The sequence below is a fragment of the Mytilus trossulus genome, chromosome 11 (assembly GCF_036588685.1).
Source record: "Mytilus trossulus isolate FHL-02 chromosome 11, PNRI_Mtr1.1.1.hap1, whole genome shotgun sequence".
Lineage (NCBI taxonomy): Eukaryota > Metazoa > Mollusca > Bivalvia > Mytilida > Mytilidae > Mytilus > Mytilus trossulus.
The window spans coordinates 49,442,583-49,564,478 of NC_086383.1; the positions used below are offsets into that span (position 1 = coordinate 49,442,583).

Genomic DNA, 121,896 nt, shown 5'->3' on the forward strand with positions numbered 1-121,896 from the left:
ATGCCACAAAACCAGGTTCAACCCACCATTTTTCCTTTAAAAATGTCCTGTACCAAGTCAGGAATATGGCCATTGTTATATTATTGCTGTTTCTGTGTGTGTTACATTTTAACGTTCCGTCGTTTGTTTTCTCATCTTTTTGAGTGTAAATTCACATTGCGATAAGACGTGTTACAGTACTTTTCTATCCCAAATGCTTGTATTTGATTTTCATGTTATACTTATTATTCTCTTGGGATTTTGTCTGGTGCTTGGTCCGTTTCTGTGTGTGTTACATTTTAGTGTTGTGTCGTTGTTCTCTTATATTCAATGCGCTTCCCTCGATTTTAGTTTGTTACCCCGATTTTGTTTTTTGTCCATGTATTTATGAGTTTTGAACAGTGGTATACTACTGTTGCCTTTATTTCCTACAGATATTCAAAATATTCTGCGTTACCTCAGTACAGTGAACTTTGATCATTGCAAGCAAATTTACCTTAATCTATTATATATTCAAACAATTTGGCAGTTTCCATTTATTAGAATATCATTAAAAACATTCTCCCCTTGCTGTCCCTGGCGTTCCGCTATAGATTTATTCAAGAATACCCAAAAATAAAAGTGGAAGATAAGAAATTTGTGAATTCATTAGACAAGCATTTAAACATTATTGATCTTCATTATCAAATACAAATATGTGTAACAATAATCAATGATTGAAAAGTTCATACTTATTCTATGGCATTGTCATTTTTTTGGCATGCCTTAAAACCAGGTTCAACCCACCACTTTTATTCCCCTTTAAAAGTGTCCTGTACCAAGTCAGGAAGATGGTCATTGTTATAATATTGTTCGTTTCTCTTTGTGTTGCATTTTAACGTTGAGTCGTTTGTGTTTTCTCTTATTTTTGAGATTTTGAGATAAGACGTGGCACGGTACTTGTCTATCCCAAATTCATGTATTTGGTTTAAATGTTACATTTGTTATTCTCGTGGTGTTTTGTCTGATGATTGGTCTGTTTCTGTGTGTGTTGCGTTTCGGTGTTGTGTCGTTGTTCTCCTCTTATATTTAATGCGTTTCGCTCGGTTTTGGTTTGTAACCCCGATTTTGTTTTTGTCCATGGATTTATGAGTTTTGAACAGCGGTATACTACTGTTGCCTTTATTCATTAAACCGGGCTAATTTCTTCACGGATTTCATGACAATCTGACCAAAATACCAAACTCCAAAGATATAACAATAAATATTAGAAGGAGAACCATTATGGATACCCTTTCATCTCGTATCAGTTCCGACTGATTTGTAAGTTTTATCATCACAAATACAGAATCGACTGCATTACTGAAAAAGACAGATTAAACATGTACACCCTTGGTCGTGATAATGCGTTTGTTTCAGGCATGGGGTAATGCAATTTTGTAATTGTAATGCATGAAAATTATTACAATTTTCTAAATAATTGCATGTAATGTGTAATGCAGCAATTTTTGCATTACATGTTATTGTAATTAATACATTACTTAAGCAAAACGTTGTGTAATTTCATGCATTACATGCAATATTTTTCTAAAAAAAACTTTACAGATTGTTGGATGTTTAACTAAAACAGAAATTAAGATGTCTTGATTAACTAAGAACATTATCATTTAAATATTCATTTTTTATTTTCTAATTCTTTTTCAAACTTTACATAAATCACTTGATGTAATAACATAACACTGTATATAAAACTTTGTTCTTTTTGTTATTTCTTTTTATTTCATTTTTCTCATTCATTTTCCTTTAAAAAAAAAAGAGTGATATATGAAAAGCATTACTGTGAAAGTGTTGCATTGGTGTCAAAAGATCAATGAATGCCTTGTCATGATAAGAAAACAGATAATTGAACATTGTCTCAAAATACTAATTAGTGTGTTTTACAATTAATATATTCACCATGAACATAGATTAAAACTCTATTTTTATTATGTAATAAGAAAGAAATCCTGAGTGAATATTGTAATTGAAATGATAAAAAACAAATATGTATTTTTAAAAGTAAAGTTAACACTAAGTTAAGATAAAAATCAAGCGGTCTCTCTTTAACTTCTTTAAGAAAAAAAACAGAGATGTAGATTTTGAATCATCAAAACCAACTTTGAAAGGTTTTGAGAAGCAGTCAGGTTTAAAAAATGTTATGTGTAATATTCATTACTTTGAAAAATGCATGTAATTGTAATTGATGTTATGCATGGTTTTTTTCAAAGTAATTGTAATGTAATGCATTACAATGCCATGTAATTCGCCCCATGTCTGATTTGTTTTACTTATAATCATTTAGGTATCTGATGAACGTTTTCTGTGGATGACCAGCCTAAGATTCATCACTCATGTGCTGCCATGATATATTAGTGATATAGCTAGAAATCAGTGCTAGTCAACATTCATTTTTTTTTATCAGCCCAATGTCAACCAAACCTGTTCCAAATCAAATTTGTGATACAAGTAGCCAGTCTTACTTAGTTGCTTTTCAGAATCTTAATATCAAAATTTGGTTTCGGTAGGAATTTCCTGGTGCTTTTTTTAAGGGAATACGATTAGTATTAAATGTATTTTTCCTCTAAAAATTTAGTAGAAATTGGTAGATCACATGATTTTACAGATGTTTTCAGAAGAATTTGTTTGGTTTTTTTCAATCCCGTTCATTATTAACAAAGCACTCTTTTACAACCATAATTCTGCATCTTGTCTTATTTCGATCGTTGCAATATCGAATAATTTCAAATCCTGTCCACTGATTTTTTCGATTAACCGCAATTTTTGTTTTAACAGCTATACTCTTTAATTATCCTAAGAACTTCTTAGTTTTGGCCAATTGTTAAACAGAAGTGACATCCTTTACTATTCTTGTTAATACAATAAAAAAAACAATGCAATTCAAGTTCGCGACCATTTTACAGTCAATCGACACGACATTTCAATAATTTATTTAATATACATACCTTACATCATGGCCCCCATATGCAATACAACTAAACACAATGTCTAACTCGTATTGATTCATCTTTAGTCTAAAGTAAGAAAAGAACATAATAAAGCCAAAGAAGACGGAGAAAATTTTGTCGCATGACATTACACAACTGACAAAAGCTGGAGGTTCTTCCGTGAACTGAATAATTTACTATGAAGTATAGAATACACATGAGAAACAATCTAAACAATAAATCTTCAAAACATAGTCCACGAACAATAACTCTATAGGAAGATATTTGAAATATTTTCCCAGTGTTTGTAGACAATGGCAGATGTTGAATATTGGTAAAACCGTCAGCATTATGTCATTATATATATCACTATAAAAAAAAACAAATATGGCAAGAAAAAAAAACAAAAATGGATATAAAGACAAAGCGTTAAAGGAAAAATGATAGACAATCATACAAAAAGTTACCATTGCACAATAACATACTGACTAGGATTTATCGATATTGAGCCACGCAAAAAGGGATGATACCAAAAGAAGAGGTAGGCAAGGAATGCTGACAATTTGTTGAAAAAATCTACTTCCAAATTCTTAAAAAAATGTTCTTCAAAATCTCCTTCGTGTTTTCTTACAAGCACAAGTCGTTAGAGGATTATCGACGTTTATTTCCATTCCATATAGAAATCGATTGTCTGTTAAAAAAAAAACTCCAACGAGAAAGTCTAGAAAAAAACTGTCATATTTCTGATTTGGTTCAAACATTTTCCGAAATCAATGGTTGGTGAAACCTGATTTTAAAGCTGAATAAACTTATCATTTTGAATTTTGAATGTATTTATTGTTCGTGTTAATGTTAAGAGATGATTTTTCTTATCATACCTCCTCCTTTATATCTCTAAAGTTTTAAGCTTTTATTTAGCATAACATTATTGTATGTCATATTATAAAAAAGTTTATAGTTTGTTTGTTAAAATATTATAAATCCCATTTAATAATACAAATAAATGGAAATTTGATATAATTATTAATGAGATAATACACAAGCTATATAAAACCCACAAATCATCGAGAATCTACAAATGCTTTTTAAAAAACAGTGTCTATGATATCTGGAACTTGTCTTTTGCAGTTGACCATTAGTGCATGCGCAATTGCCAAGTAGGAAAGATATAGTATACCCAAAAACGTCAAGAGGTCAGCATACACTCCTCCTTAATATACAAATGTCCAGATCTATAAAGCTCAGAGTATTCTTGCAAACCATGCTATATTCTATTGTGTGCGGCTTTTGTATTTAGTCAAATCAGGCATGCGCAAACCCAAACATTTCAAAGCCAATGAATGTATAAGACCTGAAATCGTTAGGAGCTGTACAATCAACTTAAACGATGCTAAAAAGAAAATCAAAATTTATCTAAAGTCAATATTTTTTTTTAAATTGTCAGCAAATAATTAAAAAAAAATCATTATGAATAAACTCATTGTAGATGCTATTAAAGTTGTGTACACAAGACGCTCTTCTTTATAAACCTGGATGTTACTCAAAAATTAAAAAGTCAGGCATGAAAATGTGATGTCCTATATAACTCATAAGCCTTACAGAAAAAAACAAATGCACCAAAGGTCAGCTTTAACTGAGTTTTAGAAAAGTGATGGTCCTAAGATTTTGAATTTTCAATAGAAATAATACAGAAAAACAGCAGATTTTCTTCAAAGATCAACTTCTAAGTAAAAAGATTTCAAGAACCCTTATTTTATAAAGTATATTCAGTGATTTAATCATACTTTCCGAAAGAAAAGTCCAGGGTTTAACGGAGTTCGGGTCTACTGTCCTCTTTTTTTCTTTAAAAAAATGGCCTTATTGGTCATATCTATTTTGATTTGTTTTTTTGGATGTGGTATGTGTGTATTGTGTTGTTTAGTCTGTTATTGCTTAAGTATTATTTCATTGTTGACTATTTATAGATTAAGGAAAAGGGGTAAAAATTTTAAAAAAATTACCGTTGATCTTCCGTCACATTCAGTTTTAATTCCATCATTTGCAATCTCATCTGAAAATAGTCATGTATAAAACATCAATAGATATTATGTGCACTGCAGATGCACTAATGACTCAATGTACGAAAATATATATATCAAATTCTATTTATTCACATATGTATATGAACTCATATAAATTATTTTTTGCAATACTGTAAAACAGTAAAATCTTGACATAGTCTGACAATATAACAAGATATAGTGATATGTTATCACAGTAAAACAAAAGAACAAGAAATAATGCTTTATTGTTTTATATATAAATTTTATTTCTTAAAGATTCATGGTTCTCTATATATATACACTTTACTTTAATAATAATAAGAATATACATGTATATTAAATACTATAGTAAAACTTTATTGTCAAGAAACTTTCTTTATATTTATCTTAAAGTTTTCCCCCATTTAACATGTAAAGTGGTACTAAATTTGTATTATATTAGTTATATTCTTCATCATTGTATATTATATTCATGCATCCATAAATCTTTTTTCTAAAATGTAATAACAACCAGTAAAGATCATGCTTTATACACAATTAGAAATAGAGATTTTATTTTTATTTCTGAAATACAATTAAAAACCTGAAGGAAAAGAAATAAAAAGTGTTATTCTGTAACACAGTATTATCTCTCTCAAAGATCTGGAATTAAGACAATTTAGATAGAGTTATCCCTCTTTTTATGGTACTTAGCTTAAATAAGTTGAATGCTTTTTTATTTTCAATGCATACTTTCAAACAGATGTATTAAACTACTATGTGTTTTTGAATGTAGACTTACACATGATTATAATAATGTTATAGATATATCACTATGCTTTAAAGCTGGTTTTCAGCCATATATTTCAATTTTGGATTTATAATGAACCAAAACTCATTAATTAAGCAACTAACTATATCTGCAAGGAATATACATGGTCTTGGTGACAAATCAAATGATGATTTTTTTCTTAACAGTATAAAAAGTGACATAAGCATCTTATTAGCAACCTGGAAAGGAGAATGTAAAGAATATAGTATCCCTGGCTTTAATACCTTTTCTAAAATAAGAAAAAAGAAGAAGAAAGCAAAAAGACATAGTGGTGGGATACTAGTATACTATAAAAAAAAATATACTCCAAAGGGATTTCCCATATTCAAGAAGGTACAAATTCACAAAACAGGCTATGGCTTAAATTAGACAAAAATTTCTTTGGCCTTACACATGACTTATATTTGTGTGCTGTTTATATCCCCCCTGTAAATTCCACTCATTATGAAAATGATTATACTGAGTTAGAAAAAGAAATAAGTACATATTCAAACAAAGGACAAATTGCCTTAGTAGGAGATTTTAACTCCCGCACTAGCAGTCATCCAGATTTTATAGAAAATGATGACCCAGATCTATTTAATATACATTCTCAAAATATATTACCTCAAAATTATGATGTGGATCATTTTTTAAAAAGAAATAACCAAGATAAAATACTAAATGCACAGGGTAACAATCTTTTAGAATTATGTTTGTCATCAAGACTACGTATACTTAGCAGATACATTGGTGATTCTTTGGGATATTTTACATGTTTCATGCCCAATGGCTTGAGTACAGTAGATTATGCTATTGTAAGTAAGAGTCTCCTGACCTCAGTAATATACTTTAAAACTAATGAAATCAACTACCTTTCACATCATGCACAAATCGAAATATTTCTTAAATGTAATATAAGTGAAAAACTGTATCTGTTTCCAGAAGACAAATGGAAAACAATGAAATCTTATAAGTGGAACGATAACTCCAAAAATATATTAATTCAAACTATATCTTCTGAAAATTTTATAAATGAAATTATAAACTTTGAAACAAAGAAATATAGTGAAAATCAAAATGGGATAGATCAGGCAGCTAGTGAGCTTGATTTAATTTTATGCAACTTAACAGAAAAATCTTGTACATGAAGACATGTAAGAGGTATACCAAACTCTAAAAGAAACAAAAAAAAAGAAACAAAAATGGTCAGATAATGAAGTATATGAATATAAAAAGTCAATAAATGCAGTCGGAAAAGAATTAAGACAAAATCCCTTTAACTGTTCACTGAAACATAAATATTTTTGTTTACTCAAATCATTAAGAAAGTTAATAAAACTGAAAAAAAAACAGAATATAAAAAGAAAATCTTTGATAAACTTTCAGATTCAATGAATAAAAATCCTCAGGAATACTGCAAAATACTAAAATCACTAGAAAACAAAAATATAGATGGAGATGATTATTTAAAAGAAATGTTAAAGGACAGTGAAAGCACAATTAAACATTTCCAAAATCAAGGAAAGTTTTCAAAAATAAATAATGATTTTCAAACCAAAATTGAGCAAAAGCTGAAAATTTTGAAGATACTATTTCTTATAACCCTGAAACAGACAGGCCTATTACTTGCTCTGAAATTAATTGTATTTTAAAAAAAATAAAAAAGGAAAAAGCAAGTGGTCCAGATATTGTGTTAAACGAGGTAATTAAATTTAGTAGTCCAGTAACTACCAAAGCATATGCTAAATTATTTAATCTGATGTTAAAAACAGGACACCATCCAACTTCATGGAATACTGCATACATAACTTTAGTACATAAATCTGGTGACAAATGTAACCCAAGCAACTACAGAGGAATTTCTTTAATCAACTGTATATCCAAATTATTTAGTAGCATCTTAAATCAAAGAATGATTAAAACTATGGAAAAAAAATTAACTAATGCCCAATTTGGATTTAGAGTTAATCATAGAACTGCAGACAGTGTATTTATCCTTAAAACTTTGATTAATAAATATATTCATAAAAATAAAAGAAAACTTTTTGTCTGTTTTGTAGATCTTAAAAAGGCGTTTGATTCCCTTTGGAGAATTGGAATGCTGTATAAATTAGCTAAAATGGGTGTAGGGAAATATATGTTTGAAATAATAAAACAACAGTTTATTCATACAGAAGCATCTTTAAAATATAATGATAAACATTCTAGATTCTTTCCCATTGACCGAGGAGTAAAACAAGGGGACAGTATTAGTCCCACACTCTTCAATTTATTTATTAATGATATTGTTGAAAATTTTGACCATAAAGGTTCAACACCCTTGAGAATATTAAATTCTGATATAGGAAGTCTTTTGTTTGCCGACGACCTTATAATTTTATCGGAAAGTAAAGAAGGTCTTCAAAATAGCTTAAATAACTTATCAAACTACTGTGAAAAATGGCAAATATGTCTAAATACTAAAAAAACAAAAACAATGATCATTGAACAAAGAACTACAAAACTGGAACCATACATTGTAAGGTTCAATAATGAAAAAATTGATTACGTTACTGAATATAAATTTCTGGGCACTCTGATAAAAAATAATGGAAATTTATATGCAAGTTTAACGGATTTAGCCAAAAAAGCTAGGAAAGCTCTGTTTTCATTAAAAAACACATGCAGCCTTTTTGGGAAATTTCCCTGATAATGTATCCTGTAATCTTTTTGATTCTCTTATAAAACCAATTTTAACATATAATGCTGAAATATCATACATGGATACAAATCAATCTTATTATAGAGCAAAAGGCAGATTAAAATCTCAAAACAAAGATATAGATAATTTCCAATATTTGGATAAGACTCCCTTCGAAAAGGTTCATGTTAATTTCTGTAAATATATTCTAGGTACTAAAAAAACATCTGCTAATTTAGGTGTTAAAGCTGAACTTGGTAGACAACCAATAGAAAAATATATAAAAACACAAGCAATTCTTTATTTGGCTAGATTAAATACTGAAAACCTAATCCCGTTACTAAAAGAAAGTTATACATTTAGTAAACACCTTGATTCACAAGGAGTTTATATTTGGTTCACTTTTATAAAAGACTCAACACAAGAAATGAATATTGATACACAAAAAGTAATGTTCTGTCAAAACATGGAACAAGTTAACAAATTAAAGACTTGGATTAAGAATATTACAAGTAAATTTTATTCAGAACTACTGGAAAATAAAATAAAAAGTTTGAACGAAAATAACAAACTTTTTCTTTACAAAAATATTAAAGGCAAACAAGACCAAGAATTTTATCTTAAATATAAAAATTTTGAAACTAGACGTTTATTTACAAAAATCAGAATTAGTGACCATAATTTGCTCATTGAAAAGGGCAGATATCTAAAAATACCTCGAGACAATAGAACATGTCCAACTTGTAAAACCTTAGAAGATGAAAATCACTTTCTCCTCCACTGTCAAATTAATAACGTTTTACGTATAAAACTTTTTAATGACATGACAGTAGATAATCCTATGTTTCCAAATCTATCTGATACACAAAAACTAGTAATCCTACTAAATCCTTCTAATATAAACCAAGTGAAAAAAACAGGTTCCTTTATAAAACAGTCTTTAGAGCTGAGGACTCTTAGTTAGTTTTACTTGAATATATATAGATATGTGTGTGTTCAACTCAATTATTTTATTGTTGTTGTTACTTTTGTTTATGTCACAAGTATAATGTTACTTATATGACAAATAAAGATTAAGATATAAAAACATCGGCAACTTTACGATATTTCCGTTTCTTTTTTAACAGATTTTAAATTTAAAATATGTTTGCATGAAGAAAATAAATGTAAGGACTTAGTTCCCTTTGCACAGGTAACGCCAGCTTCATATTATATTTATTTCTTTCATAAAACTTAAAAATGACAAACCGTGCGCTTCAGAAAATGATGACTTCACTCAAAACCAATTTAGAAGTTGGTCCATTTGTTTTGACAACTCGAAGACAATCGAATTATCTGGTTTCGTAAAATTCTAAAAAGCATGGTCATCATTTCAGCATTGATTTATGCATTTGTGATTTTAAAGCACGTGTGTGTATCCTTTAGATGATGTACCTAGCGAACCAAAGAACATTTGGTGAGTGAGTTCTTCCTCTTATGACGACTCGGGAAATCACGATTATATAATACAGAAATTTTGGAGTAAATATATTTGAATATTCGATAACAAAAAAATAAAGATACAATTGCAATAAGATATTTGAACATCTGTCAAAAAATATTACTTTGTCCTTCATTGCTTACTCCAGGCTGTTCTTCTCCCTCCGTGTTAGTTTGCTTGAACTTTGAATGATGCATGATATACTGGTTACAAGAGCAGTACATATTTATGACGCATACATTTAGTGAACAGGAATTATCTGAAAAAGACGTATTGAATGTTCATTTATACCTCTTCGTGATGCTAGTCTGCTACTTGAGATTTTAATGTATGAAAAATACTACTTTAAAATATTAGAACGGGAATTCAGATGAAAATGTCAATTTAATACTTGTTTAATTTTAATGCATTTGCTGCAGAACAAAAGTCCCGAAAAAAAGGAACAAAGCAATCTATCATATTTGTATTAAATAAACTCATCATAAATACTAGGACTAAATTTAGTATATACGCCAGACCCGCGTTTCGTCTACAAAGGACTCATCAGTGACGCTCGAATCTAAAAAGGTTAAAAAGGCCAAACAAAAGTACGAAGTTGAAGAGCATTGAAGACCAAAATTCCCAAAAGTTTTTCCAAATACAGCTAAGGTAATCTATGCCTGAGGTAGAAAAGCCTCAGTATTTCAAAACGTTCAAAAATTGGTTACAATATATCTATAAATATAACCATAACAATGAAATTTCAACTATAATCATTGATCCTCTTATCCTTGATAGTTTACTCCAGACTGTTCTTCTCCCTCCGTGTATGTCTGCTTAAACTTTGAATGTTGCATGATATACTGGTACATATTAATGACGCATATATTTAGAGAACATGACTTGTCTGAAAAAGATTTTCATAATTAAGACCTCTTCCTTATTCTATTGTGTTACCTGATATTTTGATGTATTTAAAACACCACTTTGAAATAATAGATGTAATTGATAAATTTGAGATAAAAATTTGTCAAACCTACCATATTCCGTCAAATCAACACATGTTTAATCTTAATTACACCCCAGCTCTATTGTTATACTTCATAGTTTCTATTTTTGAAACACGTGTAAATTGAATAGATCTATTGTTACGAATAACAATGGATTTTGACCACAGGCTGTGACAAGCGGGGTTTCTGGAAACCCCTGCTTCTACATCCCGCAAACAAAGTCCATTGTTATTCGTAACAATAGAAATTGATAATTCTTTAAATAGCATGAACACAAGAAATTACTTACAGTGTTCACTACAAATTGTTTCAAGATTTAAAAAAAAAAACATTTAGGGAAATTCAAATACCGAAAAAAAAAATTAAGCATTTATTTTAAATTAAAAAAATACTTCAATTACTCCTCTGCTGGGTGTAATATTTTTATCCCAGTCATATGTTTCTATTATATATAAGGGGGATTCTAACTCTCGACCCCCCCCCCCCCCGTTATCCAGTGGCCGATCCGGGGTAGGGGTTCCGAGGGTTGGACCAGATTTAAAAGATCAATGTATTTGACTTATTGGAACCCCGGCCCCTTTCTTTTGAGTTGGGGACCCAAGCTGGATCAACCCCTCTTCCGCAAAAGAGAGAGTTACGAAATATTCAATCTGTATCTTTGTATGCTGAGCGTGCCCGGAAGTCGGGTTTCTATTGCAGACACACTTATCCCTTTGTAGGTCCGAATATGAATGTTTATTCATTCTCGAGAAGAGGGGGGCTTTTTTCCCCATAAAACCGTAAGATAAAAAATATAGTTATGTTTACCTTTACTAAACTGATACAGGTAAGTACTTTTGGTATATAATATTGCCTTTATCCTTTAAATTAGTATCATCTACCAAATCCAACGCTTGCTAAGAAATGTCGTCCGTCTCATACCCTTCCATATTGACAACTGCATACAAGGAGCATGACGTATTTTTTGTTTTTAATATGAATACACAATACGGTCAACCTTGACCTGCTGATCCATATCAACCCAAGGATTTATTTGGAATATGCAAAACAACCTTGACATTGGTAAAACATACTCACTTGTCAACGTGTGAACGAAGATAACCAAAAAAGGTTGCTAGTGGGTTTTCATGTAATAACAAAAAAATCTTTAAATCATGGTTTTATATTGTCAATAAAATATATGCTATCTGTGGTTTTTTTCATTTGATAATCAATGTTAACAATATAGAGTTTAGAATGGGGTGTAAGTTAGTTATACACCTCGGGATACGGCATGTCTGGATAAGAAACCCCTACGGCCTCCGGCCGACGGGGTTTCTTATCCAGACACACCTTTCCCTCGGTGTATAACTATTACTGAACATTTGCAGCAGATCAAAAGTTCAGAAAAAAACCAAGCAATCTAGCATCTTTGTATCAAATTGTTAAATCCTTGTTCCTCTTATATAAACATTAGTATTAGTACCTTTTTTATTCTGCGAACGTCATTCACTTCTAGCAAAGATTCTGAGGTTTTAAAACTGTCACACTTTCCTTTACAAGCACCAGTACAAATGTTTACTTGATGAAACGTTAAACATCTTGTGATGAAACTGATTATAAATCTGCTGTATAAACCTGAAGTATGATTACAAAACTCGTTAAAAAAGAAAAGCAGTATTGTTTTTGAAATAAAGGCCTACAGAGAGGAAATATGCTAACGGACGATGATAACTCTGTTAACACAGCGCTGTTATTCATTTTATTACACAACAAGAGTGCAAAAGATCCACAATTAGAAATATTCATATTTTAGATACTGTAAACACATAAAGTTTGATTACACGATGTTGATGTTGAAATTTCTGATGTCAACAGGAGAATTGACACAAGAAGTCTTACAGTTAGAAACAGGATTACATGTGTTATTGAATTATAATCCCTTTTTTATTGGAAATGTTGTGATCTTTTGAACGTTTTAACTCAACACCGTTATTCATTTTCAAGGAAAGAAGTTCGTCGGAATAAAGATCAGTGATGAAAGCAGAAATAATTTGTCACATCAACTGCATTTTGTATTTTTTCCCACGTATGATTTTAAACATGAAATTGCTAGAAGTAAAAGGGGATGAAAACATTACACAGATTGGAAATTTGACAACATTACAGTGTATGAAATCTTACACATTAAGACATAATCTCTGATAATGTCAAAAATTATTGAAAAAGTCATACTTTGTGAAGTTTTAGCTTATCTCTCATAACAAAATAGAGCAAACGAAAATACAAGTCGCTTGTCTTGGGGAGGGATACATCCTGCTATAAATTATCGGAAAGTGACAAGATGAATGATATTTTGATTGACAAAATATTTGTCACGTTTGGATGAAGTGTTTGTCCATAAAAAACGGTATACCCACGGGAAATAACTGAGCTCCTCTTCTTGCGAACTTTTTATTTTTGCATATATATGGCTGACTTCATACATGAACTTCTTAGCAGGATAGGCAAACAGTTATCTTTTTACTTTAGTTGCCGCTATATAAATCCTCTCCTACTAAATAAATCAGTATTTGGTGACTATGTAAGGTATCCTGTTGCTCAGCCTTCAGTTTTTCTATGTTGTGTGATGGGACTATTTTTGTATGTTGTTGGGTGTTTTTTTCTCTTGTTTTTCTTATCTGTTTATTTTGAACTGATGAATTTGAGATTTAAGATATATTTGCAAGAGACAAATATATCCAACTACATTAATACATCTTTTACCTTATTACATTATATTATAATATTATTGTTATGATTATAATATTGTAGATACAAAGTGGTAAAAACAGTAGTATTCTTTCAATATGATTATTATAAAAGTGATCTCATAGTCATAATCTATTTATAAATTTAACTTTTTACATAAACGGGTATAACAAAGCATGATAAGTTGATCATTTCTTATTTACATATCATAATGTCCTACCTTTCCGAATGAGCACAACTCATACGATAGTAAAACTTTTAAATATATATCTGCAGTCATAAAATACTCTTATACCTTTTCCTTTCATCATTAGTTTTCTACTTTTTTGCCATACAAAGAAAATCAACAAACCAAGAATAACCCGTCCCATTGGCGGCAGTATATTATACAGGGGTTGCTTTTCGAAGTTGATCACTGTGAAAATTAAAAAAAAAAAATTATCCTCATTATCTAAATATATAATAATAAAGGTGGTCACTGTTAATGCGCAGTAATGGCGCAGGATCTGCCTATTATTCCGAAACACCTGGAACCCCCGTTGTTTTGGTTGGCTCGTGTCGCTTAGTCTTTAATTTTCTATATTTCTATAAACAAGAAATCATGCTTTTCACAATTAAATTCGGAATATAATATAAAGATATAGTATTATTCGATATAAACTAGTTAAGAATGGGAATATAACAACAATTATGCAAATGATATAATTACAAATAATACGGTAATCTGTTATGTTGTAATGCAATGAAATACCTGACGGTCTCAATATTTCGAATTTTTTTAAACAGATATTGGACGCTTACTGAACCTCATTTTATTTGTGAGGTACTGACATGAGACAGTAGTTGGTATGGATATGAGAAATTAATACATGGACATGAGTAATTGATAGGTACTGTCATGAGAAATTTGTAAGTACGAACATGAGAAATTAATAGGTACGAACATGAGAGCAGGGCTTATTTATCAATCGTTGAGAAAAGAAATCTGATAAAATATCAAACTTAATAACAAAATGAAACCGAATTTGAAAAAGGGGTCAAAACGAAATCAAATCAGCAACACAATGCAACCATAAGTGAGTTAGATGTTACTCTGACACAAACTAAACAGCATACTATAACTAAATGTGAATATAAAGTAAGTGGTTCAGCAACTAAGCAACACAATAGATCAACACATTTATATGTGAGTAAGAGATTAGCAAGACAGCACACTTAAACTGTGTGTGAGAAAGTTGTTAGTAAAATAGCAACGTAAAAGAGTACTATATCGACATGTTAGTATGATGGTCGTAGCACAGTACTTAACAAACCAATAGATCTGTATGTGAGTAAGAAGTTTTGGAGACAGTAACTTTGAAATTGTGATCAGCTATTTTAAATTTAAAATTTAAGACAACACAAATTATCCTCATTATCTAAATATATAATAATAATAAGGTGGTCACTGTTAATGCGGAGTAATGGAGCAGGATCTGCCTACCATTCCGGAACACCTGAAACCCCCGTTGTTTTGGTTGGCTCGTGTCGGTCAGTCTTTAATTTTCTATATTTCTATAAACAAGAAATCACATGCTTTTTATAATAAATTTCAATAATCAATTCAGAATATATAAATAAAGATATAGTATATTCGATATAAACTAGTAAAGAATAAGAATGGGAATATAACAGCAATTATGCAAAATGATATAATTACAAATAATACGATAATCTGTTATATTGTAATGCAATGAAATTCCTGACAGTCTCAATATTTCGAATTTATTTAAAAAGATATTGGACGCTTACTGTATTCTTAATTCGCTGTTAAACGACAGAACCCCATTTCATTTGTGAGGTACTGACATGAGACAGTAATGGGTACGGATATGAGAAATTAATACATGGACAAGAGTAATTGATAGGTACTGTCATGAGAAATTTGTAGGTACACACATGAGAAATTAATAGATACGAACATGAGAGCAGGGCTTATTTATCAATCGTTGAGAAAAGAAATCTGATAAATATCAAACTTAATATCAAAATGACACTGAATAAGAGAAAGGGGTCAAAACGAAAGCAAATGAGCGATACAATGCAACCATAAGTGAGTTAGATGTTACTCGGGCACAAACTAAACTGCATACTATAACTTAGTGGTTCAGCAACTAAGCAACACAATAGATCTACACATGTATATGTGAGTAAGAGATTAGCAAGACAGCACACTTAAACTGTGTGTGAGAAAGTTGTTAGTAAAATAGCAACGTAAAAGAGTACTATATCGACATATTAGTATGATGGTCGTAGCACAGTACTTAACAAACCAATAGATCTGTATGTGAGTAAGAAGTTTTGGAGACAGTAACTTTGAAATTGTGATCAGCTATTTTAAATTTAAAATTTAAGACAACACAAATTATCCTCATTATCTAAATATATAATAATAATAAGGTGGTCACTGTTAATGCGGAGTAATGGAGCAGGATCTGCCTACCATTCCGGAACACCTGAAACCCCCGTTGTTTTGGTTGGCTCGTGTCGCTCAGTCTTTAATTTTCTATATTTCTATAAACAAGAAATCACATGCTTTTTATAATAAATTTCAATAATCAATTCAGAATATATAAATAAAGATATAGTATATTCGATATAAACTAGTAAAGAATAAGAATGGGAATATAACAGCAATTATGCAAAATGATATAATTACAAATAATACGATAATCTGTTATATTGTAATGCAATGAAATTCCTGACAGTCTCAATATTTCGATTTTTTTTAAAAAGATATTGGACGCTTACTGTATTCTTAATTTGCTGTTAAACGACAGAACCCCATTTCATTTGTGAGGTACTGACATGAGACAGTAATGGGTACGGATATGAGAAATTAATACATGGACATGAGTAATTGATAGGTACTGTCATGAGAAATTTGTAGGTACACACATGAGAAATTAATAGATACGAACATGAGAGCAGGGCTTATTTATCAATCGTTGAGAAAAGAAATCTGATAAAATATCAAACTTAATATCAAAATGAAACCGAATTTGAAAAAGGGGTCAAAACGAAATCAAATCAGCAACACAATGCAACCATAAGTGAGTTAGATGTTACTCTGACACAAACTAAACAGCATACTATAACTAAATGTGAATATAAAGTAAGTGGTTCAGCAACTAAGCAACACAATAGATCAACACATTTATATGTGAGTAAGAGATTAGCAAGACAGCACACTTAAACTGTGTGTGAGAAAGTTGTTAGTAAAATAGCAACGTAAAAGAGTACTATATCGACATGTGAGTTTGATGGTCGTAGCACAGTACTTAACAAACCAATAGATCTGTATGTGAGAAAGAAGTTTGGGAGAGAGCAACTTTTGAAATTGTGATCAGCTATTTGCAAACAAACGTGGAGAAAGCTATAGTAGTGGATTACCATGTTTTGCAAGATCTATTAAATGTGCACTTCTAGATATTGTATTTTAGTTACCCTGAAAAAACTTTCAGAAAACTGTTATTATTTGGTATATCAGTTGAAGGTTTCATCATTTCAAAAATATTGTGTGTAATAAGCTAATGAGATGTATTTGGCAAAACTTTTAAGAAATATTTGTACTCAATGCTCTTCAACTTCGTACTTTTTTGCATTTTTTACATTTTTTTATTCGAGCATCACTGATGAGTCTTATATAGACGAAACCGCGTGTGACGTAAATATAACATTTCAATTCTGGTATCTATGATGAGTTAACCTATTGAGTATATCAAAATATTATTTTTCAAACATTGAAATTCTTAAGAAAATTGACGTTATATTAGTATACCAAGATATGAACAAGGTATTAAGACGAATTCATTCATTCATAGCTATAGCTTTCTATTTGCAAACATTATCAATTTATTTGTTCTGTCGTTTTAAGTAAGGTAACAATTTGTTTGCGTTAAACATTAACTTAAGTGTTTTACAATATTATATCTTTGAAGAAAAACCTACATGAACTTGGTGTGTATGTAATAAAAACAAACATAGCTGACAAAACGGTTAACTCTAGTAAATAGGATATCCACCATTGGTATTCTCTCTTGTTCTTCGTCAACTGCTGTACTCCATAAACTGTCTTAGAGAAAATGTGATATGTCACAATGGTAGTAAAGAATGTTAAAAATATCAGACCTATACTTTCAATGACAATATCTGAAATAAAAGAATTAAAATAAGAATAAAAAAGTAAATAAAAGTATTATACAAAGAATTTCAGATAATAAAAGCAAGTGGTAATCACTCATATTGATCGTTGCACAAATAATTAAGAAAAAAAAAATAATGAAAAAATATGCCATTGGCAAACAGAAGGAATAAAAGAAATTCTTGTCACACCGTATGGTATAACGCGAGTAAACTAACATCATTATGTAGAGAAACTATGGTTGAATTTAGATTTTCAAAGCGACGTGTATTGAGGAACGTTTTCCTCTTGGATAACCATACCGTATTACTTAATTTTATTTATACAAAGCAACTTTTCCATTTTACTCTTTTGAATATTCTTCAGGACAGGTATAGTTTCAAAACCAATCACTCTGACGTCCAAATTTTGGTAGCATTCTTACTTATTGATATCAATCAATAAATAATAATATAAATTTGTTCAAAGAGCTAAATTCCCCTAACAAAAAAAACCAAATGTTTCAAGAATATCTAAATTGGCGTGTATATTGTGAATTGTTTTACTTACATGTTTTTACGAAATGTGGCCAATTTATATTTCTTATGCCATTTTTTGTCACGAGATACCCCAATTCAGCTCCGATAATGCTGCTGGTGAGAGAAACTGGTACTCCTTGCAACGTACACACCATAAGCCAAACAGAAGACCCTGAAAACAATAATTCCACATCTCCTTTTTAGTATTATTTACACACCTGTGATATATCTATCAGAATAAGTGTTTTTGATTAATAAATGTTCGAAGTTCGGCTGTAATTTTACGAACATTCAATGAATAAGAATTAGCTAAAGGTCGACCAGCAAATCATGAAACTATACTTTACTATTATCTTCAATTATTTTAAGATAGACGGAGAAGTTTTGAAAAAGGGGCGAAAGATCCCAGGGGGACAGTCAAACACATAGATCGAAAATAAATTGACAACGCAATGACTAACAAATATAACAGACAAACAGACGAATAATAATACACAAGACACAACATAGAAAACTAAAGTCTAAGCAGCACGCACCCCACCAAAAACTGGGGGAACTACATTGTGTATTCAAGTCTTGACGGGCGGGAAAAAAAGAACAAGGTTACTATTACAGTGAAACCTGTTTAAACCGAACCTCTATGGGACGTAGGATTTTGTTTGGTTTTGATCGGTGTTCGGTTTCAGCAATTTTCAAAGCATACAATTTGATATTATGACGGTGCCCAAGCACATGTGTATTTAATACTGGTTTTCGGTCTATGCAGAATTTGGTTTAGCCAGTTTTCACTGTATATTCCCAATCTTTCAGTTCCAGTGTTATTTCATTCATGTAGTCATCTTTCTATCTTTGGCTTCAAGCAAATGTCCAACTGAACCACACTTCTTCTCTTTCTATTCACTCTCAACATATAAAAGTTTTTAGTGACCCGTATTTGCTGGGAGAAATGAACCCTAAAAATATTTTAAAGAAGAGAGATTTTGCTCAAAGTAGATTTGATTATGCCGGTGAACAAAGTTTAGTATTTTCATATTTATTTTTTTCTTTTCATGGACTTATTAAACCAAGCTCTTGTTTGAATATTTTACAATCTGACGTATCCTGTAAAAATTAAGAATTGCCTTCAATAGGGTTAAAGTGATCTTACCAGCAATAACGACAATTCCCTTCTCCATTAAATCAACTTTGGTTAAATTGTATTCTACACAACTGCTCGCCATTGTAGAGCTAGTCTTTAGTTCAGATAACTGAAAGCCTGAAGAGACATGTTATATAAAAGATTTATTGTTTCAAACACAAATTAACCTGATACCTTTATGCATATTCCAACTAAGGTTTCACCTTTAATTAATACACGTCCAAGGATGAAGAGTTTAGTTATAATTAAGTTGACCACTTGAACATAGACATCGAACAATGTTTACTTGATGGTACTATATTTGAGACGAATTACAATAAAAACAAGAATGTTTCCATAGTGCACGGATGCCCCACTCGAACTATCATTTTACATGTTCACTGGACCGTGAAATTGGGGTCAATACTCTAATTTGGCATTAAAATTAGAAAGATCATATCATAAGGAACATGTGTACTAAGTTTCAAATTGATTGGACTTCAACTTCATCAAAAACTACCTCGACCAAAAACTTTAACCTGAAGCGGGACGAACGAACGGACGAACGAACGAACGAACGGACGAACGGAGGCACAGACCAGAAAACATAATGCCCATCTACTATCGTAGGTGGGGCATAAAAAACATGACAAAGCTAAATTTAAGGTCAATATGAATTTAAACAATTATGATATATTATTTTGTTGTTAATTTTTTGTATGTGATCGCATCAATACGTTACTGAATACTGATCTGATATAAATAATTTAACTTACGGAATAAATTTTGCCCAGTAAAAACTTATAAACAGGTCAATATGTCCCCGAGGTAGTATCGGATTGTATTCGACGTTTTAGAATATAATGCATATCGGGTAATATTTCATAAAGCGTGCACGAAAACGTTGTCTTTGGTTTACAACGTGATAAACAAAGAAAATTCAGCCAATGACAACGAGATTACACACAGTCCTTTAGATTCTGAAAGGCGAATTGAAAAATATCTAAGTATTATCACATATATCATTACGAAGAATATGTGGCGAAGGTTTAATATGCTCTATAACACAGGTTTAACAACCCCATCTAGCATATTGTGAAATATGGTAAATTACGACAGAATATATACTTAGTAGAAGGGCCACGTTTTAGTCATAATTTTAGTCTGTTGGCTATGCAAATAAAAAAAGATGTATGATTATATGAACACACTTACATTTTGGATAAACATTATAAAATGCTAGCAATTTTGTTGTTTGGCTTAATAATGTTAATAATTATCATGGAAATATCTCAAATAGTAGGCTTAAGGTAATTGCTTACTCATTATGATGACTCCAATTATTCTGGTAAGAAAAAGTATAACATAGATTTTCCTAAATGACATAGATTTAATTCCATACACAACTCCACACAAGTTGGCTGCATTGTTAGCTCCTGTACATAGAGCAAGGATACCAGCAAACGTTAATCCGAAATAGAACTCCGTCGTCATTTTCTTCAAGTTTATGAAATACAGCATGTGTATACTTCTTTGTTAGTATTTTGTTTCCAAAAATAAATTTAAATGAATCATGGTTCTGTTGTATCTACTAATTATAAATTGTGGAAAATCTAAAATATAAATGTTTTTAATTCATCCGGTGAACTTTAAAATTTATAGATTTTTTTAATTTCCTTTTCTATTTTTACAAATATTTAGGATTTTGTCCTTAAGTATGTTGAACTACTTGTCAAAATTGCAGGATATTGTCAATTTTGTTTTGGTTTCCAGTTATTAATAATAATAATAAACATTTAAAATTGGAAATCTACAACTGTTAATTTCATATTCCTTATACACTATACCACCGTGTCTCATCGTACAGCGGATATAGGTCCTAACCAAGCGGCCCCGGGCGTAAGCGATTTTGCTCTTACACGGTAACGAAAATCTTTGTTTTGTTCAAATAATATCACTGTGTATTTCAATCTTAACATAATTGCTGTTTTAAGAAATGATTTGGTCGTAGATTGATGATTAGAGATGTCTCATTATTCTCCCAAAACAAGAGAAATCATTGTAAAAGCATGTTCAAATACTTGTCAAAGAAATTGGCCCTCGTCTCATCCGATATAATTCTATATGCATTGCAACTCTTTTTCTGATAGAAGGGCAATGTGTGTGTGTCAGAAGTATAGCTGTTTCAATAATTGGCATTGAAATCTTTCATGCAAATGTTATTTTTCGATATTTTATCCCTAAAGAAACGTTGTGTACGGTGTTTAGCTGACCACATAAATCCTTATGTACGGTGCATAGTTAAGTTGTTGTACACCGTACACAAAAACTTTATTTTCATACTCGTCTATTACCCAAACAGTTTCAAGAAATGAGAAATCACAGGAAGGTTTACGATTGGTAACTATTACTTTTGTCCTGTATTAGGTTTCTTTCAGATAAAACATGTTAATGGCTCAACAACTGCATTAAAATTGAAAGTTCGTGATGACATTCAGAACTTTTTGCGCATGTACAAGTTAATTGTTTTTATTAGAATATCAAAGTTATCTAATGAATAGGAATAAAACGATGCCAAAATTATTTGGGAGCAGGAATTTCAAATATTGAGAAATGTACATTGAATATTGATAAAGTAAAACAAAGATTTTCGTTACCGTGTAAGGTCAAAATCGATCATGCCCGCTTGGTTAGTGCCCATATCCGGTGTACTGATGATACACTGTGTATACGATTGCATTTTCATTTAGTTGATTTGTGTGTTATATGTTGATATTCAAAAGACACCGATGTTGTCTTGCGAAATAAATATTTCAACTTTTCAATTTTCAACTTCTCAGAGTTTTAAGGGGAATAATTTTCATCGTGCTAATTTCTAGACTTATTATATAGGTTGACCTCACATATGAGATTTTTTTTTAGAATTTGAAAACTTTCGAACATGTAGGTTGCTCGAGGTAAGTTGCATTTCTGTAAATATTGACAATACAATTTCCCATAGGAACTCCTTTTTCGGCTTAAACTGTACCACTTTTACTATGAAGTTTGAAAAAAAATCCTATCCTACAATTGAAAGTTCATCATGCACCACAATTGTTTTCAAAAGTCAAAATATAGGGTTGTGCGGCATATTTTCAACGTTTATATGCCCTGAACTTCTCAGAGTTTAAACTAACACTAGTTTTCTTAACTGCCCCTACCTCGAATGAAAGGTTACCACATATTTCAATGTAAACAATATGCACATGTAAATTTACTGGTAATATTCCCAATAGATGTCTCTATGAGATGGAACACAGAGAGCATAACTGTAACCAGTATGTAAACAAAATTAATTTTCTATAAATATTCAAGATCTCCCCAAAAGAGGCGTGTTTTGAGAAACAGCTGTATTTACAAAGTGCAACCTGTATCATGTGTCAGTTAGAATGTAATTGCATTATATTATTTATCTTGATATTTTATTTTAAATTTTTTTTCAATATAAAATAAATATAAGATCTTAATTTATGAAACCATTAATTTATATTTGATGTGATGTTGTACTAGTCTTATTTTAATTGTCTGTTACATAGACTGTATCTTTTCTTTGATAATCTGTTATGTTATTGGGAAATGTGTGTTTACACCTAGGTAAACATCCAACCTGATATTTTCTTGCCATTTTCTTCGACCTGACAATTAAAACCATCCTGAAGTAATTGTCTGCCCTATATTTTAATTTTGAAGCCTACAGACTGTGCACTTACTTCCTTGTTAATATTTTGTGACTAAAATTTAAGGAAATACTGTAATATTTTTTTCTGTCTATGAAGAAATAACATAACAAATGAGGTGCACTCTAACTAACCCAAGTGTTATGTCGAAAAGACATATAATAGTTAGCAAAGGTAACAAGATTATATTTTTTTACGCCAGACGAGCGTTTCGTCTACATAGGACTCATCAGTGAGGCTGCGATCAAAAAAATTATTAAAAGCCAAACCCGTAAAATTGAAGAGCATTGAGGACCCAAAATTCCAAACAGTTGTGCCAAATACGGCTAATGTAATCTATTCCTGGGATAAGAAAATCCTTATTTTTCGAAAGTTCAAAGTTTTGTAACAGGATATTTATAAAAATGACCATATGAGTGTTATTCATGTCAACACCGAAGTGCTGACTTCTAGGCTGGTGATACCCTCGGGGACGAAACGTTAATCATCAGGAGCATCGACCCAGTGGTTTAAATAGATATAAAAGGTTTCCAGGATTATAATTTAATACGCAAGATGTTACTGTTATTTTTTATAACTTGATTCAAAATTACATTTCACAGTCACATTACTAGATGATGTCTGTGTGCTGATAAACAAAACAACGTCAGCCAATCAAAAGACGCGTTACATCTAAAATAAATTATTATGCAAGAGTTATTTTTCATATGCGAACCACGAATTGTCTTAATAGATTAATTTCAGATTCGAACCATAAACGATATTTATTGCTCGAATATGTGTGATCAATTTGAATTAGGCATTGACAATGATTATTGCGACTCCAATTTTGTTCTAGTTGGATCAGAACCTAGAAACAAGCAATATTGCCATAAGATAAGATAGATTTATTTTCAGTTTCATTATTCATCTTATGACAATAAACAAAAGCAAAACATCGCGATATCTTTGTCTGAAAATTTAATTTTAAATTTATATGTTTGTACAGGTAATACATTTTATATTATTTCATTTCTGAACATAACATATATAGATATAAGAAGATGTGGTGTGAGTGCCAATGAAACAACCCTCCATCCAAGTCACAATTTGTAAAAGTCAACCAGGATAGGCCAAAGTACAGTCTTCAACACATTGGCCTTGCCTCACACGAACAGCAAGTTATAAAGGGCCGCAAAACAATAATAGTGTAAAACAATTCAAATACAAAAGACTCATCAGTGACGCTCGAATCCAAAAAAAGTTAAAAAGGCCAAATAAAGTACGAAGTTGAAGAGCATTGAGGACCAAAATTCCTAAAAGTTTTGCCAAATACAGCTAAGGTAATCTATGCCTGAGGTAGAAAAGCCTTAATAATTAAAAAAAAAATCAAAAATTTGTAAACAGTTAATTTATAAATATAACCATATCAATGACAATTCATGTCATCACATAAAGTGCTGACTACATATATCATATGGTTTTTCAAAATAAGTGAAAATAAGCCAAAATCAAAATTTAGAAAATGACATTGACCTTTGACCTTGACCTCATTTTCATTTTTTTTTTAACCAAGGACCTTAAATCAAAAGAACCTAGATCTCTATCACTTATGGTTTACCAGTTAGAAATGCATATTACTTATATCAAATGCATAATGGGAAATATCTCTTTAAAAACACCTTTAGAGTTGTTTGTTATACTAAAAGACCGCTAAAAAATTCAAGAATCAATACATTGTGTCTCCGGAAAGCTGCGGTCCAAATGAATATCCTAATTCTGAAGATGTAACGAGCAATTTGGTAAAATAAATTTGTCGTAATCTTTTATGGTTTCGAAGGAGTAGTGGCCACAAGAAAAACAGTGTTTGGTAAGAAAACTCTTACAACGTTAAGTATTTGGTAACGCGGTTGTCAGTTTTGAAAGCGTATAATAATACAATATCATATTCTAAATGAAACAAAAATACTACACAAGATAAATTAATCAGGCGGCAGAAGAAAAAAAATATCAATCATAACAAAATCAAAAGGTCTTTCCACGGGAAGGTTGAAAGACCTAAATATGTCAACGTTTCACAAAGAGTTCGAAAAGAGAGCGTCCTGAAGCAGCTCAAGTGAACCAATAAAACAACGACCTGGATTCTACGTCATACGCTCAGTATCATTTCTTGGGGAAATTTTTAAAAAAAATCCTTATATTCTATATCTATTTTTGGTGGTTAAACAAATATCTTTCAACCATATCCTTGTACAGTTTTCAAGCCGTACATTTCCATTTGACTTATTGCAGTTTTGCCATGACAACGGTTAAAGGGTTGTCTTTATTGTCAATAAAACCGGACTTCACGACGATTTTACTTGATGAATAAAACTTAATAACGAAAAATCCGGTCCAAAAGTATAATAACCCTTTGGTTTAACAACCGCTTTGTTGGGATCTGTTAAGCGTACTTGTCTTGCATGCGAAAAGTCGAACAATATATTCATGGAAATATCAAACCAAAGACTTAGGGACGCAGACAAAGGTTACGATAAATAACTCTGTAAACCTTTACTTTGTTTGTAACAGTATCATGTTCATAAATATATTCTACGCTTCTAGCCTAGGATATACCTATATGTTTCAAGTAAATGCTTAAAATGCATCGATGAACTTGCCTTTGTCAAATGCCTTACTGATTAAAATAGTTATCTCCCTGACGTAAGGGAAGTGAAGTTTATTGTCGTGAAAGTACAAATCGGTGCTCATTTTGAAATCACAGTATCATGTTTTCGTTATACTATTATTTTCATTGTACGTTAAACAAACAATCCATACGTTCATCAAACGTTCAAAAGAATATGCATCTTTATTCATTTTTGACATGCTGGATCTTGTATATTTTTTTTCCTTTAGATTTGATATGCATAGTTTCGGACGAAAGTTTATTATAGTCAGATTGATATCTTAGATCGTTTTAAATTTGGGTTTTTTGGCTGAATAAGCAAGCACTAGACTTTCGGTACACGAAATTATTCCATCCAACATTATCCGAAAATTTCCTCTTTACATAGAGGATTGCGCTTTCAATATTGTCGACATATAGATGATATGAGCAACAAGACGGGTGACACTAGTGGAACAGGATCTGCGAATCCCTCCGTTAGCACCTTGGATCCCACAGTTTTTGATTGGATTACTTTTGCTTAGTCTTTGCTTTGTCATGCTGTGTTTTGTTTACTGTTGTTTTTCTTTTTGTCGTTTTTTTTTTGTCCATTATGATAGCATTTTCAGTTTTTTTCGACTTATTTCATTAGTTTAAACATCCGCTCATATCTAACACTAAACAGGAGACGAGTACTTTCACTTGAACGTACTAGATAACTTACTTCCATATATCCACCTGCTCGATTCCTGTGACATTCTCTGGTTTTGAGACGTCAGTGGTACTTCAAGTTATTATCAATGTGCAATGTCTGAGAAGTTAGCAAAGACGTCATTATGTGTGATGAAACAATCAGTATTTTGGTTTGCAACTGATATCTACTCTATCAATATATAGACCATCCGATAATCTATAAATAGTTGATACCGTATTCCATAAATTGTAAACGCAGCTTTTTGTCTTGCCTTTTTGTAATAGTGAAATACAGTTGTTAAAATTAAAATAGCAAAACTTTAATGTGTAAGTTATGCAAAATGTTAACTGTCAATGTGCCATTACTGATGGTTCAAGGCCAATCAATCTCCATCGGAACGAGATATGCCAATGCTTATACAACTTCATACCAAATATTGTTCTGGGGTCTAATAATCTCTATTGAAATTAAATGTACAAATGTTGATACAGCTGCGTACCCAATTTTATATACCTCCTACTAATGATTCCATTTCAACAATTGGCCTATCACAAACTAATACATGTAATTTAGTAAAAGTCATTAGACCATAACTTAGAGGGAGGGGCTTAAAAACTAAGTAGAAATAAAATGAATAAACGCTTATTCAATTACATACCAAATATCATTGACCTACGTGTACTAGAGGTTTTCCATAAACTGACCTTATCGCAAAATAAAACATTGTTGACGCCGCGACGTAGACGACGAAATAGAATACCTATGTCTAGAATTTTTATTCCAACAACCCGAGGCAATAAATTAATTAATTCGTTCTCAATTACGTCGTTATTATGCGGAAGAGCATATGAAATAAACATAAATCTATACAATCATACTGATGCTACATGCCACTTAATTAAAAGAATCAAACACTGTTAGTTTACAATTTTTATTTTAAGAATATTTTAGTGAAGGAAAGAAGTCAGTTGCTATATTTCAAAGTATATATCAGTAAACAGTACAGAAATTGCTAGGAAAACTCCTTCCGCATGTTCAGTCGTCCATTTAGAAATTTTTCTTTCGGTCATCCTTTTTGTTTGTTTGTTGTTCTTGTTTTAAACCTGCTTCTGCCTACAACATGAAGTCAAAGATTAAAATTAAATACATATATACTGCAATTATACTGTATTAATAACAACTTTAGTTACATATGCTGTTATTAAAGCTCAATAAAAATATCAAGTACTGTGTCTTCATTATTTTTTCATTTATTCGTGGGGTACAATTTTTGTGGATTTCATGAAAAAAGATAAAATATGAATTACATTGTTAGACAGAAAACAATGTTAGTATACGTGTATTTTTAAATGCATACTTATGCATGACCTATAATGGTTTACTTGTTTAAATTGTTATTTGGATGGAGAGTCGTCTCATTGGCAATCACACCACATCTTCCTTCATCTATTTGACAAAACATAATCAAATATTCCCGACAATTGGTGTCAGCGAATATAAATTAATCATCAGTTTTATTTTAAATTCACTCTTTTGTCTCCTTTTTTTTTAAATTATATTTTTTAAATTACTCGTTATAAAATATGTCGGTCTGCTGTCTCCCTGATGTATTTCTCCTCGAATTCATTTTGTAAATATTGTGCAATCGATCATCGACGGAAAATATCGTATCATATGTTAAATTCTGTCGATATCTGTGTAACATTACGCACATTTTTCAAAATGGTGACTAAATCGTATCTGTAAACAAATGACATATAGAAGAGATAAAAAATGTGTTCAGGGATTTACAAAATCGGTAAATTATAACTGACACTATAGATCAGAGGAGCACTATCTAAGGAACAAAATGAGCTAGTTATATTGTAAGATAATGCAACTCATTTTCGAGATATTTTTAGGAAATGGCGGGAAAAGGCTGAAACGGACTTTTACTTAATATATAGCAGTGACATTGTTTTGGTCTAAAATCGTGAGTAAAGAATATTGAATCTGGTTTAATTCTGATTCTGACCTTTCATGCGCTTTTATTGTCTTCTTTGAAAAGAAAATGGGTGATTGGAGTATTTTTACCATGTATTGTTTTATAAAATCTACGCAGTTTGAACATCTGACTAAAATTCCTTAACATGACATGACTGCATCCTTAACACGACAAACGATACTCACTTTTCGCAAATATATTTAAAACTCTTCCAGCAACCGTTATCGTTCCATTTTAAACCAAATCCAAATTCAAGACAATGTTCCTTGCCGTCAAGGTTATTTGGTTCTTTAACAGTGACCTTCTTAGACGACCACCATCCTCCGTTTTTAGTAGAACTACCCCAATCAGTTACACTGAATCTCTTACCACTGGTCCACCAATACCAGTTTCCTTCACTTGCACTATCTGTTCCCCCGAGCCAAAAAACTAATAAGTAAAATCAGCATGGTTAAAATGATACCATAGTGTTAAATCTCGTATGTTTTTCGGTCTTCATCGCTATTTGGTTAAACAATCTTATCATTGGAGATATATATGCTAACGGATTGATTGTTATTTCCTATCGTGATCATTTGGCCAGATTTCGGCGGAAATGTTACGCCGTCGATTCACCCGGGTTTGCTTCATTTGGACTGAATATATTCGTTCTTTTCCGTCAGGTTTTTTTTTATCTTGATTTGTTTATTAAAAATGTTTTTGAGTTTCAGATATCGAAAAAAAAGTACTGTTTCTTTTATTCAAATTATTTGATACCAGTGAAGCACGTGATAAATTTGTCAAAGAAAAGTGATAATATCCAACAGCAAATTGCATAACAGTAACTGTGTAATAAAAAGCAATTTTATTATAATGATTTGATGCTGACAGTCCATTATCTTTGAAAGGACGCTTCTACATTTTAAAAAGTAAAAACACAAAAATACTGAACTCCGAGGAAAATTCAAAAAAGAAAGTCTCATATCAAATGGCGAATTCAAAAGTTCAAACACATCAAACGAATGGATAACAACTTTCATATTCCTGACTTGGTTAAGGCATTTTCTTATGTAAAAAATGGTGGATTGAACCTGGTTTTATAGTTTGCTAAACCTCTCACTTGTATGAAAGTCGCATCAAATTCATTTTAAGCGATTGGTTATTTGACCGGTATAGAATATCTATGTAACAGTTGACCAGGGTTATATTCTTATTGTCGTAGATTAGTCTTTTCTTCAATTTCGCTGAATTTGTACACGACGGGTGAGATATTGGAAGCGGGTTCTTGTTACTTTTTGGAACACCTGAGAACACCTTCGCCTTTGTGGTGTTCGTGTAAGTCAGTGTTTAGTTTTCTCTGTTGTGTTTTGTTGACACTTTGGTATGAAGCCCTTATTAACCGCTTATTATATCAAGTCCATGGTTTTTATTAGCTGATTTATTCGCCTTTTCAGAATCTTGAGGACTATGGGTAAACTCATTGTTCGTACACCAAAATAAAAATATCGTTGCTTCATTGGTTTAATTTCTATTGTTTATCTCGTTTTCAACCAACGTTTGGGTGTATACTTTTGGAAATATTACCCAGAATGCATTAGATTCTGAAACGGCGAATCGGCTATGATTTTCGCTTACCTCCTCCATAATTAGATGCCGTATTCTTCAAGAATCTATTTTCACCAGAAGATCCAATTTCTGCAAGGATACTATTTTTTGTTTGGCAAATACTCTTTAATGACAAAAAAAAAGAAATATAAGATATATTTTTTAAGACGAATAATTAAGTTGATATATTCTGCTGATCTACTATTACATGGCTATACAATCAACTGCTATCGTTTTATATATGTCGCCCATTATGATATCGATATCAGTGACAATTGGGCTTTTTTACAATATAAAACACCGTATTTTTAGTAAAATTTGATAATGTCATCTTGAATAATGCGTTGCTTACAAGTAAAAGATGTTTGCAAATTAAGCTGACTATTGAAATAAAAAAAAATCAGTTTTTACGCCTGAATACTAAATTTAGAATGAATCTAAAACGCTAAGGAGGACGATCTGTCAATACAAAAAATGTTTACAATATAAAAATTGAGGAAAAGTGGCGGGAAACATTGTTTAAGTATTTTATATGATGTTACAAGAAAATAATATCTACTTACAACGGCGTCAGTCCATGTTTCCGAAGTGTGACTAAAGAAGTAACAGCTAGATCCATACATAGTCCAGCCCGACGGACAAGCTGAAATTAATTAGAATTAAACAAATAACATTGCTTATTTCATATAATCTTACTATGCATGTTAAATGCATCTGCTTGAAAAATATAAACACTTGTATACGTATTGAAGACAAGCTGACTTAAGAAATATAATAATAGTTGTATAGAAAGTATTCTGGAAATATAAAAAAATTCTTAATTCGTTTTGACCGGATATCACTCTTGGACATATATTAATCTGTACATGACTTCAATCTCAAAATTACACAAAGAAGACAATGGAAAATTTCTGTTGGTTGTTGAATTTATTATCAACTGACTAGCTAATATACCTGGACACGGGTTTATATTACATGCTTCTGATTGTATAGCACTTCCTTTACATGGAGCACCACCTTTTGAAGGAGAAGGATTGGTACATGTTCTAGTTCTAGTTCGTGTTCCATCGCCACATTTCTTGGTACAAGCTGACCATGGATCGTTATTAGACCAGCCACCATCAACTAAAATTGTTGTTAAATTATATTTGTAAAAAAAGTATGCATGCTTTAAAAACGAAATAAAGCATATATCAATATTAGAATTTTTTTATTTAACCATACCATACTGTAATTATGTCAGTAGGATAAGTTGGTATATATTTTACGTAACTGGCAATTTCGTCTTAAAATAATTTTCACATTTTCCAATTATTTTTTCACAAAACTGCTGAAAATATATAAACACCTGTATGAGTATTGAAGTCAATCAATGCTGACATGAGAAAAATATTATAGTCGTGTAGAAATTATTTTGTAAATATAAAAATGCTCTTTTAAAAATAGTTTTTAATGAATATCACTGTGACATTTATCAATTTGTGCAAGACTTCAATAAAAAAAAAAGACAACGGAAAATTCGGATTATTTTTTTTTTTTTTTTGGGGGGGGGGGGGGGGGTTTAACACCTGACTAGCTCATATACCTGGACACGGGTTTATATTACATGCTTCTGATTGTATAGCACTTCCGTTGCATGGAGCAACACCTTTTGAAGGAGAAGGGTTGGTACATGATCTAGTTCTAGTATATAGGAGCATGCATGCTTTTAAAAACGAAATAAAACATATTTCAAAATCTGATTTGTTTTAACCATACAATACTGTAATGATGACAGTAGAATAAGTTGGTATATATATGACAGTTTTTGTCAAAGTAACTGACAATTTTGTCTTAGAATAACGTTCACATTTTCTAATTATTTTATTACAAAATTACTGAAAATATATAAACACCTGTATGAGTTTGAAGTCAATCCATGCTGACATGAGAAAAAAAATAGTCGCGTAGCAGTTACTCTATAAATATACTTGAATTGAAAGAGTCTTCATTCATAATACTCATTTTATACGTTTAGAAAAGTCAATATACGTTTAGAAAAGTCAATAAACGTTTAGAAAAGTTAATAAACGTTTAGAGAAGTCAATATACGTTTAGAAAAGTCAATATACGTTTAAAAAAGTCAATATACGTTTAAAAAAGACAATATACGTTTACAAAAGACAATATACGTTTAGAAAATTAGACAATGCAAAAAATCTTACCTTTTGATACTGAAAACATAAATATGTATACTGATTAATGCTTTCAATGCCCCTTTCATGTTTGAAAATTTTTTATAAAATATAAATAAGCTTCATTATACCTTTGATTAACAAATGCTCTATAGTCATTATTTCTATAATAAACAAATTATGGAACTCACTTTTTTATCTCTTATTCTTTCATTAAATTTAAAATACATGAACAAATAACGTTTTAAAGGTAAAATAAGAGAAAAAATACCTTTACAAGTCCTTGCAGACAGTGACGCTCGCAATATGTTTAGCACATCGAAATTTTTTACATTGTACACATATTCGGTTTTTGGTTTGTTGGCGATGCCTTCTAATTCTATAGTATTTATACCATCCCCAATGCCAATAGCAATGAGCTGTATACCACTTGCACGTGCATTCTTAGACTCCGCCAAAGTGTTAGCCTGGTCATTTGATTTTCCATCAGTGATAACAATACCAATCTTAGGAACACCGGTCCTATGACCTGTATAAAAATATGTCTTGTATAATTATGCTGTGACCGAAAGTTTTATAAATCTGCCAAAAGTTCAGCTTACATTCAAATTAGTGGAAGAACACAATATATAGCTACATGTAGTACTGTTCAATATAAAGACAACAAAAACATATGATTCAATTATATCAATGTCACTCAAAATAACATATACTACTTCATACAATTTAACATGTTTAACATGTTATATGAAACTTTTTATTTCGATGCTTAATTGCAAACCGATATTTTGATCAATCCTGATTAAATCATTCTAAATTCAATTCTCTTATGAAGAGACTTTCACATTATTTATTTTTTTTTTTACTTTTCTTGGTGATAAATTGAAGAAGAAGGCTTTGATTTAATTAAAAAAAGATAAGTTTTATTTAAGAAAGATCTAATATTTCTTTTGAAAACAACTCATTATAGATACAACCAGCATAAAATTTGAAAAAAAAGCATCGCGAGGTTAATATTGAAAGAGAAAAATTCCTAACCTGCCGCTGTACTGAAACTGTAAGTCGTCATAAACTTAATAGCTGGACCCGTTTTTGTTCCGCCAGTTTTGTAAACAATATTTCCAATTGCAGTTATAAGATCATTTTTGTCGAGGAACTGGTTCAACTTGAATTCACTTTTTACAGTACTTTGGAATGTATCAACGCCAACCTGGATATTGTTTAAACCAACGCTAAATTTGCTCACAACTCCTTGCATGAATGTTAACATTTTCTTGAAGTTTGTGGCTCCAACACTTCCTGAAGAGTCCAATAGGAAGACGACGTCGGCTTTAGCACTACATACTAAAATGAGATATGAAATACCCCATACAGAACCTTGTAAGTAATGGTATTGTAATTGGTCGTTTCAGAATCTAAAGCATCATGGGCATTGTTCGTACCCCAAAATGAAAAATAACGGCACTCTATTGGTTGAATTTCATTGTTTATGAAATTTTTAACCATTCACGACGTTTTGGTGTACGTTCTTGAAAATTTTACCCAGGATGCATAAGATTCTGAAACGGCTAGAAATTATTCTGTAAATATAGAAAGTGCTCTTGAAATGTTTTTAATGAATATCACTGTGACATATTTCAATTTGTGTAAGACTTCAATAACAAAATGATACACGAAAGACAACGGAAAGTTTCGGGTTTTTTTTTTCTTGGGGGGGGGTCTTTAACAACTGACTAGCTCATATACCTGGACACGGGTTTATATTACATGCTTCTGCTTGTATAGCACTTCCATTGCATGGAGCACCACCTTTTGAAGGAGAAGGGTTGGTACATGTTCTACTTCTAGTTCTTGTTCCGTCGCCACATGTCTTGGTACAAGTTGACCATGGATCGTTATTAGACCAGCCACCGTCCACTAAAATTGTTGTTAAATTATATATGTAAATAAAAGTATGCATGCTTTAAAAACGAAATAAATTATATATCAATATCAGACTTTTTTTTATTTAACCATACCATACTGTAATTATGACAGTAGGATAAGTTGGTATATATTTGACAGCTTTTATCAAAGTAACTGACAATTTTGGTATATATATGACGTATCTTACAATTTCGTCTTAAAACAATTTTCACATTTTCCATTTTTTTTATTATAAAACTACTGAAAATATATAAACACCTGTATGAGTATTGATATCAATCAATGCTGACATGAAAAAAAAATATAATAGTCGTTTTAGAATTGTTCTGTAAATATAAAAATGCCCTTAAATAGTTTTTAATGAATATCACTGTGAAATATATCAATTTGTGCAAGACTTCAATAAAAAAAATGATACACAAAAGACAACGGAAAATTTCGGGGTTATTTTTTTTTTTTTTTTTTTGGGGGGGGGGGTTAACAAATGACTTGCTCATATACCTGGACAAGGGTTTATATTACATGCTTCTGATTGTATAGCACTTCCATTGCATGGAGCACCACCTTTTGAAGGAGAAGGATTGGTACATGTTCTAGTTCTAGTTCTTGTTCCGTCGCCACATGTCTTGGTACAAGCTGACCATGGATCGTTAATAGACCAGCCACCATCCACTAAAATTGTTGTTAAATCATATTTGTAAATAAAAGTATGCATGGTTTTAAAAACGAAAAAACAAATATTTCAAAATCAGTTTTTTTTTAACCATACAATACTGTAATGATGACAGTAGAATAAGTTGGTATTAATATGACAGTTTTTGTCAAAGTAACTGACAATTTTGTCTTAGAATAACTGTCACATTTTCTAATTATTTTATTACAAAATTACTGATAAGATATAAACACCTGTATGAGTTTGAAGTCAATCCATGCTGACATGAGAAAAAATATAGTCGCGTAGCAGTTACTCTATAAATATACTTGAATTGAAAGAGTCTTCATTCATAATACTCATATTATACGTTTAGAAAAGTCAATATACGTTTAGAAAAGACAATATACGTTTAGAAAAGTCAATATAAGTTTAGAAAAGTCAAAATACATTTAGAAAAGTCAACATACGTTTAGAAAAGTCAATATACGTTTAAAAAAGACAATATACGTTTACAAAAGACAATATACGTTTAGAAAAGACAATGCAAAAAATCTTACCTTTTGATACTGAAAACATAAATATGTATACTGATTAATGCTTTCAATGCCCCGCCCCTTTCATGGTTGAAAAAAATTATAAATATCAAAAAGCTTCATTATGCCTTTGATTAACAAATGCTCTATAGTCATTATTTCTATAATAAATAAATTAGGGAACTCACTTTTTATCTCTTATTCTTTCATTAACTTTAAAATGAACAAATTACGTTTTTAAAGGTAAAATAAGAGAAAAATACCTTTACAAGTCCTTGCAGACAGTGACGCTTGCAATATGTTTAGCACATCGAAGTTTTTTACATTGTACACATATTCGGTTTTTGGTTTGTTGGCGATGCCTTCTAATTCTATGGTATTTATACCATCCCCAACGCCAATAGCAATGAGCTGTATACCACTTGCACGTGCTTTCTTAGACTCCGCCAAAGTGTTAGCCTGGTCACCTGATTTTCCATCAGTGATAACAATACCAATCTTAGGAACACCCGTCCTATGACCTGTATAAAAATGTGTCTTGTATAATTATGCTGTGATTGATAAATCTGCAAAACATATAGCTTACATTCAAATTAGTGGAAGATAGCTATAGTGTGTGATAACATTGTGTGAGGGAATTCGACGTTTGCTGTACCACTGTTCACTCCAGCCCAATTTATGTCAATACAACTGCATTAATCAGAATGATTTTTTTGCGGTGTTTTGAGAAATTATTTAACTTTGTTGTCGCGTATTATTTGTGAAACATTCAATGTTTTAATAGGGCAAAATTTCTGTATAAAGTCAATGATTATGTTGTCTTTTAAAGGCCAAACTTTCTACAGCCTTAAATACGCTAGTAAAAGATTCAAAAACTATACCAATACATAACGACATGTTAATGAAATTATATCAAATCTATTGGTTAACATTTTTTTATTCGTTATAGCAAAATAATGAACTTAAAATATCTGACATTTTCTCCCTACCCAATTTACCCCTATACATTTTAATTATGTGGACTGGTCATTGTTATTGAATCGTAGGCAATTTGATTGGATTGAGTTGTTATTAGTTTAAATTCAAACTTGTTTATGGTTTTCATACATGAATGTTGATTAATTAGAACGTGCGTGAATGTTTACGGTAACTAAAATGAACTTCAAACTGGACACTGGACGAGTCAATATTATGTTTTATCAATGAAAGTTAAGGTATAAAAGGTAAGAATTGCCACTTCTTCTATTTTCACATTTTTTTCGGAATAAACAGTTGAAAGATTATTTTTTAAAAGCCTATTATGGAGACAAAAGATAAGACGTTTTGTTCCTTTAAATAAGTCATTTTCTTAAGAGAAATGCCTAAATATACTTTACGCACGACTACGGCAGGTAAAATAATTATTTTTGATAACAAAAAAACACATTTTTCAGTCTCATTGGAATATGTTAATTACAATTAATCCCGAACTTACAAAGTAAGTAAATAAAGTCAAAATATGTCCGATCTACCTATTTCTGGACATCAAAAGTCGACAATACCATCGTTTTAAAGTCTATTTCGTCTACCTCACTAGGCACTATAGTTCTGTTCAATATTAAGACAACAAAAACATATGATTCAATTATATCAATGTCACTCAAAATAACATATACTACTTCATACAATTTAACATGTTTAACATGTTTTATGAAACTTTTTATTTCGGTGCTTAATAGTAAACCGATATCTTGATCAATCCTGATTAAATTATGCTAAATTCAATTCTCTTATGAAGAGACTTTCACATTTTGTTTACTTTTCTTGGTGAAAATTGAACAAGAAAGTTTTGATTTAATTAAAAAAAGGTTTAGGTTTATTTTAGAAAGTCCTAATATTTTTTTTGAAAACAACGCATTACAGATACAGGCAGCATTAAAAAAAAAAGCATCGCGAGGTTAATACTGGAAGAGAAAAATTCCTTACCTGCTGCTGTACTGAAACTGTAAGTCGTCATAAACTTAATGGCTGGACCCGTGTTAGTTCCGCCAGTTTTGTAAACAATATTTCCAATTGCAGTTATAAGATCATTTTTGTCGAGGAACTGGTTCAACTTGAATTCACTTTTTACAGTACTTTGGAATGTATCAACGCCAACCTGGATATTGTTTAAACCAACGCTAAATTTGCTCGCAACTCCTTGCATGAATTTTAACATTTTCTTGAAGTTTGTGGCTCCAACACTTCCAGAAGAGTCCAATAGGAAGACGACGTCGGCTTTAGCACTACATACTGAAAAGAGATATGAAATACCCCATACAGAATCTCGTAAGTAATGGTAATGTAATTGGTAAAGCATCATGGGTAATTTCATTGTTCGTACCCCAAAATGAAAAATAACGTCACTCCATTGGTTGAATTTCTATTGTTTATAATATTTCTAACCATTCACGATGTTTTGGTGTACATTTTTGAAATTTTGTCCAGGATGCATTAGATTCTGAAAGGGCTAAATTAGTCATCTTGTTGTCACATCTTAAAACATAAAATCGAAATTGAAAAAAATGGGCAAGTTTTGAAATTGAAATAAAAAGAAATATCAGAAGTCATTGTTTTTACCAAAAGCTTTCGATGTTGATCCTCTCAATAATCTTGGAAAGTGCTTTACAATACGGGAACTGTAAAATTCCAAAAATAAAACACCAATTAAATATTGGAGCAAAAAAGATAATACTCTAACCTTCAGTTTATTCTTTAAAAAAATTGACAATTTGACTTATTGGCTTCATTCTGTATGTTCACCATATTATATGTTGGTTTTTTTCTGGTCAAACGGAGCTTTTGTCGCTGCCGTTTGTATATCTTAATTTAATTTAACTACAAGTATTCACAATTTTCGAAACGAACAGCTATTTAATTATTTTTAATCAAAACTAATGAAAAATTGCAAATTGGCTTCGTCATTACATTACTTTCAAAAATAAAAAAAAGATTAATTGAACGTATAGGGTATGAATTTACATGTGAAGTCATATGTGTAAGGTAAATGTCTATGAATAACAGTAATTAAAAATTTCAATATTACAGTTCTTTATTATCAACAATATGCAATCATTGGCTGTAGTCGTCCTTAATATTCATAGCCAAAAAACTATGGACAATGTTGGTAAAACAAAACAGTTCCTGCAAAGTTCCAGTCATAATTTATTTTTTCGGCTAAAATAATTGCAAAAGAAAATTATTTATGGAAACAGCATTCATAATCTATCAAATACGGTCGAAAGATCAGATGTGTTAAGGTTTATCACCAATTTAATGAAAAACCGTAAAACAGAAGTCAATAATTTTAAATTCAAGTAGTCAAGTCAATTTGATATTTAAAAACAAGCAGCCCTAGTTGACTTCAGACCTGGACAAGGATCCGTGTTACACGCCTCTATTTGTATAGCACTCCCACTACAGACAGGGTTGGCACATGTTCTATTTCTGGATCTTGTTCCTCCACTACATGTTTTGGTACAATCCGTCCAAGGACCGTAATCAGACCAGCTGCAATCCACTGAAAAATATTGTAAAAATAATACTCAATGTTTTGATTATATTTATCATTTGCAGACTGCTCATTACCATATTATTTGTTTTCATGGCGTTAATATAGTTTAGAGAGCCGTGGTGTAGTGGTTAGTGCATCGGACTACTAACACAAAGGTTCCTGGTTCGATTTCCGTTTAGGATGAAAATTTCAGGAACTCAATTTTCGGCTCTCCCTTGACACCATTTGCGAGTATGGTCTTGAGGAAACGATGATAGTCCGTCGGAAGGGGACGATAAATGGCTGACCCGTGTTAAGAGAGAGCCATATCTCTTGCACGTTAAAGACACCCTTGTAGATTTCGAAAAAGAGTAGGCTAATGCCGCTACAAGGCAGCACTCTCATCCGCAAAGTGGAAAGGGATTAATATAAGTTGCAAAACTTGTTTCCCAATCCACTGTAAATAAATATGTTTAAACTAAACTAATATAGTTTACGTTTATATTGATGGAAGCTGGAGGATTGTTGTCTCATTAGCAATTATACCATACAGCCCGTTGTGTTTTTATACCTAGTTATCTGAAGCAGACAAAACTCATATTTATAGAAAATTCAACATTTCATATAAAAGCTACCCTGAGAAAATAAGTTATTTTGAAGTGAATTTCCTTACACAAAAAACACAAAAACAAATCAATCCCAAAAAAGATGTTTACATTGTAATTGGCTTCTTTTGGGACAAAGTATATCAAAGTTATCGAAAAAAAAATATCAGCTCTAACTCAAAATATGGACAATTTTATGTTAAAGGGGTCTATAATTCAGTTTGACAGCTTCATGCATACTAACTGGTTTCCTTTTAAGACTGGAATAAATCACTACTTTACCGAAATATGGATAACGAAAATTAAAGGACGATATCTGTGTCCCCGGACCTGCTTATCTATGTCTATTTACATACCTGCTTTAGATTTACACGTTCTTTCTGCCAAGGTAATTGCCGCGTTTAATCGAGTCACTTCATCCTTTATGCCTAATAAAAAATGATTTTGATACTTTTCATTTTGTATTATTTTAATCATTCAGCCATATTCTTACGCATTTGTTCTTGATTTTTATAGCTTATAACGTAAAATTCATATATAAAAGGCGGTTGAACAATATACTTCAGAAATTACTAAACAATAAATAGGGTAACAACATTACAGTCGCTAATCCCGTTAATGCATTTGACATGATTTTAGAATTTTAATATGTTTCTCTTTTTTGCTGAATTTCAAATTTGCTAGATCGCTCTATGTTTACAAAACATAACAGCAACTATTCAAGAATGAATAATTTATTTTAAACAAAGTATAGAAATGCAATCATATCCCTGCTTTAAAAGTTGGAATATACTATAAGAAGTGGAAAATGGTGTTAACATTAAATTAGCTACCTTGAATCTTTTTGCAGTCACATTGACCATCAACTGTAGTAGGTATTGTAGTTGCACTGCAGACAACGAACAGAGTCACCAACCAGACGGGAATTAAAGACATGGTTGTCTGACCAAAAGGAGTTCAATACTATACTTTTATTTCATTCTACCAGGAAATCTCTTATGTGAAATATGTTTCTTAAAATTTACTAGTTACCTTGTGTGTGTGGCTGATAACGTTTTTAAAATTATATTTACATTGTAAAACAAGGAAAATACTTCAAATTTAATCCGGGGAAGGTTTGTATTTTAACTGCTCCTACTTAATGCTGTCGCCTAGCCAATTATTAAAACATATTTGATATTTTTAAGCCTGATAATTACAAGTACAACGTCCTTTTCCTTCTTTAAACTTAAAAAGACGGAACACTGCAAATGTATGATACCGATTTTTGTGCCCATATCAAGAATATTAAGTGTTTCTGAAAAAAAAATGATAACAACATGTTTAATAATTTCTTGCGTCTGAAGCGTTTTTCTGGATTTATCTTCATCAGGAACGCTCAAAGCCAAATATTTGAAATCCGAAGATGGATAAGTACCGAAACCGTTTTAATAAGATAATTTGCTTAGTAGTTAGTTCATTTTGTAAATGTGTATAACAGTTTCGGCTTAATCATTTTTTGTGAACTATGTAATGCCACAATCCTTTCTTGTAAAATGTGTTATGATATTCATAAATTGATTGAGGAAAAATCAAATCCGGGTTACAAACTAAAACTGAGGGAAACAAATCAAATATAACAGGAGAACTACGACACAACAGAAACACAACAGAAACACAACACTTCAATGTAACACACTAAGAAACGAACTATAGGCCTGGCATTATTCGTTTAATTTTTAATTTACAATTAACAATTACCCAATAAAGATTATTTCCCCTTAATACCATATTATGGTAAGAAATCATTCTGTTTGAAACTCATGACAAAGACATCATTTATCTGGAACTGGATAGTTCTTTAGAATGATCATTATTTATTTGTATTTCACAGCACTCACTTAACAATATTTCACTTGAGCAATCTGCTAACATATTTTATCAGTTGATCAGTTAACATTAGTTGGAGAAGAAATCTAATTGCAATTTGGTAAACCGTTTTAGCCACTGCTATTGTGATACAAAGGTGTACAAGCACTGTAACATTCCGACTCAGCGTGTACTGAACAAAGTAAGGTTTATATTCATATCACATTCCCATGTTCTCATGGTGTTTGTCAGGTAATAGTTGCCACTGCCCTTACATACCAATCTTATCATCATCTATATTGTCTATTTTCTAGTACATGCACGCGAAAGTGTATTCAAAACCATTTCTTCTGAGGTACCTCATGACATCGATCTTCCAAAAAAAAATCGGTACATTTAGTATTGTCCTGGACCGGGGTGGTAACATGGACATTTTTATTATATAGTTGTAAATGGTTTTAAACTAGCCGTCAACAGCTGCGAGTACACTCAGATCTGTACTCAAGTGTCTTTTTGTTGTGGGAATGAATACTACTCTGTCACGTCACTGTGTCTTTGTTACTTATTTTTGTGCTTTGTATAGATCTGATGAGTTACACCCTTTTCAAATGATTTTTTTTAGTTTGTGTTCATATGTTGTACTGTAACACAACTTTCCTGGGTTAGTGGAACATTGGGTGCCTGCTAATATGTTCAAACCTGACGCATGCTATATGTGCGTGTTTCAAGTCAGGAGCAAATTCAGTTGATGTCGTTTGTTGATGTGTGTTATATTTATTTTTCGTCCATTACTTTATCATCCAGAACTAGAAATTAAAGAAACAATAGTCTCAGCTTGCTTCACCTCATTTCTAGATTTCTACCAGGAATTTTTCATAAGTGGTCATGTCAGTACCAAAATCTATGACAAAAGAGAAAATTTTAGTTTTGAAATTATCAATCCCCCCTCTTAATACCAATATTCTCTACCTCCATTATAGGATATACATTTCCCATCTCATTAGGTTTCAAGAGCTTACAGCTGCTATCCATATTCTATAAAACGTCACCAGTGCCTGAGCAGAAAGTTGATGAACAAGGTTTATGTTGAAGAACCTGTATCAACTTCACAAAAAATACAAGAGAGTCTTGAAATATAGTTTTAGGTACTGGTGTTGTTTATCATCTTCGTTATAGTGTTCTTTTATTTGTCTTTGTAAATTATTAACTCCTACTGTTTAGTCAATGTTTGACCTGACTTTGTACCTACCAGTATGTGTCTGTCAATATGTTGTTGTGCTGTGGTCATTTTTGTATTCTTGGTTTTATAAATTTTGCTTACCAGTATTTGCTTTGTCTAAATGCCATTTTGTTTTTCTTTGTTGACACATTTGTTGGGTTTTTTTTTTATAGTGATTAAGGATAAAATACAAAGTTGACTGCTGTAGCCCTTATTTTGACATTTGTACCTATAATGTCTGTTTGTTTCACACATGTCCACACATTGTTGCCAATATAATGGAATTTTATGTACTGTCAAACAAGTGAGAGGTTTGTCTAGCTGTAAAACCAGGTTTAAGGATGTTCGCTACTCTGTGTTAAAATAATAAGCTTTTTAAAAGACTGCTATAAATTGCAAGTATATAAATAAAGAAACTAAAAAAGCAGGAAAAAAAGGAGGGTCCGTGTTCTTGTTTTTGAGATATAAACCGTTGAAAATTTAGCGGGAAATAATTCTCTCTAGATTTTTCTATCACTAATATTGGCTCATTTTTTGTTTGTTAAACTATTAAAAAACCAGATGCTCCGCAGGGCGTAGCTTTATACGACCGTAGAGGTTGAACCCTGAACGGTTGTGGCAAGTATGGACACAACATTCAAGCTGGATTCAGCTCTAAATTTGGACTGTGATTAAATAGTTGACACAGCATAGGTTTCTGACACAGAATGAATGTGTTCTAATGAACTTAAAATTTTTGTTTTCTCTTAGAGCAATTCACTATGCTGTTGAATATTAATCCTCTCAAAAAAATGTTTGAAGAATTTTTTTTTTTATTTATGAAATTTCAAATGAGAAAAATTGAACCCAATTTTTTAAACACATCCCCCTTTCCCTTATTCCAAAACTAATCTCAATTAAAATATTCTAATGGAGTTTGCAACAATAACTACTCATTTAAATACATCATAAAATATTAAGATGTAAAAAAAACTGCTTGTTATCACTGAATGGTAAAGATTATTTAAATTTATCAGTTGGTAGTAAAAAGTGAATATACATTGTATATTGTATATAACAAAGATTTAAGTTGATTCTGGACAAAGAAAGATAACTCCAATTAAAAAAAATTCTTGCTATTGCACAATAAGATATTTCTTGCTTACTATTCTGGACAAAGAAAGATAACTCTAATTAAAAAAAAATTTGCTATTTCACAATATTTTGCAATTAGATATTTCTTGCCATTGCACAGTACTGTACAATTGAAAAGACTTGCTATTTCACAATACTTAATATAATAATTTTAGATCCTGATTTGGACCAACTTGAAAACTGGGCCCTTAATCAAAAATCTAAGTACATGTTTAGATTCAGCATATCAAAGAGGCCCAAGAATTCAATTTTTGTTAAAATCAAACTTAGTTTAATTTTGGACCCTTTGGACTTTAATGTAGACCAATTTGAAAACAGGACCAAAAATGAAGAATCTACATACACAGTTAGATTTGGCATATCAAAGAACCCCAAGATTCAATTTTTGATGAAATCAAACAAAGTTTAATTTTGGACCCCGATTTGGACCAACTTGAAAACTGGGCCAATAATCAAGAATCTAAGTACATTTTTAGATTCAACATATCAAAGAACCCAACCGATTCATTTTTTGTCAAAATCAAACTAAGTTTAATTTTGGACCCTTTGGACCTTAATGTAGACCAATTTGAAAACGGGACCAAAAGTTGAGAATCTACATATACAGTTAGATTCGGCATATCAAAGACCCCCAATTATTCAATTTTGATGAAATCAAACAAAGTTTAATTTTGGACCCTTTGGGCCCCTTTTTCCCTAAACTGTTGGGACCAAACTCCAAAAATCAATACCAACCTTCCTTCCATGGTCATAAACCTTGTGTTTAAATTTCATAGATTTCTATTTACTTATACAAACGTTATGGTGCGAAAACCAAGAAAAATGCTTTTCTGGGCCACTTTTTGGCCCCTTATTCCTAAACTGTTGGGTCCTTATCTCCCAAAATCAATACCAACCTTCCTTTTGTGGTCATAAACATTGTGTTTAAATTTCATTGATTTCTATTTACTTAAACTTAAGTTGTTGTGTGAAACCCAAGAAAAATGCTTTTTTGGGCCCTTTATTGGCCCCTCATTCCTAAACTGTTGAAACCAAAACTCCCAAAATCAATCCCAACCTTTCTTTTGTGGTCATAAACCTTGTGTCAAAATTTCATAGATTTCTATTAACTTAAACTAAAGTTATGGTGCGAAAACCAAGAAAATGCTTATTTGGGCCCTTTTTGGCCCCTAATTCCTAAAATGTTGGGACCAAAACTCCCAAAATCAATACCAACCTTCCTTTTATGGTCATCAACCTTGTGTTAAAATTTCATAGATTTCTATTCACTTTTACTAAAGTAAGAGTGCGAAAACTAAAAGTATTCGGACGACGACGACGACGACGCCAACGTGATAGCAATATACGACGAAATTTTTTTCAAAATTTGCGGTCGTATAAAAACAACAAGGATTTCATTAGATTTTAAAATATGGCTTTTTAAATAACAGGTAATAAAAATATGAAAAGAAAAGTAGAGGTTTGTGGGCAATCTTCTTTAATGTTAATACATTGATAAAACCAGAGGATTTCCTTGGAGTTAAATTCAGTATTTTTGTTATTTTACTTTTATATTTTTTGCTGAGAATTTGACAATACACTTTTGCCCAGCATATTCAGAGAATAATTTATTTTTTTGCAATGACCGAAGCCAATTGATGGCTAAAATTCAAACTGGCAGGTGAGATGAAAATTATCAATAAAGAACTGAAGTCAAACCAACCATAGGTTCAGAGCAATAATAAATCAGCCATGAGTTTTAGCAAAATCTCTACAGAACATTCTACAGGCAATGGAATTCAATAAAATCTTCAAATTTATATTTGAGGTGGTACCTAACACCTTGACTTACATTTATTCAGCTTGTTTCGGATCCTCAATGCTCTTCAACTTTGTATTTATTTGGCTTTTTAACTATTTTGATCTGAGCGTCACTGATGAGTCTTATGTAGACGAAACGCGCGTCTGGCGTAAAAAATTATAATCCTGGTACTTTTGATAACTATTTACACCACTGGGTCGATGCCACTGCTGGTGGACGTTTCGTCCCCGAGGGTATCACCAGCCCAGTAGTCAGCACTTCGGTGTTGACATGAATATCAATTATATGGTAATTTTTATAATTTTCTGTTTACAAAACTTTGAATTTTTCGAAATACTAAGGATTTTCTTACCCCAGGAGTAGATTACCTTAGCCGTATTTGGCACAACTTTATCGAATTTCGGATCCTCAATGCTCTTCAACTTTGTATTTATTTGGCTTTTTAACTATTTTGATCTGAGCGTCACTGATGAGTCTTATGTAGACGAAACCCGCGTCTGGCGTATAAATTATAATCCTGGTACTTTTGATAACTATTTACACCACTGGGTCGATGCCACTGCTGGTGGATGTTTCGTCCCCGAGGGTATCACCAGCCCAGTAGTCAGCACTTCGGTGTTGACATGAATATCAATTATATGGTCATTTTTATAAATTTTCTGTTTACAAAACTTTGAATTTTTCGAAATACTAAGGATTTTCTTACCCCAGGAGTAGATTACCTTAGCCGTATTTGGCACAACTTTTTGGAATTTCGGATCCTCAATGCTCTTCAACTTTGTATTTATTTGGCTTTTTAACTATTTTGATCTGAGCGTCACTGATGAGTCTTATGTAGACGAAACGCGCGTCTGGCGTAAAAAATTATAATCCTGGTACTTTTGATAACTATTTACACCACTGGGTCGATGCCACTGCTGGTGGACGTTTCGTCCCCGACGGTATCACCAGCCCAGTAGTCAGCACTTCGGTGTTGACATGAATATCAATTATATGGTCATTTTTATAAATTTTCTGTTTACAAAACTTTGAATTTTTCGAAATACTAAGGATTTTCTTACCCCAGGAGTAGATTACCTTAGCCGTATTTGGCACAACTTTTTGGAATTTCGGATCCTCAATGCTCTTCAACTTTGTATTTATTTGGCTTTTTAACTACTTTGTATTTTGATCTGAGCGTCACTGATGAGTCTTATGTAGACGAAACGCGCGTCTGGCGTAAAAAAAATATAATCCTGGTACTTTTAATAACTATTTACACCACTGGGTCGATGCCACTGCTGGTGGACGTTTCGTCCCCGAGGGTATCACCAGCCCAGTAGTCAGCACTTCGGTGTTGACATGAATATCAATTATATGGTCATTTTTATAAATTTTCTGTTTACAAAACTTTGAATTTTTCGAAATACTAAGGATTTTCTTACCCCAGGAGTAGATTACCTTAGCCGTATTTGGCACAACTTTTTCGAATTTCGGATCCTCAATGCTCTTCAACTTTGTATTTATTTGGCTTTTTAACTATTTTGATCTGAGCGTCACTGATGAGTCTTATGTAGACGAAACGCGCGTCTGGCGTAAAAAATTATAATCCTGGTACTTTTGATAACTATTTACACCACTGGGTCGATGCCACTGCTGGTGGACGTTTTGTCCCCGAGGGTATCACCAGCCCAGGAGTCAGCACTTCGGTGTTGACATGAATATCAATTATATGGTCATTTTTATAAATTTTCTGTTTACAAAACTTTGAATTTTTCGAAATACTAAGGATTTTCTTACCCCAGGAGTAGATTACCTTAGCCGTATTTGGCACAACTTTTTGGAATTTCGGATCCTCAATGCTCTTCAACTTTGTATTTATTTGGCTTTTTAACTATTTTGATCTGAGCGTCACTGATGAGTCTTATGTAGACGAAACGCGCGTCTGGCGTAAAAAATTATAATCCTGGTACTTTTGATAACTATTTACACCACTGGGTCGATGCCACTGCTGGTGGACGTTTCGTCCCCGACGGTATCACCAGCCCAGTAGTCAGCACTTCGGTGTTGACATGAATATCAATTATATGGTCATTTTTATAAATTTTCTGTTTACAAAACTTTGAATTTTTCGAAATACTAAGGATTTTCTTACCCCAGGAGTAGATTACCTTAGCCGTATTTGGCACAACTTTTTGGAATTTCGGATCCTCAATGCTCTTCAACTTTGTATTTATTTGGCTTTTTAACTACTTTGTATTTTGATCTGAGCGTCACTGATGAGTCTTATGTAGACGAAACGCGCGTCTGGCGTAAAAAAAATATAATCCTGGTACTTTTAATAACTATTTACACCACTGGGTCGATGCCACTGCTGGTGGACGTTTCGTCCCCGAGGGTATCACCAGCCCAGTAGTCAGCACTTCGGTGTTGACATGAATATCAATTATATGGTCATTTTTATAAATTTTCTGTTTACAAAACTTTGAATTTTTCGAAATACTAAGGATTTTCTTACCCCAGGAGTAGATTACCTTAGCCGTATTTGGCACAACTTTTTCGAATTTCGGATCCTCAATGCTCTTCAACTTTGTATTTATTTGGCTTTTTAACTATTTTGATCTGAGCGTCACTGATGAGTCTTATGTAGACGAAACGCGCGTCTGGCGTAAAAAATTATAATCCTGGTACTTTTGATAACTATTTACACCACTGGGTCGATGCCACTGCTGGTGGACGTTTTGTCCCCGAGGGTATCACCAGCCCAGGAGTCAGCACTTCGGTGTTGACATGAATATCAATTATATGGTCATTTTTATAAATTTTCTGTTTACAAAACTTTGAATTTTTCGAAATACTAAGGATTTTCTTACCCCAGGAGTAGATTACCTTAGCCGTATTTGGCACAACTTTTTGGAATTTCGGATCCTCAATGCTCTTCAACTTTGTATTTATTTGGCTTTTTAACTATTTTGATCTGAGCGTCACTGATGAGTCTTATGTAGACGAAACGCGCGTCTGGCGTAAAAAATTATAATCCTGGTACTTTTGATAACTATTTACACCACTGGGTCGATGCCACTGCTGGTGGACGTTTCGTCCCCGAGGGTATCACCAGCCCAGGAGTCAGCACTTCGGTGTTGACATGAATATCAATTATATGGTCATTTTTATAAATTTTCTGTTTACAAAACTTTGAATTTTTTTCGAAATACTAAGGATTTTCTTACCCCAGGAGTAGATTACCTTAGCCGTATTTGGCACAACTTTTTGGAATTTCGGATCCTCAATGCTCTTCAACTTTGTATTTATTTGGCTTTTTAACTATTTTGATCTGAGCGTCACTGATGAGTCTTATGTAGACGAAACCCGCGTCTGGCGTATAAATTATAATCCTGGTACTTTTGATAACTATTTACACCACTGGGTCGATGCCACTGCTGGTGGACGTTTCGTCCCCGAGGGTATCACCAGCCCAGTCGTCAGCACTTCGGTGTTGACATGAATATCAATTATATGGTCATTTTTATAAATTTTCTGTTTACAAAACTTTGAATTTTTCGAAATACTAAGGATTTTCTTACCCCAGGAGTAGATTACCTTAGCCGTATTTGGCACAACTTTTTGGCATTTCGGATTCTCAATGCTCTTCAACTTTGTATTTATTTGGCTTTTTAACTATTTTGATCTGAGCGTCACTGATGAGTCTTATGTAGACGAAACGCGCGTCTGGCGTAAAAAATTATAATCCTGGTACTTTTGATAACTATTTACACCACTGGGTCGATGCCACTGCTGGTGGACGTTTCGTCCCCGAGGGTATCACCAGCCCAGGAGTCAGCACTTCGGTGTTGACATGAATATCAATTATATGGTCATTTTTATAAATTTTCTGTTTACAAAACTTTGAATTTTTTTCGAAACACTAAGGATTTTCTTACCCCAGGAGTAGATTACCTTAGCCGTATTTGGCACAACTTTTTCGAATTTCGGATCCTCAATGCTCTTCAACTTTGTATTTATTTGGCTTTTTAACTATTTTGATCTGAGCGTCACTGATGAGTCTTATGTAGACGAAACCCGCGTCTGGCGTATAAATTATAATCCTGGTACTTTTGATAACTATTTACACCACTTGGTCGATGCCACTGCTGGTGGACGTTTCGTCCCCGAGGGTATCACCAGCCCAGTAGTCAGCACTTCGGTGTTGACATGAATATCAATTATATGGTCATTTTTATAAATTTTCTGTTTACAAAACTTTGAATTTTTCGAAATACTAAGGATTTTCTTACCCCAGGAGTAGATTACCTTAGCCGTATTTGGCACAACTTTTTGGAATTTCGGATCCTCAATGCTCTTCAACTTTGTATTTATTTGGCTTTTTAACTATTTTGATCTGAGCGTCACTGATGAGTCTTATGTAGACGAAACGCGCGTCTGGCGTAAAAAATTATAATCCTGGTACTTTTGATAACTATTTACACCACTGGGTCGATGCCACTGCTGGTGGACGTTTCGTCCCCGAGGGTATCACCAGCCCAGGAGTCAGCACTTCGGTGTTGACATGAATATCAATTATATGGTCATTTTTATAAATTTTCTGTTTACAAAACTTTGAATTTTTTTCGAAATACTAAGGATTTTCTTACCCCAGGAGTAGATTACCTTAGCCGTATTTGGCACAACTTTTTGGAATTTCGGATCCTCAATGCTCTTCAACTTTGTATTTATTTGGCTTTTTAACTATTTTGATCTGAGCGTCACTGATGAGTCTTATGTAGACGAAACCCGCGTCTGGCGTATAAATTATAATCCTGGTACTTTTGATAACTATTTACACCACTGGGTCGATGCCACTGCTGGTGGACGTTTCGTCCCCGAGGGTATCACCAGCCAAGTAGTCAGCACTTCGGTGTTAACATAAATATCAATTATATGGTCATTTTTATAAATTTTCTGTTTACAAAACTTTGAATTTTTCGATATACTAAGGATTTTCTTACCCCAGGAGTAGATTACCTTAGCCGTATTTGGCACAACTTTTTGGAATTTCGGATCCTCAATGCTCTTCAACTTTGTATTTATTTGGCTTTTTAACTATTTTGATCTGAGCGTCACTGATGAGTCTTATGTAGACGAAACCCGCGTCTGGCGTATAAATTATAATCCTGGTACTTTTGATAACTATTTACACCACAGGGTCGATGCCACTGCTGGTGGACGTTTCGTCCCCGAGGGTATCACCAGCCCAGTAGCCAGCACTTCGGTGTTGACATGAATATCAATTATATGGTCATTTTTATTAATTTTCTGTTTACAAAACTTTGAATTTTTCGAAATACTAAGGATTTTCTTACCCCAGGAGTAGATTACCTTAGCCGTATTTGGCACAACTTTTTGGAATTTCGGATCCTCAATGCTCTTCAACTTTGTATTTATTTGGCTTTTTAACTATTTTGATCTGAGCGTCACTGATGAGTCTTATGTAGACGAAACGCGCGTCTGGCGTAAAAAATTATAATCCTGGTACTTTTGATAACTATTTACACCACCGGGTCGATGCCACTGCTGGTGGACGTTTCGTCCCCGAGGGTATCACCAGCCCAGGAGTCAGCACTTCGGTGTTGACATGAATATCAATTATATGGTCATTTTTATAAATTTTCTGTTTGCAAAACTTTGAATTTTTTTCGAAATACTAAGGATTTTCTTACCCCAGGAGTAGATTACCTTAGCCGTATTTGGCACAACTTTTTGGAATTTCGGATCCTCAATGCTCTTCAACTTTGTATTTATTTGGCTTTTTAACTATTTTGATCTGAGCGTCACTGATGAGTCTTATGTAGACGAAACCCGCGTCTGGCGTATAAATTATAATCCTGGTACTTTTGATAACTATTTACACCACCGGGTCGATGCCACTGCTGGTGGACGTTTCGTCCCCGAGGGTATCACCAGCCCAGTAGTCAGCACTTCGGTGTTGACATGAATATCAATTATATGGTCATTTTTATAAATTTTCTGTTTACAAAACTTTGAATTTTTCGAAATACTAAGGATTTTCTTACCCCAGGAGTAGATTACCTTAGCCGTATTTGGCACAACTTTTTGGAATTTCGGATCCTCAATGCTCTTCAACTTTGTATTTATTTGGCTTTTTAACTATTTTGATCTGAGCGTCACTGATGAGTCTTATGTAGACGAAACGCGCGTCTGGCGTAAAAAATTATAATCCTGGTACTTTTGATAACTATTTACACCACTGGGTCGATGCCACTGCTGGTGGACGTTTCGTCCCCGAGGGTATCACCAGCCCAGGAGTCAGCACTTCGGTGTTGACATGAATATCAATTATATGGTCATTTTTATAAATTTTCTGTTTACAAAACTTTGAATTTTTCGAAATACTAAGGATTTTCTTACCCCAGGAGTAGATTACCTTAGCCGTATTTGGCACAACTTTTTGGAATTTCGGATCCTCAATGCTCTTCAACTTTGTATTTATTTGGCTATTTAACTATTTTGATCTGAGCGTCACTGATGAGTCTTATGTAGACGAAACCCGCGTCTGGCGTATAAATTATAATCCTGGTACTTTTGATAACTATTTACACCACTGGGTCGATGCCACTGCTGGTGGACGTTTCGTCCCCGAGGGTATCACCAGCCCAGTAGTCAGCACTTTGGTGTTGACATGAATATCAATTATATGGTCATTTTTATAAATTTTCTGTTTACAAAACTTTGAATTTTTTTCGAAATACTAAGGATTTTCTTACCCCAGGAGTAGATTACCTTAGCCGTATTTGGCACAACTTTTTGGAATTTCGGATCCTCAATGCTCTTCAACTTTGTATTTATTTGGCTTTTTAACTATTTTGATCTGAGCGTCACTGATGAGTCTTATGTAGACGAAACGCGCGTCTGGCGTAAAAAATTATAATCCTGGTACTTTTGATAACTATTTACACCACTGGGTCGATGCCACTGCTGGTGGACGTTTCGTCCCCGAGGGTATCACCAGCCCAGTAGTCAGCACTTCGGTGTTGACATGAATATCAATTATATGGTCATTTTTATAAATTTTCTGTTTACAAAACTTTGAATTTTTCGAAATACTAAGGATTTTCTTACCCCAGGAGTAGATTACCTTAGCCGTATTTGGCACAACTTTTTGGAATTTCGGATCCTCAATGCTCTTCAACTTTGTATTTATTTGGCTTTTTAACTATTTTGATCTGAGCGTCACTGATGAGTCTTATGTAGACGAAACCCGCGTCTGGCGTATAAATTATAATCCTGGTACTTTTGATAACTATTTACACCACTTGGTCGATGCCACTGCTGGTGGACGTTTCGTCCCCGAGGGTATCACCAGCCCAGTAGTCAGCACTTCGATGTTGACATGAATATCAATTATATGGTCATTTTTATAAATTTTCTGTTTACAAAACTTTGAATTTTTCGAAATACTAAGGATTTTCTTACCCCAGGAGTAGATTACCTTAGCCGTATTTGGCACAACTTTTTGGAATTTCGGATCCTCAATGCTCTTCAACTTTGTATTTATTTGGCTTTTTAACTATTTTGATCTGAGCGTCACTGATGAGTCTTATGTAGACGAAACGCGCGTCTGGCGTAAAAAATTATAATCCTGGTACTTTTGATAACTATTTACACCACTGGGTCGATGCCACTGCTGGTGGACGTTTCGTCCCCGAGGGTATCACCAGCCCAGTAGTCAGCACTTCGGTGTTGACATGAATATCAATTATATGGTCATTTTTATAAATTTTCTGTTTACAAAACTTTGAATTTTTCGAAATACTAAGGATTTTCTTACCCCAGGAGTAGATTACCTTAGCCGTATTTGGCACAACTTTTTGGAATTTCGGATCCTCAATGCTCTTCAACTTTGTATTTATTTGGCTTTTTAACTATTTTGATCTGAGCGTCACTGATGAGTCTTATGTAGACGAAACGCGCGTCTGGCGTAAAAAATTATAATCCTGGTACTTTTGATAACTATTTACACCACTGGGTCGATGCCACTGCTGGTGGACGTTTCGTCCCCGAGGGTATCACCAGCCCAGGAGTCAGCACTTCGGTGTTGACATGAATATCAATTATATGGTCATTTTTATAAATTTTCTGTTTACAAAACTTTGAATTTTTTTCGAAACACTAAGGATTTTCTTACCCCAGGAGTAGATTACCTTAGCCGTATTTGGCACAACTTTTTCGAATTTCGGATCCTCAATGCTCTTCAACTTTGTATTTATTTGGCTTTTTAACTATTTTGATCTGAGCGTCACTGATGAGTCTTATGTAGACGAAACCCGCGTCTGGCGTATAAATTATAATCCTGGTACTTTTGATAACTATTTACACCACTTGGTCGATGCCACTGCTGGTGGACGTTTCGTCCCCGAGGGTATCACCAGCCCAGTAGTCAGCACTTCGGTGTTGACATGAATATCAATTATATGGTCATTTTTATAAATTTTCTGTTTACAAAACTTTGAATTTTTCGAAATACTAAGGATTTTCTTACCCCAGGAGTAGATTACCTTAGCCGTATTTGGCACAACTTTTTGGAATTTCGGATCCTCAATGCTCTTCAACTTTGTATTTATTTGGCTTTTTAACTATTTTGATCTGAGCGTCACTGATGAGTCTTATGTAGACGAAACGCGCGTCTGGCGTAAAAAATTATAATCCTGGTACTTTTGATAACTATTTACACCACTGGGTCGATGCCACTGCTGGTGGACGTTTCGTCCCCGAGGGTATCACCAGCCCAGTAGTCAGCACTTCGGTGTTGACATGAATATCAATTATATGGTCATTTTTATAAATTTTCTGTTTACAAAACTTTGAATTTTTTTCGAAATACTAAGGATTTTCTTACCCCAGGAGTAGATTACCTTAGCCGTATTTGGCACAACTTTTTGGAATTTCGGATCCTCAATGCTCTTCAACTTTGTATTTATTTGGCTTTTTAACTATTTTGATCTGAGCGTCACTGATGAGTCTTATGTAGACGAAACCCGCGTCTGGCGTATAAATTATAATCCTGGTACTTTTGATAACTACTTACACCACTGGGTCGATGCCACTGCTGGTGGACGTTTCGTCCCCGAGGGTATCACCAGCCAAGTAGTCAGCACTTCGGTGTTAACATAAATATCAATTATATGGTCATTTTTATAAATTTTCTGTTTACAAAACTTTGAATTTTTCGATATACTAAGGATTTTCTTACCCCAGGAGTAGATTACCTTAGCCGTATTTGGCACAACTTTTTGGAATTTCGGATCCTCAATGCTCTTCAACTTTGTATTTATTTGGCTTTTTAACTATTTTGATCTGAGCGTCACTGATGAGTCTTATGTAGACGAAACCCGCGTCTGGCGTATAAATTATAATCCTGGTACTTTTGATAACTATTTACACCACAGGGTCGATGCCACTGCTGGTGGACGTTTCGTCCCCGAGGGTATCACCAGCCCAGTAGCCAGCACTTCGGTGTTGACATGAATATCAATTATATGGTCATTTTTATTAATTTTCTGTTTACAAAACTTTGAATTTTTCGAAATACTAAGGATTTTCTTACCCCAGGAGTAGATTACCTTAGCCGTATTTGGCACAACTTTTTGGAATTTCGGATCCTCAATGCTCTTCAACTTTGTATTTATTTGGCTTTTTAACTATTTTGATCTGAGCGTCACTGATGAGTCTTATGTAGACGAAACGCGCGTCTGGCGTAAAAAATTATAATCCTGGTACTTTTGATAACTATTTACACCACTGGGTCGATGCCACTGCTGGTGGACGTTTCGTCCCCGAGGGTATCACCAGCCCAGGAGTCAGCACTTCGGTGTTGACATGAATATCAATTATATGGTCATTTTTATAAATTTTCTGTTTACAAAACTTTGAATTTTTCGAAATACTAAGGATTTTCTTACCCCAGGAGTAGATTACCTTAGCCGTATTTGGCACAACTTTTTGGAATTTCGGATCCTCAATGCTCTTCAACTTTGTATTTATTTGGCTTTTTAACTATTTTGATCTGAGCGTCACTGATGAGTCTTATGTAGACGAAACGCGCGTCTGGCGTAAAAAATTATAATCCTGGTACTTTTGATAACTATTTACACCACCGGGTCGATGCCACTGCTGGTGGACGTTTCGTCCCCGAGGGTATCACCAGCCCAGGAGTCAGCACTTCGGTGTTGACATGAATATCAATTATATGGTCATTTTTATAAATTTTCTGTTTGCAAAACTTTGAATTTTTTTCGAAATACTAAGGATTTTCTTACCCCAGGAGTAGATTACCTTAGCCGTATTTGGCACAACTTTTTGGAATTTCGGATCCTCAATGCTCTTCAACTTTGTATTTATTTGGCTTTTTAACTATTTTGATCTGAGCGTCACTGATGAGTCTTATGTAGACGAAACCCGCGTCTGGCGTATAAATTATAATCCTGGTACTTTTGATAACTATTTACACCACCGGGTCGATGCCACTGCTGGTGGACGTTTCGTCCCCGAGGGTATCACCAGCCCAGTAGTCAGCACTTCGGTGTTGACATGAATATCAATTATATGGTCATTTTTATAAATTTTCTGTTTACAAAACTTTGAATTTTTCGAAATACTAAGGATTTTCTTACCCCAGGAGTAGATTACCTTAGCCGTATTTGGCACAACTTTTTGGAATTTCGGATCCTCAATGCTCTTCAACTTTGTATTTATTTGGCTTTTTAACTATTTTGATCTGAGCGTCACTGATGAGTCTTATGTAGACGAAACGCGCGTCTGGCGTAAAAAATTATAATCCTGGTACTTTTGATAACTATTTACACCACTGGGTCGATGCCACTGCTGGTGGACGTTTCGTCCCCGAGGGTATCACCAGCCCAGTAGTCAGCACTTCGGTGTTGACATGAATATCAATTATATGGTCATTTTTATAAATTTTCTGTTTACAAAACTTTGAATTTTTCGAAATACTAAGGATTTTCTTACCCCAGGAGTAGATTACCTTAGCCGTATTTGGCACAACTTTTTGGAATTTCGGATCCTCAATGCTCTTCAACTTTGTATTTATTTGGCTTTTTAACTATTTTGATCTGAGCGTCACTGATGAGTCTTATGTAGACGAAACGCGCGTCTGGCGTAAAAAAATATAATCCTGGTACTTTTGATAACTATTTACACCACAGGGTCGATGCCACTGCTGGTGGACGTTTCGTCCCCGAGGGTATCACCAGCCCAGTAGTCAGCACTTCGGTGTTGACATGAATATCAATTATATGGTCATTTTTATTAATTTTCTGTTTACAAAACTTTGAATTTTTCGAAATACTAAGGATTTTCTTACCCCAGGAGTAGATTACCTTAGCCGTATTTGGCACAACTTTTTGGAATTTCGGATCCTCAATGCTCTTCAACTTTGTATTTATTTGGCTTTTTAACTATTTTGATCTGAGCGTCACTGATGAGTCTTATGTAGACGAAACGCGCGTCTGGCGTAAAAAATTATAATCCTGGTACTTTTGATAACTATTTACACCACTGGGTCGATGCCACTGCTGGTGGACGTTTCGTCCCCGAGGGTATCACCAGCCCAGTAGTCAGCACTTCGGTGTTGACATGAATAACAATTATATTGTCATTTTTATTAATTTTCTGTTTACAAAACTTTGAATTTTTCGAAATACTAAGGATTTTCTTACCCCAGGAGTAGATTACCTTAGCCGTATTTGGCACAACTTTTTGGAATTTCGGATCCTCAATGCTCTTCAACTTTGTATTTATTTGGCTTTTTAACTATTTTGATCTGAGCGTCACTGATGAGTCTTATGTAGACGAAACGCGCGTCTGGCGTAAAAAATTATAATCCTGGTACTTTTGATAACTATTTACACCACTGGGTCGATGCCACTGCTGGTGGACGTTTCGTCCCCGAGGGTATCACCAGCCCAGTAGTCAGCACTTCGGTGTTGACATGAATATCAATTATATGGTCATTTTTATAAATTTTCTGTTTACAAAACTTTGAATTTTTCGAAATACTAAGGATTTTCTTACCCCAGGAGTAGATTACCTTAGCCGTATTTGGCACAACTTTTTGGAATTTCGGATCCTCAATGCTCTTCAACTTTGTATTTATTTGGCTTTTTAACTATTTTGATCTGAGCGTCACTGATGAGTCTTATGTAGACGAAACGCGCGTCTGGCGTAAAAAATTATAATCCTGGTACTTTTGATAACTATTTACACCACTGGGTCGATGCCACTGCTGGTGGACGTTTCGTCCCCGAGGGTATCACCAGCCCAGGAGTCAGCACTTCGGTGTTGACATGAATATCAATTATATGGTCATTTTTATAAATTTTCTGTTTACAAAACTTTGAATTTTTTTCGAAACACTAAGGATTTTCTTACCCCAGGAGTAGATTACCTTAGCCGTATTTGGCACAACTTTTTCGAATTTCGGATCCTCAATGCTCTTCAACTTTGTATTTATTTGGCTTTTTAACTATTTTGATCTGAGCGTCACTGATGAGTCTTATGTAGACGAAACCCGCGTCTGGCGTATAAATTATAATCCTGGTACTTTTGATAACTATTTACACCACTTGGTCGATGCCACTGCTGGTGGACGTTTCGTCCCCGAGGGTATCACCAGCCCAGTAGTCAGCACTTCGGTGTTGACATGAATATCAATTATATGGTCATTTTTATAAATTTTCTGTTTACAAAACTTTGAATTTTTCGAAATACTAAGGATTTTCTTACCCCAGGAGTAGATTACCTTAGCCGTATTTGGCACAACTTTTTGGAATTTCGGATCCTCAATGCTCTTCAACTTTGTATTTATTTGGCTTTTTAACTATTTTGATCAGAGCGTCACTGATGAGTCTTATGTAGACGAAACGCGCGTCTGGCGTAAAAAAATATAATCCTGGTACTTTTGATAACTATTTACACCACTGGGTCGATGCCACTTTTGGTGGACGTTTCGTCCCCGAGGGTATCACCAGCCCAGTAGTCAGCACTTCGGTGTTGACATGAATATCAATTATATGGTCATTTTTATAAATTTTCTGTTTACAAAACTTTGAATTTTTCGAAATACTAAGGATTTTCTTACCCCAGGAGTAGATTACCTTAGCCGTATTTGGCACAACTTTTTGGAATTTCGGATCCTCAATGCTCTTCAACTTTGTATTTATTTGGCTTTTTAACTATTTTGATCAGAGCGTCACTGATGAGTCTTATGTAGACGAAACGCGCGTCTGGCGTAAAAAATTATAATCCTGGTACTTTTGATAACTATTAGGTACCTTTTGCCGCTCATATCTAACACTAAACCGGAGACGAGTACTTTCACTTGAACGTATTAGATAACTTACTTACCTGTATCTACCTGCTCGATTCCTGTGTTCTTCTCTCGTTTTGAGATGTCAGTGGTACTTATTATCAATGTGCAATGTCTTAGAAGTTAGCAATGACGTCATTCTGTGTGATGAAACAACCAGTATTTTGGTTTGCGACTGATATCTACGCTATCAATATGTAGAACATCTGATAATCTATACCTATTTGATACCGTATTCCATAAATTGTAAACGCAGCTTTATGTCTTGCCTTTTTGATAGTCAAATACAGTTGTTAACATTAAAATAGCAATACTTTAATGTGTAAGTTATGCAAAATGTTAATTGTCAATGTACCATTACTGATGGTTCAAGGCAAAACAATCTCCATGGGAACGAGATATGCCAATGCTAATACAACTTCATACCAAATATTGTTCTTGGGTCTAATAATCTCTATTGAAATAAGATGTGCCAATGTTGAACCAGCTGCGTACCCAATGTTATATACCTCCAACTAATGATTCCATTTCAACAATTGGCCTATCACAAACTAATACTTAGTACATGTAATTTAGTAAAAGTCATTAGACCATGACTTAGAGGGAGGGGCTTAAAAACTACTAGGAAATAAGATGGATAAATGCTTATTCAATTACATACCAAATATTATTGACCTACGCGTACTAGAGGTTTTCCATTAACTGACCTTATCGCAAAATAAAACATTGTTGACGCCGACGTAGACAACGAAATAGAATACTTATGTCTAGAATTTTTATTCCAACAAGCCGAGGCAATAAATTAATTAATTCGTTCTCAATAATGTCGTTTCCATAAACTGACCTTATCGCAAAATAAAACATTGTTGACGCCGACGCAGACGAAGAAAACAGATTACCTATGTCCAGAATTCCAACAAGCCGAGGCAATAAATTAATTAATTCGTTCTCAACCATGTCGTTATTATGCGCGAAGAGCATATGGAATACACATCAATCTAGACAATCATACTGATGTTACATGCCACTTAATAAAAAAAATCAAACCCTGTTAGTTTACAATTTTTATTGTAAGAATATTTCAGTGAAGGAAAGAAGTCAGTTGCTATATTTCAAAGTATATATCAGTAAACAGTACAGAAATTGCTAGGAAAACTCCTTCAGCATGTTCAGTAGTCCATTTAGAAATTTTTTCTTTCGGTCATCCTTTTTTGTTGTTGTTCTTGTTTTAAACCTGCTTCTGCCTACAACATGAAGTCAAAGATGAAAATTAAATACATATATACTGCAATTATACTGTATTAATAACAACTTGTGTTACATATGCTCTTATTAAATCTCAATCAAAATATCAAGTACTGTGTCTTCATCATTATTCCAAGTTATTCGTGGGGTACAAATTTGTGGATTTCATGAAAAAAGATAAAACACGAATGACATTGTTAGACAGAAAACAAAGTTAGTATACCTGTATTTTTAAATGCATACTTATGCATGACCTATAATGGTTTACTTGTTTAAATTGTTATTTGGATGGAGAGTTGTCTCATTGGCAATCACATCACATCTTCCTTTATCTATTTGACAAAACATAATCAAATATTCCCGACAATTGGTGTCAGCGAATATACGTTAATCATCAGTTTTATTTTAAATCTACTCTTTTGTCTCTTTTTTTCAGTTATATTTTAAAATGAGCCATTACAAATTTATCGGTCTGTTGTCTCCCTGATGTATTTCTCCTCGAATACATTTTAAAAAAATTGTACAATCGATCATCGACGGAAAATATCGTATCATATGTTAAATCCTGTCGATAGCTGTCTGTGTAACATTAAGCGCATTTTTCAAAGTGGTGACTTAATCGTATCTGTAAACAAATGACATATAGAAGAGCTAAAAAATGTGTTCAGGTAAAATTTACAAAATCGGTAATATATAATTGACACTATAGATCAGAGAAGCACTATCTAAGGAACAAAATGAGCTATTGTAAAATAATGCATTTCATTTTCAAGATATTTTTTTGAAATGGCGGGAAAAGGCAGCAACGGACTTTTACTAAATATATAGCATTGACATTTTTTTGGTCTAAAATCGTAAGAAAAGACATTAAATCTGCTTTAAGGTGGCTCGGGGCCTATTCAAAGTTTCTATCAGAAGTGCCGTATTTTTTGTTATTTTATTCTTTACAGAAATTGAATTTGGTCGAAAAAAATAGTGGGTCACGGACCATTTAAGCTCAAAATTTTACTTTTAAACAGGTATGTAAAAGGGACAATTTTTCAATGAAATGATAGGGAAAATAGAGGTGTTGACATATTTTTTATCGGATTATCAAAAAAAACCTTCTGACACTTGATCCTAAACTGTAATGTAAAAAGCTGAAATATACGAATTATAACGAAAATTTTCTATTATTCACCTAACTACAATGATTTAACATTTCTAATCAATCAAAATATTTAAAAAAAATTATATCGAATTTACGAGAAATAATTTTGTAATTCATGCGTGAAATTGTGCGCAGTCGAATAGTCCCGAGCCACCTTAATTCTGATTCTGACCTTTCATGAGCTATTATTGTCTTCTTTGAAAAGAAAATGTGTGATTGGAGTATTTTTACCATGTATTGTTTTATAAAATCTACGCAGTTTGAACATCTGACTAAAATTCCTTAACATGACATGACTGCATCCTTAACACGACAAACGATACTCACTTTTCGCAAATATATTTAAAACTCTTCCAGCAACCGTTATCGTTCCATTTGTAACGCTTTGTATCCGCAAATTCAAGACAATGTTCCTTGCCGTCACTGTTATTTGGTTCTTTAACAGTAACCTTCTTAGACGACCACCATCCTCCGTTTTTAGTATAACTACCCCAATCAGTTACACTGAATCTCTTACCACTGGTCCTCCAATACCAGTTTCCTTCACTTGCACTATCTGTTCCCCCGAGCCAAAAAACTAATAAGTAAAATCAGCATGGTTAAAATGATACCATAGTATTAAATCTCGTATGTTTTTCGGTCTTCATCGCTATTTGGTTAAACAATCTTATCATTGGAGATATATATGTTAACGGATTGATTGTTATTTCCTATCGTGATAATTTGGCCAGATTTCGGCGGAAATGTTACGCCGTCGATTCACCCGGGTTTGCTCAATTTGGACTGAATATATTCGTTCTATTCCGTCAGGGTTTTTTTATCTTGATTTGTTTATTAAAAATGTTTTTGAGTTTCAGATATCGAAAAAAAGTACTGTTTCTTTTATTCAAATTATTTGATACCAGTGAAGCACGTGATAAATTTGTTAAAGAAAAGTGATAATATTCAACAGCAAATTGCATAAAAGTAACTGTGTAATAAAAAGCAATTTTATTATAATGATTTGATGTTGACAGTCCATTATCTTTGAAAGGACGCTTCTACATTTTAAAAAGTAAAAACACAAAAATACTGAACTCCGAGGAAAATTCAAAAAAGAAAGTCCCATATCAAATGGCGAATTCAAAAGTTCAAACACATCAAACGAATGGATAAAAACTTTCATATTCCTGACTTGGTTAATGCATTTTCTCATGTAAAAAAATGGTGGATTGAACCTGGTTTTATAGTTTGCTAAACCTCTCACTTGTATGACAGTCGCATCAAATTCATTTTAAGCGATTGGTTATTTGACCGGTATAGAATATCTATGTAACAGTTGACCAGGGTTATATTCTTATTGTCGTAGATAAGTCTTTTCTTCAATTTCGCTGAATTTGTACACGACGGGTGAGATATGGGAAGCGGGTTCTTGTTACCTTTTGGAACACCTGAGAACACCTTCGCCTTTGTGGTGTTCGTGTAAGTCAGTGTTTAGAGTTTTCTCTGTTGTGTTTTGTTGACACTTTGGTATGAAGCCCTTATTAACCGCTTATTATATCAAGTCCCTGGTTTTTATTAGCTGATTTATTCGCCTTTTCAGAATCTTGAGGACTATGGGTAAACTCATTGTTCGTACACCAAAATAAAAATATCGTTGCTTCATTGGTTTAATTTCTATTGTTTATCTCGTTTTCAACCAACGTTTGGGTGTATGCTTTTGGAAATTTTACCCAGAATGCATTAGATTCTGAAACGGCGAATCGGCTATGATTTTCGCTTACTTCCTCCATAATTAGATGCCGTATTCTTCAAGAATCTATTTTCACCAGAAGATCCAATTTCTGCAAGGATACTATTTTTTGTTTGGCAAATACTCTTTAATGACAAAAAAAAAGAAATATAAGATATATTTTTTAAGACGAATAATTAAGTTGATATATTCTGCTGATCTACTATTACATGGCTATACAATCAATTGCTATCGTTTTATATATGTCGCCCATTATGATATCGATATCAGTGACGATTGGGCTTTTTTACAATATAAAACACCGTATTTTTAGTCAAATTTGATAATGTCATCTTGAATAAATGCGTTGCTTACAAGTAAAAGATGTTTGCAATTTAAGCTGACTATTGAAATAAAAAAAAATCAGTTTTTACGCCTGAATACTAAATTTAGAATGAATCTAAAACGCTAAGGAGGACGATCTGTCAATACAAAAAATGTTTACAATATAAAAATTGAGGAAAAGTGGCGGGAAACATTGTTTAAGTATTTCAAATGTTAGAGTTTATATGATGTTACAAGTGAATAATATCTACTTACAACGGCGTCAGTCCATGTTTCCGAAGTGTGACTAAAGAAGTAACAGCTAGATCCATACATAGTCCAGCCCGACGGACAAGCTAAAATTAATTAGAATTAAACAAATAACATTGCTTATTTCATATAATCTTACTATGCATGTTAAATGCATCTGCTTGAAAAATATAAACACTTGTATACGTATTGAAGACAAGCTGACTTAAGAAATATAATAATAGTTGTATAGAAAGTATTCTGGAAATATAAAAAAATTCTTAATTCGTTTTGACCGGATATCACTCTTGGACATATATTAATCTGTACATGACTTCAATCTCAAAATTACACAAAGAAGACAATGGAAAATTTCTGTTGGTTGTTGAATTTATTATCAACTGACTAGCTAATATACCTGGACACGGGTTTATATTACATGCTTCTGATTGTATAGCACTTCCTTTACATGGAGCACCACCTTTTGAAGGAGAAGGATTGGTACATGTTCTAGTTCTAGTTCGTGTTCCATCGCCACATTTCTTGGTACAAGCTGACCATGGATCGTTATTAGACCAGCCACCATCAACTAAAATTGTTGTTAAATTATATTTGTAAAAAAAGTATGCATGCTTTAAAAACGAAATAAAGCATATATCAATATTAGAATTTTTTTATTTAACCATACCATACTGTAATTATGTCAGTAGGATAAGTTGGTATATATTTTACGTAACTGGCAATTTCGTCTTAAAATAATTTTCACATTTTCCAATTATTTTTTCACAAAACTGCTGAAAATATATAAACACCTGTATGAGTATTGAAGTCAATCAATGCTGACATGAGAAAAATATTATAGTCGTGTAGAAATTATTTTGTAAATATAAAAATGCTCTTTTAAAAATAGTTTTTAATGAATATCACTGTGACATTTATCAATTTGTGCAAGACTTCAATAAAAAAAAAAGACAACGGAAAATTCGGATTATTTTTTTTTTTTTTTTTGGGGGGGGGGGGTTTAACACCTGACTAGCTCATATACCTGGACACGGGTTTATATTACATGCTTCTGATTGTATAGCACTTCCGTTGCATGGAGCAACACCTTTTGAAGGAGAAGGGTTGGTACATGATCTAGTTCTAGTATATAGGAGCATGCATGCTTTTAAAAACGAAATAAAACATATTTCAAAATCTGATTTGTTTTAACCATACAATACTGTAATGATGACAGTAGAATAAGTTGGTATATATATGACAGTTTTTGTCAAAGTAACTGACAATTTTGTCTTAGAATAACGTTCACATTTTCTAATTATTTTATTACAAAATTACTGAAAATATATAAACACCTGTATGAGTTTGAAGTCAATCCATGCTGACATGAGAAAAAAAATAGTCGCGTAGCAGTTACTCTATAAATATACTTGAATTGAAAGAGTCTTCATTCATAATACTCATATTATACGTTTAGAAAAGTCAATATACGTTTAGAAAAGTCAATAAACGTTTAGAAAAGTTAATAAACGTTTAGAAAAGTCAATATACATTTAGAAAAGTCAATATACGTTTAAAAAAGTCAATATACGTTTAAAAAAGACAATATACGTTTACAAAAGACAATATACGTTTAGAAAATTAGACAATGCAAAAAATCTTACCTTTTGATACTGAAAACATAAATATGTATACTGATTAATGCTTTCAATGCCCCTTTCATGTTTGAAAATTTTTTATAAAATATAAATAAGCTTCATTATACCTTTGATTAACAAATGCTCTATAGTCATTATTTCTATAATAAACAAATTATGGAACTCACTTTTTTATCTCTTATTCTTTCATTAAATTTAAAATACATGAACAAATAACGTTTTTAAAGGTAAAATAAGAGAAAAAATACCTTTACAAGTCCTTGCAGACAGTGACGCTTGCAATATGTTTAGCACATCGAAATTTTTTACATTGTACACATATTCGGTTTTTGGTTTGTTGGCGATGCCTTCTAATTCTATAGTATTTATACCATCCCCAATGCCAATAGCAATGAGCTGTATACCACTTGCACGTGCATTCTTAGACTCCGCCAAAGTGTTAGCCTGGTCATTTGATTTTCCATCAGTGATAACAATACCAATCTTAGGAACACCGGTCCTATGACCTGTATAAAAATATGTCTTGTATAATTATGCTGTGACCGAAAGTTTTATAAATCTGCCAAAAGTTCAGCTTACATTCAAATTAGTGGAAGAACACAATATATAGCTACATGTAGTACTGTTCAATATAAAGACAACAAAAACATATGATTCAATTATATCAATGTCACTCAAAATAACATATACTACTTCATACAATTTAACATGTTTAACATGTTATATGAAACTTTTTATTTCGATGCTTAATTGCAAACCGATATTTTGATCAATCCTGATTAAATCATGCTAAATTCAATTCTCTTATGAAGAGACTTTCACATTATTTATTTTTTTTTTTACTTTTCTTGGTGATAAATTGAAAAAGAAGGCTTTGATTTAATTAAAAAAAAGATAAGTTTTATTTAAGAAAGATCTAATATTTCTTTTGAAAACAACGCATTACAGATACAACCAGCATAAAATTTGAAAAAAAGCATCGCGAGGTTAATATTGAAAGAGAAAAATTCCTAACCTGCCGCTGTACTGAAACTGTAAGTCGTCATAAACTTAATAGCTGGACCCGTTTTTGTTCCGCCAGTTTTGTAAACAATATTTCCAATTGCAGTTATAAGATCATTTTTGTCGAGGAACTGGTTCAACTTGAATTCACTTTTTACAGTACTTTGGAATGTATCAACGCCAACCTGGATATTGTTTAAACCAACGCTAAATTTGCTCGCAACTCCTTGCACGAATTTTAACATTTTCTTGAAGTTTGTGGCTCCAACACTTCCAGAAGAGTCCAATAGGAAGACGACGTCGGCTTTAGCACTACATACTGAAAAGAGATATGAAATGCCCCATACAGAATCTCGTAAGTAATGGTAATGTAATTGGTAAAGCATCATGGGTAATTTCATTGTTCGTACCCCAAAATGAAAAATAACGTCACTCCATTGGTTCAATTTCTATTGTTTATGATATTTCTAACCATTCACGATGTTTTGGTGTACATTTTTGAAATTTTGTCCAGGATGCATTAGATTCTGAAAGGGCTAAATTAGTCATCTTGTAGTCACATCTTAAAACATAAAATCGAAATTGAAAAAAATGGGCAAGTTTTGAAATTGAAATAAAAAGAAATATCAGAAGTCATTGTTTTTACCAAAAGCTTTCGATGTTGATCCTCTCAATAATCTTGGAAAGTGCTTTACAATACGGGAACTGTAAAATTCCAAAAAAAAAACACCAATTAAATATTGGAGCAAAAAAGATAATACTCTAACCTTCAGTTTATTCTTTAAAAAAATTGACAATTTGACTTATTGGCTTTATTCTGTATGTTCACCATATTATATGTTGGTTTTTTTCTGGTCAAACGGAGCTTTTGTCGCTGCCGTTTGTATATCTTAATTTAATTTAACTACAAGTATTCACAATTTTCGAAACGAACAGCTATTTAATTATTTTTAATCAAAACTAATGAAAAATTGCAAATTGGCTTCGTCATTACATTACTTTCAAAAATTAAAAAAAGATTAATTGAACGTATAGGGTAGGAATTTACATGTGAAGTCATATGTGTAAGGTAAATGTCTATGAATAACAGTAATTAAAAATTTCAATATTACAGTTCTTTATTATCAACAATATGCAATCATTGGCTGTAGTCGCCCTTAATATTCATAGCCAAAAAAACTATGGACAATGTTTATGTCTGCTGGTAAAACAAAACAGTTCCTGCAAAGTTCCAGTCATAATTTATTTTTTCGGCTAAAATAATTGCAAAAGAAAATTATTTATGGAAACAGCTTTCATAATCTATCAAATACGGTCGAAAGATCAGATGTGTTAAGGTTTATAACCAATTTAATGAAAAACCGTAAAACAGAAGTCAATAATTTTAAATTCAAGTAGTCAAGTCAATTTGATATTTAAAAACAAGCAGCCCTAGTTGACTTCAGACCTGGACAAGGATCCGTGTTACACGCCTCTATTTGTATAGCACTCCCACTACAGACAGGGTTGGCACATGTTCTATTTCTGGTTCTTGTTCCTCCACTACATGTTTTGGTACAATCCGTCCAAGGACCGTAATCAGACCAGCTGCAATCCACTGAAAAATATTGTAAAAATAATACTCAATGTTTTGATTATATTTATCATTTGCAGACTGCTCACTACCATATTATTTGTTTTCATGACGTTAATTTAGTTTAGAGAGCCGTGGTGTAGTGGTTAGTGCATCGGACTACTAACACAAAGGTTCCTGGTTCGATTCCCGTTTAGGATGAAAATTTCAGGAACTCAATTTTCGGCTCTCCCTTGACACCATTTGCGAGTATGGTCTTGAGGAAACGATGATAGTCCGTCGGAAGGGGACGATAAATGGCTGACCCGTGTTAAGAGAGAGCCATATCTCTTGCACGTTTAAAACACCCTTGTAGATTTCGAAAAAGAGTAGGCTAATGCCGCTACAAGGCAGCACTCTCATCCGCAAAGTGGAAAGGGATTAATATAAGTTGCAAAACTTGTTTCCCAATCCACTGTAAATAAATATGTTTAAACTAAACTAATATAGTTTACGTTTATATTGATGGAAGCTGGAGGATTGTTGTCTCATTAGCAATTATACCATACAGCCCGTTGTGTTTTTATATCTAGTTATTTATCTGAAGCAGACAAAACTCATATTTATAGAAAATTCAACATTTCATATAAAAGCTACCCTGAGAAAATAAGTTATTTTGAAGTGAATTTCCTTACACAAAAAACACAAAAACAAATCAATCCAAAAAAAGATGTTTACATTGTAATTGGCTTCTTTTGGGACAAAGTATATCAAAGTTATCGAAAAAAAAATATCAGCTCTAACTCAAAATATGGACAATTTTATGTTAAAGGGGTCTATAATTCAGTTTGACAGCTTCATGCATACTAACTGGTTTCCTTTTAAGACTGGAATAAATCACTACTTTACCGAAATATGGATAACGAAAATTAAAGGACGATAACTGTGTCCCCGGACCTGCTTAACTATGTCTATTTACATACCTGCTTTAGATTTACACGTTCTTTCTGCCAAGTTAATTGCCGCGTTCAATCGAGTCACTTCATCCTTTATGCCTAACAAAAAATGATTTTGATACTTTCCATTTTGTATTATTTTAATCATTCAGCCATATTCTTACGCATTTGTTCTTGATTTTTATAGCTTATAACGTAAAATTCATATATAAAAGGCGGTTGAACAATATACTTCAGAAATTACTAAACAATAAATAGGGTAACAACATTACAGTCGCTGATCCCGTTAATGCATTTGACATGATCTTAGAGTTTTAATATTTTTCTCTTTTTTGCTGAATTTCAAATTTGCTAGATCGCTATATGTTTACAAAACATAACAGCAACTATTCAAGAATGAATAATTTATTTTAAACAAAGTATAGAAATGCAATCATATCCCTGCTCTATTAAAAAGTTAGAATGTACTATAAGAAGTTGAAAATGGTGTTAACATTAAATTAGCTACCTTGAATCTTTTTGCAGTCACATTGACCATCAACTGTAGTAGGTATTGTAGTTGCACTGCAGACAACGAACAGAGTCACCAACCAGACGGGAATTAAAGACATGGTTGTCTGACCAAAAGGAGTTCAATACTATACTTTTATTTCTTTCTACCAGGAAATCTCTTATGTGAAATATGTTTCTTAAAATTTAGTAGTTACCTTGTGTGTGTGGCTGATAACGTTTTAAAATTATATTTACATTGTAAAACAAGGAAAATACTTCAAATTTAATCCGGGGAAGGTTTGTATTTTAACTGCTCCTACTTAATGCTGTCGTCTAGCTAATTATTAAAACATATTTGATATCTTTAAGCCTGCTTATTACAAGTGTAACGTCCTTTTTCCTTTTTTAAACTTAAAAAGACGGAACACTGTGAATGTATGATACCGATTTGTATCAAGGACATCAAGTGTTTCTGTAAAAAAATTGAAAACAGCATGTTTAATAATTTCTTGTGTCCGAAGCGTTTTTATGGATTGACCTTCATCAGGAACGCTGAAAGCCAAACATTTGAAATCCGAAGATGTATAAGTACCAAAACCGTTAAAGAGCTATATAACAAAAACCCTAAAATATATAGCCAAATTATCTAAAGCCAATTTTGCCTGAGGGAGTTTAAACCTTAGTTTCTTTATACTAAAGTAATTGAATTTATAAACGGACAATTTTAGTAAAGTTTGTTAAATCGTGTCAGCACCGAAGTACTAAATCATCTACTTGTACGCTTGCGATCGAAAATAATTGCGAAGTAAGCTATATAACGATATCTAAATAATAAAACAATAATTGGAATAAAAAAAAAGTGTTTATTAAAAAAAAAAAGCTTTTATTAATCAAGAATAAAACATTTCTCCTTTTACATAAATCCTGAATTAATTAATTAGACAAGTAAAATTTAGTGGGTTTTTTCATGTAGTCATTTAAATTGAAGATAGATAGCATCTAAATGGCGTGTTTGTAATACATTATGAACACTTTCAAAAATACAATCCTTTCTTGTAAATGTGTTATGATATTCATAAATTGATTGAGGAAAAATCAAATCCGGGTTACAAACTAAAACTGAGGGAAACAAATCAAATATAATAGGAGAACTTCGACACAACAGAAACACAACACTTCAATGTGACACACTAAGAAACGAACTATAAGCCTGGTATTATTCATTTAATTTTTAATTTACAATTTACAATTACCCAATAAAGATTATTTCCCCTTAATGCCATATTATGGTAAGTAATCATTCTGTTTGAAACTCATGACAAAGACATCATCTATCTGGAACTGGATGGTTCTTTTAAAATTATAATTATTTATTTGTTTTTCACAGCACTCGCTTCATACTAAAAATCTTTCACTTGAGCAATCTGATAACATATTTTATAACTGATCAGTTAACGTTAGTTGGGGAAGAAATCTAACTGCAATTTTATAAACCGTTTTAGCCATTGCTATTGTGATACCACAAAGGTGTACAAGCACTTAAACATTCCGACTGAGCGTGTACTGAACAAAGTAAGGTTTATATTCATATCTACACATATCACATTCCCATGTTCTCATGGTGTTCGTCTGGTAATAGTTGACACTGCCCTTACATCCCAATCTTATCATCATCTATACTGTCTATTTTCTAGTACATGCAGGAAATGTGAAAGTGGTTACTTCCACGCAAAAGTTTGTATTCAAAATCATTTCTTCTGAGGTACCTCGATCTTCCAAAAACAATCGGTACATTTAGTATTGTCCTGAAGCGGGGTGGAAACATGAACACTTTTATTATATAGTTGTTAATGGCTTTAAACTAGCTGTCAACAGCTGCGAGTACACTCAGATCTGTACTCAGTGTCTTTTTGTTGTGGGAATGTATACTACCCTGTCACGTCACTCTGTGTTTTTGTTACTTATTTTTGTGCTTTGTATCGATCTGATGGGTAACGCCCTTTTCAACTGATTTTTTTAGTTTGTTCATGCGGTGTACTGTTACACAACTTTCCCGGGTTAGTGGAACGTTGGGCGCCTGCTAAAACCCGCCGCATGCTATATGTGCGTGTTTCAAGTCAGAAGCCGAATTCGGTGGTTGTCGTTTGTTGCTGTATGTTATATTTATTTTTTGTTAGTAATTTTGTAAATAAATGCCGTTTGTTTTTTCGTTTGAAATGTTTGACATTTGTCACTTCGGGCCCTTTCATAGCTAACTATACGAATAGTTATCAAAGGTACCATGATTATAATTTGATACGCCAGACGCGCGTTTCGTCTACATCAGACTCATCAGTGACGCTCAGATCAAAACACGAAAACTGTTTTACTCATTTTTGAAGATCTTACGTTAACTTACAGTTGTTAAATTCTGTTTCATTTGGTTCCTTGTGGAGAGTGTCTCATTGGAATTCATATACCACATCTTTTTAATTTGATAAAAAGAACACAAGGACAAGAGAATTTCGTACATTTATATGGACGCTTTATCTTCATTTTTTTTTTTAATTTCTATTGTCAATTTTTTTTAACATGTTTGAGTTACTAAAACATGTAAAATAGATGTATAGGAACTTTAATAGTTAAAACGATCAGCATCCAAATATTGATGGACTTAACTACTTTTGTGAACGCATGACGTAAATTGCAAGAAAGCACTTATATTTGTCAAACGCATGACACTTTAGAAGGACATTTACCTACAATTCAAAGTAAGATTAAAATAATCAATGAAAAACTGATATCAAACAAACCAAAGGTTCAGACCAATAATAAATCAGAACTTCCTAATAAAGACCAGATGCTCCGCAGGGCGTAGCTTTATACGACCGCAGAGGTTGAACCCTGAACGGTTGGGGCAAGTATGGACACAACATTCAAGCTGGATTCAGCTCTAAATTTGGATTGTGATTAAATAGTTGACACAGCATAGGTTTCTGACACAGAATGAATGTGTTCTAATGAACTTAAAATTTTTGTTTTCTCTTAGAGCAATTCACTATGCTGTTGAATATTAATCCTCTCAAAAAAATGTTTGAAGAAATTTTCTTTTCATTTATGAAATTTCAAATGAGAAAATTGAACCCAATTTTTTTAATCACATCCCCCTTTCCCTTATTCCAAAACTAATCTCAATTAAAATTTCTAATGGAGTTTGCAACAATAACTACTCATTAAAATACATCATAAAATATTAAGATGTAAAAAAACTGCTTGTTATCACTGAATGGTAAAGATTATTTTAATTTATCAGTTGGTAGTAAAAAGTGAATATACATTGTATATTGTATATATAACAAAGATTTAAGTTGATTCTGGACAAAGAAAGATAACTCCAAATAAAAAAAATTCATACAATTAGATATTTCTTGCTTACTATTCTGGACAAAGAAAGATAACTCTAATTAAAAACAAAATTGCTATTTCACAATATTTTGCAATAAGATATTTCTTGCCATTGCGCAATACTGTGCAATTGAAAAGACTTGCTATTGCACAAACTTAATATTATAATAATTTTAGATCCTGATTTGGACCAACTTGAAAACTGGGCCCATTATCAAAAATCTAAGTACATGTTTGGATTTAGCATATCAAAGAACCCCAAGTTTTCAATTTTTGTTAAAATCAAACTAAGTTTTATTTTGGACCCTTTGGACTTAAATGTAGACCTATTTGAAAACAAGACCAAAAATGAGGAATCTACATACACAGTTAGATTTGGCATATCAAAGAACCCCATTTATTCAATTTTTGATGAAATCAAACAAAGTTTAATTTTGGACCCAGATTTGGACCAACTTGAAAACTGGGCCGATAATCAAGAATCTAAGTACATTTTTAGATTCAGCATATCAAAGAACCCAAACGATAAATTTTTTGTCAAATTCAAATGAAGTTTAATTTTGGACCCTTTGGACCTTAATGTAGACCAATTTGAAAAAGGGACAAAAGTTAAAAATCTACATACACAGTTAGATTCGGCATATCAAAGAATCCCAATTATTCAATTTTGATGAAATCAAACAAAGTTTAATTTTGGACCCTTTGGGCCCCTTATTCCTAAACTGTTGGGACCAAAACTCCCAAAATCATTACCAACCTCCCTTTTATGGTCATAAACCTTGTGTTTAAATTTCATAGATTTCTATTCACTTATACTAAAGTTAGGGTGCAAAAACCAAGAAAAATGCTTATTTGGGTCCCTTTTTGGCCCCTAATTCCTAAACTGTTGTGACCTAAACTCCCAAAATCAATACCAACCTTCCTTTTGTGGTCATAAACATTGTGTTTAAATTTCATAGATTTCTATTAACTTAAACTAAAGTTATAGTGCAAAAACCAAGAAAATGCTTATTTGGGCCCTTTTTGGCCCCTAATTCCTAAAATGTTGGGACCAAAACTCCCAAAATCAATACCAACCTTCCTTTTGTGGTCATAAACCTTGTGATAAAATTTTATAGATTTATATTCACTTTTACTAAAGTTAGAGTGCGAAAACTAAAAGTATTCAGACGACGACGACGACAACGACGACGACAACGCAGACGACGACGCCAACATGATAGCAATATACGACGAAAATTTTTTCAAAATTTGCGGTCGTATAAAAAATTAACAATCAACCATTTAGTGATGGTGATTGTAGAAACTGTAAAGTAATTATTTCAGATCATTAAACCAGTTATTGATGAACTAAACACAAATTTTGAAGACACACTGACTTCGGTGGAAATTGCAAGAAAGCACCCTCCATACTGTATTTTTGTTTTCATATGAGTCAGAGGACTCAGAGTTCCTTCAGACAGTTGTCAAAAGAAGCCAGATTATTTAATTTTACATTCAGAAATGTTTATGATCTTCTAGACAATAGTCTCAGCTTGCTCCACCTCATTACAAGACTTCTTCTATCCCGACTTTGACATAAGTGGTCATGTCAAAGAACCTTTATCAACTTCACAAAAAATACATGAGAGTCTTGAGGTATAGTTCTAGGTACTGGTGTTGTTTATCGTCTTAACTACGTGTTATAGTGTTTTTTTCATTTGTCTTTGTAAACTATTAACTCCTACTGTTTAGTCAATTTTTGACCTGACTTTGTACCTACCAGTATGTGTCTGCCAATATGATGTTGTGCTGTGGTCATTTTTTGTATTCTTGGTTTTATAAATTTTGCTAACCATTATTTGCTTTGTCTAAATGCCATTTTGTTTTTCTTTGTAGACACATTTGGTTGGTTTTTTTTTTATAGTGATTAAGGATAAAATACAAAGGTGACTGCTGTAGCTCTTATTTTGACATTTGTACCTATAATGTCTGTTTGTGTCACACATGTTCACACATTGTTGCCAATATAATGGAATGTTATGTAGTCAAACAAGTGAGAGGTTTGTCTAGCTGTAAAACCAGGTTTAAGGATGTTCGCTACTCTGTGTTAAAATAATAAGCTTTTTAAAAGACTGCTATAAATTGCAAGTATATAAATAAAGAAACTAAAAAAGCAGGAAAAAAAGGAGGGTCCGTGTTCTTGTTTTTGAGATATAAACCGTTGAAAATTTAGCGGGTAATAATTCTCTCTAGATTTTTCTATCACTAATATTGGCTCATTCTTGTTTGTTAAACTATTAAAAAACCAGATGCTCCGCAGGGCGTAGCTTTATACGACCGTAGAGGTTGAACCCTGAACGGTTGGGGCAAGTATGGACACAACATTCAAGCTGGATTCAGCTCTAAATTTGGACTGTGATTAAATAGTTGACACAGCATAGGTTTCTGACACAGAATGAATGTGTTCTAATGAACTTAAAATTTTTGTTTTCTCTTAGGGCAATTCACTATGCTGTTGAATATTAATCCTCTCAAAAAAATGTTTGAAGAATTTTTTTTTTTATTTATGAAATTTCAAATGAGAAAAATTGAACCCAATTTTTTAAACACATCCCCCTTTCCCTTATTCCAAAACTAATCTCAATTAAAATATTCTAATGGAGTTTGCAACAATAACTACTCATTTAAATACATCATAAAATATTAAGATGTAAAAAAAACTGCTTGTTATCACTGAATGGTAAAGATTATTTAAATTTATCAGTTGGTAGTAAAAAGTGAATATACATTGTATATTGTATATAACAAAGATTTAAGTTGATTCTGGACAAAGAAAGATAACTCCAATTAAAAAAAAATCTTGCTATTGCACAATAAGATATTTCTTGCTTACTATTCTGGACAAAGAAAGATAACTCTAATTAAAAAAAAATTTGCTATTTCACAATATTTTGCAATTACATATTTCTTGCCATTGCACAATACTGTACAATTGAAAAGACTTGCTATTGCACAATACTTAATATAATAATTTTAGATCCTGATTTGGACCAACTTGAAAACTGGGCCCTTAATCAAAAATCTAAGTACATGTTTAGATTCAGCATATCAAAGAGGCCCAAGAATTCAATTTTAGTTAAAATCAAACTTAGTTTAATTTTGGACCCTTTGGACTTTAATGTAGACCAATTTGAAAACAGGAACAAAAATGAAGAATCTACATACACAGTTAGATTTGGCATATCAAAGAACCCCAAGATTCAATTTTTGATGAAATCAAACAAAGTTTAATTTTGGACCCCGATTTGGACCAACTTGAAAACTGGGCCAATAATCAAGAATCTAAGTACATTTTTAGATTCAACATATCAAAGAACCCAACCGATTCATTTTTTGTCAAAATCAAACTAAAGTTTAATTTTGGACCCTTTGGACCTTAATGTAGACCAATTTGAAAACGGGACCAAAAGTTGAGAATCTACATATACAGTTAGATTCGGCATATCAAAGACCCCCAATTATTCAATTTTGATGAAATCAAACAAAGTTTAATTTTGGACCCTTTGGGCCCCTTTTTCCCTAAACTGTTGGGACCAAACTCCAAAAATCAATACCAACCTTCCTTCCATGGTCATAAACCTTGTGTTTAAATTTCATAGATTTCTATTTACTTATACTAACGTTATGGTGCGAAAACCAAGAAAAATGCTTTTCTGGGCCACTTTTTGGCCCCTTATTCCTAAACTGTTGGGTCCTTATCTCCCAAAATCAATACCAACCTTCCTTTTGTGGTCATAAACATTGTGTTTAAATTTCATTGATTTCTATTTACTTAAACTAAAGTTGTTGTGTGAAACCCAAGAAAAATGCTTTTTTGGGCCCTTTATTGGCCCCTCATTCCTAAACTGTTGAAACCAAAACTCCCAAAATCAATCCCAACCTTTCTTTTGTGGTCATAAACCTTGTGTCAAAATTTCATAGATTTCTATTAACTTAAACTAAAGTTATGGTGCGAAAACCAAGAAAATGCTTATTTGGGCCCTTTTTGGCCCCTAATTCCTAAAATGTTGGGACCAAAACTCCCAAAATCAATACCAACCTTCCTTTTATGGTCATAAACCTTGTGTTAAAATTTCATAGATTTCTATTCACTTTTACTAAAGTAAGAGTGCGAAAACTAAAAGTATTCGGACGACGACGCTAACGTGATAGCAATATACGACGAAATTTTTTTCAAAATTTGCGGTTGTATAAAAACAACAAGGATTTCATTAGATTTTAAAATATGGCTTTTTAAATAACAGGTAATAAAAATATGAAAAATATGAAAAGAAAAGTAGAGGTTAATTATTTTGACCCTTTGACAAAATTATAAAAATTTGATTTTTTTTTTTTTTTAAAAATATCAGAAAAAAATGATTGTTATATAAAGCAGTTTGACAAACACTCATTTATCAGTGAGCACCTTCATACTTTCTTAACAATATAATGTAATTAAAATGTTCAGCTGATTTTTCAGAGGGACCTCCCTGTTGTGTTATGTACCACCTTAATGCAATAATGAAGAAACAATAACATGTGTTATGAATATGTTGTTTTACTTTACAAAAAAATCAACTTTCAAAAATTCATATTATACAATGGTAACAAATGTAAACAAAATGCACAGAATTATATGTAACCACAACTACAAACATTATAATATATATATATACTTGAAGCCACACAAGAGTCATTCTTCATTCTTTTAAATTCATTATAATTTTTCAAGACGTAAAAGTCATTCTTCATTCTTTTAAATTCATTGTAATTATTCAAGATGTAAGTTTTAAAATAGGGATACATAAAACATAAAGATGAAATTTAGATTATAGTTCTTTTGATTTTCTAACCTTTTCTTTTATACTATAAAAAATCATTTTGACCTATTTATATAAAGCTATATTATTTTTCATTAGTATTATAAAATCAGATAAAATTTTAAATACAATTCAATTCAAAATTGGTTTGTCATTAAAAAGATTTAGGTTTTGGGAAAGATAGCAAATTTGAAAAGATAGAAACAGAGGTAGGAGTTTCCAGGCTCTGTGCAGGAAACTCTAAAGAGTCATAGATCAGTAAGGTGTGGCCAACACAATAACATTTTATATAATAGGAGTTATTCAACATGTAATAACAACTTTACTTAATATTATCAACAAAACTGTGAATCAATTATTAGTTTCCAGGTACTAGTTTTTGTGAATTTTGTTTATCGAGGTGAATTGTAAATTTACATATTCACTGAATACAAATTTTCTATCAGCTTGTATTAAGAATTGGATAAAACCTTGAAATAACATATTCGCAAAATATGATTTTCCTCAATCCTCAAAAGTTGGTATCCACAAACAAATAATCCACGGTAATAACCAGCATTTTGAAGCAAAAAATAACATTCTGAAAACATCAATAGTGATTTCATAATTGTTGTCAAAGTAATAAACAAAAATCATAGAAACCTCTTTAAAATATATTTATTTATTCTCCTACTCAATAATTGTCCCTAGTTTAATAGATACAAAATGACATTTGCCATTTAAGGAACTACTATAAAAGTTAAGGATGTTTCAATACCAAATAAATGTAATAAATAGAATTCTTAAAACAGGAAAAAACTGGATTTCTTATTAGAAAAAAATCATTTTTAATTTCAAACATTACTGATAATTTATTCGATCATTAATGTTAACAAGTACAGACATTTTTAATATTCACATGATCAACATGGGGAAAACAATTTAAATCTAAATTAAACAACATTGTACATTGCAAAAAATTCAAAATCTTATAAAAAAATATACACATAACAAAGCACTGTAAGGATATATAAACATGATATGAATTTCACAGAAATTCAATAACTTTGAGAAAAAAAGTTTTCAACAAATAACATTTTATAAGCAAAAAGAAAAACTCAATATGAAAAATGTTGTTTTAATGAATGATTCTTATTAAAATTGTATATTGTTGCTTGCAGAAATCATAGAAATTCAATAACTTGGAGAAAACGTTTTTGAAAAATAACAATAAGCAAAATGAAAACTCAATATGAAAAAATGTTGTTTTAATGAAATATTCATACGAAAATGTATTCTGGTTAACAGAAAAACCCTAAATTTTCCACTGCTATATTAGCTTTTATTAAAGATACAAATACATGAAATACTTGAATTAGGGTATAAAATAACAAAACAAGTAGATATGCTTTAACTTCAACATATAAGTGTCATGTCATCTTCATTTTCAAGCATCAACATAAAAGGATTTTAAAATTATACAAATAGAAAATTAATGGTATACATCTGATAAGAAATGATTATTATGAAAAATCAAATCAATCTAAACAATACTTTTTATTATACCATTTCTTTTGTCTGCCCGATGTAACATTCTATATCTACCCATATAAAGAACTATTGTAAAGTGATTTACCAGTGTTATAGGTTTAAAACTAACTGTATGTAGATATTAAAGTTAGATGCTATATTGAATTATCTCCCTTTTACTAGAATTTTGCATTCAGTGATTTTTCAAAATTACCTACAAAAACCTTTGAATAAATTGTAATACTTATCTTATTATAAAAAGACAAAATATCAAAGGTCCAAATTCTAAAGAAGAAAAAAAGTCTTTAATAAGAAGTCAAAAAAATTTGAATGCCTCAAATTTAGAATAAAATGTACTTTGTTTTCTGCATGATCAAATCTTAAGTTAATTTCATTTAAAGCTACATGATTGCTTTGCAAACTAAACTCTGCATTGTTTAATGGTGTTTTTTTTTATACTTGCTTGAAGATAATATCTTTGTATCCATTTCAAAACATTAAGGATTTCAATTCTATCTTCAAAAGTGCTTTTTAGTTCCAGAATGACAATGGAGAAATTTTAGTAAAATGATTTCCAATAAAAATGCAGTACGGATATTTATTAATTGTCACTGCAAAAAAATACTTTTAATATATGGCATGCCTACATTGCCCTTTAGGATCAAGAGGTGTTTAGCATGTACTATACAACAATATTGCACTTATAACAAATAACAGGAAAAACATGATAAAACGAGGAAATATAGTTCTGCTGGTACCCAGTAGTTTGGGAAAACTCCTAACAGTATACCTTATAGAGAACTTATTGTCCTATATTCTACTCAAAGTGAAAAGAAGGGATGCTTATTATAAACATTCATTCTAAAGTGGAACTAAAAAAACTTTAATAATTGATGTGATGACACCTTTAATAAAAAAAAGGTTAGCCAATGTCTCACTTTGCTACAATTGTTACAGGGTTGTATGAAAAAATCTTAGATGAAGTGACTAAAATATTGTACAAAAGCATTTCTCAAATTATTTAATAATTCATTACGGAGGTGATTTTTAAAGTTTGACAAAGTAAACAAAATACATTTCTACTTAATATAATCATCACTGTAAGTTTTAACAGATCTTCGTCGCTTGCTTCTTTTAATGGCATTTTCTGATTTTTCTTCGGAAGTTTGATCACCATCACCAGGATGAACATTAGAGATTTCTTCATGAGAGGAATTCAATTCATCATGTGAAGGATTTATTTCTTCGTGAACTGAATCTTTATCTGTACAATTCTCCGAACTTTCCTTGCTTGTGAGATCATCTTGATTTGAAGTTTCTGTCTGGATTTCAGAATCATTCACAGATTCTTTTTTATCATTTGATTCAAGTTTGTCTTCTTCAGCTTTCAGACCTTTTGTCGATAATAAAGCTGATTTGAGCTGGGAATCATTTTCCGTCTCTGTAGGTGTTTCATCATCTGAGAAATCCTGCTTTCTCTTTAAAGTGATTTTCAGGCTACCATTGGGATTTGAATGGAATTCGGTATTTTGTTTTGGGAACACAAGGATTTTTGTTCCCCCAGGTCCCGTTTGAACTCTCCCATTCATTCCTATAGATGTAGATGAGCAAGTTCCAGGTGAGATTTGCGACTGAGAAACACTATTTGTGGTGACCGCTTTCAAACTTGTGGTAACAATAACCCCTGGTCTCTGACCATGCATTGCTGAGGATAAAATATAGGTTCCTTTCTGATTGGGAGATAATCTTGGCGGGCCTTGGTTTGCTGCAAACACCGCTGGTGAAGTAGATGAATTATTCTTCATTGCAGGAATTTCAAGAATTTGTTCAAAACATTCTGATCTTTTCTCCAACACTTTCTTTTTAATTTCGTACTCTTGCACTTTCTTTTGCAAATCTGAAAATTTTAATATTACAAATAAGATGAAGTACCCAACAATATAAAATTATATGAGACAAAAGTTGAAATATAAATTATGCAAGACCATCAAATACTGACTGGATTGATTTTTATATCATGGGATACCAATTTTCATTGATTTCCTGGGTATGTAAAGGTGAACCACAAATTTAGAATAAGCCTGTCTTGTAAATTTTTACAAAAGTGCAACATTCAATCAATCGAAGGAAATTGGTAACAAAGAAAATAAATGAAACTACAGTATTATATATAAGGCCATAATAAATAATAGGTATGTTTGCCCAAACGCTACCTACCCAGAAAAAAGCTGCCTACTCAAATTCTTTTATTGTCCTGATTTGAAGAAGTTTTTTTTAATCAAATAGGCATGAAGACTAATAAACATCTGATACTACAATTTCTTTTTTTGAAAAAAAAAAAAAGAAAATGCCTACCTACCTACCTACCACTGTCTCCACCTTTGGGTAGGGTTTGGGCAAACCAAAATATTTTGAAGTGTGGCCTAACATGTATAACATGTTAATTAAAGCTTAATAACTTTCATTCCAAGCTAACTTTATATAAGAAGCATTTGAGAAAAGCTGTCATGTTTATTTTTACTCTCAATTGCTTCAAATCTTAAATAAAGCCAAAGAAATTTATTTCAGCAAACCCATTATTTTCCATCAAATAACTTAATGTACTAAACATAAAATGAGGATTTTGGGGTTAAATATATAACCAACACAAATCTTTCATTTCTCTTTCTATCTTAGTATATAAAGCAATTAAAACCTATCAATTCTCCAGTATAAATCCATCTTCAATATATTACCCATTATAAACCTATCATATCTCTTTCTATCCTCAGAATATATACAAAAACATACCTATCATTTCTCTGACCAGTATAAATCTATCTTCAGTAAATTTATCATAGCAAACATATCATTCCTCTATTCATCCTCAGTATATATGCAGATACATACCTATCATTTCTCTGTCCAGTCTTCGTCTCTGTTTCTCCATGTCTGTTCTGTGGGCCTCTAGTTTAAACTTCAATTTCTGCATCAACCCTAGCTGCCTTACAATGATTGATATTCTATTGGAATCTTCAATGACAGAAGAGTAGTAGTGTAATGAATTAATTAGTAAAACAAAAAGCTGAGTGTATCATTCACCAATAGCATATTTAAACACCAAATGTGTACTCAGCTGAAGGACAACTCCGGGTGCGGGAATTTCTTGCTACATTGAAGACCTATTGGTGCCCTCTTCTGCTGTTGTTTTTTTATTTTTTTTCTACGGTCAGGTTGTTGTCTCTTTGACACATTCCCCATTTCCATTCTCAATTTTATCACTTCATATTAGGCATACAATTACTTTGTGTATATTGTTAAGATATTTTGACCACCCTATTTCTTTAGTAGCTGGAAAGTATTAATAATGAAATAATGTAAAGAAAGCACCTTTTTGGAATGTGAACACCAGAAATAAGTTATTTAAGTATGTCATCAAATCATGTTTCAATCATACTTATGCTACCTTTGCGATTTTGAAAACAATTACATCAAAGATTATGTGTTCATGTGTTCATAGGAAGCCCATCCTTGATCACAGTATAACATTTCAATGTTCAGAAAATCAAAAAATCTCATTAAAAACCCAAATTTGGCATATTTCATAATAAACATTTGTACTAAATTAATAACTGAGTTTTGTTTTGAAGACTGTTCCTTGACCTATAATGGTTCACCTGTATATATTGTGACTTAAATGGAGAGTTGTCTAATTTGCACTCATATACCACATCTTCCTACATGTCCTATATCTATCTATAAATAAACTTCTAATTACGAAAAAAAAAAAACTCTAACATTGAAAAAAGATGCACATACCAGAAAAAAAGAATGCTACCTACTGGGGACAGGGATTTCCAAACCCTCATCTTGGGTGCAAATTTGAGCCCCAACTTGTAAATAGTCATGTTTGTGTTGTGTCATAAAAGGACAACAGACAACACATTCACCAAGTAATCAATATAGCTCACTCTTGTTTCTTTTTGTAAAGTGGACTAACTCTTGTTTCTTTTTGTAAAGTGGGCTAACAAAATAAGTTACAAATTTTCTGCATATCTTTTTTAAATAGACATGACACGAGTCAAAAACTATGAAAAATCACATTTGCAACTCCATTGCTTCCTACCTTCCAGTGGAACCAGCCTTTTAACCATTGTATTTTTCAGGAGATCTAATGAAGCTTTAATTTCCCTGAAAAACTCATCAATCAATCCTAGTTCTACTATACCCTGCCATAGCTGTCGGTCCTCTGTAAAAATAAAACAGAAAAATTCAATTTTGAGAACTTGTCTTAATGGTTTAAATATGGGGACTGACTCAAAAATATGGATAACATAACTAGATTATTTTACACCAGATAATACTTTTAGTGTTCTTCTTAGAACTTTTTCACTTTATCATCTTTTTAATCGATTTTCATAAATCATGTAAATTACCAAAAAGTATAAGTTTTGTATATCATTAAAGGCTGTGCAGTGAACATCAGCATCAGTATTTTTTATGGTACTATTATAATGATGCCTAAATTTTCATAAGAAACATCATAAACAGGCTGAAATTTCTGTAAAAAAGTTCTTATGCTATCCTATTTGCATATGAAATTTCAGAATATAATTCAAGTTTCCAAAAGTGAACCTACCCTCTGCATTACTATCGTTTTCTGACACAGGTGGCATGACAGCATTCATTATAGACGGAGGTAGCAGGGAAGTCTTCAGAATTTCTGTTCTAGCTATAGTCTTCTGAGATTCAGCTCTAGGTTTGTACGTATACAATGCGGGCCTGACCTGAGTTTGACTCAGAGTTGTAGGCATGTTTTGTGACACCTGGGGTTTAGGAGCTATATGGACAGGTTCCACCTTATTGTTTTGCATGGAGTTCATCATCTGTATCTGCAATTGCTTGACATCAGGTTTTATATCTTGAGGCTCACCATCAGTCTCGTTGTTTTCTATACTATTCCACATGGACTCATCACCACCGGAAACACTTTGGATTTTCATGCAGCCATTCTCCTCGACTGTTGTAACAAAATTTAACTTTTTAGCGTCTGCTGTCAAATCACTAAATCCAGAGCCATCTGTTTCACTACTGAAACCTAATGTTTCAAATTCAAATTTTTCCCTCCTTAATTTGGCACGCTCTGTCATATAAGCCGGGTCTCTAGTGGCAAATGGTGATCTAGCCATACATCTCCCTGTACATAGTTCTTCGTGCTTATAGAAAGCAAGAGTTCCAGCCTCAATGTGTTTCCTAAATAAATAAAAATGTAAAAATTGAAATGTATATCCTCACTGCCCCATTTGTATAATTATGGCAAAGTCTATGCATAATTAAGATTTGATATGGTAAACCCAAAATTTATTTAGAAGAGTCATCAAATGTTTTTTTTGTACAGACTAAAGTACAATGTAGTAAAATCTTGACAGGTTTCTTATAATACATGTACAGGATTTAGTTTTGACAGGTTTCACAGTAGTCTTAGAATTAACCTAGTCTGTTGAAGATTCTATAACAAAATGTATATCAAATCGAGCTTTAACTCAAAAGTTTGAAGGATACCTGTTCCTTTCTTCCCACATTAAATACTCATTCATTGTTTTACCTTAACTGATGGCCATTCCATCTGATTGCATTTTTCCAATCTTTAAGTCTAGCTTTTTCTCCCATAAACATAAATCTCTTTGGTGTAACAAATGTGGCTGAGCCATCATCTAGTTCTACACAGGCTCTGTGGATGCCTGGGCAATAGAATAACTCTTTATGAAGAAGGCCAGTAAGGTGGCCACAGGTCACACGGATGGTATCAGCTGGGTCCATCTCTTCAGAGTTTGTCTGCAACACAAACATTTTCATATCATCATGTGATATCTTCAATTAATATCATGAATATGAAGCTGCATATATATTTATTAAGAAATTAAAAATATTTTATGGTATTTAAACACAACAATAGAAATAGCAAAATTTTACATTGGCTTAAATAACCTGCTTTACAGTATCTTTTCTGCTCTTTCTGAATATTATTGCTTTCGTTTGCTAATTATATTTTGATGTATAATCTTATAAGTCAGCATTATCAAGATTTATTGGAGAAATAGAAAAAAAACGGTATCTCCTTATGAACAAACAAAAACAAAACACTATCTATACACTTAGAAGATTTAGTCATATATATGCCCAGCTATACATGCTATAGAAGACAAACAAGTACATGGGGAAAACACTATACTGTGGATTCATTAATTTCCATGGGTACCAATTTTCAATTTTCATGGATTAAGGAAATCTTACACATGTTACATGTTTGTTGATATTAAATTTCATGATTTTGCAGAAGTCTGCATACCAGCCTATAGAAAATTTATTATTCGTTGAACATTTAATTTCGTGGTTCACCTGTTCCCTTGAAAATCCACGAAAATTGGTATCCAACGAATAATAGTGAATCCACAGTACGATGAGATCATTGTTTAACAGTCAGAGCGCAGACATAAATCAAGTCGTTTTTGTTTTCCATTTACAGAAGTCAAAAAATGCATTTATCACAAAATTGTGTTTCATTTGCTGACTTATTTAAGTTTATTAAAGTCTATTTATGTTTATGGAAAGACTTAATTTCATTGGCTCACCAAAGTGTACCACCTGTGACATCATAATTAAACCTGTCTGAAGGTTTACAAGAACAAACAAAGACATGAGCTATCTACATAATCTATATTTTAGTATCTTTTTGAACATAAGATTATTGCCTCATTTAGTGTGGCTATAGATGGTTGCATTGTAAAGAAAATAAACCTTATTTCCATTGTTTTAGGCTCCCATGCATATTTTTCCTTAGAAGACAAAGCATTGTCTTTCAATATTGTCATAATTTCATATAGATGCATGACCTCTATATAAAAGTGCATAGGTCTTGAAGTTCAAAAAAAATTTCTCTAACTTATCGACTTGTAGGAGTCAATTTTTGCAACTTTTTAATTAAGGTAAAATATTTCTTTCTTAACACTAATGAACTTATATTGAAGTCATAAATTGTCTTAAATTTAAGGGAGACAAATACTTGAATCTACAAATTAAGACCTCTATAAGTCAAAAGCAGATTCAGACTTATCTATGTCTGAGCTCTGACTGTTAAAAAATATGCATAGCAATAGAAAGTAAAATAAAGGCAAGATGGTTTTTAATCAATCAACATGAGCAAAGAGCATTCTTTAGAACTTTCACAGCTTCTTGTGGCAAAATAAAATCAAAAGAAATACAATTTATAGTAAAACCAAAATATCCTATCTTGCTGATACCAACAACTTACATCAAGAAGTTTATCTTTCCTTGGCCTTCTCCGTGTTTTATTGTTTGCTGTTGGAGATATTCTTTTAGAAGATTTTGAGAGTAAGGCTTCATGACGATAGTCTAATTTTAGTTTCTGATCTTCGTGGGAGAGGAAACCTTCATGAGACATGTCTTCCATGGGATCATATTCTGTAGTTTCATACTGAAGGTCATCGTCCATTACTTCTTGTTTTATATGTGTTGTCATTGGAGTATTGTGAATCAAATCACTTTCTCCTGGGTGTCCCTCGTCGGTTTCATCCTGTTCATATTCTGGGCACTGTAAGGGAAAAGGCATATTTATGGTACATTTAACTTGTGGTTTTTGGCAAAACCTTTCAAAATTTGGGTTCTCAATTTCATAAATGCTCTCTAGATAACTTTGGTCTTTATTTGAAATTTAAAATTTTGTTTTCATATTTGAGTCTTATTGACAAATGATTGATGAGTCTTGTGTTCAGTTGACAATTCACATGACAAGCATACAAAATATTAATCCTGGTAGCTATGAAATTATTGCTTACAGCAGAGCAATAACATTGCATTGTATTGGCTTTTATAAGAAAAGAAACTTTCTGAATATAAAATTTTAAAATATGGCATGTCAATAAAAAAAAATAAACCAATGAACAACTTACAATGTATATCCAGATATTTGAGACAGAGTATATACATGTACATGTAAGCATGGTGACAGGCATACATGATTTGTTTCCTATATCATATAAAAGAAAAGATGTGGTATGATTGCCAATGCGACAACTCTCTGCAAGGGACCAAATAACACAACTATAGACACTGCACGGCCTTCAACAATGAAAAAAGCTCATACAGCACAGTATGACTTTGAGATATCTCTTTCTATTTGAATCATGTCATAAATGTTGTGGAGGTAATTTGATAAAATATTCAAGTAATTTTTTGAGAAAATTAAGGGGAGATTATTCAAACATTATAATTCACTTATTTAAGTTTATTTTATTCACTTTTTCAAGTAAATAAAGATTACTTGTACGTACAAGTAGTACTCCTGACTGCCCTATAAAGTCTTGTACAAATACTTTAATTTTTTTCCTGCATATATCTATGTTCAAGTGACATTGATATGATCTGTAGTCAGAACCTACCAATGATCCAGGTGAGTCTGGTCCTTCAATGCCAGCATTTCCATTACTTTCAAATTCATCTTGATCTAAAGTTTTAGAATCATTAGTATCACTGTCTTCCATCTAGACAAAAATATCAAACATATAAATGATTATGCAAGAACTTATAACACATTACATTGATTGTACTACATTTTGAACTACCATGATTTCAGAATGTTCAGATCAAACAAACTAAAATGGATTTTTTATATAAATTTATTCGCTGTCTTTAAATAACATTACTTTTAAATCTTAGTAAGAGAACCACAAAGTTTTAAATAATCTTAATTATTCTCAAACACATGACACAAGCAAGGTAACATATTTTCACACTATGGTTTTGAAAATTTTCTTAGTAGACCCAAGGATTTGTATAGTAACTTACTATACAAATCCTTGATAGACCTACATGTACATTAAAAGATTAAGGCATTTTTTTTCCCATACATGTACATCCCTACCTACTCTACATTGATTTTTTTTGTGAAGCAATGTTTAACATGTTTAATCATGATTAACTTGATAAAAGTTCAAATAAACAAAAAAAGTCAATGTTAAGCATGTTAAGTGCATGGTTTTTTTTGGTTAAAACACTTGATAATTCCAACATGGATCAATGTTTACATTTTGTTCTGAAGAAATTATATTAATTAATTTAGCTTAATGTAGTATATATATGAGTACGTGTGTTAACTGTGCTTATATATTTTTCAGCCTGATTGGCATGCAGCCAGCACAAATTTATTGTTGAAAAAAAATCGCCTGGAAAATACATGTGTATAAAAAAAATAAACCTGTTATTTTGTCAATATAGTCAGGCGACAGGAATTAAGCGTATATTTTTTGGCCTGAATATCATTGAAAAAAGAAAAAAAAATATGATGAAAAGGATTTAAATTGGTACTCCAGTTTATTTTTTTACTATCATATAGTTGATATTACAAATGTAACTTGACCACTGGCTATAACATATATATGTAGTCTCACTATTTTTTATGTTGTACAAACTTTTGATAATAATTAAAGAATGAAGTTTATAACATGTATAAAATAAAATGAACAACATTATCATGATGATCATAGTTTATAAAATATTTGTATAATCAAAAGTCATACATTGTCATAAAAAAAACACATAGAATGACATTGTCATTAAATGGTCACTGTGTATTTTTATATTTACTATGTATTTTTTTATTTACATTGTACATGGGTAACACATTTCTGGAGACCGATAAAAAGTCATTAAAATTACAGATTTTTGAAAAATTGCAAATAAAATGACGTTTCACGCAAAACTGACAGCGGATCGCTTCACGTTTCACTCCCACATAAAGGTGGAACCGCCATGATGTTTGATTTTTTCTTCCTCGTTCAACATACATGTGAACGTCTACCCGAGGGGACTTTCTTACCACAAAATGTAAACAAAATAAGTTCGTTCTCTCTAAAATGATACTTCTCTATCCAAATTAGCTAATAACAACTTCAACAATTACCTTTGGAATGTAATGGCACGCTTTTCCTATGACGTCAACGTACGTTACTTGGTGCACACGTAATTCACGTGGACTCTCGTAGTGTGCGAGATTTTACGCGACACTGACGGAAAACGGAAGTGGGAAGTTCATGATGTAAACAAATCCCAATTTGAAAGTTTTAACGTTTATATTGATCTATTGAATGAAAAGGCATAGATAGTGGTAAATTGAATATTTGTACCGTTTATTGACCATAGTAATTATCGTGTACAAAATAATGTAGTCATTTTAAAGACAGAGGGAGAGCGTTGCCGTAGAGGCATTGATCAACGCCAAAATTTATTTCTACAACGGGCACAAACACCAGGTAGCGGTAGTGTTGTCATGTTTTTTGGGGGCAAAACCCCGTTTTTTTAATGAACAAGACGCACTGCATCATGTTTTTTCATTGTTTAATATTTTGCCATGACCTTTAGACAAAAATGTACTTATTCATTATTTTTACACCAAAATTTTTAAAACATGTTTACAGTTTAATCGAAGGCAGTGTCTGCACATACCCGCATGCAGGTACGAACAGTCAAATTGCCGTTCTAGGCTGCGCGTACCCACATCCGGTTTTCTAATAAAATGCCATCGAATCGGGAATGAAACGTGAAATATGTACGAAAATTATCGATAGTATGGGAATTTCGTGTAGAACGAGTGAAGAATATGAAAAAATAATATTTTCAAATTGTATTTATTAATTAAAATTAAAAGCACAATGATGGAAAATGAAACTGTACAGTCCCTGAAAAGAAAAAAAAGTAAAAGAAAACTACTAAAATTAAAGCTGAAGTTTATAAAAATTAAAGAAGCAAATTATTATATCAATTTAAACCAATTACAAAAGATTCATGTAGCTAATTAAGATTTGGAACATATGATTGTTTTGGCACAGATTTCAACCCCAGGCTGCACATTTCAAATGTTGCCAGCCTACGTTCACGTTTCATTATTCATTATTACTTGCTTCTTTAAATTTAAATTTTAATAAACTCATGCTTTAATTTTAGCAGTTTTATATATTTTAAAATTTTAGTTTCTGTTTTATATTTTACTTAAAGATTATTTTAAAATATCATATGGGTATATATTTTTAATTTATAAAAAGATATTCTTTAAATTTGCATTAAAATTTTATAATAGTATTAATTTCTATCATGTTTTTCTTTTACAGGGACTGTACAGTTTCATTTTCCATCATTGTGCATTTAATTTTGCAATGATTATTATGTATCATTATTTAATAAATACAATTTGAAAATATTATTTTTCATACTTTTCACTCTCTTGCACAATATCCCCATTCTATCGATAATTTCTGTAGATATTTCACGTTTCATACCCAATCCAATGGCATTTTATTAGAAAACCGGATGTGGGTACGCACAGCCTGGAACGGCAATTTGACTATTCGTACCCGCATGCGGGTATGCGCAGACACTGTCTTAATCGAAAGTAAAGTCTAAAGACATGAATGATAAGACACAAAGCATTGGCAATGACAAACCTAGTCCCAATAATTATGATGTCTAAGTCGTCCGTCAATTATCCTTTTTTTTTAGGGGGTGGGGGGTAGGGGTTGCTTTCTTGGACGCCAAAAAATAAAATAGCCTTGCCAGATGTCATAATTATTTTGACTAAGACATGTAAGACAAACCCGTGGTGTAGTGGTTAGTGCATCGGACTACTAACACAATGGTTCCTGGATCGATTCCCGTTTGGGATGAAAATTTCAGGAACTAAATTTTCGGCTCTCCCTTGACACCATTCGCGAGTATGGTCATGAGGAAACGATGATAGTCCGTCGGACGGGGACGATAAATGGCTGACCCGTGTTAAGAGAGAGCCATATCTCTTGCACGTTAAAGACACCCTTGTAGATTTCGAAAAAGAGTAGGCTAATGCCGCTACAAGGCAGCACTCGCACCCGCAAAGTGGAAAGGGATTAATATAAGTTGCAAAACTTGTTTCCCAATCCACTATAAATAAATATGTTTAAAATAAAAAATAAGTAAGACAAACCATGAATTTGGCTCGTACAACCAGAATTGTTTCATTGTCTTTATACTTTGTCAATCTATATTTTGGCAGTATTTTTGCGTAACCCGCATTCAGATACATGAACATGTGCACCTACTCGCAACCAATTGTATAATATATAGATATAGGAAGATGTGGTGTGAGTGCCAATGAGACAACTCTCCATCCAAGTAACAATTTAAAAAGTAAACCATTATAGGTTAAAGTACAGCCTTCAACACGGAGCCTTAACTCACACCAAACAACAAGCTATAAAGGGCCCCAAAATTACTAGTGTAAAACCATTTAAATGGGAAAACCAACGGTCTAATCTATATAAACAAAACGAGAAACATGTATATTACATAAACAAACAACAACTACTGTACATCAGATTCCTGACTTAGGACAGGTGCAAACATTTGCAGCGGGATTAAACGTTTTAATGGAATCAAACCTTCTCCCTTTTTCTGAAACAATAGCATAACATCACAACATAATAAAAAACACTATATAAATAACACATAGCTGAGAGGGTGATAGAGCAGATTGGTACCCCGAGAAAACATTGTCAACCGCGGCGAAGCCAAGGTTGACAATGCCTTTTCAAGGGGTTCCAATCTGCTCTATCACCCTCTCAGCTATGTGTTATTTAATTTATTATACTGAATGTCCTATAATTTTTGGCTTTTACAGATTAATTTTATTTTAAAAGTATTTTCTATGACGTCACGTTCATAACAACGTTACAGGTATTAGAAAAAAAAACTTCATTGTTCTTTGAATAATCGATTTCTGATTGGTCTAGACGAGAGGGTAACATTAAAAAAAATTGTCACCCGCTCAGCCATGTGATGTAAATTGACACCCTCGTCTTAGCCAATCAAAATATGGCATTTTAACATGAAGTATAATAAGATAAAATATCAATTGGCAGACTTAAGGATGTATTCTTCTGACTTTTCAGTCTCGTTCAGTCTCGTTGAAATCTCGTTCTTAAATTATTTCCAAAACATATGATAGAAGTGGAAAATATCAATGAATTTTAAAAATATTATAATCAAACATAACTCTGTGAAAAAATTGTGTATTTACCATGAATGGTTTTTGAATAATCCAGTTTTCAAATTTTACGACCATTCAAGTCAGTATTTTTAGTCAAAATTTTGAGAAAATGGGTGAGGGATACAAAAAATGATTTTACAAGAATAATATACATCCCATCTCATTTTGGTCTTTTCAAATTTCTTAGATATGTATTTTTTCAATCATTTATAACAAAAAACTTGAATTAATATGCATTTTGTTCTTTAAAATGAGAAAAATCATAAAAATACAAAATTGGCAGTATGGTAAATTTTACACAAAAAAGCATCATAATATGATAAAACTTTCTTATATTAACACCAACCTATAGTTTTTGTAAGTTAAATTTATTCAGATTGGTCCACTTCATCTTTATGGAAAGTATGAAAAAAAGTTTAATTGTGGAACTGTGATTTTTTTCACGATAATAGCCCAAAAATAGGTTAAAATTGATGAAAAGTGAGAAAATCATCAAAATTGGGCATTTTCAAAGGGCCGTAGCAAAATGAATTTCTTAAATGAAAAGTGAAAAATTCATGCAAATCCTGATGTTGTGAATTCAATGAAGATAATGGCAAATAATATTTTTAATTTGTATTTAACAACGTATTAGTTAGAAAAATAGAAATTAAATGCAAATGCACATTAAAAGTGTTACATGAATAGATCTCGAATTATGCTAAATTTGAATAAATATATGTTAAAAATCTCGAGTGTGAAAGTTATTTTCAAATAAAATTTGAAACAGAAACAAAGTTTTAATATCTAAAACGACTAAAATAAAGTTTGAGTGTATAAACACAATTTAAACAATGTTAAAGTAATAGAATAAAATTCCATATGTCTAAAACAAGATGCATTTGATAATTATTTCTCTAATTCTATGGAAATTTATCCCTTTCAGAACCCATTGTATAAATATAGATTCTTACATTGATACCAGTGGATTATCGGATTTATCCAATCGAGATAGTTAAATTATCAATTTTAAAGTTCGAGCCGCTTCGGCGAGTACTTTAAAATTTATAATTTAACTATCGAGATTGGATAAATCCGATAATCCACGAGTTACTATGTAAGAATCTGTTTCTCTAATGATTAAAAAGACATTTTTTTTTGTTTACCGAAAATCCCCTTCGAGTGCCTTTCACATTGCACGAAGTTGTCAATTTCATTAACACCTGTTATCATATTTTGGTTCATCCAGTCAGCCAAAAAGGTCATGACCCTTAAAATCATCCAATGATCTTCTGAGATCACCAGCAACCACACGTTGATTAAATTTTTTTATACAATGGGTTCGAAAAGGGATAAATTTCCATAGAATTAGAGAAAACAATTTAATCAACGTGCAGTTTCTGGTGATCCCAAAAGAGCATTTGATGATTTTAAGGGTCATTTAGCTAACTGGATAAATCAAAATATGCTAACTGGTGTTAATGAAATTGACAACTTCGTTGAATGTGAAAGGCACTCAAAGGGGATTTTCGTTTAACAAAAAAAAGAAAATTTATTTTTTAATCATTAGAGAAACAAATTCTTACATAGTTACTTGTGGATTATCGAATTTATCCAATCTCGATAGTTAAATTATAAATTATAAAATTGATAATTTAACTATATCGATTAGATAAATCCGGTAATCCACTGGTATCAATGTAAGAATCTATATATATCCATTCAGAAAACCGGATTTATCGTTTGATAAAACATATTTCAGGTCTTCATAAATACAATGTACATGTAGGTTAAAACTAAAATTAAGTGTTATATGTATGAATGATAAATAAATTTATTTGAATTAATGATAGTCCATGCCATATAATATATTATAAATAGATAATCTATTTTATTTAGGATCATTAATGCTAAGAACTTAAACATGTTTTATATTAATGTTCATGTATGTATATTGCTCCTCAAATTTCAATTTCATCTGACATAAGATTTTAGCCACTTTTTAAACATTTAAGTGTATTTCAGTTGGTTCAATTAGTTTATGTGAAAGATTTTAACTGATTTACAGATTTTAAAACGCTCTAATTCTAGCTTAAATATGCAAAATGTATCAAATATGCCAAAAAATGTCACTTTTCAGATGGTTTTTGTTAAAAATGAAAGTGGCTGCATGTGTTCATCCTCAACCTTTACTTATGTTATGTTTTATCATCAAATACAACTTACATTTCAATATTGTGAATGAACACAAATGCGGCCACATTCATTTAAGACATAAACTGTCTAAAATTTAACTAAAATGCTAAAATTGTAAAGATTTCAGTAATTTAAATGACTTAATGATGCTAGTACACGATATATGTGCATTGTCTTGTGAAAAACAACCACTATTTATGTAGCAGAAACATTCTTCTTTCGATAAATAACTAACATTTTACATTTTAACAATTTTGTAAAACTGCTATAATTTGGGGTCAAAAGGGGGTCTTACTGAACCTACTCCTTTGTTGTTGTCAGGTTAAAAACAAAAATAAGTATTTCATAGTAATTAAACCACAGGGTCAACTTCAAATAACCATGAGCCCATGGTGGCTGTAAAAATATCATGCAGCTTCAAGCCTTGTATGTATTCAATTCCAGGATTCTCATAGTACCTATATATAGTACAACCTATTTCTAAAATCTTTTCCCTCACTTGAACTAATTCTCATGTTATCAGTAGTTACAACAAATGCATAAATTAAATATAATACAAATATATGTTACAACAAATGCATAAATTAAATATAATACACACATATGTTGTTATGTAATTTTAATTCAGTTTTAATTCAGTACAAATCATTAAAATGTAACTACATGTCAGAACCTCTATAGATTGAATGATTGCTATTTTTAGAACCTATATAACTATTTAACATTTACATGTATATATATGAATGAATATGTATTTACTTACCTGCTTACTGTGGATTCATTTATTTTCGTGGGTACCATTTTTCGTGGATTACAGAAAACTTGCATGTTCGTGGATATTTAATTTCGTGGTTTTGACAAAATCTGCATATAAGCCTATAGAAATTTTGTTATTGGTTGAACATTTAATTTCGTCGTTCACCTGTACTCACGAAAGCCACGAAAATTGGTATCCAACAAATAATAATGAATCCACATTAAACATATACATTGTACAAGTTAACAAATGTACAATGTATACATGTACATATACATAAATCAACTTTGGTAGAGAATTGTTACAATTTCAATCAATACCTCATCTTTTTATTTTTAAAAATCTTTCAAATTAATTTTCAATTTGGTCTATATACATATAAGAAGATATGGAAGGAGTTCCAATGAGAAAATTCTCCATCCAGGTCACAAGTAAAAGAAAAATCATCACAAGTCAAAGTAGGCTCGGAGCATTTGCTCATTCCAAACAACAAGCTAAAAAGGATCCCAAAATTGTCTAGTGTAAAACCATTCAAACAGGAAAAAACAAAGACTTAATCATGTTAATCTATCATGTCTATATAAAAATCAAAAAAACACTTATGAACCACACCATGGATAGAGTATTGATAATTTAATACATATAAATTCTATTTTCAGGTCTCTTCACAATGAGTTTACCAGCGCCATTAGATCTGGGAAGAATGGAAGCAGAGGCTAAAGAAAATGCCTCTAAACATATATCTAATCTTCTTCAGGTTTGTGCTGTTCATTTTGCTGAAAATAGATATAGGAAGATGCGGTGTAAGTGCCAATGAGACAACTCTCCATCCAAGTAACAATTTATAAAAGTAAACCATTATAGGTCAATGTACAGCCTTCAACACAGAGCCTTGGCTCACACCGAACAACAAGCTATAAAGGGCCCCAAAATTACTAGTGTAAAATCATTCAAACGGGAAAACCAACGGTCTAATCTATATAAAAAAACGAGAAACGAGAAACATGAATAAATTACATTAACAAACTGTGGATTTTCACTGATGATGCATACAAATTTTAGACAACTCTGCATATACTTAAGTTGTACTGAAAGGGGTTGAACTTTCATTTAATGTCAATGCACAAGTTTTGCTCAGAGAATTTTGAAATAGCACCGTTTCCTTGAAAATTACAACACTTAAACAAGGATACATTTGTATTAGGAAATTTATTCAGATTATTATTTATACATGTACCATTAACACAATAAAAAATGTAATTTATAAGGCCATGGCTGGAGAAAACGCTTTCAGTACAAAATATTAATTTCTAAAAGTCTCTACATACCTATTTGTACTGTTATTTTGTCAGATGTGTTTGTTTTGTATGCATTGGGCTATTTTTTCAGAGACCAGACCAATTGGAAAAAGTAGACCAGTATAAAAGAAGAATTATGAGAAAAAAGGTATGTTTTCAATTCCTGTCTCAAGTTTGAAAAAGTAATTAAAAGAACATTTAATCTAAATGGTTGTTAGTAAGCTCTGCATCTAAAAATATCATTTTGGTAAATTTGAAGCATCTATATATAAGTCTGAAAATGATTTTGTTTTTTTAATTGGATAACATGAAATACATCAATGGAATGTATTTCCCATGTTAACATGTTTGTTCTTCTTTCCTAAATAAAACGATTTCCTAATTTATTTTAATTTATTGATTATCACATCTAAATACTTTTTAAAAAAATATGTTTTTGTAGCTAGGAAAGGAAATGGATCTTGCATGAAATTACTTCTAATCTATTTGTAATATAAAGTTTCCAGTAATAAATCTCCTTTAAAGTTTTTTAAGTAAGGGAGACAACTCATTTTTGTTGTTATTTACCAATATCCTCAATTATTCAGTCATATAAGGATCATACAGATAGTCATATAGTACACTGTATGACAAAATAGCATTTCTGTCACAATCTAAAAAGAAAGTATTAAAACAGGATTGAAAAGTTTCAGTGATATAAAGGGGAGATTACTCATTCTTACTATTTTTTGTACATTTTTTGTTTTTGTTATAGGCTTCTGTTGACACTATGCTGAAAACAGCTGTACAGTCACAGTTAGATGGAGTAAGGACAGGACTGAACCAGCTGCAGAGTGCTTTACAAGATGTCTATGAAATTAAACAAAGGTAAACAGTTGTATAGCCAGACACACATCTACACATGTCTAACCCGCCACATTCTTGATGTGCCTGTCCCAAATCAGGGGTCTGTGGTTCAAAAATTGTTATTATTTCATGTATAGCAGTTATTTTCGTGGGGTGTAAATTTTCGCTTATTTTCGCAGATAGAACAAAATTGCAAAAATAATTTTACCTATTTAAAAGTGTACATGCAAAGTTATTGATAAAAGTATCGAATCCGCCAAAATAATAACCGCCAAAATATTTTGTATATCTTTTGGAATGAAAATCGTGAAATTTTACACCCGCTAAAAAATAACCTGCTATACTTGATGAATATTTCTCAATTCAATTTTTTCATATTTTTCATGTAAGGGCTCTGTATAACCTACTATTAGTCAGCAGGGTTTTTTCTCATTGTTGAATGTTGTACACCCCCATACATGTTTGCCTCCACTTTATTTGAACTTTGGTGGATAGGTTTCTCATTGGCAATTATACCAAGTCTCTATAAAAAAAAAATATGTCAAAGGGATTTTCACATTTAATATAAAAAAAAGTGAGACTAAAAGTTATGTGAAGACAACTCTGCTGGAAAGGTTAGAAAAAAATCCAAAAATTGGATTCATTTCTATCGCCTACAGTTATATCTCATGTCAATAATTTAATTTGATTTTATGTCAAATAAATTATTTCTATTTCAATGTGAATTTTTTTCTTTATTACCTATGAGTAAAAGAAAATACCTGATTTGTATTACATATATATATATATGTGTTGAACCCAGTAAACAATTTAAAAATATCAACCTCATCATTGACAAACATGAATAAATAAGAATAAAAGGAGATGTGGGATGTACATAGAAGAAAAAGCAACTCAACAAAGCAAATAAAACTGTTCTTGTTCTGTCAGAGTCAAAAGTTAACCTCAAGATATTTATGTGTACATAAATAATAATTTTTGAAAACCTGTTTTATTTTATTTTTTATTTATATATTGAGAAATACATTGAGGAAACAAAAATTTGCAAACGTATATTTGTGTAAAAATGAATAAAGGGAGGTAATCCAATCTTTATCTAACTCATGTCGAATTTTTTTATGAGATAAGTGATAACATAAACTCATCATATATACCTGGATAGAAATTTTGTATTTGAACCAGAAGCATTTTTCATCTACAAAAGGCTCATTAGTGATGCTTGAATAAAAAAAAGTTAAGAGGACTAAATAAAGGACCTAGTTGAAGAGCATTGAGGACCAAAAATTCCTAAAAGTTTTTCCAAAAGCAGCTATTCCTGAGATAGAAAAGCCTTTAGGATTTCAAAAATTCAAAGTAAATTTACCATACAGCAACTCTTAATCACAGGTTACCAAAAAGGACATTGATATATCACCATTTGTTAAATTCATAAATTCAGAAAGAATGGAAACCATCCAAACCATATGGTAAGCTCTGAATTAACTGTGCTTTTTTTATCTGTTGTTAAAAAACTAATTTGACAACAAATCGTAATTCTAACATGCAAATTTTTATTAATTAATATTTTATTTTCCAGTTTGGATGAAGTAGAAGAAACCTATAAGTCAATCCAGCCTATCCAAAATAAACTGATACAAGTCAACACAGAAAATTCTAGGTTTTGTCAGGTAGGTGGTCAAAACTAGTAGTTGGATGTGGGTCTCATTGGGGTCTAAGCCTGACGCGGGATTGGTCGATTTTGTGTAAGCGTAACACGTGAAAGTCAAACTATTGTGTCGTAAAAAAGGGAAATGAGGTCCAACGGGACCTGGGAAATGACAAAAAATGAGAATTGCTTACGTACAAAGTGTAAGTGGGATACAGGAATTTGATAAAAACAGTCAGTGAGATCCGGGATCGTAACCCCCCAATGCGACCCCCTTGGATGTAAAAATATAGAATCAATGTTTTCTGCTCTTTGGTTGGGTTGTATTTTCTTTGTCACATACCCTTTTTCCATTCTCAATTTAAATATAGAGTGAAGAAATTGTCACAAATATATGGAAGGAATTTTGAAAATTGTAGAGAATTTGGAAAGGGTTTAGAAATGTAGGAAATTTTGTAAAAGTTAAAAAGATATAAGCTGTGAATTTTAGAAAGAATATAAAAATAGTATGGAATTGGGGGAAATCTTTTAAACTTTAAGATAAGGGACAATGATCTGATAATTCCTTGACATGGATTTTGTTTTCTTTTTATGGCCCCAGAACGAAGTTGTCAGTGCCATATAGTTTTACCCTTGTCCGTCATTCCGTAATTCGGTTATAAATCTGTAAATCTGTCATTCAGTCATTCCGCAACAAACTATTGTACAGAGTTTTTTTCTAAATGCTCTCAGATATTTGGCTGATTTATGGTATGTAAGCTAACCATGATGAGTTACAGATCAAGTTTAAGTTTCGTACCGCTCCGCTAATATTATGCCAAATTTAAGGTTTTTCAACTTTGAAAATTGTTGAAAATCACAGTTATATGGACATTATTCTACACGTCACCAGATTTTGAGCTGATTTTTGATATGTGAGACAACCATCATGTTTGTGTCCACATGTGTTTTTCAAATTGCAGATTTTTCAACTTTATGAGACGGGCCATTCATGTTGCTTTGACACATCTAGTTTAAAAATTTCAAATTATCTTCCCTGGAGTTATTATAATAAAGAATATAAATTAATTACAACAAAATGAATAGGCATAATTATTCAATTTCCAAACTTTTCAGCTTGCTGCTGCAATGGAGAATTTAAAGCATATTTTCACAGTACCAGAGAGTGTTAGAAAAACACAAGAATTGATAAACGAAGGAAAACTCCTGCAGGCACATAAACAGTAAGTAGGGGGCAGCACTTTATGAGATTGCCTTTATATAAAGTCAGATATTAAGGTGGTACCTAACACTACAGGGAGATGTAAAAATCAGCAGAACGTTTTAATGACATAGTGTTCATAAGGGAATATTAAGCTTCTAAATGATCAAAATAAGTGTTTGTCAAACTGCTATATAACCAGTGTAATTTTTCTGATAAAACGGTTGGTTCAAATTTTTTTATATTTTTGTCAAAGGGTCAAAGTAAATACTTTGTCAAAATTTTTAGAAAATTAAACGAGCAAAATTCATTTTTAGTTAAAGTGTTAGGTACCACATGCACCTTAAACAACAACAGACAAAATTCAGAGAACAAACCAGAGGTAAAAGTACTGTTGTCTTTAATGCTTATTAATGTTGGTTTTCCTGTTTGAATGGTTTTACACAAGTAATTTTTTGGGCCCTTTATAGCTTACTGTTCAATGTCCAAGAGGGCCAATGCTCTGTATGAAGGCCGTACCTTGACCTATAATGGGTTACTTTTATAATTGTTACTTGGATGGAGAGTTGTCTCATCGGCAATCATACCACATCTTCTTATATCTAATGAATTCAATATGTCAATCTCTAAATTGTCCTGGTGTTCGGTTATTAAATTATCTGTATGTTTCATTAGAATTATGCTAAGTTACAGGCTATGAGGTACCAGTCCTCTTAATGTATGTGATATTGACATATATAAGGCATAAATTAATTAATTGGTTTTTTCCCCCAATCCCAACCCTGCCAAGCCAGAACTAGATAGATGGGTAGGGAAATAATTTTATTTTTCCAAAATGCTGGAACAATATCCGTTGATCTGGCAAGCCTGAAAATTGAAAATGAATAAAATAATTTTTGACTTAGTTTTGACATTAAAATTTTACAAGTCTGACCGTTTTTTTTGCAGGGTCGATGAGGATTGGGGAAACAAACAATATTTTATTTTAGGTCTAATTGAGTTACTTTGCATTTACTTTTTTGACATTGAAAAATTTGGTTTCTAGGAACTGGTAAAAAAGGTTGTATCCTGAAAAAGAAAAACCAGGCAAATGATATTTTAACTGTCCATGAAATTTAGATTTCAATCTATAAAAAAGACAACAATAAAGACAGGCACCTTTAAAAACATTCTCTTTGGTGAGGAGTTGTCTCATTGGCTCACATACCACATCTTCTTATATCTGAAAGCAATGAAGCTAAGGAAAATATTAATTTCTCATGTGTATCAATAAAACATTTCTTGGTGTCTAAGGGAGACAACTCTACTTCATAATAAGTTGCCTGTACTAGTAATAATAAACTTTTTTATTGTAAGTATTGTTTATTTATTTGTGTTTTAGCTTAACAGATTTAGAATCAGCCAGGGATGAATTGATGTTTGAGTTATTTAAACAACCTCAACAAAGTCCAACAGATAACTCAGTAAGTCCTACATACTGTGGATTCATTTATTTTCGTGGGTATCAATTTTTTTTGTGGATTGCTGAAAGCATATTCGTGGATATATGATTTCGTAGGTTTTCCAATCTGTATACAAAGCCTATTGAATATATGTTATTCGTTGAATGTTTGTCAGATAAATACAAGTTAGAGTGGTAACTAGTAATATAAAAGAGATTTTCAGATCGCTCTGACTTTTGAATAAAATGAATTTCAAGTAAGGCTCCCATAATAATACTTGCAACATAGTTATTTTCTGTCTGAACCCGCATTTTTATGCCCCACCTACAATAGTATACGGGCATTATGTTTTCTGGTCTGTGGCTCCGTCTGTTCGTTTTTTCCCCAGGTTAAAGTTTTTGGTCAAGGTAGTTTTTGATGAAGATGAAGTCCAATCAACTTGAAACGTAGTACACTTGTTGCTTATGATATGATCTTTCTAATTTTAAAGCCAAATTAGACTTTTGACCCCAATTTCACGGTTAACTGAACATATAAAATGAAACTAGGATTTTCAGGTTAAAGTTTTTGGTCAAGGTAGTTTTTGATGAACCTGAAGTCCAATCAACTTGCAACTTAGTACACTTGATGCTTATGATATGATATTTCTAATTTTAAAGCCAAATTAGACTTTTGACCCCAATTGCACGGTCCATGGAACATGGAAAATGATAGTGCCAGTGGGGCATCCATGTACTTTGGACACATTCTTGTTCTATTTATTATATGATTATTTAATTTGTTACCATTTGCAGATAGATTAAAGTTTTAATTTTCAAAACAGTATTAAAATGAAATTTCTACAATTTTGTTTACAGACACTGGAGAAATATTTCAAAGATGTGGTTCATTTGTCAGAGTCTCTTGGTAAACAGTTATGGGTAATAATACAGAGGACACTGAGTTCAGTACGCAGGGAACCAACACTGATTGTTACAGCATTAAGAATCGTAGAGAGAGAAGAAAGGTAGAATGACAACAATAATTTAAACAATAACCATTGGTGACCTTGGGATGTTTTCTATGCAGCTTCACCATTTTCAATTTCAAGATTGATCCTCTGACTGTGTGATATGATTTAAATGTTTTATACTTATAAAGGAATAACAGGAATTGTCAAATTATGACTTAGTACAACAGACCACAAAAAATAGTCTTTTCAGAATCCAAAGAATCATGGGTAATTTCATTGTTCGTACCCCAAAATGATAATAATGTCACATCATTGGTCCATTGTTTATGACATTTTTAACCAATGACGATGTTTTGGTGTACACTTTTGAAAATATTACCCAGGATGCATTAGATTCTGAAAAGACTAATTGAATCAATATACAAAGACAATCAACAAAGCTGCTTGTTAGTACAGGTACAAACTGTGGTGGGTTTAAACCAGTTTTACAAGGGCACACACACTTCTAGACAATATGTCCTTAAGGTGGTACCTAACACTACAGGGAGATAACTCTATAAAATCAGCTAAATGTTTAATTACGTTGTGTTTTTAAGGGAATATTAAACTTCTCAATGATCAAAATTAGTGTTTGTCAAACTACTATATAACCAGTGTAATTTCTCTGACAAATTGGTTGGTTCAAATTTTTTGAAATTTTTATATTGTTGTCAAAGGGTCAAAGTAAGTATTTTGTAAAAAAAACTTATGAAAAGTAAAGAGCCAAATAAATTTTTGTCAAGGTGTTGGGTACCACCTTAAATACAATACCTGCAGAGTGCAGCTACCAACTAGATGACCTCCAATCAAAACAAGATAATGAAATCAGCACATAATACTTGGATTTAAGTTTGAAGTTAGCTCAGAATTTAGTGTCGAACTTCACTTTGGTTAAAAGTGTTGAGTTTAACTTACACTTAATGTGTCAAATTTAACTTCATTTTATTCATGACCTTTATCAGTTACAGTGAAACCTGACTAAACGGAACCCTGCATTAATCAAAAACCTGTATAAACTAAACAAGTTCTTAAGCACCGTCATATCAAATTGTATTCATTGTGAACCTGATAAAACCGAAGATCGGCCAAAACCAAACAAAATCTTATGTCCCCAAGAGTTTGGTTAAACAGATTTCACTATATATAGAATTTAAACAAATTATTGTTGATAATGATCCTATTTATATGGTATTAATCAAATTTTTTTGTGTTTACAGAATGGATGTAGCTGTTGAAGAAAGAAAACAACAGTCTGGTTTTATGCCACCAGGCAGACCTAAGAAATGGCGAAAGAAATGCTTTGAAATTCTAGAAGATTGTATTTCTAACAAGTAAGTAATAAATTTTCATGAAAATCATCAATTTTAGTGACCATTAAGAAACTGTTATGAACAATAACAGATTTGTATGCCCCATTTTTTGGCATTATGTTGTTTGGTCTGTGGTGTTAAACTAGGTCGTTTTTGATGAAGTTGAAGTGATATGATATTTCTTATTTTATTTACCCTAATTTCACGGTCCACTAAACATAGAAAATGATAGTGTGGATGGGGCATTTGTTTACTTGGGACACATTCTTGTTGAGGTTTTGATTGCAATTCTGTTGTTACAGATTTCTATAATGATTTGTATTATTCAAAATATTTAGAGAAACAATATGAGATATTATTGAACTAAGTGGACAGCCCCAAATTTTAAGTGTAAAACTTATTTGATTTTTACTTTATTTGTAATTCCATATAACTGTTACCTTTTTCTAATTTCAGAATAGAAGGGAACCAGTTAGAAGACCGAGATAAAAACAAGATGTGGTTGGTTAGACATCTAGAACTGACAAGACAAATAATGGTGGATGATCTAAGAGTAGTTGTGGTATGGCAATTGTTTCTATGGTCATGAATTTAATTTTTGAGAATAAACTTTTTTTTTATTATTTTACTTTCACCATACATGTCTGTAATGGTCAAAGACAGATCTGATTTAACAAAAAAATTAACAGATCAATTTTATTTCTGCTTGATAGATTTGAAAGTATAAAAATACTGGTATTTACTGTTAAAATTTATTTTAGATGTCTTGTCCACTCTAGGTTATGATATCATTACTGCACATACTAGTGGCCAATATTGTATGAATCAAGACCTTCCAAAACTTAGTCAAAAGTCTGAATTTGACCACTAGTATGTGTGGTTTTGACATCATAACTGGAAATGGTTGAAGCTTGTTTTAACTGAATTTACCATTTAATTTCTTCATTTCTTCATTAAATGTTTTTTTTATTACTTAATTTTAATTATGTTTAAAAGCCAATGTTGTCATTAGTTTTCATGCTTCAGTGCATCCATTCCACTTTACCTCTTATTCTCTAAATATATACAACAGTCTTGTGCTGTATTAAGTGATATCCAATGCTAACAATTTCAAACAATCTTGTGCCCAACAAATCACTGTTTCAGAATCTACAGGACTATGGGTTATCTCATTATTAGTACACCAAAATGAAAATAACATTAAGCCATTGGTTCAATTTCCATTAGTTAGTAAGTTTTAAACCAATCATAATGTTTTTGTGTTCACTTATATACCCAAAATGCATAAGATTCTGAAACGACGATTTGAAAGCTTTATTTTGTTATTTTGCAGACAATGTTGCCACCTATTTTCCCGCCAGATTACAACATAGTGAAAACATATGTAAATATGTACCACAAAGCTCTCGCTGAACATGTAAGTATGATAGGGAAAAAAGAGTTAAAAAGTATGACAGCAACCCAACAACAGTTTGTACACATTTGATTGTTGACTTTTGTATTGATTCTGTTTGCCCCTCTTTCAAAAAAGCATGGTGTTCATTACATTTTGATATATGTAAAATTAAGTCTTGGGATATACGAAAATGTTCACATAGTTCTGCAGAGGTCACTTGGGTTCATTACAGATAGTGAATGTCCAGTCGTGCTTCATTAATTCCCTATATAATCAAACAAATTTTGACACCACCCCAATCCCAACCCCCCTGGATCCACCTATGAGTTTGTTATTAGGTCAGTTTATAGGGAACCACTAATGGTAGTTTCATGATATTTGGTATGTAGTTGTATTATTGTTGGCACAACTCATTTCCATTTAGATTAGTTTTGCTCTGCCCCATTCTGTCATGGTCTGTTGGTTTGAAACTTTGACTTGGTTTACATGTATTAGTATTAGTTTGTGGTTAGGTCACAGTGATATTGTTTGCCTTAAAATTATGGAGAATAAAGGCTTTTTCCCCTGGAGAAAAATCCCAATTTGAAAAAAAATGGCTTATTATTATTTCCAAAAAGACAACTTTTTTCCCCAAACAGTGCAGTCTCAGTAGTAATTGTGCATGAATTTTTTATGCTTAAAATTGCAGATTTTAGGGTCTATTTATGTATCATCACTAGCAAAAAAGGGGTCTTATTTCAAAGCAGGGTTTTACTCTTGAAAGGGGGTCTGTAAATTGAAGTTGTGGTCAAATTTATGGTTAATTATAAATTTCCCAATTTGATAAAAATCATGCACATTTTCCCATTAAAAAAGGGTAGAGGTAGTTTAGAAAAAAGCCAACAATATCACTGGGTCAGTTTATGGGGAACTACCAGAGACAGGTCAATGATATTTGGTATTCAGTCGTATTAATACTGGTTCATCTCATTTCCATGAAATGTTTTGGCCCCGCCACCTCAATCAATGTCTTTTGAGATTGATATTTTTATATAACTTACATGTTGCCGTATTGCTTTTTTAATTTCAGCATTTAATATCATAATGACAAAAGCAGGACATATCATTTATAGGTGTTTTAAAGGAGTAGGTAAGGGCCAGTTTTGGCCTCAAATTTCAAGTTCATCTGAGGAAAAATAAGCCTATATTTATGTAGGAGAAACATTATACCTTTCAAAAAATTACTAAAAGTTTACATGTAAACAATTTTGTAAAACTGCTATATTTGGGGCCAAAAAGGGGTCTTACTGAACCTACTCCTTTTCCCCTATTGTCTTGAAAACTAACACAGAAGGATAGATGTTAAAATTACAAACAAGATTGTATTCTTGAATTGTATTTGTGACACACAGTTTACAGAGTGTACATAGGTTAAAACAAGTAACAGATTGTAATCTTTGTCTAAGAAATATTTTTTTCATATATATATACTTTTCAGCTTGAAGAAATGATACGGGAAGGATTAGAAGGAAATGAATTTGTTACCCTTCTTTCATGGGTTAATAATTACAAGTAAGTGGGATTATACATGTATATTCAGAGAGATATGGTAGTTTCTTAGCCAATTAAAGATTTCAAAAGAATTTGATTTAATGATAGAGCTATTTTGATGCGATTGTAAAAATATATAGATATAAGAATATAAGAAAAAAAAATCTCTGGTTTGAGTGCCAATGAGACAACTCTCAATCCAAGTCACAATTTGTAAATGTAAACCATTATAGGTTAAATATGTATAGTACAATATAGCACAACATGTCAACATTAAAAAAAAATGGTGTTTTGTACATTTTTTAATTCCAAAAGTGTTCCTTATACAATGGTATTAGCTAATGCAGATTTTCATTAAACACAAAAAACAACATTTGATTTACAGCTGATTGCATTGAGTGTGTAGATAAAGGTAATATTTTTAGTTAGCTTGCTTGCCAGCTGAACAGTGTCGGACTAGTCTACTCTTAAAGGAGGGTAGTTTAGCTTACCTAATAATGACTTCACAGTTCAGCTAGCAGGCAAGCTACCCAAAGCTATTAACTGTACATACACACTCAATGTAATCAACTGTAATGACAAGCGTTATACTGGCATATGAGTGTATCCTTTTGTATTTTCAGCTCAGCAAAAATTTTGCTGACTTTACAGCCACATTGAAAATAGGCATTCTCTTTATGCCCTTCACGATGAGCTGTCAATGAGTCAAACATATCAGTTAGAACACACGAACTGTAAATTAAATCCATAATACAAGATCTGCTGTCCTCAATCGATTCCTCTGTGAATAAGAACATCCCCATCATTACAATTTTTCAGTAAATTATTCAATAAATATAATTTCATATAAAATGTAGTTTGAAAATATAGTTGAAAAAATATAATTTTTGATTTCAGTTCTCCAGATTTGATGGGACATCCTGATCTAAATATAGATGTATCAGAGCTTGGACCGCTGTTAAAGAACAATGTCATAGATGAATTACAAAATCAGTAAGTTTCACACACTCTCAATATTCAGGCCCATAGCCAGCAATTTCCAAGGGGGGGGGTTTGTTGGACTCACAAACTCGACTTTAACAGTCACGATTCGAACAGAACATTGACTTTAACAGTGCTTATTTGTTTTCAAGGGGGGATTCGTCCGAACTCCCCCCCCCCACCCTGGCTACGGGTGTGATATTCCAATGAAGTATTTAATATAGGGGTAAGATTTCCCTTTATTTATTGATCAATGCTTTTGAATTGAGACAAATGGTTGGAACACGCCTCTACCCCTGTTTAAAAATGGCTGGATCCGCCCTGTTTAATGTTAAGGGAGTTTGCTTCTCAGTTTCAAAATAATTAAATTTTTAAAACATAGTTTATATTGATAGGGATTAATAAAGGAAAAAATAAAAAGGTCAATGTGCTTGTTTTAGTGATATAAGCCATTGAAATGTTGGCAGGAAAATATTCTCTTGACTTTTCATAGCTTTATCATTGACAAGTTTAAGTTCTCAAAAACAATTAAAAATAATTAAATTTTTATAAGACTTTGACAGATGGCTAATCATTATATAGTACGTAAAAGATTTATAAAAAGAAAAATGGGGGTCAATGGGCAATTTTTTTAAGGTGGTTCAAATGGATAAAAACAGAGGATTTCGAAAAATCGGACAAAAATTCCAAAACATGACAAGCAAACTTCAGAAATTTTTTTATTTAAATTGCATGAATCAGTTCTTAAAATGTTACATTGCTTTAAAAAAAATATTGAACCTGGATGATAAACATTATTCTTGACCAATTATTCTATGGATATAAAAAATAACATGTTGTTATTTGCCTACACCCAACACATGTTTTTATTTGCCTACACACAACACATGTTGTTATTTCCCTTCACCCAACACATGTTGTTATTTTCCTTCACCCAACACATGTTGTTATTTCCCTTCACCCAACACATGTTGTTATTTCCCTTCACCCAACACATGTTGTTATTTCCCTTCACCCAACACATGTTGTTATTTCCCTTCACCCAACACATGTTGTTATTTCCCTTCACCCAACACATGTTGTTATTTGCCTACACCCAACACATGTTGTTATTTGCCTTCACCCAACACATGTTGTTATTTCCCTTCACCCAACACATGTTGTTATTTCCCTTCACCCAACACATGTTGTTATTTCCCTTCACCCAACACATGTTGTTATTTCCCTTCACCCAACACATGTTGTTATTTGCCTACACACAACACATGTTGTTATTTCCCTTCACCCAACACATGTTGTTATTTCCTTTCACCCAACACATGTTCCAGGTATGACCTACATCAGGCGGGCTCTCTTCATTTGCTTTGAATTATTGTCATAAAGTTTGGAGACACATACAATCAGATTGATAAACCATCTGTCAGTTACAAACAATTGGAAACTTATATATAAGTAAAATGCACAAACATCTCTATATTTAGATAATGAACAGTCCATGCTATTTTCAGATGTGATGTAATTTCTATAGGCTAATAAATTAATAATTTCATTGTTAAACTGTCAAACAAGTTTTAATTTTTTCTCCATGATGAAATTATATCAGTAAATAATTCCTTAAATAAACTATCATTTTGTGAAGATGATGAATACTGGCAGATACAAAATAAAGTTCTTTAACATTTAAATTTTGGCATTGTGTTTTGCTATGTGCAATTTATAATTAGTTCTAATCACAGCTGATGTCCCCAATTTAGCATAAATATTAACAATGTGAATGCACAGTAATCGGGTCAATGTTATATATTTAGAGTTGAAATAACAATCAAACAAGTTTAAGGTTTTATGTACTGTAAATATAGAAATGACATGGAAATCATGCAATCAAGACAATTATCTACAGTGCCTTATTGGCAAATTTCATTCAATTAAGCAGCTAAAGATCATTATCTGGTCTAGGACTAAAGTGTTATTGTATAGTATAAACCTATGAAAGGCTCAGGTATGACAAACTTATACAATTTTATCAAGAAACCACTTTTTTCATTCAAAAGAGCCTGTAATAATTCACGACTGTTGAAGACCGGTCAGTAAATGGCAATGGATATTTTTAGAATGCATCCTAGAATTAAGTTCCTTTGTAATTGCTTATTCTTTTCTTATAAATTTATGTTTATTTATAATGACATTTTTTTTAGGTACTTAAGAACAATGAAATTTAACATTATGGAATGGATGAAGAATTCATTAGTTCAGGATAAAAAGGTTTGTTGTGTTTTTTCTTTCAAAATTACCTAAGAAATAAGTACTTCTTGTAAAAATAGTTTGGAGTGTAAAAGTGTTGATTATAAGTTTTCAGATCAGTGGTTTTCTCCTGGGACTCAGGTTTTCTCCACCCATAGATTAACCAATCAACCATATTTTTTTTTATAAATATGGTTTTTAACAAAGAATAGAGACAATATCTTAGTAAACACTAACATTCAATTTTGGTTACACTTTGTTGTAAAGTGTATTTTGAATGTGTTTCTTACTAAATGTCTACAAGGCAAAGCACTGATTTGAATATGCCCCCTGAAGTGTATGTAACTGATATAGTCATAAGTTTCATGATTTTGTTGTTTTTGTACTTTGAGCAAATTGTGATGTAGATGGAAAGTTGTCTCATCGAAACTCATACCACATCATGTTATACCTATCATGTCTATGTCATTACTACAGGATTGGTTTAGAGTAGAACACCCAGATGCTGATGGGGATGGTTATTATTCTACATCTCTACCTGTTATTATATTCCAGATGATGGAACAAAATGTAAGTATAATGTTCATTATCACTGAACTAGTAGATATTTGTTTAGGGGCCAGGTGAAGGACGCCTCCGGGTGTGGGAATTTCTCGTTACATTGAAGACCTGTTGGTGACCTTCTGCTGTTGTTTTTTCTATGGTGGGGTTGTTGTCTCTTTGATACATTCCCCATTTCCATTCTCAATTTTATTATGGAATCCTCTGTATAAGTGGGCTACTGGCATTTGTTTTGGCCATACCTAGGGGCATTATGGTTTATTTGTCTGTGTGTCTGCTGTTACGGCCAAAAATCGTCGTTAAATTAATTGTAGCCAACAAAAGACACAAATCAATAGTAAAATTTAACAATATTTATTATACAAAAGTTTACAAAATGTATTTCACAAATATTACTGTCAACTTAACTGTCAAAATATGAGTCCAATCTTTTATCTTTATCTGTATCCGGAAATCTTTCGGAATCCAATCTGAATTTTACATTTACTATACTAATGTCACAATCCAGTATGATGTTGTTTGTAGAATAAAAGTGTCAATCCAAATGCTGTGAATACTAATGTCTATTGATGTCTAAGTCTGAGTCTAATTCTGAGAGTTAACTTTAGTGACTGTATATATATAGTTGTCACAGAAAACTCTAGAACACTCTATAAATGGAAAGTTCTAGAGAAGTATAACGGAAGTTTCTGGAAAAATGTAGAAGTTTAAATTATGCATCTTTTATAAGGATCATTCTAGAATCGTCAAATAGAAAATTCCAATCATTCCATAAGTATCTGTGATTGTTCCAGTGATTCCTAATCTGCACAGTTATATAATTATTTGGTAAACAACTATCAGGCCATACAACACAAATTAGGCCAACATAAATAAATACAATAATTACAATATCATAACACTGCTCATTCATCTGTCTTCAGGTTAAAGTTTTTGGTCGAAGTAGTTTTGATACAACTTCAATTTTTTTTTACCTTATTATAATTGTATGATGTAGCCATTGTCTGTGTTGTCTTTATTAGAAGACATATTTGGTTTTAGGACTATAACTTCAGTTTTTGTGCATGGATTTCTATGAAATTTTGTAAGAAGGTTCAATACCACAAAAGGAAGGTTTAGATTGGTTTTTAGGGTTATGGTACAACAGTTTAAGAATAAGGGGCTAAAAGGGGCAAAAAACTAGCACTTTTGTAGTGTCAAGACAATTACATGTGTGTAAGTGTATGGATTCCTCTGACATTCGACCACAAGGTTTCATATAACAAAGGAAAGTCTGGGATTGAGTTTTGGGATAATTGCTCTAAATATGCAAGAATTAGGGTAGGGTAAAAAAACCAAGCATTGTTCTATTTTCCAGATAATAACTTGTGTTAAAGTGAATTAATTGATCTCTCTAAAGTTGTGCTACAACGTTCCATACTACAACGGGAAGGCCGGGATTGAGTAATGGCTCTTAAGGGGGGGGGGGGGGGGGGGGGGGATTGCTTTTTACCAATTTTTTAAGGGATTCATAATATTTGTTCAAAATTTTCAAATTTCAAATTTTGCAAAAAGTTTCCAGAAACTTTCAATTGCATAGTATTGCACAACAGATTTTAAAGATCTTGACCACATTTATTTTGTGTCAGAAACTTATATTATGTCAAACATTTTATAGCAATGCAAATTCAGACAGTATCACTCTTGAATATTGTGTCCAAATTTGCCCCAACTGTTCAGCGTTCGTCTTTTGCCGTCATATCAGGCTGCCCTCAGCAAAGCATTTTTTTATGACGTTGAAGTCCAATCAACTTTAAACTTAGTACACATGTTCCCTATGATATGATCTTTCTTATTTTTATGCTTAGCTAGAGTTTTTACACCCATTTCTTGGGCAATAGAAAATGATAGTGCAAGTAGGAATCCATGTGCTATAGACTCATTCTTGTTTTTCCTGAAACAATCATGAAAATATACCCTTGTGTAATTTTCATACTTAAGGAAGATCAGAATTTGTGGCAAGAAATTCCAAATATAAAAATTGGTAAACAGGTTTGTCCCTTTAATTCTTGAAATTTAAAGTTATTGAATTAAACCCATTTACAGTATGTATGTTTTATGTAAAAAAAAAATGATAAAACAACACATCATTAATTTCATGCATCAAAATTCCAAAATTCCAAATATGAAAACTTGCAAACAGGTTTGTCCCTTCAATTCTTGAAATTTAAAGTTATTGAATTAAACCCATTTATGGTATGTATGTTTAATGTAAAAAAAAATGATAAAACAACACATCATTAATTTCATGCATCAGAAGGGAGTTTCTGGATAGTCCTTCATTGGGAATGCTCAACTCTGAATATTTAAAAGTTGAGGATGTAACAGAAAAGTTGAAGAGCTATTAAACCAAAAAGTACCCAAAACAAATCAAATCAAAAAAAGGCCAACTTTGTCTGAGTGAGTTGAAACCTTGGATTCTTTCATAATTTAAAAAATTATAGGCGGACAATTATAGAAAGGTTTGTTATTAGTCACGTCACCTACTACTGATCTGATGAAACTGACATCTAGCTCAATAAAGCTTCAACGCAGTTCAGAAGCATTCTAGAATTATAGTATTAGACCAGCAAAAAAAGTTCATTTACAAAAATTGTTTAAAGTTTTTGATTTTGTTTTTTTCTAGCTTCAAGTTACCAGATTAATTGGTGAAGACCTTGTAAAGAAAGTATTGGAACTGTTTGCTGATGAACTTAACTTATTCTCTAAGGATTATATAGGTTTGTTATATTAAGAATGGACAACCTTAGAATTGTTCTCTAAAAATATTTTTCTATATGAATAATCCATTTATCATGTTAAATCATTCATAGTCTGATTAAATTTTGTTAAAAAAAAGATAAACACTAGAATATTATTTCTTGCTATATATTTCAGAACTGCAAGTAGAAATGCAATATTTCAGAACTGCAAGTAGAAATGCAATATTTCCTACCTACATTTACTTAATTATTATTACAAATGCAAAATTATTATTTGTTATATTTTCTTAAATTTCAGCTGAGATAGAAAGTTACAAAGACAGACATTTACAAGACAGATCAGAAATAAAATTCTTTTTACATTACATGGTAGGTTGTGCTTACAAGTAGAATTCAAATGTATTGTTATTTACAATTATTTAATATTCTTTTAGAAAGAAGTGCATTTTTCTTATCTTATTTGTGTTAAAAAAAGCTCTTAAAATGATGCAACATAGTTCTAGGGGGGTCTCATGGGGGGGTTCCGATTCTGGATCCTGCTTACTGTTTTGTCAGATTCCCGTATCCCACTTACACTATGTACGTACGCAATTCTCATTTTTTTTGTCATTTCTTGGGTCCCGCTAGACCTCATTTCCCGTTTTCACAAGACAATAATTTGACTTTCACATGTCACGCCTACAAAAAAACGATAATCCTGTGTCACTCTTAGACCTTAAGGAGGTAGACTTAGGGTGAGGGAAATAACTCTTAAAATCATCAGTACGTTTGTGTCAACCATTTTCATAATTATATTCTAAGCTTCTATGTTACATAGATTATTTTCAATCTGTTTCAGGTAAATGCTTAAAATACGTTGATGAAACTTGACTTTTACAAACACGTAACTGATTTAAAGAGTTATCTCCCTGAACCAAGGTCTAACACCTTAAGGTGCTGTACATTTCATCTGTTTGGAAGACAAATCTGTTATAAAATCTGAATACAACTGAAAACAATAGTTTTGGATTACGTGTAGTTTATGACCCTTTCATTTCAACTCACATATAACAACACCAGAACAAATCTGTTACAAGAAACTGCAGTTTGATGACTACCTTTTTGGCTCCCTTTAAAGGTGTGGTATTAGATTCAAATTGATTTCATTGAAGTATAAACTAGATTTGTATTATTTTTTTTATAGATAGCCAATATAAACAACAGTTTGTCTTTTGGAGAGTATATGAAACAGTTGAGAAATCGCTACTTGAAAGAAGATTTTGAGGAAGATGATGAAAATATACGAAAAGATAGATTTCAGAAACTTAATGACACTTTTCTCAAAATAGCTAAAATAGGGTAAGTCAAAAGGAAGATTTCAACAATTTATTGATTTTAACATGAAAAATTATATCTTAGATAATCTTAACACAAGCAGTTCTATCCATATATTATATTGTTGATGTGCAACATTTTATGACTACTCTTACCATCAGTCATTATGCAAATTTAACATACACTGCCAATGAAATTGAACTTTTAAAAATTCATGGCTTTTTTTTTAAACTAGTTTGTGGAGTTGAGTTCACAAAATAAATGCCTATATTTCACAGCATGTATATAGCTAATATATTTCAGTTTTTAATTCATTCAACAAAACTGAATAATTTTTTTCTTTGGATACAAATCTTAATAAAACAATCAGTTTCTTTGTGTTTCTTGTTGAATATTGCTTGTTGATTTTTATAATTTTTTATTTAAATTTTCAATTTTTGGTATTGTACATACATATTGTATTTTTGTTTAGTATTTTTGTATTTTATATGTCATTTATGTACAACGCCATTGAATACATATTGTATATGTAGAAATAGGCGTTTAATTAAGTTTTCATGTTTCATGTTTCATGTTTCATGTTGTATAAATTTTACAAATTACTTATTGACATATTTTTTCTCTCCAGAACTAGAATTATCATAGAAGAGGTGTTTATCGACTTAAAGAACAGTAAATGTTTAGAGGAAATACTCACAAAAAACTGGTACGTCTGCTTATACCAACTGTTCACCATTTTGATCAAAATAAAATCTGGTACCCAGTATCTACAACTTGCATTGCTCATTGTTAAATAAAATATTTCAAACTGATAGAATTACTGTAAATTGTGACATTTACTCATTCTTACAAATATTCTTAAAATTATGATTTGCATTTTTGGTTAAAATCTTTATCTATATATTTACAAGTAGTGTGTTTATATTATCTTGTATTATAGTCAGCTTTTAATGATTCAGAATACTGACTCATAAATGATTATGATGATGGTAGTTTATAATGACCTTGACTGGCTATACACCCCTTGCACTGTCTGACCTGGCTTGCTCCTTTTGGGGCATTTTAATAATTTGTTTTTACCATAAGGTAATAGAAATAATTTGAGTAAATTAAGAGGGGACTTCTACTGGTAACAGAGATAAGTTTTAGTCTACAATACTGTCTATGCCATCTTTTCATGTGGATATCTTTATTAACTTGTTATTTTTAGGTTAACAGGATCACATGCAGTAGATATCATCTGTGCCACATGGGCTGATTATAGTGCTGACTTTGTACATTTAAAGCCAAGATTTAATGGTGAAGTCGTTGAAGCAGGACAGAAACGTGTACTTATAGAGTTTCTTAAGTCACTATTTACTAAGTAAGTCAAACGAGTACTTAAAAAGTTTCTTATATCACTCTTTCCTAAGTAAGTCAAAGAGTATTAAGTTTGTATGCCTCTTTTGTCACTAGGGGTCATTTAGTGTTCCTAACTTTAGTTTGCCTCACTTTTACTGTTCTTGAGTTATGCTTCTTTATAACATTGTATGCAAGAGGGGGCATCATTTGTGTCCCATTGGCACATTCTCCACTTATTGATATCTACAATGAATAGAATGAGAAAAAAAGGGGGGTAATAAAAGAACTTAGAATACTGTTAAAAAATAATCAATTTGTCCAAGCAAAAGCTTTTTATTGCTGCTCTTCATCTTTATAATTGGACGTTTTAGAATCTAAAAGACTGTGGGATATCTTCTTGTTGGTACCCTAAAAAGAAAATAACTTCACATCATTGGTTGAATTTCCATTGTTGAGCACTTTTATAACCAATCACAACATTTTGGTGTACATTTTTGAAAGTATTACCCAGAATGCATTAGATTCTGAAACATCACATTGCTTTAGGTCTTTTCTAGGGATTTTTTTTCCAGTCAGTGTTGAACAACAATTGCAATGACTTTAATAGATTTATATTGAACGCATAGAGAAATCTGCCATGGTTACCATAACTTTAAGTAACTTAATAGCTCTAAAACAAAATATGATAATGTATTGTAAAAAAAAGTATGTGAATGGCATTTACCTAACCTATTGTTTAAATCATTCACAGAAAATTGCAGTTTAAAACTTATGATGAAAGAAAAGCAGCTGCTGAAAAATTGATTAAAGAGGGATCCCAGCTTGGGGAAATTTTCCAGAAATATGGCACTTCTAAAGTAGTAAGTATAAATATAATATGAAAATAAATTTGGTGCTTGCTTACTGATTTCAAATCAACAGGATGAATAGAAATTCAAACAGTTTAATTTTGTTTTTAGAATGTATAAAATACTGTTGATTTATTTAATTTTGTTGGTACTATTTTCATGGATTGTTGAAAGGTTTTATTTTTGTTGATATTTGTTTTTGAGTCTTTGCCAAAGCCTGACTACAAGCCAATTTGAAATCCATACTTTATTGTACATTCAATTTAAGGAAATACACAAACAATTGGTTTCCCACAAGAAATGATGAATCCACAGTAATAGTTTGTTTTTTTACCTAACAAATATGTTTGAGAATGTATTTTTTTAAACTTCAGGTTGTACGATGTGGAAGAAGGTTCCAATAAAAAAAAAAGTCATCCGTTTTTAGTGATTTCTTCTTGTTCTTTTTTTTCTCCACTTTGCCAATGATAGATATCCTAACTTTGTGGGGAAAAAACATTGATTTTTATAAAATCTGATTGCAATAATTTGAAAGCAGTTGCAGGTGAAATGGAATGTCATTTATTACTGTAACAGAAGGAGAAATCTACAAGAGGGTCAAAAGTTGTCATAACAATGTGTTAATTTATGAAATATTAAAATATGATATTTTATGTTTTTCCTTCCTTTAATAAATCTAAAGTATCTTGAAATTTTTTTTTTGTATTCTTGTAGAGTACTATTTCAATTAAACTCAGTGTAAAATTTTCAGGGGAAAGTCAATGCAATATCCCTATTGCTGTTAAGGACAGATTATGTGTGAACTCCTCAGACAATTTAAAATTTATGCATTTCTGTACATTTCCAACGTCAAAAAGCTTTTGTTATGTCACAGTAAGAGTTGATTGTTCATTGACATCGTTTTAGCCAACTTACCTCAGGTTAACTGCTGTAACTCATTAATAAAAAGAATTTGAGATTTATTTATTTGGATAAACAGTTTCGGTACTTAATATTTTGGGTTTACCTTTATAAGAAAAAAATTAATTTGATACAACCAAAGTATTCAGTTTAACAGTTGTACATATAGCACAAATGTATAAGTAAAAATATACATTAAAAAACATGTATTTTTAGGGATCTGAGCCAGTAAGTGTATATCTTGTTGTATTTCCTAATAAATAATTCCAAAATTTGTATCTGTTTTTGTATTACATTTGGTTTATTATATTTGCTCTTCATTAATTATTTGATTATTTGTTCATTATGAATATGTCTTTCATAGTTTATGAAATATTCTTGCTTGTTTTAAATTTGTTTGTAAAACAAAAAGATAGGACCAAAACAAATTCTCATCTTTACTTTTAATTCTGAAATTGCTGCCATGTTTTTGTTATTGTGAAAATGAGTTGTAATTGTAATGATTTTAACTAGCATTTTGTAATTTTTAATTAAGCAGGATTTTTCTCAATATTACAAAAATTAAAATCATATTTTGGTGTAGAATGTCAAAATTGCAATAATTTCTGAAGTAACTTTTTATTGATTTTTGAGTACATATCAATTTTTGATTATTAGGAATAAAAATGATGGTTTGTTTTGGAAACTAATGGATTAGAAATTTTTGAAGAAGAAAATTTCAACTTTATAAAGAAGTTTATAACTGGGTGTTTAAAATAATGAAGAGAATTACAGTAAATTATAATATAAAGAAGTTCATAACTCAGTGTTTCAAATAATGAAGAGAAATACAGTAACTTATAATGTAGTACAAATCAGTCTCTCTGGCATATGTCTGTTGTGCCATGACCTTCAGTGCATGACCTACATATAAAGTCCTTTTATATAACAACATCATCTTCTTTTCTTTCACAGAAGTTTCTTCACACATAACAAATAAGTTAATTTTATGCAAATTCATTGTTTAATCAATATTATGCAAATTTATTGTTAAATCAGCATAATGCAAATTTATTTTAAATCAATGTTATGCAAATTTATTGTTAAATCAGTATAATGCAAATTTATTGTTAAATCAATGTTGTGCAAATTTATTGTTAAATTAGCATTATGCAAATTTATTGTTAAATCAATATTATGCAAATTTATTGTTAAATCAATATTATGCAAATTTATTGTTAAATCAATATTGTGCAAATTTATTGTTAAATCAATCAGAAATGTTGGTGTTTACATCTATTAGAAGTTTAAGTGTATACTGATTTGCATGAAAAAATGAATATTTGTACCAATGTTGTTTATGTAGAAAATAAATAATAAAATTGATACTTGCATGGCAATCCATTTTTATCAGAAATAAGTTCTATATATATACAGGCCATACCAAAACCTAGAACATGCACATTGTACCAACATATTTCTGCAAAGTAGCACTGACCTTTAGCTTATATGATACTTAAATACAAACTTTAAGTGGAAAGTGAATCTGTATATTCTATGAAACAGTAACACTTGGTTAAGTTGCTTTTAAAAAAAATATATATATTCAGATGCTTCGGAAATGCATATTTAATAAGCATTTAAAGCTTTTGTGTAACATTTGAGTTAAATGAGATATGGAGCACACATACATGAGACTACAGCCAAAGCAATACGTGTATTGAAGGGTAACATATACTGCATACAAAGCCTTTTTATGCCCAACCTATGACTGAGGACATTCATTGGTACATCTGTCTGGAAAATTTAACTCTATAGTGACAAAAAAAAACATGAATGTCTGGAAAAATCCTTGCATATATTTTGATTGAGGTGAACCTCTAATACATGATCAGATATAGAAAAAATAACTTTACCAAGATTTGTTTTAGTTATAATGTGTTGTTTAGAAATTTTTAATGAATAATACATTTTTTATCTGCTACTGTACTCCTATTTTTACAGACACAAAATATTTTCAATGTATTACCTGTACTGGCAGAGTTACTGAAGCTGAAGGATACATCTATGATATCTTTAGAAATTATGGTAAGCTGACAGTATATAAAATTTGAATATGCATGATTTGCTCATTATGTTATTTTATTGATATATCAGGTTGAGTATTCCATACTTGAATGAATTAACACATGGGAAATTAAGGAGGGTGAAAGAATGGTATTGGTTTTGGGGTCAAAATGTCAAAGTTCAGAGTCACTGGTAGAAGTAATAGATTTTTGTGTACGAGGGAAAAGTTCCCAGATGGTAACTTGAGTTTGACTTATTTTATTGTTATAAAACTTGAAATGATTATTTTATAATTCAAAATTTCAACAATTTTTTAGGTGAATGGGAATAAAAAAAACAATTAATTCATAAGAATTTAGCATTAATTTTAATTGCAATAAAGAAACTTTTATTCTGAAGTTTATAATACTAACCAAATTGCTTTACTGAGGTTATGCCTATAATAAGTATTAGAAATTGTTATTTACATGTATTGTATTAAAGGCATATAAGTCATTTTGGGGCCCTTTATAGCTTGCTGTTCGTTCGATGTGAGCAAAGGCTCCATGTTGAAGGCCATACTTTAACCTATAATAGTTTACTTTTACAAATTATGACTTGGGTGGAGAGTTGTCTCATTGGCACTCATACCACATCTTATATCTATACATGTAAATGCATTTATATCTCTGTATATAGGGAGTAGTAAAGAAGTACCCTGACATACGTGTAGAACACCTGATCAGTTTGTTGGTATTGAGAGGAGATATGAATAGAGCTGATGCTAGACAGGTAGGGATCATTTTAACACATTTGAAAATTCATTAATTTTAAATCATTATTTTGAGCATCACTGAAGAGTCTTTGTAGAGGTGGGTCTGGTGTGAATAAAAAAAAAATCCATCACAGAGATATAACTTGGGAATGTTACCAGTAAATTTACATGTGCATATTGTTTACATTGAAATCTGTAGTAACCTTTCATTTGAGGTAGGGGTAGTTAAGAAAATTAGTGTTAGTATAAAATCTGAGAAGTTCAGGGTATATAAACATTGAAAATATGCCGTAAAGCCCTATATTTTGACCTTTGAAAAAAATTGTGGTGCATATGAACTTTCAATTCAATGATAAGAACTTCAAAACTTCATAGTAAAAGTGGTACAGCTTTAGCAGTAAAAGGAGTTCCTATGGGAAATTGCATTGTCAATATTTACAGAAATGCAACCTGAAAAGATTTCTAAAATATTTTTCATTATCATCATCATCTTCATCATCATTATCGTCGTCCTCTCATCATCATCATCTTCATCACTTCATGTAATTTATTTTCTATTACAGATGGTTCAGGATATTGTTGGAGAAGACGACCCACTACGACCAAAACCCAAAGGCATTTTTTCTGAACTTGCAATGTCATAACTAGAAAACCAATTCAAGATATAGCAAAATTAAATGAATGTTCTAATTGACAATATATCAAAGAATTTAATTCATAGTGCTTTCTTTATTATTTAAATTTATTGTCCGAGTTTGCCATCATTTGCTTTTCAATGTTAATAATTGTTTTGTATGTTTGTTATTTCATCAAGTGCAATATTATTGATTATGTATTTATAATAAATATCTAAAACTACAAAATGTTGCAATTAAATTTATGACAGATTCTTCTTCAGGACAAGAAGTTGTGCACTCACTCTTTGTTTTAAGATCTGAGTAATTTTAGGGGCTTTCCATTTTAAAAACATACTTTGATGTGTTTCTTTTTATATTATTTATATATAAGGTGTGCTAAAACTCTTCGTTTGGATACTCACCTATTTTAACTTTTGATTTCAATTGTTCTTCTGATGAATGTCACAGAAGCAAGATATACATCTATGGATGCTTATCTTGTGGCATGGTGAATTATTAGATTTCTAAAAAGAGAAGACCTGATCACTTTAAACCTTATATATACAAATGCCTTATGTCTTGCATATGTATGTGATTCTGTACCACATTTATTGAAATTTTACCTGTCCATGACCTCATTTCATCGATCAACACTCAAAATTGAGATGCCATTATAAGGTCTTTCTTAATTACTTTTTGCAATAGGTCAACTTTATTTGGTGTATAGATTAATACTTAGTTTTGATCCAATGTGTTTGTTATCTTACAATTATGCTATGTTTGATTAAACAGATATCTATGCTGCTTTATTTTACACTTTTCCCACTCAAAAAATGCTGCCTGATATATGCAGTTGTCTACCTCTTTACAGTGTTAAGATTATTTTAGCAGAACAGATAATATTGAAAGAAATGATTTTTAGCTCACCTGGCATAGCCATGTGAGCTTATG

General features: G+C 31.8%; 4 protein-coding genes across 8 annotated transcripts; 1 reads left to right on the forward strand and 3 right to left on the reverse strand.

Moving 5' to 3' along the window:
• Positions 1 to 27,427: 27,427 nt before the first annotated feature.
• On the reverse strand, positions 27,428 to 40,456 carry LOC134691266 (matrilin-4-like). The gene is made up of 10 exons (XM_063551681.1): positions 40,316 to 40,456; positions 39,839 to 39,910; positions 38,755 to 38,904; positions 37,332 to 37,637; positions 35,630 to 35,887; positions 34,680 to 34,850; positions 30,642 to 30,721; positions 30,109 to 30,202; positions 28,680 to 28,923; positions 27,428 to 27,623 (listed from the first exon to the last, which is right to left on the reverse strand). Exons 1-10 carry the CDS (start codon positions 40,416 to 40,418, stop codon positions 27,608 to 27,610), a joined length of 1,494 nt encoding a protein of 497 aa, XP_063407751.1. The 5' UTR covers positions 40,419 to 40,456; the 3' UTR covers positions 27,428 to 27,607.
• A 19,460-nt stretch (positions 40,457 to 59,916) lies between these two features.
• Positions 59,917 to 69,358, reverse strand: LOC134691267 (matrilin-4-like). The gene is made up of 10 exons (XM_063551682.1): positions 69,221 to 69,358; positions 68,740 to 68,811; positions 67,652 to 67,801; positions 66,218 to 66,523; positions 65,451 to 65,708; positions 63,963 to 64,133; positions 63,572 to 63,651; positions 63,024 to 63,117; positions 61,588 to 61,837; positions 59,917 to 60,109 (listed from the first exon to the last, which is right to left on the reverse strand). Exons 1-10 carry the CDS (start codon positions 69,321 to 69,323, stop codon positions 60,094 to 60,096), a joined length of 1,500 nt encoding a protein of 499 aa, XP_063407752.1. The 5' UTR covers positions 69,324 to 69,358; the 3' UTR covers positions 59,917 to 60,093.
• A 7,880-nt stretch (positions 69,359 to 77,238) lies between these two features.
• LOC134691268 (uncharacterized) lies at positions 77,239 to 89,000 on the reverse strand. Of its 2 annotated transcripts, none has more exons than XM_063551684.1 (8): positions 88,897 to 89,000; positions 87,377 to 87,478; positions 86,230 to 86,529; positions 84,523 to 84,752; positions 83,557 to 84,170; positions 83,044 to 83,166; positions 81,828 to 81,950; positions 77,239 to 80,835 (listed from the first exon to the last, which is right to left on the reverse strand). In XM_063551684.1, exons 2-8 carry the CDS (start codon positions 87,476 to 87,478, stop codon positions 80,018 to 80,020), a joined length of 2,310 nt encoding a protein of 769 aa, XP_063407754.1. In that variant the 5' UTR covers positions 88,897 to 89,000; the 3' UTR covers positions 77,239 to 80,017. The 2 variants fall into 2 exon arrangements, with proteins under 2 accessions (XP_063407754.1, XP_063407755.1); XM_063551685.1 differs by having other exon boundaries at positions 88,813 to 88,940.
• On the forward strand, positions 88,731 to 121,163 carry LOC134691269 (exocyst complex component 3-like). Of its 4 annotated transcripts, none has more exons than XM_063551688.1 (24): positions 88,731 to 88,820; positions 95,602 to 95,699; positions 96,332 to 96,388; positions 96,995 to 97,107; positions 98,663 to 98,753; positions 99,848 to 99,954; positions 101,314 to 101,395; positions 102,232 to 102,380; positions 103,583 to 103,696; positions 104,132 to 104,237; positions 105,009 to 105,092; positions 106,549 to 106,622; positions 107,499 to 107,594; positions 109,778 to 109,844; positions 110,301 to 110,393; positions 113,050 to 113,143; positions 113,424 to 113,494; positions 114,309 to 114,463; positions 115,068 to 115,145; positions 115,650 to 115,802; positions 116,532 to 116,640; positions 119,512 to 119,595; positions 120,253 to 120,345; positions 120,892 to 121,163. In XM_063551688.1, the coding sequence occupies exons 2-24, from the start codon at positions 95,613 to 95,615 to the stop codon at positions 120,970 to 120,972; spliced, it is 2,238 nt and encodes a 745-aa protein (XP_063407758.1). In that variant the 5' UTR covers positions 88,731 to 88,820; positions 95,602 to 95,612; the 3' UTR covers positions 120,973 to 121,163. The 4 variants fall into 4 exon arrangements, with proteins under 4 accessions (XP_063407758.1, XP_063407756.1, XP_063407759.1 ...); XM_063551686.1 differs by lacking the exon at positions 88,731 to 88,820 and adding an exon at positions 88,964 to 89,100; XM_063551687.1 differs by lacking the exon at positions 88,731 to 88,820 and adding an exon at positions 89,030 to 89,245.
• Positions 121,164 to 121,896: the final 733 nt, after the last annotated feature.

Coding starts and splice junctions, on each gene's coding strand:
- LOC134691266 (XM_063551681.1), bottom strand. CDS start 40,418: ATGTCTTTAATTCCCGTCTGGTTGGTGACTCTGTTCGTTGTCTGCAGT. Junction 39,911..40,315: donor TGACTGCAAAAAGATTCAAG/GTAGCTAATTTA, acceptor ATTTTTTATTAG/GCATAAAGGATGAAGTGACT. Junction 30,203..30,641: donor AAACATGGACTGACGCCGTT/GTAAGTAGATAT, acceptor TTGTCATTAAAG/AGTATTTGCCAAACAAAAAA.
- LOC134691267 (XM_063551682.1), bottom strand. CDS start 69,323: ATGTCTTTAATTCCCGTCTGGTTGGTGACTCTGTTCGTTGTCTGCAGT. Junction 67,802..68,739: donor AACGTGTAAATCTAAAGCAG/GTATGTAAATAG, acceptor AATATTTTTCAG/TGGATTGCAGCTGGTCTGAT. Junction 63,652..63,962: donor TAATATAAACCCGTGTCCAG/GTATATTAGCTA, acceptor AATTAATTTTAG/CTTGTCCGTCGGGCTGGACT.
- LOC134691268 (XM_063551684.1), bottom strand. CDS start 87,478: ATGGAAGACAGTGATACTAATGATTCTAAAACTTTAGATCAAGATGAA. Junction 86,530..87,376: donor CAGACTCACCTGGATCATTG/GTAGGTTCTGAC, acceptor TTTCCCTTACAG/TGCCCAGAATATGAACAGGA. Junction 84,171..84,522: donor TGGAATGGCCATCAGTTAAG/GTAAAACAATGA, acceptor TTATTTATTTAG/GAAACACATTGAGGCTGGAA.
- LOC134691269 (XM_063551688.1), top strand. CDS start 95,613: ATGAGTTTACCAGCGCCATTAGATCTGGGAAGAATGGAAGCAGAGGCT. Junction 104,238..105,008: donor ATGATCTAAGAGTAGTTGTG/GTATGGCAATTG, acceptor GTTATTTTGCAG/ACAATGTTGCCACCTATTTT. Junction 115,146..115,649: donor GAAATACTCACAAAAAACTG/GTACGTCTGCTT, acceptor TGTTATTTTTAG/GTTAACAGGATCACATGCAG.